The sequence below is a fragment of the Bombina bombina genome, chromosome 5 (genome assembly GCF_027579735.1).
Source record: "Bombina bombina isolate aBomBom1 chromosome 5, aBomBom1.pri, whole genome shotgun sequence".
Lineage (NCBI taxonomy): Eukaryota > Metazoa > Chordata > Amphibia > Anura > Bombinatoridae > Bombina > Bombina bombina.
In genome coordinates, this window is record NC_069503.1 from 99,006,969 (window position 1) to 99,151,147 (window position 144,179).

Sequence of the window (144,179 nt, forward strand, 5' to 3'; positions counted from 1 at the left end):
GCATACAACCTACGCTAACCTTTCCTAATACCAGTTCCTCTCCTCCACTGCAATCCCTGAACCCTCTTAGCATGTAAGCCTAAAAGTCCAGCTGTTTGTAGATCACCTTCTTAAGAGCTGACTACAACAGTGCAACTCTTGGCAGGGCCCTCTACCCTATAATTGTTTTGTTGTACTCCCCCTTTGTTTATAGCGCTGCGGAATCTGTTGGCGCTCTACAAATAACCGATAATAATAATAATAATTTTCTAAATAAGTTACTGATATGTTGAAAAGGGTTTCTTTGTCATAGAAATTTTTGGAACAGTCTAAAAACATGTGGATTGTATAAAGGGGCTTACATCCTATATAACCACACAGAAATCAATGGCCCAAAGGATTTTACCCGATTTAAAATAATATTTACTAAGAAAAAGTAAAATATATAAAGTGGCAAGGTTGGCACCAGTTTATTTCCCATAAAAAGCATTGGGCCAGGCTGAGAACATGTCTCTCTCCTATGATGGGGCTCACATTCTGTATATATCCACACATAAATGAGTGGCCCAACAGATTTTTACCCTTTCAAAATTCCACTAACTTCTTCAGGAAATGTAAAATGTATGAGATGGACACATTGGCACAAGTTTGTTTGCTACAAAAAACATTGGACCAGGCTGAATACATGTCTATCCTATAAAGGAGCTCACTCCTTGTATATATCCACACAGTAATGAGTGGCCCAATGGATTTTAACCCTTTTAAAATATCTGAATATTATTTAGAAAAAGGTAAAATATATGAGATGGCAAGGTTGTCACCAGTTTGTTTACTTCAAAAAGAGTTGGGCTACGGTGAGAACATGTTTATTCTATGGAGAGGTTCACGCCCTGTATATATTCACAAAGAAGTGAGTGGTCCAAAGGATTTTAACCCTTTTAAAATACTAGTTGCTTATTCAGAAATTTAAAATATATAATATTGCAACATTGGCACCAGTTTGTTTGCTACAAAAAGCATTGGACCAGGCTGAGAACATGTTTTCCTATGAAGGGGCTCACTACCTGTATTTATCCACTCATAAATGAGTGGCCCAAAGGATTTTAACCCATTTGAAATACCAGTTATTTATTTAGAAAAGGTCAAATATATGAAGTGGCAAGGTTGACATTAGTTTTTTTGCCATAGAAACCGTTGGGCCAGTCTGAGAATATGTGGGTTTTATGAAGGGGTTCACACTCTGTATATATCCACACAGAAATGATAGGCCCAAAGGATTTTAACCCTTTCAAAATACTAGTTACTTATTCAAAAAAGGTAAATTATAGGAAGTGGCAAGGTTGGCACCAGTTTGTTTGCCATAGAAACCATTGGGCCAGGCTGAGAACATGTCTATACTATGAAGGGGCTCATGCCCTATATATATCCACATAGAAATTAATGGCCCAAAGATTTTAACCAGTTACTTATTCAGAATATTTAAAATATATGAAGTTGCAAGGCTGGCACCAGTTTGTCTGCCATAGAAACCTTTGGGCCAGTCTGAAAATATGTGGATTGTATGAAGGGGCTCACACCCTGTATATATCCACACAGAAATTAGTGGCTCAAAGGATTTTAATCATTTTTAAATACCAATTACTTATTTAGAAAAGGTAAAATATATGAATTGGCAAGGTTGGCACCAATGTGTTTGCCATAAAGACCGTTGGGCCAGGCTGATAACATCTGTTCTATGATGGGTTCACGCTATAGTTGCCCCCTCGGCCATGTTTTCCTGGACACTTATGAATTACACATCCTGCAGGGAGGAACATGAATAGTGCTGTCCAGGGGTGTAATTCATGTTCCACTCTGCACACCCTGCAGCATGTGTAACTCATAAGTGTGCAGGAAACCATGGCCGAGGTGGTAACCCTAGCACGCCCTGTATATATCCACATAAATGAGTGGTCCAAAGGATTTTAACCTTTTTAAAATACCAGTTACTTATTCAAAACATAATCACAATTGTGTCATGTTTGCCATCTGTTTATTGCAATATAAGATCATGTAACAAGTTTGTGCAGTTGGGATGTCTGCTGTAAGTTTGTTTAGATTTTTAGAAAGTGTATTATTTTATTTAAATAAAAATAATGCTAGATATTTTGTTTATAAAGCTTTATTTTGCAAATTGCAATTGGTTGCAGAATAAAAAGCTGACTGAATAAGAAGACAACTTCTGCCTTGTACAGTTCTTGTGCTTAAAGGGACAGTCAAGACCAAAAAAACCTTTCATTTTTCAAAGAGGGCATGTAATTTTAAACAACTTTCCAATTTACTTTTATCAACAATTTTGCTTTGTTCTCTTGGTATTCTAGTTGAAAGCAAACCTAGGGAGGCACATATGATAATTTTTAAGCCCTTGAAGGCCGCCTCTATTTTATTTACTTTTCACAGCAGGGGAGAGCAAGCTCATGTAGGCCATATAGATAGCATTGTGATCACGCCCGTGGCTAGTGGCAGACACTGCACTAATTGGCTAAAATGCAAGTCAATAGATAATAACTAAAAGTCATGTGATTAGGGGCGGTCAGAAGATGCTTAGATACAAGTTAGTCACATAAGTAAAAAGTGTATTAATATAACAGTGTTGGTTTTGCAAAAAACTGCGGAATGGGTAATAAAGGGATTATCTATCTTTTTAAACAACAAAAATTCTGGTGTTGACTGTCCCTTTAATGTTCACTCACAGTGGTTACTTTATAAATGACAATCAGCGTAAACCACTGTGAGTGAACATTAAAGGGACACTGAACCCAATTTTTTTATTTTGTGATTCAGATAGAGCATGCCATTTTAAGCAACTTTCTAATTTACTCCTATTATCAAATTGTCTTCATTCTCTTGGTATCTTTATTTGAAAAGCAAGAATGTAAAGTTTAGATGCCGGCCCATGTTTGGTGAACAACCTGGGTTGTCCTTACTGATTGAACAGTACCAATAAACAAGTGCTGTCCGTTGTTCTGAACCAACAATTGGCTAGCTCCTTAGCTTAGATGCCTTCTTTTTCAAATAAAGATAGCAAGAGAATAGGGTTGCCAGGTGTCCTCCAAAAAAATACAGAACACCCAAGAAAAAAACTGCGGGGGGGGGGGATTAGTTTGCGGTGAAATTTACTGAAAAAGATAAATATATATATATATATATATATATATATATATATGTACACATACAATATATACACAGTATACATTACATACAAAAAATTACTCATGTTACAATACATAGATAGTTGTGTGTGTGTGTGTGTGTGTGTATATATGTATGTGTGTGTGTGTGTGTGTGTGTGTATATATATATATATAATATAAATACAGTATAAATGTGTGTGTATATATACACAGTATACATCACATACAAAAAATGACTCATGTTACAATACATATAGATGTGTGTGTGTGTGTATATATGTATGTGTGTGTGTGTGTGTGTGTGTATATATATATATATATCTATATCTATATATATCTATATATATATATATATATATATATATAATATAAATACAGTATAAATGTGCGTGTATATATAGAGTGTAATTGGTTACAGTTAGCACCTACATCTGTATTTTATTTGATTGGCTGATTGTGCAGTGTGTGATTGGTTAGTGACACGCCTACATCTGTTTTTTATTTGATCGGCTCATTGTACAGCGTGTGATTGGTTACAGTGACACACCTACATCTGTATTTGATTGGCTCATTTTATATATATATATATATATATATATATATATATATATATATATATATATATACATAAAATGTATATGTGTGTATATATATATATATATGTGTGTGTTCATGTGTGTGTATATATATATATATATATATATATATAAATATTATATATATATATATGTATTTAATAATATATGTATAATATTATAATAGTATGTACGTATTTATATATATATACAGGGAGTGCAGAATTATTAGGCAAGTTGTATTTTTGAGGATTAATTTTATTATTGAACAACAACCATGTTCTCAATGAACCCAAAACACTCATTAATATCAAAGCTGAATATTTTTGGAAGTAGTTTTTAGTTTGTTTTTAGTTTTAGCTATTTTAGGGGGATATCTGTGTGTGCAGGTGACTATTACTGTGCATAATTATTAGGCAACTTAACAAAAAACAAATATATACCCATTTCAATTATTTATTTTTACCAGTGAAACCAATATAACATCTCAACATTCACAAATATACATTTCTGACATTCAAAAACAAAACAAAAACAAATCAGTGACCAATATAGCCACCTTTCTTTGCAAGGACACTCAAAAGCCTGCCATCCATGGATTCTGTCAGTGTTTTGATCTGTTCACCATCAACATTGCGTGCAGCAGCAACCACAGCCTCCCAGACACTGTTCAGAGAGGTGTACTGTTTTCCCTCCTTGTAAATCTCACATTTGATGATGGACCACAGGTTCTCAATGGGGTTCAGATCAGGTGAACAAGGAGGCCATGTCATTAGATTTTCTTCTTTTATACCCTTTCTTGCCAGCCACGCTGTGGAGTACTTGGACGCGTGTGATGGAGCATTGTCCTGCATGAAAATCATGTTTTTCTTGAAGGATGCAGACTTCTTCCTGTACCACTGCTTGAAGAAGGTGTCTTCCAGAAACTGGCAGTAGGACTGGGAGTTGAGCTTGACTCCATCCTCAACCCGAAAAGGCCCCACAAGCTCATCTTTGATGATACCAGCCCAAACCAGTACTCCACCTCCACCTTGCTGGCGTCTGAGTCGGACTGGAGCTCTCTGCCATTTACCAATCCAGCCACGGGCCCATCCATCTGGCCCATCAAGACTCACTCTCATTTCATCAGTCCATAAAACCTTAGAAAAATCAGTCTTGAGATATTTCTTGGCCCAGTCTTGACGTTTCAGCTTGTGTGTCTTGTTCAGTGGTGGTCGTCTTTCAGCCTTTCTTACCTTGGCCATGTCTCTGAGTATTGCACACCTTGTGCTTTTGGGCACTCCAGTGATGTTGCAGCTCTGAAATATGGCCAAACTGGTGGCAAGTGGCATCTTGGCAGCTGCACGCTTGACTTTTCTCAGTTCATGGGCAGTTATTTTGCGCCTTGGTTTTTCCACACGCTTCTTGCGACCCTGTTGACTATTTTGAATGAAACGCTTGATTGTTCGATGATCACGCTTCAGAAGCTTTGCAATTTTAAGAGTGCTGCATCCCTCTGCAAGATATCTCACTATTTTTGACTTCTCTGAGCCTGTCAAGTCCTTCTTTTGACCCATTTTGCCAAAGGAAAGGAAGTTGCCTAATAATTATGCACACCTGATATAGGGTGTTGATGTCATTAGACCACACCCCTTCTCATTACAGAGATGCACATCACCTAATATGCTTAATTGGTAGTAGGCTTTCGAGCCTATACAGCTTGGAGTAAGACAACATGCATAAAGAGGATGATGTGGTCAAAATACTCATTTGCCTAATAATTCTGCACTCCCTGTATATATATATATATATATATATCCTCCATGTGTATCTGCACTCCCAATGTCGTATAGTCGCCAACCAGGGTGCCAGATCAAATAATATTAATAGTATTCTTCAACATAGGACTGCACTCACTGGGTTTTACAAAAAAACTTATTTATTAGGTAACGTTTCGGAGTTCACAGACCCCTTCCTCAGACCAGAACAAACATGCAACTGAACACAGTGACTTATGTACCCCTTAAGCCCCACCCACCACCAAATCAAATGTGAATTGCACCAAAACTGGGGTTGTCATGGTGATAACCCCTGCATACCTCAGTGTGACCTTACTACTAATACAGGCATTCATATATGCTTCAAAATTGTATAGATGCACCCATATCTCCCAATGGGGAGTTAAGGAGTCAGTTTGCAAATGGAGGGCAATTGAACAAGCCTCCCTACCACACAATCTTGCCCTGAGGGACCTAATATGGACGCCACCTCACTGTAGAAGGAACCTAGGCACCTCTAACCCGATTATTCGGGAATGCCTGTCCGCCTGGGACCGTCTACGATATAACCCTAAGGTAGCCCCCCACCCGTCCCCAATTACTTCCATAGCTGGCCTCTTGTCCGGCTTACCTGATTCACACCCGATTGCTTGGGCTAGGTTGGGTGTCACGAGAGTGGCGGACCTTTGGTCGACCTCCTCTCCCATAACCTTCTCCTCCTTCAACCAACTTGAGGTTTCCCTGTCCACACCCCTATATATGAAGTTTGAATATTCAAGAGTTATTAGCTTCTTGTCAAAGTGGGGTTTCAAACCCTCTTCGCCTCGGCAGCTCACCATCTGGGAAGCTCGTTGGCAACAGGGGCTCAGACTGGGCAAACCACTGTCCCTACACTACACCCTTATGGAAGGTGCTGTCCCAGCTGACAAAGCTCAACATATTCTAAAATGGGAACGGAAGTTAGACTTCACGAAACCCCTCACAGAATGGCAACCTACGCTTCTTCTGACAAAGAAAACCCTCCATTGCATTACCATCCTCGAAACCTACGTTAAGGTACTCACGCATTGGTACTACGTCCCAGCTAGACTCGCGAAGATTTTCCCTGGAGCCTCCCCCACCTGTTGGAGAGACTGCTCACATATAGGGGACATGATCCATATCTGGTGGAGCTGCCCCAGACTCAAACCTATCTGGAACAAATGCTTCTCTACGCTAGCCAGCTTAGGTATCAACCTACCTAGAACACCCGAGACGGCTTTATTCCATTTAGGCACATGCAAGCTGCCCAAACATTATGGTTCACTTAGCATTTACCTTTTGTCGGCAGTTAAACTTAATATAGCGAGATCATGGAAAAGATCCCTCCCCCCAGCCTGGTCGGATATTGTGTCCACTATGGCTTACATATACTCCATGGAGAAGAGCATTTACTATGCCTCTGGTAGGACTGATTTCTTCGAACTAGTATGGTCCGATTGGAAAAATAGGTTTAACACTCTCTGGCTCCCCAGCTTTGACACCTAGGTGAAAGTACACCCCCAATCACTTTTGCAGCATGCCTGGCCTTACCCTTGTGTATCTGAACTGGCTCCTTCCATGACCCTTTCTCTCCCCTTAAAGGCCTCTTAGCATACTCCTCTCCCGTCCCCCCCTCCCTTCCTTTCCCACCACCCCCCCTCGATGGTACCCTACATCCTTTTGGAATGCTGGTATCTCCTTTTAATAGGTATTAACGTCATAACAGTATTGCTTACTTTTTTTTTTTTTTTTTTTTTATTAAATTTTTTTATTGAGGTTCACCAAACAAATCAAATAAAAGTTGAGACAAACAACATTACACAATAATGACACAATAGTTCCATTGACAATAATTAGTACATAGTTTTAAAGATGTTACGAACTGAGAGTTAATACAATCTAGCTATACGATAATGAAACTTAATCTTCAGTCCAATGTAGTTCTTATCGTTTAGGAAATTCCCCGTGAGTGATTGGTCTCTATTCGGATTCTGTCTATGAGGTGAAACCTCTTTTTCCTTTTTTCCATTCAAGAATGTATAACATTATATGTACAGATAAGAGTGTTGACCGGAAGATTCCGGAGAGTGAAAGAGAGAAAGCGTTAGAATAGAAGGGATGAAGAAGAGAGGGAAAGGGAGAAAAGGGGGAGAAGAGGTAAAAAAAAAAAAAAAAAAAAAACGACACCAATGACGGAGGGAAAGGAGGTTTGGCAATCCCTGGAGCAGGGTCCCCCAACTTAGGAGAGGACCTCGGTCCCTAGCTAAATGGACAACAATACTATATGGTTTTGTTCCAGTATGCAACTAAAAGATCATGGATATCTAATTTGTGGACTTTCAGGTAATGGTATCTCTCTAATAATAGCAGATCCTCCACCTGATTCCGCCATTCCTGCTCTGAGGGGATTGTTTGTGTTTTCCAGTATTTTGGAATGATCTTTTTGGCCGCTGTCAACATAAGTAGAAACAAAGCTTTTTTGCCCCTTGCTGTTAGTTGGGGCACAGAGCAGAATATTAATGTCTCAGGCACTTGCGGAACTGCTGTTCCCAGCACGTCCGACATAGCCTGGAACACCGCCTTCCAGTAACAAGTCAAGCGGGGACAACTCCACCAGATATGAAGGAGAGAACCCACTTCCCCACACCCTCTCCAGCAAGTGTTGGTCGTGCCGGGGAACATCTTACTCAGTCTTAATGGTGTCAAATACCATCTGCTAGTTAGCTTAAGGTGAATTTCTTGTACTTTTGCTGAAACCGAGGAGCACCTAATGAGCCTAAATGCTCTCAGCCACTTTTCAGGATCGATTTCTTGGTTCAGTTCCCGGTGCCATGAAGTTGTGTATGATGGGAGAGAGGCTGTGGAGGGGGCAGCGATAAGTTTATATAATTTGGAAATCAAATGGTTAGGGTAACTAGGATGTGTGCAAAGTTTCTCAAAGTGTGTTAGGGTTCTCCCAAAGTCTGATCTGTGTTTGTGGTGCGAAATATAGTGAATCAGTTGGTTATATCGGAGCCATGAGGAGAAGATTCCCCCATGTGTCTCCGCTAAAGTCTGTTGGGTTTTCAACCCACCCTCCTCAGAAATGAAACTGATAGAACCGGTCCTAAGAGGATATGGTGTCGATATTTTACTTTTCAGCTTATGGTAAGGAAGATCAATGTTTTCTAGCAGCGGGGAAAGCGGGCCTATTTTTGAGGAGATGTGTGTCGTGGTAGACATAATTCTGTCCCATTCCGATAGAATATGTGCTGTTATGAGGTATTGTTGAATGTGTTTAGGTCTCTGTTGTGCCGGGGTCCAGGCCAATGTCGCAACGTTATTTACCTTAAGTATGTTTCTATCTAATTGGAGCCATGTCTTATTCTCGGTGTTATGGGCCCATTCTACTATGTGGCGGAGAGCTATTGCTTGTTTATAAGCTGAGAGATTCGGAATCCCCAACCCCCCGCTATCTCTAGGAAGGTATTGTGTTTTCTTTGGAACTCTGGGGTGGGTGCCAGCCCATATGAATTGGTCTATTATCTTTTGTAATTGAGAGAGGTAGTTATCTGGGAGTTGTATGGGCAATACTTGCATTATATATAAAATCCGAGGGAGAATATTCATTTTTATCACCCCTATCCTGCCTAGCCAGGACAGGGGTTTATTTCTCCAGGAGGATAAGTCTCGTGTTATATCCATTTTTAGGGGGCAGTAGTTAAATTTGAAGAGATCTTGGGTGTTGGGTGTCAGTTGGACACCCAGGTACCTTAGTGTACGTGGGGCCCAAGGGACTCCATAGTTGTCTTTAATATCCTGTATGATTTTGTGGGGGGTATTGATGTTCAAAATTTCTGATTTTGCTAAGTTAAGTTTGAAATTAGAAACATTCCCATAGGCTTCTAACTCTGCCAATAACTCTGGCATGGAGCTTTCCGCTTCTGTCAGGGAGAACAAAATGTCGTCCGCGTACAGCGCTTGCTTATGTTCTGAGTGGCCTACTTTGAGGCCCTTGATCTTGGTATTGTTCCTAACCTTTTGGGCTAAAATTTCTATAGAGATGGCGAAAAGCAAGGGGGATAGAGGGCATCCCTGCCTAGTTCCGTTGTTTATGAGAAAAGGTTCTGATAGGGTGTTATTCACCCTTATCTTCGCGTTGGGATTGGAGTATAAAGCAAAGGTCAGGTGTAGGAAAGATTCCGGGATTCCCATCTCAGTCATAGCCCGACGCAGAAAAGACCAGCGAACCCTATCGAAGGCCTTCTCCGCGTCGGACGAGAAGAGGACCATAGGTGTGCCCGAGGCCCTGGCAAAATTAATGAGATGAACGGTCTTGATGACATTATCTCTGGCTTCTCGACCCGGAATAAATCCGGATTGATCACAGGATATCAAATTGGGGAGATAGTTGTTTAATCTGGTAGATAAAATTTTAGCTAGGATTTTCATGTCAGTGTTGATGAGAGAGATGGGACGGAAGTTTTCAGGACGGGTTGCAGGTTTGCCTGGCTTGGGGAGAACTGTGATATGGGCCTCTAATAGATTTTTAGATAGGGATGGGTTATTTCTTAAATCATTAAATAGTTTTAATAGGTGCGGGGATAGAACTTCCGATAGTTTCTTGTAATAGCTCATTGTGTAACCATCCGGGCCTGGGCTTTTCCCTGATGGGGAGTCTTTGATTGCCTGTAATATTTCTTCAAGTGTGATGGGTGATTCTAAGTGTGTTTTCCCTTCCTCGTTTAAAGTGGGCAAGTTTAATCCCTGAAAGTAGCTGTCAAGGTGGGTAATATACTCCGAGGGGGGAGTTTCTCCCTGTGGCTGAGCCTTAGATTGTTGAATGTTATAAAGTTCACTGTAGTAATGTCTAAATGTGGCCGCTATGTTTTTATTGCTTTTTATTAACTGACCCTCCGAGGAATGGAGGTTGTGAATGTAAGAGGATAACTGTTTTCTCCTCAAACATCTGGCCAAGACCTTGCCTGGTTTGTCTCCTCCCTCATAGTAGTGTTGCCTCAGATGGAGTGCATTACGCTGGTGTATTGTTATCAGGTGCGCTTTTAACTCAGCTCTAGCTTTAAACAATTCGCTTCTGAGGGTGTCGCTATCAGTGTTGCGCTTGTGAGCAGCTTCTAGAGTTCCTACTTTATGTAGAAGGTTTGTGTGTTTCTCTCTAGCTTGCCTGAGTAGCCTAACTTTACGCTTAATGAATAAACCCCTCATGACGGATTTATGAGCTTCCCATTCGCACTGCAGCGAAGTTGTAGAGTTGCCATTAAGCAAAAAATATTCCACAACCTCCTTTTTCAAGTCTGCCAACGCAATGGGATCTTCTAAGAGGGAGTCGTCAAGTCTCCAAATTTTGGATGTTATTGGGAGGTCAGGCCACTGAACTGAACAAGTTACTGGTGCATGGTCAGTCCAAGTTATTTGACCTATCTTACAGTGGGTAGTCAGTGATAAGCCGTCAGCGTCAGTGAAGATATAATCTATCCTAGTGTAGCAGTTATGAGGGGGTGAATAGTAAGAGTAGTCTCTGGTTTGTGGGTGTAAGGTCCTCCATGTGTCATGTAGGTGTAGATTGTGGAAAAATTGCTTTATTGTTTTCAATTTGGACCTCGGGACAGATGAGATTCCTCTAGAGGAGTCCAGCCCTGGATCAAAGGCCAGGTTGAAGTCCCCCCCCAGGAATAAAGTCCCCTTGACCTTGTCTAAGATCAAGTTTGAGATCTTTCTAAAAAAAAAGATGTGCTCCTGGTTTGGGGCGTAGATGTTCAGCAATGATAGTTGTTGGCCATAAAGGTGACCTATCATAAGGATATAACGTCCCTCGGGGTCTTTATCAATTTGTGTAACCTGGAAGGGGAGAGATCTATGGATCAATATGCCCACTCCTCCCTTCTTATGGGGTCCTGAAGCAAAACTGGTGATGGGATATTGTGGGGTATTCCATTTAGGTTCCTTACCTTTCTGAAAGTGAGTTTCCTGAACCATAAAGATCTGACTCCCTAATCTAGAAAATTCCCTACATGCTATAGACCGTTTGCCAGGACTGTTAAGTCCTTTGACATTGATAGAAGTAATTAACAAGTTATGTTCTTGAAATCTGCTCATTTTACCCGCCATGATTGGGATCTGTGCTAGTGAGGGAAGGGGGGGGGGGGAGGGAGAAAAAAAAAAAAAAAAAAAAAAAAAGGGAAAGGGTTAAGGTGGTAAGGGGTATGTAGATGAGTGATGAAGAGGAGAGGTTAGATGAGAAAGAGCTCTCAAAATACACTATAAGGTAGGGGGGTCAGAGGGTAAGAAAGAAGAAAAGGAGAAAGGAAAAAAAGAGGTGTGGGAAAAAAAACACTTGTTAAGAGTGCAAGGAAGAAGATAGAAAGTAAAGACTCTTGGAGGGGGTATCTCTCTGTCCGGCTTGTAAAGGGATATGGTAGATTAATCATTGATTCCAGAAGGCATGTCATATATGGTAATTTGAGAGGAGGGTAATGAAAGACGAGGTTGGAAGGGAAGGGGGGGAAGGGGAAGGAAGGATGAGGGGCATAGAATGTAGAGGCAAGAAGGGGGAGAGTATAGTCAGAAGGAAATGGGTGGTGTTAAAAGAGGGGAGAGTATGGTGGTGGAAGGTATAAACCGCCCCTTTCCTCTGTCTCTTGTATGTAGGATTTAAAACGAGACCGCTGATCCCCCCTATACCACACTGAGCAGGCCCTGAAGGGGCCTGGGGTGTTCTCAACATACAAAACTGATTATACATACATATTAACAACATTTCAACTGTCATAATATAATATAAAAGACTAGGTTACTGGTAAACAATTTTGATAAGACATTTCAAATCAGCTGAAGCAGTATTGAGTTCCCATTTTTGTATGTTTCTTTTCTAGGTTCGAGGGAATAGGGGAGATGTATAGGAAAGGGAGGGAGAGGGGATGACAGGGGTAGTTGGGGAAATGATGTATGAAGGGAGGAAGGGATGAGGGGGTAAAGGGGAGAGGGAAGGAGGGAGGAAGGGAGAGAGGAGGTTGGAAAGGCCTATTAACTATCTTGGTTCATGTTTACAGTGAATCACAATCTGCCTCTCGGCCACAGTGTGGAGTGGTGTAGGCCTCAGAGAGGGCCAAATAACCATTAAAAAAAAAAAAATGTAACCATTTGAACAAATATAAAGATCTACATTAAGAACAATATTATCAACACTACTGCTTAGGGAACAGAATCAAGAGCATATTAAATGCATAACAAAAAGCTTTGATGGCACAGCAAATAGTTCTTAGTGCAAAAAAGGATACATATTCTCTTGCAGGGAAGTCCCCGCATTGTCCTGCGAGGATGTCCAAAAGCATAAACTTTGAAGCTCAAGCTTCACTAACAGGCAGGAGTGTGGATGCGAGTTCAGTCATTTTAAACTTATTATTTTCTAATTCTCCAACTTTCTGCTATTTCTTTTCTTCTTATGTTTTCTCCTGTTCCCAGATTCTTCCAATATTACTGGGTAGAAAATTCTCATACAGAGGAGGTCGGTAGCAATAAGGGATATTGTGACAGAGATCAAAAGGGCCTCTTAAACTGATGCAGACTCATGTGTAGAGGCTTGGCGAGATCCGAGGTTTTCTGGTAAGCAGGGGGCTGGCCTATTGACCTCTTTTAGATCAAATGGAAAAGAGAGGTCTTTGCAAAAAGAGTCAAGGTCGTCCCCAGATCTAAAGGTAGCCGATTTATTGTTGTAGGAGACTATGAGGGATACAGGAAAGCCCCATCTGTACTGGATTTTGTGTCTCCTTAAGGCTGTAGTGAGGGGGGCCAATTCTCTCCTTTTCTGTAATGTAGCTTGGGAAAGGTCAGCGAACAAAGAGATCTCCTCCCCTGCATGGTAGATTGGATGTTTGGCCCTTGCACAGCGGAGGAGATCCTCCCTGTCCTTGTATCGCAGGAATTTAACTATGATGTCCCTTGGTGGAGCCTTTGGGGGTGGTTTAGGCCTAATAGCTCTATGAGCTCTCTCAATGGGAATGTCCTCTGCAGCCTGATCATCTTTTATGATTTTAAATAATGCTTGTAAGTAGCCCTCTATGGCAGGGGGGAAAACAGTCTCTGAGACACCTCTTATGCGCAGGTTACTGCGTCTGCACCTATTTTCTAGGTCTTCTAGTTTGTCCGCCAGAATATTAATCTGGTGGGAATGTTCATTTAGTTGTGTAGTATTTGTCTGAACATTTTTTTCTGTAGATGCTTGTTTTTCTTCCAAGGTGACCACCCTCTGGTCAAGTGCCCCTATATCCCTGCGGAGGTCTCCAAACAGGCTTCTCATCTCCTGCATAATTTCCTTAATATCCTCCTTTGAGGAAAGATGTGTAATGTCCTTTTTTGTTAGATACATATCTGTGGAAATCTCCTCTAATTGCATTTGTAGGGGCCCAAGCGTGGGAGAGGGTGGCTTATCTCCTGTAGTAGTTTGTGTTTGAGTTTCCACAGGTTTAAGATAATGGTTTAGGGTTTTATTTGCAGCAGGTTTGTCTGTTTTGTTATTCTTTTTGCAAGGCATTACAAGCAGCAAACCATTCAATATTGTTTTTGCAAGAGCAGACTGCTGTAGACTTCTGTTTTAATTTTGTAATGTTACTGTATGAGAAGCTGTGGGGCAGTATTGCTGTAAAATTGCTGTAGGGGGAAGGTGGATGTCCGGTGGCACTGTATGTGGTGCAAGTGAAAGATATGCCCCTGTTCTAGGTAGTAAGTGGTGTGTTTAGCTGAGGTTGCCGGAATAATAGTCCCAAAGTTACAGCATTTATTTTAGGTGTAAATTCAAGAATCCCCCTGTTTGAGCATGTGAATTTCTCACTATCTCACCTAGATCTTGTTGTTACGATTACTGGGAGAACCAGTCCTCAGTCCGGTGTTGCAGACCCCCGGTGTGATGTCGCTGCTAGAGTGCTCACTGCTGCATTAAGGATTAGCTCCTGGGCCTTCCTGACCCGATCTGTCTTGTGAGCGAGCTGAGGAGAAGTGAGTACAGGCAGCCACGTGGGAGCAAGATGGCGACCGGGAGATCCGCAGCTATTTCAACTTGCCCCAATATGTGGTGAGTTGTCCGCCGTCTGGTGTTAGAGGCTTTATCCAATCTTAAGGCGGTCCGGGCTGATGGGGAGTTTGGGGTATGAGCTGGCGGGGGGATCCGAGGAGATTTAGTTGATGGTGTCTTGTAGAAGCTGTCTGCAGTTAGTCCGCCATACCTCCGGCACTGATGAAATACTGTCACCGTTGTTTCTGGTTAAATAACAGCATGGAAAGGGTTGGGGGAGTTTCAGGAAAGCTACCGGAGGGGATAGGGGGGAATTTGAGAGCTAAGACATGCTTTTGGAGCTGATTTTGCCGGGAAGGGAGATAGGAGCTCTAGCAAAAAGCAGCCATCATCCAGCGTGGCTAAGCTCCGCCTCAGTATTGCTTACTTTTTATATCCTGGTGTATTTGCATTTGATGTACGATTGTCTCGTACAGTTGTTGTATCCCTTATTCTCTTGTTACAAAAAACTAATAAAAACTGCAAATTAAAAAAAAAAAAAAAAAAAAATTTTTGTATAGATGGAATAATAAATGCATAAACTATCAGATATGTACATCATTAAATATGTAAGTGGATCTAGGCAACCATAAGTTCATACCTAAGTTAAATCATTACATTTAGAGGCATACAAATTCCAAAACATTGATGTTAGATAAACACTCATATATGTTACATTATTCATATGTCACAGTATATCACATTCAGTCCCAGGATCTATATATGTTACCAGTCTACTCAGACCTATACAATTCAAATGTCATATTGCAACAAGCTGCGAGTTAATAGTGTGTTGTCTGTGGATTCATTCAAATAAGTATTGTGCCTGAAGTTAGTTTACGTTAGATCGTGTTGTAACAGACCGGTGTGTAGTAATCTCTAAGATAAATGATCAATCCTACCTCAGAGGTAGATGCGTTGCGTGTTAAAAAGTCATGTTCATTCTATAGAACATATCAAGCTCCTACAGCTCTGTGGGGAAAACGTAACGGTCAGAAAACACAAAACCCTTTTACTGTCCGGCGCCAAGAGAAGCAGCTCCAGTGCCCGTACTGTTCATTAGCCTAGCACATGGCTAATTAGCATATATCAGTGACGTATGTGCGTGTGTATGCGCGTCGTCATGGTGATCTGGTTGCGAGCCTAAAAGCAACAATACTGTGTGATTGCGCCACTCCGTTGTCACATATGCTAGCTGTGAACAGGGCTATAAGTGGAGGTCTCGTATAGGGAATCCCCTGCAGTAAGAAAGTGTATGTTGTTATAGGTGGTCAGCATATTGGGTAGTGCGTGTAAATCTATATCACCATGGTTAAAGGGCCATAATACCCAAATGTTTAAACACTTGAAAGTGATGCAGCATAGCTGTAAAAAGCTTACTAGAAAATATCACCTGAGCATCTCTATGTAAAAAAGAAAGATATTTTACCTCAAAAGTTCCTCAGTAGCCACATCCCATTGTAAAGGATTTCTAAGCAGCATTTTAGTGTGTCTGTCCTGGGACATCTGAAGGGATGAGCCTCGTGCACTCTCATGTTATTTAACCAATCAGGTAAAGGAAGCTTACTATGAAATCTCATGAGAGTTAAGTCAAATCTCATGAGATCACAGTAAGAGTTCATGACCTCAGCACTGCTGATGCTGATTGGCTGCTGTTCATTTCTTCATTTTTTTTTTTATTTTTACCTGCAGCCGGGAGCAGGTGAAGTATAACTTTTTACACAGAACTTACTCTGCTGAGCTGAGGAGATTGTGAGGTAAAATATCTTCCTTTATTACATAGAGATGCTCAGGTGATATTTTCCTGTCAGCTTTTTACAGTTACACTGCATCAGTTTCAAGTGATTTAGCATATGAGTATTATGTCCCTTTAATCATCCGTGTAAAAAGGAGGCTTCTAAGGGAAATCAGATTGTGCATAAGAAGTATGCAAATGTCTCATGCCTGAGATAAGTAGTGTGCATTTCAAGAGGCAGTATACCCTTCCATATTATGAAAACATCTGATATTTCGACATAAGCACCCCAACAAATATTGGTGGTTTAATACATTATTAGCCGTGATCCACTGTCTCATATTCTACCCAAAGGGTTAAGCTACCTGTAGTGTCATATAAGCAAAATAGAGGATACTCAATGTCACATACGTGCAACCATATATAAGATAATATAGTATAAGACCTTGTGCCTGGACGCCAACTAGTCCATATAGTAGATCCTCAAGTTTTATCATTGGTACACTATTATATGTTTGGGTGTATTAACACGGGTCCTATTGGATCACAAGGACTAACTTTATACTGCTAATTTCTTACTAAGTCATGAGTGAGTTCGTGATGTAACTTTGATTGCCACTTATAACAATGTACCAATTATAAAACTTGAGTTTCTACTGTATGGACTTGTTGGTGTCCAGGCACAAGGTCTTATACTATATTATCTTATATATGGTTGCACGTATGTGACATTGAGTATCCTCTATTTTGCTTATCTGATACTACAGGTAGCTTAACCCTTTGGCTAGAATATGAGACAGTGGATCACGGCTAATAATGTATTAAACCACCAATATTTGTTGGGGTGCTTATGTTGAAATATCAGATGTTTTCATAATATGGAAGGGTTTACTGCCTCTTGAAATGCACGCTACTTATCTCAGGCATGAGACATTTGCATACTTCTTATGCACAATCTGATTTCCCTTAGAAGCCTCCTTTTTACACGGATAATTAACCATGGTGATATAGATTTACACGCACTACCCAATATGCTGACCACCTGTAACAACATACACTTTCTTACTGCAGGGGATTCCCTATACGAGACCTCCACTTATAGCCCTGTTCACAGCTAGCATATGTGACTACCCAATATGCTGACCACCTGTAACAACATACACTTTCTTACTGCAGGGGATTCCCTATACGAGACCTCCACTTATAGCCCTGTTCCGTCTCACACCAAACCTTTAGACTTTATAAAATATAAAGTCCAGTTCTTGCTCATAGACGTGAGGGGACTAAGATTAGTCAAGAAAATAAGGAGGAGCAAGTGAATAAAAGTGTAAAGGAGGATTGAATAGTAAAGGAAATAAAGACTCCTTAAGTTAGGGAGTAATAGATGGTACACACAGATAGATGGAAATCAAAACCTTATATAGTGCAAGTTTTGTGTCAATGTTGAAACTAGCTACTGTGTCTAACTGAAAGTGGTGGCCTGTTGCTATGCTAAACAAGACTACAAACGTCAATCAAAGTTCATTCTCATTCACAGGTTTCCCAGTAGCTTTAAGGGTTAAGCAGGTATACAATTTGTAAGTTCATATGAGGACAGACTGTCAGATAATACTTGCGGTTCCTTAGCACTCTGGTTGAAGGGGCCGTAAGGAGCTTTAGCGTGGTGCTGGTACTTGAGATCTCAGCGTTGTTGAGAGGCGTGCTGCCGATGCAGCGTCTGATTCCACACAGCGTGTGGGAGAGGTGAGGTGCTGCAGAGCGCGCTACTGACAGGCATGCTACCGATGCAGCGTGTGATTCCACACAGCGTGTGAGAGAGGAGAGATGCTGCAGAGTGCGACTCTGTGTTCAGAGCAGGCAGAATCCAGCGGGTGTTGGAGTACTTGCGGCTAGCTGGGGTTAGCTCAGGATGTCAGATGGCAGTTTAAACTGCAGCCGGTTTTGAGGTAATAAAGGATGTCAGTATAGTTGGAAGTGAAAGTTACTTGAACTTGTAGAATCTTTAGCTTGAAGACTTCTGTAGTCACTATGAACCTAATGAATTCAAAATACTTAGCAATGCAACAGGATGAGGAGGGGCCTTATATAGACTCTTGAGCTATGCCTTAAAGGTACAGTACAGGACGTTACATGTTCACAGCGCGCATACGTCACTGATATATGCTAATTAGCCATGCGCTAGGCTAATGAACAGTACGGGCGCCGGAGCTGCTTCTCTTGGCGCCTGACAGTAAAAAGGTTTTTTGTTTTCTGACCGTTACGTTTTCCCCACAGAGCTGTTGGAGCTTGATATGTTCTATAGAATGAACATGACTTTTTAACACGCAACGCATCTACCTCTGAGGTAGGATTGATCATTTATCTTAGAGATTACTACACACCGGTCTGTTACAACGCGATCTAACGTAAACTAACTTCAGGCACAATACTTATTTGAATGAATCCACAGACAACACACTATTAACTCGCAGCTTGTTGCAATATGACATTTGAATTGTATAGGTCTGAGTAGACTGGTAACATATATAGATCCTGGGACTGAATGTGATATACTGTGACATATGAATAATGTAACAGATATGAGTGTTTATCTAACATCAATGTTTTGGAATTTGTATGCCTCTAAATGTAATGATTTAACTTAGGTATGAACTTATGGTTGCCTAGATCCACTTACATATTTAATGATGTACATATCTGATAGTTTATGCATTTATTATTCCATCTATACAATTTTAAAGCATATATGAATGCCTGTATTAGTAGTAAGGTCACACTGAGGTATGCAGGGGTTATCACCATGACAACCCCAGTTTTGGCGCAATTCACATTTGATTTGGTGGTGGGTGGGGCTTAAGGGGTACATAAGTCACTGTGTTCAGTTGCATGTTTGTTATATATATATATATATATATATATATATATATATGTGTGTGTGTGTGTGTGTACACAATATTATATTATACATATAAAATGAAATATACTTATATAAATTGTATATGTATTTGTTTGTGTATATACATATATATATATATATATATAATATTAATATATATATATATATATATATATATATATATATATATATATATATATATATATATATATATATATATATATATATAATTGTCTGGTGGGTGATGGTGGTGATATAATAATTATTAAAAAAGACAGAGTGACATACCTCATTGTTTTATTAATGTAACAGGCTCAGCTAACTGTCTCACTGTCTGAGTCTCTCTCAGTCCCTCCCTGGCTGCTGCTTCATCAATGGATTTAGGCACTATTTAATTTCATGCTGGCTCAGACAGTCAGAGAAAACCTCAGTACCCTACTTAGTCACTCATTCTGCGCAGCACACTGAGCTGGTCTTCTTTTCTTGTTGCTATTAGACTGACGTGACGTCACGCTCACGTGACCCGCGTTATCACATGACGACGTCGGTCCGACACAGGCCACGCCCACAGCAAGACTGCCGTTATTACACTTACGGGAGGCAGTTGGGTGCGTGTGCAGCCTGGCAGGCAGCGCAGAGGGTCCCAGACTGCAACTCCGGCTCTGCACACTGTCAGCCTGGATCAGAAAGATGACGATCCGATCAGCTGAGCAGAGCCTGAGTTGACAGTGACACGGGCTAACCTACAGGGGCTGGGCTTGTTGGGTAAAGCAGGTCACAGTAAAAAAAAAAATGTAAAGAAAACTACCAAAGGCTATGTCCGTTTTTTTAAAAATAAAATTACCGGGCAGTAGCCTGAAATACCGGACAGTCCGGTCTAATAACGGACGCCTGGCAACCCTACAAGAGAATGAAGAAAAATTGATACTAGGAGTAAATTAGAAGGTTGATTAAAATTGCAGGCTCTATCTGAATCAAGAAAGAAAAAATGTGGGTTCAGTGTCCATTTAAGCACAAGAAAGCTGCAAAATGTTTAGTTTTCAGAATTATTGTCTACTGGTTGTTTGTTACATTAAAGTTGATTTAAAAAAAAAGCAAACAAAAAACCTTTGAGTGGAGGTCACATGATGTTTCCTGTCTATAGTGGAGCTCCGGTGTTTTGTTCTGTTGTTCCCCTCCCATTTACTTCCTGTGCAGCTGCTGCTGGGTGAGTGAGTCAGGCTGTGTGTATTGTGTGATAAAACGTTTAGTTACTTTCTAGTCTGCTTAAAACGTTTATAATTGTTATAAATGTTGTTCCTTTAATGCATGTTATTCATCTGCTTGTGCCAGGCAATGGGATACTAAGTGCTGTTTAACTCTTTGTGTTAGTTAATGGTTAATACACACTGTGCTGCTCTCTGTGCTAGTGAAGGGTTAATACCCACTGTGCTGCTCTCTGTGCTAGTGAAGGGTTAATACCCACTGTACTGCTCTCTGTGCTAGTGAAGGGTTAATACAAACTGTGCTGCTCTCTGTGCTAGTGAAGGGTTAATACCCACTGTACTGCTCTCTGTGCTAGTGAAGGGTTAATACACACTGCTGCTCTCTGTGCTAGTGAAGGGTTAATACACACTGTGCTGCTCTCTGTGCTAGTGAAGGGTTAATACACACTGTGCTGCTCTCTGTGCTAGTGAAGGGTTAATACCCACTGTACTGCTCTCTGTGCTAGTGAAGGGTTAATACACACTGTGCTGCTCTCTGTGCTAGTGAAGGGTTAATACCCACTGTACTGCTCTCTGTGCTAGTGAAGGGTTAATACACACTGTGCTGTTCTCTGTGCTAGTGAAAGGTTAATACAGACTGTGCTGCTCTCTGTGCTAGTGAAGGGTTAATACACACTGTGCTGCTCTCTGTGCTAGTGAAGGGTTAATACACACTGTGCTGCTCTCTGTGCTAGTGAAGGGTTAATACACACAGTGCTGCTCTCTGTGCTAGTGAAGGGTTAATACAGACTGTGCTGCTATCTGTGCTAGTGAAGGGTTAATACAGACTGTGCTGCTCTCTGTGCTAGTGAAGGGTTAATACAGACTGTGCTGCTCTCTGTGCTAGTGAAGGGTTAATACACACTGTGCTGCTCTCTGTGCTAGTGAAGGGGTTAATACACACTGTGCTGCTCTCTGTGCTAGTGAAGGGTTAATACACACTGTGCTGCTCTCTGTGCTAGTGAAGGGTTAATACAGACTGTGCTGCTCTCTGTGCTAGTGAAGGGTTAATACACACTGTGCTGCTCTGTGCTAGTGAAGGGTTAATACACACTGTGCAGCTCTCTGTGCTAGTAAAGGGTTAATACACACTGTGCAGCTCTCTGTGCTAGTAAAGGGTTAATACACACTGTGCTGCTCTCTGTGCTAGTGAAGGGTTAATACACACTGTGCAGCTCTCTGTGCTAGTGAAGGGTTAATACGCAATGTGCTGCTCTCTGTGCTAGTAAAGGGTTAATACACACTGTGCTGCTCTCTGTGCTAGTGAAGGGTTAATACACACCGTGCTGCTCTCTGTGCTAGTGAAGGGTTAATACACACTGTGCTGCTCTCTGTGCTAGTGAAGGGTTAATACACACTGTGCAGCTCTCTGTGCTAGTGTAGGGTTAATACACACCGTGCTGCTCTCTGTGCTAGTGAATGGTTAATACACAATGTGCCGCTCTTTGTGCTAGTGAATGGGTTAATACACACTGTGCAGCTCTCTGTGCTATTAAAGGGTTAATACACACTGTGCTGCTCTCTGTGCTAGTGAAGGGTTAATACAAACTGCAGAGCTCTCTGTGCTAATGAAGGGGTTAATACACACTGTGCAGCTCTCTGTGCTAGTAAAGGGTTAATACACACTGTGCTGCTCTCTGTGCTAGTGAAGGGTTAATACACACTGTGCAGCTCTCTTAGCTAGTAAAGGGTTAATACACACTGTGCTGCTCTCTGTGCTAGTGAAGGGTTAATACGCAATGTGCTGCTCTCTGTGCTAGTAAAGGGTTAATACACACTGTGCTGCTCTCTGTGCTAGTGAAGGGGTTAATACACACCGTGCTACTCTCTGTGCTAGTGAAGGGTTAATACACACTGTGCTGCTCTCTGTGCTAGTGAAGGGTTAATACACACTGTGCTGCTCTCTGTGCTAGTGAAGGGTTAATACACACTGTGCTGCTCTCTGTGCTAGTGAAGGGTTAATACACACCGTGCTGCTCTCTGTGCTAGTGAAGGGTTAATACACATGTGCTGCTCTCTGTGCTAGTGAAGGGTTAATACACACTGTGCTGCTCTCTGTGCCAGTGAAGGGTTAATACACACCGTGCTGCTCTCTGTGCTAGTGAATGGTTAATAAACACCGTGCTGCTCTCTGTGCTAGTGAAGGGTTAATACACACTGTGCTGTTCTCTGTGCTAGTGAAGGGTTAAGACACACTGTGCTGCTCTCTGTGCTAGTGAATGGGTTAATACACTCTGTGCTAGTGAAGGGTTAATACATACTGTGTGGCTCTCTGTTCCAGTGAAGGGTTAATACACACTGTGCCCCCAAACCGAACATTATCAGCCCTGCTTTATCGAGGGGCGCCCGGTAACTAGCGCAGAGGGGCGCCCGGTCATAGTTTGCCTTATTTGTAGGAGCCAATCTGACCTTGTTACAGAGTAGACAAAGTGTCACTGCTGTTTTGTTAGCAACACTTGTATTGTTTTACATGATCTTATCACCCTTGCTCAGACTAACTAGGGGCAGATGTGTAGCAGGGTCAGTTTTAAAGGGACATTAAACCTAAAATATTTCTTTCATTTTTCAGTGTTACACTAAATACAGAACTACACAATGTAATTTAGAGCTGCAATAACTAATCAGTATAATCGATAATAATAGATTATTAAAATAGTTGTCAGCGAATCTCATAATCGATTAGTTGGTTTGTGCACAGCACCAACTGCTTCACTCCAGTGATGCTAATTTAGCCCATGCTCGGTATTTAGTGTCATTGGCTGTTATATGTGATCAGGTACAGACAATACATTGTGTCTAATAGCACCTTATGTCATTTACTGCCTCTGTGCTCTATACTCCCCTATACATTATCCTTCCCTATCTCCCTTATTACCTTATCTACCCCACCTTCCCCAGCACCTATTCCTTCCAGTTACACAACACCTTGTGCTGATTGTCACATTCTCCCTTATCTATTTGTGTATTCTCAGATAATATTGTATTTTGTTTTATATTCTGTCCCCAGAGGCAAAACTTTTATTCACTTTCTGCGATGAGATTTTTTTAGTGAAAAACTTTCTGCAGGTCATTTTTAAATAAAATAAAATTTTAAATTAGACATTTCTGTGATGACATCTCAGATCACTGTATGTTCTGCCTTGGGGTTCTGCCTGTTATTAACTGTTTGTTTTATATATCTTGTTACTTTACTGGTCTGTGTTTTATTAATATCTCTCTGTTTCCTCTTGTCATGTGAATGTATATGTGAATATATATATAACACATTGGCAAAAACCTTACTTTAACCCCTGAAGGACCTGGAATTTCAGACTAAATCTTCCCCAAAAGACCAGAGCATTTTTAGCATTTTTGCCATCACTACATTTAAACAGAAATAGAGCCTTGTTTTTTATTTATTTTTATTTACCTATATAAAACTATATTTTTAGTAGACAACCCAAAGCATTGATCTAGGCCCATTTTGGTATAGTAAATACCACCATTTCACAGCCAAATGTGATCAAATAAAAAAACTTTTCACAAACGTTGGGATTCTCACTAAAAATTATTTACATAGCGCTTGTGCAATCATAGCATAAATGGTTATAAAAGTTTATTTGGATTCCCTTTTGTTCAAAAATAGAAAACATACATGGCAATTGCTTTTTGGTAATTAGAAGAAAGCTAATTGCTGCTGGGCACCACACTTACTATTCCCAGCAGTGAAGGGGTTAATTGGGTACCTTGTAAGGTTAAGTTTAGCTTTAGTGTAGAAATTGCTCTCCCGCCTGACACTTCCCACCCCCTGACCCCTCCCAAACAGCTCTGTTTCCTCCTCTCCCCCCCACTGGTTGCCCCATCTAAGGTACTAGCAGGCAGTCTGCAGCTTTAGACCATTTTTTTTAAATGTATTATTTTCTTCAGTGTATGATTACCCCCTTACCTTCCAGTGAAGTCAGAGGTTGGTGAGGCATTGACTATGCAGGGATGCAAAGCTTAGGAGCCGGTACATTTTTAGTTTTACACATGCTTATTGGTGGCTAAATGTATCCACCAATAAGCAAGCACTATCCAGGGTGCTGAACCTAAAATGGGCTGGCTCCTAAAGGGACAGTCAACACCAGAATTTTTGTTGTTTAAAAAGATAGATAATCCCTTTATTACCCATTCCCCAGTTTAGCAAAACCAACACTGTTATATTAATACACTTTTTACTTCTGTGACTATCTTGTATCTAAGCATCTTCTGACCGCCCCTAATCACATGACTTTTAGTTATTATCTATTGACTTGCATTTTAGCCAATTAGTGCAATGTCTGCCACTAGCCACGAGCGTGATCACAATGCTATCTATATGGCCTACATGAACTTGCTCTCCCCTGCTGTGAAAAGTAAATAAAATAGAGGCGGCCTTCAAGGGCTTAGAAATTATCATATGAGCCTTCCTAGGTTTGCTTTCAACTAGAATACCAAGAGAACAAAGCAAAATTGTTGATAAAAGTAAATTGGTAAGTTGTTTAAAATTACATGCCCTATTTGAAAAATGAAAGTTTTTTTTTTTGGACTTGACTGTCCCTTAAGCTTTATATTCCTTCTTTTTAAATAAAAATAGCAAGAGAACAAAGAAAAATTGGTAATAGGAGTAAATCAGAAATTTGCTTAGAATTGCAGACTCTATCAGAATCATTAAAGGGAAATTAAACCAAAAAAAAAATTTCATGATTCAGATAGAGGATACAATTTTAAACAACATTCCAATTTATTTCTATTATCCAATTTGCTTCATTCGTTATATATCCTTTGTTGAAGAAATAGCAATGCACAAAGGCAAGCCAATCACACAAGGCATCTATGTGCAGCCACCAATCAGCAGCTACTGAGCCTATATAGATATGCTTTTCAGCAAAGGATATCAACAGAATGAAGCAAATTAGATAATAGAAGTAAATTAGAAAGTTATTTAAAATTGCTTGTTCTATCTGAATTATGAAAGAAAAAATTTGGGTTTTAAGGTAAAGGTTTCTAACTTTAATGTAAAGGTAAAGCACAGATTTGACTAATTTAATGCATCCATCTACACAAAAAGCTAAAAGTGCCTAAAGAAAAATAATCACTTCATAGTGCATCATAATACATTATACAGATTAGCACAGAGAGTGTATATATTCCTGGGAAAAATTGATAAATTAAGGGCACATTTTGGCTTTTACATACAATGAAAATGCTTAAGATATTTAAACTGATAAATGTAAAGGGACCAATATATTTCCTCTACAGAGAAGCAAAATCTACACCACCCCAAAAAATATTTTATTTATTCATTTATAAAATATTTTACCAGGAAGGATACATTGAGATTTCTCTAGTTTTCAAGTATGTCCTGGGTCCACAAAACATTGCATTGATGTAATAGGGTACAATAAAATTCAAAAACAATAATAATACACAATAGATGCAAACATTTTACATAGAACAGGTAAGAAATATATAATCAACCATGACAGGTGCATTCTGTTTTGAGATATGTAGAGAGGGATCTTTTAAAGGATATTAGGCTTGGGGAAGGTTTGAAAGTGTGCGTGAGGTCATTCCATAACTGTGGCGCTCGGTAGGAAAAGGAGGATCGAGCTGCTTTCTTTTTGTATTGAGGCAAGCTAAATAATGTGCTGGTACTGGATCGGAGGTTATAGGAGGTGGGAATAGCCGGGGAGAGCATTCTGCTCAGGTAGGGTGGGAGCTTCCCAGAAAGGCTCTTAAACACAAGGCAGGAAAGATGGAGGGTGCGTCTGGATTCCAGTGTCAGCCAGTTTAGTTCTTTTAGCATGTCACAATGGTGGGTCTTGTAGTTACATTGTAGTACAAAGCGGCAGAACGAGTTATACAATGTATTAAGTTTATTAAGGTGAGTTTGCGGTGCAGGTGCGTATACTACGTCCCCATAATCCATGATAGGCATCAGCATTTGCTGTACAATCTTTTCCTTTACTGTAGGCCTGAGACAAGATTTGTTTCTGTACAGGGCACCTAATTTTGGATAAAGTTTAGATGCAAGTTTTTCTATGTGGAGGCCAAAAGATAGATTAGGGTCTAAGAACATACCCAAGTATTTGAAAGAGTGGACTGCGGTAAGCGTGCAATTGGATTTTGTTTTGATGCGTAGATGGGAATTTTGTAATTTGTGTAATTTAGGCCCAGTTCCAAAGATCATTGTGACAATTTTGTCAGTGTTTAGGAAGAGTTTGTTTTTCGAGATCCACATTTCTACCTCTGTGAACTGGTCTTGGAGCACTGCTTCAAGCTGCGGCAGATCAGATTTGTTTGCATAGATTACCGTGTCGTCTGCGTACATGTGTACAGTTGAGGATTTGCAGACATCAGGCAAATCATTTATAAATAATGTGAATAGTAGGGGGCTGAGAATGGAACCTTGGGGAACACCACACGTGACTGGGAGAGGGAGGGAGTCACTGTTAGAAACAGAGACATAGTGTGACCGATCCTATACATATGATCTAAACCAGGTTAACGAATGATCAGCAATACCAGAGTTTTTTAGTTTGAGCAGTAGTATGTCATGGTCCACTGTGTCAAAAGCCTTAGCAAAATCAAGGAAAATAGCTCCAGTTAGGTCTCCTTGTTCCATGCCAGTTTGGATGTCGTTGCAAACTTTTAGGAGGGCAGTTGTAGTGGAGTGATTTGGTCGAAAACCTGATTGATCAGGGGTCAGATAGTTAGAAAGTTGGTAATACTCGCATAATTGCGTATGGACGCATTTTTCTATGATTTTTGACAATACTGGGAGCAATGATATAGGGCGATAGTTAGAAACCAAGGTTAACTCCCCACTTTTATGAATAGGCACTACTCTTGCAGTTTTCCAGAGTTTGGGTATGTATCCAGACACCAAGGATTAGTTAATTAGGGTTGTGACAGGCTTAGCAATTGCCGGCGCACTGAGCTTCAACAGCATTGCTGGGATTTGATCAGGTCCAGACTGGTTTTTCATTTTTAGATTATTAAGGTGTTTCTTAATGACATTGATGGGTACAGGTCTAAAATTGAACTTTTCTTTATTGGGTCTTTGCCGTTTTAGTGGGGCCTGATCCACATTTGTAGCTTCAGGATGCGTGCCATTTATTAGTTTGTCAATCAGGGTGGTGGAGCATCCAACAAAATAATTGTTAAAGGCATTTGCTACTTCTAAGGGGAGTTGCAGGTTTTGGTTATCCACATTGACAGTGAAGGGTTGGGAGTGGATTGGTGGATTTTGTAAGTTATTTATGAGTTTCCAAAACTTTCTAGGGTTAGATATGTTATTGTTCAGATTTTCACAGAAATATTGGGCCTTAGCCAATTTTGTTTGTTTAGTGCATATGTTTCGCCATTGTCTATATACACAGTGATCATTCATAGAGCCAGTATGCTTGAACTTTGACCACAATAAATCCCAAAATTGGTACATTTGAATGAGGTCAGCTGTGATCCAATTCAAGTGTGCTTCTTTTACTCTCACCTTACGCAGCAGGGCATGTAAATTTCAAACTTGTAGGAGTTCAGACTGAAAGAATTCAACTGCAGAGTCTAGATCTGGGATTAGGTTTAATCTGTGCCAGGGGAGGTTCTTGATGTAATTTAGAAATGATTGAATATTACATTTTTTGAAGGACCTGGTGATTTTAACCTTGGGAGAGGATTTTGTAGCCTTTATTTTGCACACGCAGTACACTAAGCAGTGGTCACTGAAATTGTTAGGGAGAACACCTGCCTCCTGGATTCGGTCGGCAGAAGTGGAGAGAATCCAGTCGAGCAGGGTATGATTATGGCTTTTGATGTTTATGTGAGTTGGGGAGGAGATTAATTGCGTTAGCTCTAAAGATTTAAACAGCGAGCGACAACTGTTATTTTTTGGATTCAGCCAATCAATGTTAAAATCTCCAAAAAACAAAATTTTACTTTTTGGGTTTTGAGCTATGGATTCACTAAGGAGCTGTGCTATGTCCTGCAACAATGATTGATTTACTGCACGGGATCTCAATTTTGCCAGAAAGGAAATCAAAGGTGGCAGGAGAGCTAGATTTTTGTATGGGGGTGAACTTTGTGGAATTGTCAACATAAATTACAATGCCGCCTCCTCTCTTTGCTCTGTCAATTCTATGGCATGAATACCCATGTATTGCAATGGCTGAGTCAGGTATTTTTGCAGTTAGCCATGATTCAGAGATCACAATGATTTTTGGCTTGTATTGTAAACACCAAGCTTGCAGTGCATCGATTTTTGGTAGTAAGTTGCGGATATTACAGTGCACAAAGGAGAGACCTTTTTTAGCTGGAAGGCTAGGAATGGAATTTGCTGGGGGACCAGGGTTACACTCTACATAATTTGCAAGGGCAAGTAACATAAGGAATAGGAATTTGGACATAGTTTTTGTTTGGCTATATAGTGAATGGCATACTTTATAATTTTGTGAGGTGGGGGTAGGAGGGTTATTTTTTATAACTCTCCACCAGCACTCAGCATATAAGTTACAGCAACAGAGCAGGCTATGGTGTATGATAATTTGTTTTCCAGTTTGAGGTTGGTGCTTATAGCGGTAATTAAGTAAACAAAATTGGAGTGAGAAAAGGGTTGTCACGAATATCAGTATGGTCATATTTTGATACATGTTAGTGCTATGAGGTGTGTAGACAAAAATAGTACAATATAAAAATATATATATATATCTGTCAGTTTAGGAGAATGAAAGTTGTGTGGGATACTATCTATAAATGGGGGGAATGAACCTGGGGTGGGTGGAGTGAGGGGCAGGGTGGGAGGGTAACTATCTTCCAAAGGCTACCTGTAGCAGAGGGCTGTGTCAGCTGAAGTGGGTCTGTGAATGTTCTTTAAAGACTGTTGCAAATATACTTTAAAATTCAGCTGGGGGAGAGATATATATTAGTGTTAGATTGGCCGGCAAAAAAAGTTAAGGGAGGGGGTATCTATGGACATTTGAGCTAGGGGTCATACAGGCAAAAAACACAGGGAAAGATCACACATTACAGAGATAAGAGAGGTATCCATTGAGGAAAATAAAACCATTAAACAAGCAAGATATATGGTCCATCAATGTGCTCCAATATGCATTTAAAATAAAGAATAAAAAGAATAGCCAATACATATTACAACACACACATTAGTAATAACAGGGAAGAAATATGAGATAACTATCTTCCAAAGGCTACCTGTAGCAGAAGGCTGTGTCAGCTGAAGTGGGTCTGTGAATGTTCTTTAAAGACTGTTGCAAATATACTTTAAAATTCAGCTGTAGCAGTAACATGGTAATTACGTAACATTGTTTAAAAAAATCTCCAACAGGCAGGCAAAGAAAGAAAATATAAAGAAAAGAAATGCTCTGTACTCTCTTCCTGGCTAACATTCCACATTCTAGCTCTTCAGTGAAGGTTGTGAACTTGCAACTAGAGGGCAATGACCTGTTAATTTTAACATGATAATGAACAGAACCTTTTTGTGGTTGAGCAAACAGCAGTGTTAATAAGGGTGGTATTTACATACTACTACAAATTAAATATCTCAAATAAAACAGTCTGAGGTAAAAACAGGAGGAAGAAAGCACTTGACTAGCTGTTATGTACACTGTTGGCAGACAGGCTGCAATTTAGACCCCTCATAACTTTCCTATCTGACATACCCAGGTAAAGGGCATACAAATTGGCACTAGATCCTATATAGCCTTATATTTTGATGATTCCTCCCTTATAGAAGTAGATATATTGCTGGCTGCTTTTTCTAACCTCATCTATTATGTGTGTAAATAAAACATGTTCATATTTGTATTAAGTTACATTAACAGATGGGTTAGGGGATATTTGTTCTTTTTTAAAATTTGATAGTCTGCTTTAATAACTTGCATTGTTTTAATTGTTTGTTTTTTCTTTTGATTTTGGTATTTTATTTTGAGCTTTGCTGTCCAGAGCTAGTAAACACCGCTTAAAAAAAATCTAACACAATAGCTGGATATAAGATGAAGAGGAGGTTCTTAATAATCAGGAAGGAATTCCAAAATATTTCTATTACTTTTAAATGTGGTTGTAAAATGATCCATTGAAGGACAACTTTTTTACCGCCTTCAGAATCCATTGTACTGTCACAAACAGCTTCTTGTAAAATATAGATGATCACTAGTTATAGTCTGCAGCAGAGAAGTGACACCTGGTTTACACAATAGAGTACCATAATCGTTAATTTAAATGTCAAATCTGCTATTTTGAAATCTAACAGTTAACCTGAAGCTCCAGGGGCCATACGATATGCAGACATGCTCCTGCCAGCATAAATCAATGTACTAACTACTAAGCAGTCTTGTATAGGATACATATTAATAAAAAAGGCAGCAGCAGTTCCAGCCAGTACCGACGGAGCTTAGTAACTGATAACACAAATGACAGTGTGAACTGTCTGGACGGAGCCCTTCCTGACCTGCTGATGCCGGGAGGATGCCGTGAGGAACTTGCCTGCGCCCTGCAGCTATTCAAGACAGGTGGCCAGAGGAAGAAACACTGGGAATATGCACAGAACATAAAAATTCACATGCTGTGCACGTTCCCAGTGTTTCTTCCTCTGGCCACCTGTCTTAACAGTGCAATATGCATCATATTTATGTATCATGATGTGGATCTACTTACATGCTGCATGCAGGACACACTCAGTGTCTAAGGTGTTCCTGACATTGCTGCTCCGCCCATCTACTACATTGCTCAGAAAGCCTGCACAGTATAGACCACTCTCACAGGTAGCAGGGGCAATATGTTTTAAATTAAACTACTAACTTGAACCACCGTGCACACTAAAATTACCCTACGTGAGGACTCGGCACTCGGCAGCAGCTCCCTCCTGCTTCACAAGTGTTACCGCCAATGCCAGTATCAGTCCACGTCACTTACGTCGTCCACGCCCGGCACACCTCCCCGGCAGCGCTGAATGGCTGAGGATAAGCTCCATCATAGAGGCGGTTTGGAGAACAGCCTCTATTGGAGCGTGGTATGTGCCCGGTAAAATACCACTGGGTGGCGCTAGCTCATAGTGAGCTAGTAACACTATGAAGCATCCATGTTGCGCAATTAATGGAGGGCAGCTGAACGGCTCACTGCCTCCTAATTGTGCAACGTGGATGATGGATAAGGATTCTTGGATGATTAGGATCGCATCTGGTGGCGCCGGCGGAGGGGGTGGGGGGGGCGTACCTGGGGGGTGTGGTCAGAAACATTTAATGCAAAAAAATTTTTTTTATTTTTTTTAAAATTAATCATTAAAAACTTTTCTCTTGTTAAGTGTAGTCAGTCCACGGGTCATCCATTACTTATGGGATTATAACTCCTCCCTAACAGGAAGTGCAAGAGGATCACCCAAGCAGAGCTGCTACATAGCTCCTCCCCTCTACGTCATTCCCAGTCATTCTCTTGCACCTAACTAAAGATAGGACGTGTGAGAGGACTGTGGTGTTTTAAACTTAGTTTTTATTTCTTCAATCAAAAGTTTGTTATTTTAGACGACACCGGAGTGTGTTGTTTGTTCTCAGGCAGCATTAGAAGAAGAATCTGCCTGAGTTTTTCTATGATCTTAGCGGTCGTAACTAAGATCCACTTGCTGTTCTTGGCCATTCTGAGGAGTGAGGTAACTTCAGAATAGGGGATAGCATGCAGGGCCCACCTGCAAGGAGGTATGTGCAGTAAATTATTTTCTAAGGAATGGAATTGACTGAGAAAATACTGCTAATACCGATGTAATGTAAGTGCAGCCTTAAATGCAGTAGTAGCGACTGGTATCAGGCTGATAAGTATGTATGCATACACTGAGGTATTTTCTGGGGAATGGAATTTCACTTAGAAAAATCTGTCAATATTAAAGTAATATTTGAGCCTTCACTGCAGTGAAAACGACTGGCAGCAGGCTTATTAATAACACTTCATAAGTTTCAATTATAAAACGTTTACTGGCATGTTAATCGTTTTTTCCTGAGGTACTTGGTGATAAACCTTTATGGGCATATTTTTTTTACCACATGGCTGTCGTTTTTTCTGCATAAAAACAGTTTACTGAGCTTCCCCACTGTTGTAATATGAGTGGGAGGGGCCTATTTTAGCGCTTTATTGCGCAGTAAAAATTCAGTCACAATCTTCCTATTTCTATCCTCCATGATCCAGGACGTCTCTACAGAGCCCAGGGGTCTCCAAAACTAGTTTTGAGGGAGGTAATCAGTCACAGCAGATCTGTGACAGTGTGTTTGACTGTGTTAAAAACGTTTATTATTAAAACTGTTAACCGTTTGGGTATTAAGGGGTTAATCATCCTTTTGCTTGTGGGTGCAATCCTCTGCTAACTTTATACATTCTCTGTAAAAATTTGGTTGCTTTAACTAATTTGGTTCATTGTTAATTCAACTGTGTCACATTTTTATGTTTCTTAAAGGCGCAGTAGCGTTTTTTATATAGCTTGTAAATTTATTTAAAAGTTTTTTTCCAAGCTTGCTAGTGTTATTGCTAGTCTGTTTAAACATGTCTGACTCAGATGAATCTCTTTGTTCACTATGTTTAAAGGCCAATGTGGAGCCCAATAGAAATTTGTGCACTCAATGTATAGATGTCACTTTGAATAAAAGTCAAACTTTATATGTTAAGAAAATATCACCAGACAACGAGGGGGAAGTTATGCCGACTAACTCTCCTCACGTGTCAGTACCTTCGCCTCCCGCTCAGGAGGTGCGTGATATTGTGGCGCCAAGTACATCAGGGCGACCCATACAAATCACTTTGCAAGACATGGCTAATGTTATGACTGAAGTACTATCTAAATTGCCAGAATTAAGAGGTAAACGCGATTACTCTGGGGTAAGAACAGAGCGCGCTGATAATAGTAGAGCCATGTCTGATACTGCGTCACAATTTGCAGAACATGAGGACGGAGAGCTTCATTCTGTGGGTGACGGGTCTGATCCAAATAAACTGGATTCAGAGATTTCAAACTTTAAATTTAAGCTTGAGAACCTCCGCGTTTTACTAGGGGAGGTATTAGCGGCTCTAAATGATTGTAACACGATTGCAATTCCAGAGAAAGTATGTAGGCTGGATAAATATTTTGCGGTACCGGTGTGTACTGACGTTTTTCCTATACCTAAAAGGCTTACAGAAATTATTAACAAGGAGTGGGATAGACCCGGTGTGCCCTTTTCACCCCCTCCTGTGCTTAGAAAAATGTTTCCAATAGACGCCACCACACGGCACCTATGGCAGACGGTCCCTAAGGTGGAGGGAGCAGTTTCTACTCTGGCTAAGCGCACCACTATCCCGGTGGAGGATAGCTGTGCTTTTTCAGATCCAATGGATAAAAAGTTAGAGGGTTACCTTAAGAAAATGTTTGTTCAACAAGGTTTTATATTGCAACCCCTTGCATGCATCGCGCCTGTCACTGCTGCGGCGGCATTCTGGTTTGAGTCTCTGGAAGAGACCCTTAGCACGGCTCCATTGGATGAGATTATGAACAAGCTTAAAGCCCTTAAGCTAGCTAATTCGTTTATTTCTGATGCCGTAGTGCACTTAACCAAACTTACGGCTAAGAACTCCGGATTCGCCATTCAAGCGCGCAGAGCGCTGTGGCTTAAATCCTGGTCAGCTGATGTGACTTCTAAATCTAAAGTTAGAGGGTTACCTTAAGAAAATGTTTGTTCAACAAGGTTTTATATTGCAACCCCTTGCATGCATCGCGCCTGTCACTGCTGCGGCGGCATTCTGGTTTGAGTCTCTGGAAGAGACCCTTAGCACGGCTCCATTGGATGAGATTATGAACAAGCTTAAAGCCCTTAAGCTAGCTAATTCGTTTATTTCTGATGCCGTAGTGCACTTAACCAAACTTACGGCTAAGAACTCCGGATTCGCCATTCAAGCGCGCAGAGCGCTGTGGCTTAAATCCTGGTCAGCTGATGTGACTTCTAAATCTAAACTGCTTAATATTCCTTTCAAAGGGCAGACCTTATTCGGGCCCGGCTTGAAAGAAATTATCGCTGATATTCCTGGAGGTAAGGGCCATGCTCTGCCTCAAGACAGGGCCAAACCAAAGGCTAAACAGTCTAATTTTCGTGCCTTTCGTAACTTCAAGGCAGGAGCAGCATCAACTTCCTCTGCTCCAAGACAGGAAGGAACTGTTGCTCGCTTCAGACAGGGCTGGAAAGCTAACCAGTCCTGGAACAAGGGCAAGCAGGCCAGGAAACCTGCTGCTGCCCCTAAGACAGCATGAAGTGAGGGCCCCCTATCCGGAAACGGATCTAGTGGGGGGCAGACTTTCTCTCTTTGCCCAGGCTTGGGCAAGAGATGTCCAGGATCCCTGGGCGTTGGAAATCATATCTCAGGGATATCTTATGGACTTCAAAGCTTCTCCTCCACAAGGGAGATTTCATATTTCAAGGTTGTCAGCAAACCAAATAAAGAAAGAGGCGTTTCTACGCTGTGTACAAGACCTCTTATTAATGGGGGTGATCCACCCAGTTCCGTGGTCGGAACAAGGGCAAGGATTCTATTCAAATCGGTTTGTGGTTCCCAAAAAAGAGGGAACCTTCAGACCAATCTTGGACTTAAAGATCTTAAACAAATTCCTAAGAGTTCCATCGTTCAAAATGGAAACTATTCGAACCATCCTACCCATGATCCAAGAGGGTCAGTACATGACCACAGTGGATTTAAAGGATGCCTATCTTCACATACCGATTCACAAGAATCATTACCGGTATCTAAGATTTGCCTTCCTAGACAGGCATTACCAGTTTGTAGCTCTTCCCTTCGGGTTAGCTACGGCTCCAAGAATCTTTACAAAGGTTCTGGGCTCTCTTCTGGCGGTACTAAGACCGCGAGGCATAGCGGTAGCTCCGTACCTAGACGACATTCTGATACAAGCGTCAAGTTGCCAAACTGCCAAGTCTCATACAGAGATAGTTCTGGCATTTCTAGGGTCGCATGGGTGGAAGGTGAACGTAGAAAAGAGTTCTCTATTACCACTCACAAGAGTTCCCTTTCTAGGGACTCTTATAGATTCTGTAGAAATGAAGATTTACCTGACGGAGGCCAGGTTATGAAAACTTCTAAATGCTTGCCGTGTCCTTCATTCCATTCAGCACCCGTCAGTGGCTCAGTGCATGGAGGTAATTGGCTTAATGGTAGCGGCAATGGACATAGTACCATTTGCGCGCCTGCATCTCAGACCGCTGCAATTGTGCATGCTAAGTCAGTGGAATGGGGATTACTCAGATTTGTCCCCTCTGCTAAATCTGGATCAAGAGACCAGAGATTCTCTTCTATGGTGGCTTTCTCGGCTACATCTGTCCAAGGGGATGCCCTTCCGCAGGCCAAATTGGACGATTGTAACAACAGACGCCAGCCTTCTAGGTTGGGGCGCAGTCTGGAATTCCCTGAAAGCTCAGGGATCATGGACTCAGGAGGAGAGTCTCCTTCCAATACACATTCTGGAATTAAGAGCAATTTTCAATGCTCTTCTGGCTTGGCCTCAGTTAGCAACTCTGAGGTTCATCAAGTTTCAGTCGGACAACATCACGACTGTGGCTTACATCAACCATCAAGGAGGAACCAGGAGTTCCCTAGCGATGTTGGAAGTCTCAAAGATAATTTGCTGGGCAGAGTCTCACTCTTGCCACCTGTCAGCGATCCACATCCCAGGCGTGGAGAACTGGGAGGCGTATTTTCTAAGTCGCCAGACCTTTCATTCGGGGGAGTGGGAGCTTCATCCAGAGGTCTTTGCCCAACTGATTCATCGTTGGGGCAAACCAGATCTGGATCTCATGGCGTCTCGCCAGAACGCCAAGCTTCCTTGTTACGGATCCAGGTCCAGGGATCCGGGAGCGGTGCTGATAGATGCTCTGACAGAACCTTGGGTTTTCAACATGATTTATGTGTTTCCACCATTCCCGATGCTTCCTCGATTGATTGCAAGAATCAAACAGGAGAGAGCATCAGTGATTTTAATAGCGCCTGCGTGGTCACGCAGGACCTGGTATGCAGATCTAGTGGACATGTCGTCTTGTCCACCTTGGTCTCTGTCTCTGAGACAGGACCTTCTGATGCAGGGTCTTTTCAAACATCCAAATCTAATTTCTCTGAAACTGACTGCATGGAGATTGAACGCTTGATTCTATCAAAGCGTGGATTCTCGGAGTCAGTTATTGATACCCTGATACAGGCTAGGAAACCTGTTACCAGGAAAATTTACCATAAAATATGGCGTAAATATTTATATTGGTGCGAATCCAAGAGTTACTCATGGAGTAAGGTTAGGATTCCTAGGATATTGTCTTTTCTACAAGAAGGTTTAGAAAAGGGTTTATCTGCTAGTTCGTTAAAGGGGCAGATTTCAGCTCTGTCTATCCTTCTACACAAACGTCTGGCAGAAGTTCCAGACGTTCAGGCTTTTTGTCAGGCTTTGGCTAGGATTAAGCCTGTGTTTAAGACTGTTGCTCCACCGTGGAGCTTAAACTTAGTTCTTAACGTTCTGCAAGGCGTTCCGTTTGAACCCCTTCATTCCATCGATATCAAGCTGTTATCTTGGAAAGTTCTGTTTTTGATGGCTATTTCCTCGGCTCGAAGAGTCTCTGAGTTATCTGCCTTACATTGTGATTCTCCTTATCTGATTTTTCATTCAGACAAGGTAGTTCTGCGTACTAAACCTGGGTTCTTACCTAAGGTAGTCACTAACAGGAATATCAATCAAGAGATTGTTGTTCCATCATTGTGTCCTAACCCTTCTTCAAAGAAGGAACGACTTTTGCACAATCTGGACATTGTCCGTGCCCTGAAATTTTATTTGCAGGCAACTAAAGATTTTCGTCAAACTTCTTCTCTGTTTGTCGTTTATTCTGGACAGAGGAGAGGTCAAAAAGCTTCGGCTACCTCTCTCTCTTTTTGGCTTCGTAGCATAATACGTTTAGCTTATGAGACTGCTGGACAGCAGCCTCCTGAAAGGATTACAGCTCATTCTACTAGAGCTGTGGCTTCCACTTGGGCCTTTAAGAATGAGGCCTCTGTTGAACAGATTTGCAAGGCTGCAACTTGGTCTTCACTTCACACTTTTTCGAAATTTTACAAATGTGACACTTTTGCTTCTTCGGAGGCTGTTTTTGGGAGAAAGGTTTTACAGGCAGTGGTTCCTTCCATGTAAAGATCCTGCCTTGTCCCTCCCGTCATCCGTGTACTTTTAGCTTTGGTATTGGTATCCCATAAGTAATGGATGACCCGTGGACTGACTACACTTAACAAGAGAAAACATAATTTATGCTTACCTGATAAATTCTTTTCTCTTGTAGTGTAGTCAGTCCACGGCCCGCCCTGTTTTTACGGCAGGTCTAAATTTTAATTAAACTCCAGTCACCACTGCACCCTATAGTTTCTCGTTTGGTTTCGGTCGAATGACTGGGAATGACGTAGAGGGGAGGAGCTATGTAGCAGCTCTGCTTGGGTGATCCTCTTGCACTTCCTGTTAGGGAGGAGTTATAATCCCATAAGTAATGGATGACCCGTGGACTGACTACACTACAAGAGAAAAGAATTTATCAGGTAAGCATAAATTATGTTTTTTTATGGTTTGACAGGGAAGGCGCTGCCTCCCCTGCCTCCTATTACTGCACATCACTGTTACCTTCCCACCTCCCTGATCCCTCCCAAAAAGCTCTCCAGCCCTCCCCCTTTTAAATAATTTCTGCCATCTTAGGTAAGAAACCCAAAATGTATTTCATTATTTCAATATAACAGATAATTCTAAACAACTTTCCACTATACTTCTACTATGATATTGGCTTCATTCTCTAGGTATCCTTTATTGAAGCAGCAGCAATGCACTACTGGGAGCTAGCTGAGCACATAAGACGAGCCAATGGCAAGAGGCTTGTATGTGCCACTAATCAGCAGCTAGCGCACCATAGTGCATTATATGATTTGCCACAAAGGTCTCCAAGGAAATAAAGCAGATTTGATAATAGAAGGAAATTGCAGAGTTGTTTTAATTTGAATAATAAAAAGTTAATTGTGACTTTGCTGTCCCTTTAATGTGTTTCTAATGACTTGTTTTACCGGTGTATAAAATAGTATAAAGTGTATGGGAAATTTCACCTTTAACTTTAGTTTTTATGTGAAATAACTGTTTGCTGTTTGTAATTTATTTTCATTATTAAATTGTACACAGCCTTTTAAATGACCTGAGGCTCCGGCTCCTACTTAACATATGCAGGGATTCACATTATATACAAATATGAGTCTGTTATTGGCTGATACCTGTCACATGGTACAGAGGCAGAAAAAAATATCAGGAAAAATAATCTACTGATCTTTTGAAATTCACATTTTATATTTTATGGTCCTTTTTTAAATGGACTGAGCTTGCCAGGAGACCATAACTCATGATGTTATTACTCTATTTAAACAGGCTTCCTTTCCTTATCTCTAACCAATATACCAATTGAAATGAACATTTTAGTGCCTATCTCTCCCACACCCCATTGCAGTGTGATTTAAGACAACTCAGTATTGACCAAGAGAAGTTAAAGGACTGGGGGTGGAGCACATGACAAAATGTCTGACAGTGAGAATTAGTAGGAAGTACAATACCAATACTGCAGTATCCGATTTAACTTATATTTAATCAACTGATATTTAATATTTCTTTCAGGAGAAAATATTGTTTCATATAAATGATAGAAAATAAAGATTATAATATATTTGTAACGTTGTGATATGGCCCCACTTAAAGAGATTTTCTACCATTATGTTGTATAGATCTGGAAGATTAATATTTAAGGGTAATTATATTAGAGGATGAACAATATAAAGATTTTAAATCCTGTGCACAGTTGTATTCATGTAACTAAGGTAGATATAATGACATCTGGCATCATTTTGTAAACTTCCATATGGAGTTACTCTGGCCAGATGCTTTCTTTACATTTTGTTTAATCAACGTCTGCATTTCTTTTATGGATAGACTTTTGATTCAGGAATTGCAAATCATCAAAAGAAATCTGGGGCGCAAAGATATTTTATCCCAAAATTTTATTCCTATTCCGCTCATTTACCTCACCTTTTATTATAGATAGTTTTATAATACTCAAAGAATGTATTAATATTTCTAGTATTTGCATATCTTACACCTTGATTTTTATTTATTGCCTCAGTCATATTATTATTCTGTTTAGTTCTAATAATCCTAGAAGGAACTTGGGCAGATTTTACAAATTGGTCAGTATAACGTGCTCTAACTCTCATATCTTCTTGATATAATGTGTGCTTTATAAATAGCTCTCTTGCTGATTTAGCTAGGATAAACCTGTCCCAGTTCTCTTTTGTAGGGTTAGTCTTTGAACATATGGGGGGAAAAATGTGACGCTATTTCTTATAATTGTTTTGTTTACTATTCATGTGTTTAAACAAATGGTTACTCAGGTATCACTGGCACGTTTTGACGTTAGTGAGAAAAAAGAGTTCCAGTGACGCCAAGTGCGGAGTGATACCTTACCGGTATAGGGCTGTGGTTGGTAAGCGGTTTGGCTTCTGCCTTCCATCCGGGTCTGTGGTTAACTCTGGACTGCAATACTTTGTATATTGGTCTTCAGATCCCTTAACTATTGGTGTTCATTAAGCATTTGTGATGGTTTTAATGTTTTTAATAAATATATCTTTGCCATTGTGAGATAATGTTTGCCTACCAGTATAAAGTAGGTGTGCGCATCATATAGAGCTTGTAATAGCTCCATCAAATGTGAGTAATCATTTGTCCTTACCTACAAGTGTTCACAGCTGTTTTACACTATTATTTTTTCCTCTCTTCTTCCATTTTGAGGAATATATTGAAGAGCACTGTCCCAAGAGATCCCTCCAGGAATGGACATATCCTTCCACTATTGAATGAACTTTTTACTTTAACTCACGCTTTCACATTTATGTTAAAACAGAAAGATATTTACATCAAAATATTCACAATTGTGGATAAATAGGAGCGCCAAAGGCTAAGGTACAATTCAGGTGTCAGCACTCTATTCAGATGAAAATGGTGACAAAGAAGATAAAAACAATTTATTACATCGAATAAAAATCAAATGATAAACAACATTAGTTAAAATCACAATGAATAAAAAACATATAGAATAAAAAGATGGATCCTACTACAATAATGTCTCAAGAGGAAAAGAGCCTAGCTAATAGCAAGAATGGGGGATGGCTCTACCATCCAATCTGATAAAACCAACAAGAAACTTCAATGTAAATGAGACTATGTGGGGTTTCACCACATATAATAATGGATAAAGGTGTTTACCAAAAAACAAAAGTGTACAACAAGTCTATTCCAGACAAAAAATGGAACCATAAAATTAAATCAATCCAATGTGAAGTGTGGTGTGTGTGGCATACACCGTGTGAAAAATAGCGTGTAAAAGATGTTAAAAATGTGTAAAAAATGTGTGAAAGGATGATAAAACAAGTTTGGTCCAAATCACAAATACAAATGTGGACCGTGTACATAAAAGTGCAATGGGTGGAAATAAAAAATGGATAATCGTACAAAGTGTGAGATGTCTTGAAAAAGGCCCTGCTGTTGGGCCAAAATGCATAGACTACCTAAGAGATTTGTGAGGCTTCATACACTACCAGGATCAATTGGCTTTTGGGGTAAGTTTATCGATAAGCTACACTCCATAGGCCCTCTATGTTGAGGAGTTCTTTTTCCTTTTGATTTGAGGTCCATGTTGTTGACAGACTAGGATACTGGATCAGGACAGGCTCCTAGGATCGTTTCATCAGTGGTTCTTTTTTAAATGTTGGACTTTTGTCATGGACATTCTATAGGATATTTCTAGGATTCATCAGACCCACTTTGTTTGTATTTCCCATATGTTCTAAAGCTAATTATTATTTTTTGTTATTCGTTATTTTTTGTAATTCGATATTTGTCACACTTTGTTGATATTTGTCACACTTTGTACGATTATCCATTTTTGATTTCCACCCATTGCACTTTTATGTACACGGTCCACATTTGTATTTGTGATTTGGACCAAACTTGTTTTATCATTCTTTCACACATTTTTTACACATTTTTAACATCTTTTACACGCTATTTTTCACACGTTGTATGCCACACACACCAATTTTTTTTTTTGGCACTTCACATTGGATTGATTTAATTTTATGGTTCCATTTTTTGTCTGGAACAGACTTGTTGTACACTTTTGTTTTTTGGTAAACACCTTTATCCATTATTATATGTGGTGAAACCCCACATAGTCTCATTTACATTGAAGTTTCTTGTTGGTTTTATCAGATTGTATGGTAAAGCCATCCCCCATTCTTGCTATTAGCTAGGCTCTTTTCCTCTTGAGACATTATTGTAGTAGGATCCATCTTTTTATTCTATATGTTTTTTTATTCATTGTGATTTTAACTAATGTTGTTTATCATTTGATTTTTATTCGATGTAATAAATTGTTTTTATCTTCTTTGTCACCATTTTCATCTGAATAGAGTGCTGACACCTGAATTGTACCTTAGCCTTTGGCGCTCCTATTTATCCACAATTGTATTTTCCACTAGACCTATTAGGGGGTCTTCTTTATAGTGTAGCAGGTATATAGTCCCAGGCGCTGATCGCTCTCTTATCCACCATAGTTATCGAAATATTCACACCATACTGTAAAGATTCTTTAGTCCCAGGACTTGCAAGGGAGTGCGCATCTAGCATGTGCAGGCACATTCATGTTATTTCCCTATCCAGTTTAAAATGCCATCTGTGCATATCCTAAAAGTGCTAATTAAGTAAAAATAGTTTGCATAAAAAATTGTTTTAAAATTGCTGACAAGTATAATTTATTTTCAGGAGATATGTGTGTGGTGTTGCACTGATCTAACACACAGGCCTAGTGAATATACTTTCCAAACAGATTAACACTTATTTTTTTAATGGCCAATTTGATCTTGTTACTTAGTAGACAAAGGGTTGTCACTGGTATTTTGTTAGCAACACTTGTATTGTTTTATATGATCTTATCACCCCTGTGCAGACTTACTAGGGGCAGATATGTAGCAGGGTCATGTTTATGAAGCCTGTGGTGTGCACTTATAATTCTAATGATGGGAAAACCCACAATTTCCTTAGTTTAATCCCTTAAGGACCACATCACTTTTTGCTATGTTTGTGTTTAGCTGTAATTTTCCTCTTACTCATTTACTGTACCCCCACATATTATTTACTGATTTTCTCGCCATTAAATGGACTTTCTAAAGATACCATTATTTTCATCATATCTTATAACTTACTATAAAAAAATTATAAAATATGAGGAAAAAATGAAAAAACCCACACTTTTTCTAACTTTGACCCCCAAAATCTGTTACACATCTACAACCACCAAAAAACACCCATGCTTAATAGTTTCTAAATTTTGTCCTGAGTTTAGAAATACCCAATGTTTACATGTTCTTTGCTTTTTTTGCAAGTTATAGGGCCATAAATACAAGTAGCACTTTGCTATTTCCAAACCATTTTTTTTTTTTTTTTTTCAAATTAGCGATAGTTACATTGGAACACTGATATCTGTCAGGAATCCCTGAATATCCCTTGACATGTATATGAATTTTTTTAGAAGACAACCCAAAGTATTGATCTAGGCCCATTTTGGTATATTTCATGCCAAATGCGTTTAAATAAAAAAAATCGTTAGCTTTGTCACAAACTTTTTCACAAGTTTAGGATTCTCACTGAAATTATTTACAAACAGTTAGTGCAATCATGGCACAAGTGGTTGTAAATTCTTCTCTAGGATCCCCTTTGTTCAGAAATAGCAGACATATATGGCTTTGGCATTGCTTTTTGGTAATTCAAAGGCTGCAAAATGCTGCTGCACACCACTCGTGTATTATGCACAGCAGTTAAGGTGTTAATTTTAGCTTTAGTGTAGGGATCAGCCTCCCACCTGACACATCCTGACCCCCCTCAAACAGCTTCCTTCCCTTCCCCACCCCACAATTGTCACCGCCATCTTAAGTACTAGCAGAGAGCAGGCACATCTAGGAGAGGGACACAGGGTGCACATGGGGACAGAAGAGGGGAGGAGGGAAAGGATAGGGAGGAACCCACACCAGGGACATTACAGGGAGAAAGCCAAGTGTCCATGGAGGATGAGAGGCTGAGATGTCCCAACTTCTCATTTGCTGAAAATGTTGACCTTGTCCAGGCCATCATGGACAATTACAGTGACCTCTTCGGGCAGGAGAAGGGCAAAGGCATTCGCCAAAAAGAGAAAAACGGCATGGTTGGTGGTAGAGGATGCCGTCAACAGTGTGGCCCTGCAAAGGAGGACTGTTGAGGGCCTTAAAAAAATGCTAGAATTACTACAAGAGGCAGGTCAAAGAAAAGATGGGGCAGGCAGCTATGCACCAGAAGAGAACAGGAGATGATACGTAGGTCCCTGAGTATCACAGCAGTCTGTGGACTTCCAGGGGCTCATGACTCAGGGGCTGCAACCACAGCACATCATGCTGGTGAGTAACATCCCACACACCAGTATTATATTTATTTGAGATATAACATCCTTTAATATCACACATTCATGTATACAATGAGGAGCATGGAATTTGGCATACTAACAAAGACATCTACAATTATACTTGACATTACTGCTACTTAACAAATGCAATTCATGATATGAGGTGGAATAGTGCAATATTATTATTATCGGTTATTTGTAGAGCGCCAACAGATTCCGCAGAGTCTCAGAGTAACACAGGACACAAGTCACATGTAGAGTTTTCATTGAATGGACACATAACTATTGTATGAAACACATCCCTGTATACTGCTCATATTTAAATCAATCAGAGAACTCTCAATGTGCACATGCATGTTATAACATTTGACATGAGAATCAGTATAGGCCCTAGCATGTATCAATGTACATTGTATGCCCACATGGACATATATCTTATTGTACTAATCCCTCTCATCCTTTGACTCCTCCACAGAACCTCCTGTTACGAGGATACAAATATCCATGCCTCCACCACCACCAGTCTTCAGGTAACTGCAAGAACAGTATGCTCCCAGGCATGAGCATGGTTGGATGGCTTCAGTTAAGGACTTGGGAGTGATGCCACCACCATTGCCATATGACCCCTGGCAAGATTCCTGGCCAGAGGAATAGCCTCCCTTTGGCTTTAAGGGGGAGCCAAGACAGCCACAAAGGGTCCATGTTTTTAACCCCCCCCCCCACAAGACAATCTCATGGCAGTCATGGATTTTACCCACAGACTATGTCACAAGAAGTGCCAATTGGACAGGCTGAGTTGTCACACACTGGTCATCAGTGGGACTATCAATCAACCATGAGAGCTCCACCATCCTCATCACTTGGACGAGCTCCACCATCTGCAGATGGAAATATAGCAGAAACTACAGCTGCACCTCAAGCACCATTAGATGCAGCTGAACTTGCACCACAAGATCCAGCAGATGTAGCTGAACCTGCCCCTCAAGAACCAGCAGATGTAGCTGAACCTGCCCCTCAAGAACCAGCAGATGTAGCTGAACCTGCCCCACAAGAACCAGCAGATGTAGCTGACCCTGCACCTCAAGCATCAGCAGATGCAGGTGACCCTGCCCCACAAGCAACTAGAAGCCCTGCTGCTCAAGAGCCTGTGGATGCATCGTATTCTCCCCTGGGTGAGGAATACATTGCACTCCAGAGGAGGCTCATAACAAGCACGAGAGCATACAAAGAGGCCAAGAGAGGTTCTTCAGGAACCAAGAAAGGTTCATCAGGAGCCAAGAGAGGATACAACAACGTAGCATAGAGCTACAGAGGGACATGGCAGCATCGTTAAGTGCAAGTGTTCAGAACCAGTCACAGATGATGTGAATTCTGTCTGATATGCAGATGTAAATGGACAATAGATGGAGAGAACAAAATCAACTCTTGGGTGTGTTGGTTGAGCACTTTACACACCAGCAGGACACTGCCTCCAGCCTATCATCTGTGGCCAGCACACCAGCAGAAACACCAGAATCTTCTCAAACCAGGAGAACAAGGAAATCCACTACAGGCACCTCAGCTCCCTCATCCAAGAAGCAAAAAAAATAAATAATATTCTTATAGTTCAACATAAACCTTGTCCTCGGTTATTTACCATATAATTGTCATACACATCCATGTGAGGCAGTGGCGTATTTAGGTTTTGTGCTGCACTAGGCACTCAAAAATTCTGCTGCCCCCCCCCCCCCCCCAAGGTTTTAGGCCTTTTTTTCCCCTTAATATTTTTTTGGTCAGGATGTAAAATTACATTTTATTTATTTTTCATAACAGTTCCAAAGTAAATGTTTTCCAGGGCTAGCAAACATTTGCATACACTCATTCTCATACCGTTTTCTCCCTGAGATGAGAGCAAGAAGAAAAGGGGAGGGAGAGAAGAGATGGGATGGCAGGGGAGAAAAGGGAGGCAAAGGAAAGAAGGAAGGAAAGAATGGAGGGAGGGAGTTATGAATGAAGGATATATGAATGGGGGGTTATGAATGAAGGATATATATATATATATATATATATATATATATATATATATATATATATATATATATATATATATATATATATATATATATATATATAATGCTGCAAGCCAAGCCTCTCTTTAGTGCACAAATCCCTTAACAAATATGTGACGTTCAAATTCAATAGCCAGAGAACATAGTAATATTAAAACATTCCATCTTTATTTCATATAGTTTAAAAGGACTACAGTAAATATAAGCTGTAGAACAGGACACAGCAAAAACCAGTACAATTTTTTGCTGAGTTCTGTTCTTCTAACCTATGGCTTATATTTTACTGTACTGGTCCTGGAATAAAATCTACATGCTTGTTAGAACACTGAGGGAACGGCACGCTAAATGAGGCACAGCAAGTAGGGACCAGCCAGATAGATCCCAAGACATTCATATAGTTTATTTATTTTTTTTGAAAGAAGTTTTATTGATATTTTGTGACAGATACATAAAAAAGAAGAAAAGACATTAAGTTGTTTCATCACAACAAATCCAGCAAAATGATATACATATTTATCTCCATACATATTACACTAATTCCATCAGTTCAGATAACATTTTATCTTAATATAATATCAAGTTTTACCTTCCAAACTATGTTACTAATCTCATCACTCCTTTCCCTTTTTAATTAACAAAGAACAATACATAGGAAGCGGGAGCAACAACAAATAAGAAGCAAAATATTCAAACTCACTTTCGATCACATGAGTACATAATTACTCTTATCAATATTTCAATATGGCGTATATAGTTTTTGACTTAACTCTTATTCAATCAGATATATTCCCCCCAAACCCCAAAAAAAAAAAAAAGAAAAAAAAAAAAAAAAAAGGAGAAAAAAAGAAAAAGAAAAGAGAATAATTAATGTACCCCTCCCACCTTCCCCCCTCTCCCTATAAGACGGCCATCTTTATTCAAATAGCCATTCTCCTCTAAGTCTACAGTTTTCTATGTATACTGTATTATCAAACTTTTTAATTATTCGTTTCTGTTCTTCTAAATCTTGGGTTTTAACCCACCTTCCCCATTTATCAAAGAAGCGGGTGATATTAGTTTCTATATGGAACAAAGTATCTTGAAGTTCTATCAAGAATTGGTGATGAATATTTTCCTTAATCGCTATTAGAGTTGTAATTTTATCTTTCTTCCACCCTTTTAATATAAGATTCCTTGTTATTAGAATCACTAGTGTTATAAATTTTCTACATAATAAATGTTCTTTCTTATAGTGGAAAAAGATAACCTGATCTGCTTGTAGCCTAATTTGGGTCTCATATATCTTGCCTAGCCAATAGTTTATTTCCCCCCATAATTTTTGTATTCTTGGGCATGACCAGAAACTATGTAGCAAGTTTGTACTTTGTTGCTTACATTTTATACATAATGCTGCCTCTCCGGTACCACCCCACTTGGCGATTTTCTCAGGAGTAATATACACCATCCACATTATTTTAGTATGTTGCTCCCTCATAGGGATAGCTAGCGATGCTTCTTCTACCCTTTCTATGCTTTTCAACATTATCTGTGTACTAAGATTCTTGAAAAATACATCTCTCCATTTTGCGACCCCTAGTTCAATATGCTGTTTGTACTTTCTGTTATTTATTATATTATAGAGAAGTGAGATAGAGTATTTACCCTGTTTGATTAAATTAATAACCGGGATTAGTGCTGTAAACTCCCAGTTATTCCCCTGCAATTGAATTAGTTTCAGACAGTAATGTCTGACTTGTAGGAAAAAGAAGAGGTGTCTATCTGCCAGACTATATCTATTCTTAATTACTTCGAATTCTTCAACCTTCATTGCCTCTTGATTAGTTTTAACTAGTTGTATAGGTTTGGATAATCCCTTTTCTCTCCAGCGTGTGAAGATTCCTGAAAGAAGCCCCTGTTTAAACCCTGGATTACCCTCTATGGACAGAAATTTAGTAGCAAAGGGCTTTAGGCCTAAAAATTTGCATGTCCTATGCCAGGCCACTATTGTATCTTTAAAGAAGTCTATTTTTTTAACATACTCTGGGAGATTTTTAATTTCTAAGTGAAGAACATTTTTTAAGCAGAACGGTTTTATTAAGCCGTTTTCTATGTCTAAGAGGGAGAAATGATTACTCTCCAAGAGCCAGTCTAAGGCAATCTTCGTAACCGCCACTAAATGATATATTTCAATATTAGGGAGCCCTAAGCCTAGATATTCTTTTTTAAGGACTAGTTTTTGATAACTAATCCTGGGTTTCTTACCCATCCATATATAATCTTTGATCGCAGAATTGATTATCTTAATCTCCTGTTTTTTAATTAAGAAAGGTATATTCTGAAACAGATATAGCAGCCTTGGAAGTGCAATCATCTTTAACAAGTTAATTTTGCCGGAGATCGAGAGTGGGAGAGATTTCCATCTTTTGAGGGTTTCAGAAAATTGTCTTGCACCGTTACAGATATTTAAAGAGTACCATTCCATAGGGTTATTGGAGATCTTAATCCCCAGGTAAGTAATATGTTTACTTACTTCCCTGAAGATCTTATCTTGTGATGTCTGGTTTTTTTGTAACCACAGAACTTCAGATTTGTTTCTATTAATATTGTACCCTGAAAAGGAACCAAAGTTATCAATGATTTGACAAATTTGGTTGAAGCTGTCACAAGACTTTCTAGAAAATACCAAAAGATCATCAGCATATACAGCTAATTGCACATTCTTACCTCCTACCTCTATCCCTTGAATCTTATTCCTCAGGGCGATCAGTAAAGGTTCTAGGGCTAAATTGAAAATTAGGGGGGACAAAGGGCAGCCCTGTCTTGTCCCTCTTAAAAGAGGGAAATAAGATGTTTTATTGTTATTTATAACAATTGCTGCCCTGGACTCCCTATACAGCATCTGAATTGTGTTGAGGCATTCCCCTTCATACCCAAATTTTTTAAGAGCGGTGACAAGATGGTCCCATGCAACTGAATCGAAGGCTTTGCTTGCATCCAGTGATATTATTGCAATATCTTCTTTATTTGGTTTCTTGTTATGTTTATTCTTATACCAGTGGTCTATAATTGTTAGGAAGACCTTCCTTAAATTAGTGTTTGAGGATCTTCCCTTCATAAATCCTGTTTGATCAGAATGTATTATAGTATCAAGTGACTCTTGCATCCTTTTAGCTAATATACTGGTTAATATCTTATAGTCCATGTTCAAAAGTGAGATGGGCCTATAAGAATCAATTGACTGTGGGTCCTTTCCTGGTTTTGGTATTACAATTATTGTGGACTCATTGAAGTCTGCTAATGGTTTTAACTGACCATTCCACAATTTATTCATTAGGATAGTTAAAATTGGGGTTATTTCATCATTCAGAATTTTATAAAACTCAGATGGGATGCCATCTGGGCCTGCTGCTTTATTGTTCGCCATTGCTTTAATTGTCTGACTTATTTCTATTTCTGTAATGGGTTTATTAATACTATTTAGCTGACTGCTCTCCAAACGAGGATTTGTTAATGAAGCCCAGAATTTTTCCTTTTTATCTAGATTTATGGGTTGTGTTGAGTATAATTCTGAGAAATAATCGAGGAAAGCTTTTTGTATGTCTTCGGTGTTTGTCCATGTTTGATCTTTATGTTTAATTTTAGTTATGAAGTTTTTAGTCTTATGATTTTTATCTATACGGGCTAAGAAGCTGCCTACCTTATTCCCATACCTGTAAAACTGTGTACAAGTTTTTATATTCTCTTTGATTTCATTTTGTAATAAGTAATCATCTCTATTTTTTTTAGCCTGTAAATATTTCTGCCAGTTAACCATATTTTTTTCCTGTATGTAGTTAGAATATTTGTTGATTAAACAATTAGTTACCTGTTGTCTTTGTAAATTCATTTTTTTCTTTAATCGTATTAGGTATGTTGTAATCTCCCCTCTAAGCACTGCTTTGGCCGCATTCCAGAATATATGGGTTTTGTCTAAAAAGCCTTCATTAAATCGTTTATAATCAGCCCACTTCTCTTTTAAAAAATGTATAAATCTAGTGTTTTTTATCAGATATTTCGGGAAAAAAAATTGGTTACTTTTCCTATCTTTCTTCTTAAGATTCATCACAATTACAATAGGGGCATGATCTGAGATTGTTATCATATCTATAAATATTTCTTGTATTGCGGCAAGTGATTTCTCTGAGATCAGAAAATAATCTATCCTAGATAGAGTTTTTTTAGATTTTGAGCAACATGTATATTCCCTGTTTTCTGGATGTATAACTCTAAAGCCGTCTAAAATTTTTAGGTCTTGCTGAAATTTCTTTATTATATTAGATTCTCTCTTTCTCTTAGCTATAGTCGTTTTGTCCAGTGTCTTCTCCCCAGTTTGCGTTATACTATCTCTACATCTATCTAGTATGCTATTTGGAGCAATATTAAAATCTCCTCCTATGATTAGTGTGTTGCCAGAATATTTAAGTAATTTATCCCTCAGTATCTGCCAGAATCTTATATCTTCCTCATTTGGGTCGTATACGTTACATATAACAATTTTTTTTCCCTCTACTACCACTTCCATTATAATGTATCTACCTTCCTCATCTCGGATTAAGTTATCTATTTTGTATTCTAAGTTTTTACTAAATAATATAGCTACTCCTTTCTTCCTTTGATATCCTGAGGTAAATATAACCTCTTTAACCCATCCTCTTTTTAATTTAGCCGCCTCTTCTCCCTTTAAATGAGTTTCCTGTAAGAGTAATATTTGAGTTCACAGTTTTTTTGCGTACCTTAAAATGGCTTTGCGTTTGATGGGTGATGTAATTCCATCTACGTTCCATGAAACGATTTTCAAACTCATTTTTCCATTTTACTTAAGGTAGGGAAAAAAGGTTGGGAAAATGGAAGGAGGGGAAGAAGCCCACATAGCCGGGAGAGGAAGAGAGAGGGGGAGGGGGAAGAAAGAAGAAAAAAAAAACAAACAAAAAAAACACATAAATTCCACATTTTAATTCTTATACATTTGAGTTTCCTTAAAATAACTTTAACTGTAACCCCCCAATAAAAACACACCCTCAGGCTATTTAAGTTTATAGCCATTATTTCACTGTGAAAACCTATTAGACCTACAATAATCTTCCTACTTCTCCAAATTATCTCTATTATTTTCTAAGAATTTATTAACTTCCTCACTATCAGTAAAAATTTTGTTTCCTTGCCTAGTTTGAATGCTAAGTCTAGCTGGGTACAGGAGTCTGGCTCTATATCCCTCCTGGATCAATTTCGTACATATCGGAGCTAGTGTGCGCCTTTTATTTGATGTTTCATATGAAAAATCATTAAATAGCAAAATTTTCTTTCCTTTATAATTAATTTCGCCATTTGCCTTTCTATAGGCATTCATAATTTGGATCTTTCCTTGGAAATTTAATAATTTCATAATAATCGGTCTGTTCCCTTTGTTTCTCCCTTCCTCATTCCTCTCTGGGCCTATCCTATGAATTCGTTCGATCACTATATCGTGATCTTCTGCTCTAATCTTTAATAGTCCCATTAGTTCTACTTCAACAAATTTTTTAAGGTCTTTTTCTTGTATTTCTTCTGTTAAGCCAATGAGGCGTAAGTTATTTCTCCTGGCTCTATTTTCTATGTCCTCTATTTTATTTTTCATACTTTCAATTTGAATGGACATAGTATGAAAAGCCTGTTCCCTCTGTATAGCCCCATCTTCAATGTCTGAGATTCTTTGCTCTACATTATTTAGTCTGCTTGCAAACTGTTTGATCTCTACTGTTAGAGTGGAGATATTATTTTGTATCATCTCAAATTTAGGCGTAAATAATGCGTCCAATTGTTTTATTAACTCTTCATTACTCGAGTTCTGACTAAGACTTGTTTCAAGTGCTCCCCCATGGGGTTCTAATGAGATTCTACTCCCCTTTCTTTCCTGGTTTTTGTTTCTAGAGGACATATTTGGTGAGGTAGTTTTACTTTTATTTAAGTATTTTTCCATATATACATCTAAAACTGAGTAACAGAATTATAGTGATTTGTATTTACTAGTGACTCACAAATTTTAACTATTCTCTTCTCTCTCCCTTTCCCCTAGTTCTTCTTTTTCTCTCTTTTGGAGAGGCAAAATAAAAAAGAACAAAGTGCACTTTCCTATCTCACAGTGTCATCAGCAGCTTAAGTGCTTTAATTATTCACAGACCCTCTTGGTCAAAAAAACAAAACAAAAAAAAGGAAACAAAACAAAAAGTTTTAATTTAACCAGTGTGTTCACTATTTCTAGTGTTAGCGTAATCTAACTCTACTTTCCTCGTGTGTTCCCCTTTCCTTCTTTCTTCTTCTTTCCCCCTTTCCCCCTTAACTCTCCCTTCTACCCCCCTTTTTTTTTTTTTTTTTTTTTCCCCTTAAACCTTGTGTATAAAGTGTATAAGATTACTCTATCTTAAATTTCAATACAGAAATAATACTCTCAATATGTATCTATTAGGTCTTTTTGGTATTGTATCCTTTAACCTCTCTGTTGTTTTACTAAAAATTCCCCTTGTAGTCTTATCTCTGGCTGAGCAGTAAGTTTAAACCTTCCCGCACTCCATCTATACTTTGCTCACCCTCCCACAGTGCAGGGTTTAATATAAGTCACCTTATATAATAGTTTAACCACTCCTATGTTTGGGGATCCACATGTATTCTTACTAATACAAAGCCTTTTTGCTTATGGTAGATTCACATATATTTTCAAGGTTTTATCTCACATTTATCCACCTGGCTTAGTAGTAGGTTCTACTTCAATGTCTTATCATTAATCTCCCCGTCTATATCAATATTGAACAGCAATAATATCATATGTGAGCTATACACAGTATTTCAGTTATTCTCCAAGTCATGCCATCATTATCAGTAATATTCATCAACACTGCCACAAATAAATTATATGCATTATTACAGTTAATCACTGCATCCTCAGTATCTATCTTGCAGAGTTCTCTTAAAGTCCTTACAGCTTTAAGGTTCTTTTAAAGTCCTTGGATGTATCTTAGGCCTTTTGCCCGGTTCTTCTCTGACATCCCTTTACTTATGGAGTGTTTTTAAATGCTTATCCCAGCCGCAGTCTCTGCTTTGCTTAGTCCCTAGTTTCTTAAGGATGTTGTACAAAGTGTGTAAAGCTATTGTACAGAGTCTTTCACTATGGGTGACAACGGGTCAGGGGGGGGGGGGGAAAGACAGTTTTTGCCAGGTCCTACTCTCGCAGGAACCCCTTAATGCTTTAACTGTGGGTATGCACCTGGCCCTCCCCCCCCCTCTCTCTACCCAGATTTCCAAACAGGCCCAGGAGACATAGAAGCAGGATCCAAAAGCAAACTAACAGTTAATAGGTTTTCACTTATCTTATTCGTGGGGTGATTTCAGCCTCTGTCGCTCTCTGAAGCCACAAGCTCTCTCCTCCTTAGTTTCCCTTTTGCAATAGGGACTTGACGGTAGGCACAGTTGATATTTACACTCCGGTTCCCGTGGGACCTTCTGTGCCGGTGACTCGATTGTCCTGCCACCTTGCTGTTTTCTCCAGGAGCGGGGTCCTGATGCCTGGGCGCTCTCACCGCTACTGCCGCTCGCCACTCCCTTCGTGGGTCCCCGCGGTTAGCGTGTGCCTCCCGGTGATCAGACAGCTACCTCCTCAGCGAGTTCTCACAGCCTGGATCAGGCCAGCTGTCGGTAGCCTCCGGTCTCCGTTTTGGCCTTTGCGAATCCTGGACGGGATTAGTTTCACCCGCCTATAGGCACTCAGCTTCTCGATATTGCCTCAGGCCTCCAGATACAGACAGCGTTCTCCACACGCGACTGTGCACCTAGCCCCTCCTACCGGAAGTCTCCTTCGACATTCATATAGTTTAAAATAAATGGTATATACTGTTTTATACAGCACACTGACACACTCAGTGTTAAATCACGCTGTTACCCAGCGAGCCATCTGAGAAAGCAGCAAGCGAAACGAGTCAGTTACTCAGTTGGTGAGCTGAGCTGGCTGGGTAGTAACAGTGTGATGTAACTGTGAGTGCGTCAGTGCACTGTATAACACAGACAGTATATACCTTTTAATCTATATGAAGTTCTGATTTTATTCCAGGACCAGTACAGTAAACTATAAGCCGTAGGTTAGAAGATATGCTCTGTCTAAATCATGAATGTCTAATGATGACTTTACTGTCCCTTTTAATTACCATACAATTCTGCTATATACAGAGCAGCAGATGATGCATATAAGGGACACGTGAAACATTTCAGCTTTAACCCTTTAGCAGGCACAAAGGGTCCTCACTGGAACCATTTTTGTTTTACCAGAGAGTGGCCAAATTGTTGATACCCTACTGATCTGGTGCATTGAGGTCTAAGGCAGACTCTTCAACGAGAGGCACTCAGCACCCCCCCCGGTATCTTGTACGCTGGGTATACAGTGCTTTGACACTGCTAACATCACGAGCTGTGGTAAACATGGAGAATCATATACTTCAGGAGTTGGAGAACTTACTTTTACAGCACTTTGCCCAATTTGAGGAGGAGTCACTTAAATCTATGCAGTCTGTCACTAACGAGGACTCATGTACCCAATTTACCGATGTGGCGTAGATGAGCGATACAGAGGTGGAAACTACTAGCCTGCCCCCCTAACCTACCGCTGCAAGGGTCTCTAATAGGGAAAGACTCTGATGTTGCAGTACAGTCCTGCAGATGGGCGACACTAAAAGGTAGCGGTTCACCACATGCCGAGACCGGAGCTATTGCTGCAGCCTCTTACCATACCTCCACGCAGCAGCTGGTTATAGTTCTGGAAGGATTGCAGACCGGCGATGCATATGAAACAATGATGCATCGCTCTAGCTCGCTGCCTATGCCCCTTACCAACTTACCCTTATATATTCAGCCTAAAACTCTACTGTAAAATGTGGAGATGGCATCAATAGATCCCAGGGGACTTCCTTCAGATATACAGCTTATAAGTGAGAAGCGTCCTCTTATCTCTTTGCATGCACTCTATACAGATGAGAGGGATACTATCTTACCTTTACCCCTGTCCTGGTACGGAGTGGCTAGATCCCTGAAACAGGATATAGGGTTCATGCATCGCTGGGCCATCTCACATTACACGTAGCCAGCCTTGTTCAGCAGACAGTGTCAAGTCTTTATTTTGATTAGTGACAATCTCCTAACTAACGATAAAGTCTATTAGAGATATGATCCGGTTTGGCGGCATGTGGTCAAGAAAGCAAAAGATTTTTCACTCAGGCACTTTAACTAGTTGCACGTCTATATTAATAATAGGAATCAAAATACCAGCTGTCAGTCCAATGGTTCAAAAGATAGAAAAAATAGAAAAATGGTATATATATATATATATATATATATATATATATATATATATATATATATATATATATAATCAATAGCATTTTCAATACATTTCTCTGCTTGCCATTTTACTGTTTTTTACACACCTTTAAATTGAGTGATATATAAAAAAGATATATGAGTCCTTTAAGTTTGATTGATCAGCTTTGCGGCTTATATATGTTATGTATTATTCTTTATAACTTCTCATTAGGGCAGTCTCTTATTTATAATTTTTTAAACACTTGATATTCTTTTCGGAACCCCCAATTCAACAACCGTGCTGTAATACGGAATAGATAGTGAATTTTCTCACCTCCTCTGTTGCTGTATGTCAATGCCTCCCAGTGCTCCCAGACCCCGGTCTGTCCACGATATGCGGCTGAGCTGTAGGGTAATGTTTGATAGAAGAGAAAAGAAAACTCTCAAGGTTTCTTACCCGCCACGGCTTTAAAGTTGCTCCCAGACTCCGGTCTGTCCACGCTGTGCGGTTGAGCTATAGAGTGGCTGTGGCAGGTTAATCTCAGATCTCTTGTCAGTTACAGGTCTCGGCTTACTGCTGCTCCCGGACTCTAGTCCGTCCACACTGCGCGGTTGAGCAAACTTCCGGAAGCCCTTGGTGCTTGTGACGTCACTGGTAGTCACGCCTCCTCCTTGCGATAGCTACGGTCGATTGGGGGTTCACTCCTGGAGCTCAATTCGGCTGCATTTTCCAGTGTTAAATTTGAAGGGTGAGAAAAAACAGCTGATAGATGCAAATTATATATATATATATATATACCTTCTGTCGTGTATTGAAGTGGATGCTGCTGGGCATAGACGGCTTTGCAGGCTATTTACTGGCTTTCTGGCAAGTTTTGCAAACAAAAAAAAAAATCCAAAAGGAAAGGATGCCAGTAAACGGAGTAAAAAGTTGTAAACTTTATTAGAGTAGTTTTAAAAGTGTTGGGACATCATATCCCCCAAATTGACAAAGACTAACATGTTTCGGCTTGCGCCGTATTCACAGTCCTTAAAAATTTCAATTAGTGCATGCATTTAAAAAGCCCTCACTGGGCTACTATTGGTTCAAGGGAAATTACTTTCTATTAACCCTTGATAACCGTGGGGATAAGTTATAAATCCAATTTCTATTGTATGAATTGATCATTTGCAAAATTAGCATATATTTGTATATACTGATGCCACATCTTTGCCATAATTCATTTGATAAAATTATATTTTTGATTTTTGAAACACCATAGATGCTAAAATTATAAGCTTAATATATTTACAATTACCAAAGAAGCTTATACTTGTTGATGTAATTAGCTTATATATGTATGGGTATTTTCTAACATGAGCTCTAACTTAAGCTCTTTGTGGTCAAGACCTACAAAGAGATTAAGGCTAACATTTATTTGGTCTTTGTATTTTTGTACTTGTGTTATGGCCATCGAACTTGGTTGCAGCCCATCAGAATAGTTGGAGTAGGCTAATCCTCATGTCTGTACTTGATGAATAATATCTCTCCTTATATTCAGATTAAAACTTTCTTTGTTGTAAGGCTGTACCATATACTGGCTGAAATAATATATTACTTTTTTTTTATTGATATTTATATATCAGCAGTTTATTTTTGGTAATATCTGAGATCTTCTGTGTTCTTATGCTTTAATCCTATACAAAGCCTGTTTCTTCAACCGTGGCTTTCAAGTAATATGTAGCCTCATATCCTGCTTAGATTTATTGAGTCACTGAAGTAGTAATAGTAGTGTTACAACATAGTCCCAAAAATAACTTTATATAGCACAGTAAACGCTACTGAGACGTAGAATAGGTTCTTTTCACTGATGTTATTTGATCCTGAAATATTTTTAGAGTCTTCTTTACTGCAAGTTTAAGAGGGGTCAGAATATGTTATGATTTTTTATGATTTGTCTATAAAGTTTAACAACGTAAGGTACAGTCGTGTAAATAGTGGAAAGGGCAACAACTTAAATGACTATTTTCATGTCCTTCTGCCTGCGTCCGGGGTGGTAGGATAACAATCTTGATTTTTAAACTACTATGCCCTGTCCTGATACCAATTGAATTTAAGAGATTATTTAATTCTTAATACTCCCAGTTGTATACGGTAATCCCTATGTATACGGTAATGGCATATACTTTATATTTCTTGTGACACATCAAAGTACTCTGTCCTTCATATACCCATAGCCGCAAACCAAGACATGTCAGCAGAACTGATCACACAATCATTATAGTTCTTACTACCTACATGAACTAACTCCTTTCTGATCCTATTAAAGTAGAACTGATGTTTTTTTTATGTAGGATAAATAAGTGGCACAACTCTATCAGGCTTCACATTACATATGAACCACTTAGGTTAATTTCTAATTTACCTGGTGCAAATTGAACCTAAGATACCTTTCTTACTTATTACATAATTGTCCACTATCCTAGAGCTGTTAATCACTCCCCTCTGGTCACGCATGCAAGTACACTTTATGTTGATCTCCATACAAAAATCCTCTACCTAGATACTTTACAATCTCCTGAAATACAAGTTAAAAAACTCAACTTTATATAACCATAGTTTACCACCCCCTTAATGTTGCCTATCTCTAGCTTAAAGAGGTCTATCATAACCTCCTTTTGTTCTTGGGGACCTTTCACATTCTAATCAGAACATTTTATTCTATCATCTTGTTATCAGTATAACATAATACAAATAAAATGAGATCCCTCACTAGAGGATCATGAGTAGTCTCCTTTTTTCTAGCATACCCACCACTATTTTAAAATGCCTTATAAGCTTTGGAGGTCCATAAGTGGCCTCACCAGATGATCGGAGGGTTTAGAATTTTATCGGCATCCTATTTATATACAGTTATTTTCAGACTTATAGCTTTTACTTTGAAACAGTGAAAATTGTTATATTTTATGTTTATAACTATAGCGAGTAATGTGGAAATTTCTCAGTGCTGATGTAGTATTTGTTTTGATACCTTTATCACATTGCAATGATTTATATGATTCATATATTGTTTGTATGCCTCAAGATGCACCTCATTAAAAAAAATCCCATATCATATGGGGGCTTCATTTAAATATAATAGTAATACAATAAGAAATAAAAACATACAGTTAGTTGCAGAGTACAGTGATGCATATGTGTAGAATAAAATAGTCAGAAGAAATATAATTTATCCTAGAAAGATTAGAAAAGGAAGATTAGATAATACTGTTAGTTAACAAACAATAAAAGGGTCAGTTATTAGTATTGATGTATTCAGCTTTGTATCTCATATGTATCTAATAACATGTTAATATTATACATCTGTGTGCAACTGAGCTCTGATAAAATAATTTCCATCAATAAAAACATAAAATAATGCTGTATCCTGAGATATTTTAGGACACAACAGAAAAATCTCTCACATTTAAATAAACAGTTTGTTTCCTCCTTACTTATCCATATGATAATCACACCCTGAGCTGGAGGCAGGAACTCTGTATTCATGTGACACCAGAGGGGACAATCGACTTCTATATGAGAACAAAAGTCCAGGTGTGGCCCTCTCATTGTCTCCCAACTGACAAGTTGTACTCATTTGAGTCACACAGAGATAGGTGACACTCCCACATTAGTATAAATATCTGTGTAACACTCAGTGATATCACAGGAGAAAACAGAGAGACTTCATACTTACAGAGTTTCTGTTAAACGGTAATATGCAAAACCTGACATAAATCTTTATTAGCAGCCTCACACTGTTGTGTTTTATATAATGATGAGAAAATATTGTTCTGTATTTTGTTCTTATTTCTATTAGCTGCACCTGTTTATCATCAGAGTGTTTATCCCATTGATCTGTGACTGATTCTTGTTGGGACCATTGATATTCACAAATCTATAGAGAGGGGGGTCTGGTGATTTGATATAGTCATGTGTATGGTAGATAGGGAGATATGGATATATATAGGTAGCAGGAAGTCATGGCACACTATAGCTAAATGTATCATAAAGGTTTAGTGGAAAGTGCTGTCAATAAGTAATTATAAGAAGAGATTTCTACAGCTGTGCAATGAGAAAAAAAAATAGAGTCCTCTTGGACGGGTAAATAGAGCTAGACATAAGGAAGGGGGGTATATGAGACAGCAATGACTTTTAGATCTGCATCAATGTATAGCCTACATAGATAGACTTCTCACAGCTAGCAAGCGTGGGCTACATTATGACATCATATAGTAATAGGAAGCTGGGGGGATGTGAGTATGATCTAATATATGGATTATTTGGACCTCTAACTATTTTAATATTGAGACAGACCTTGCTAGCTGCTAAATAAGGTGGAGTTTAAACTATATGCAGATAAACTGAGGGGATTGGAGAGAGAAAAGAAGCAATTTAAGCACACCTATCCCCCTACGTGGTCTTGATCAGACCTATTGGTCTTCATCAATACCATATTGAGAGGGGAAGCTGAGAATTGTATATTGCTAAGTTATGGGCTCATAGTAGAACCGGACTGTATTAGCAGTGTATATTTTATGTACGTTGGACTTCAAAGATCTCAGTAACAAACATACATGATAAACATGATATAAACTTATGAGGGTTTAATATATCTGGTAATTTATAGCAGAAGAAATAAGGAATATGAGGGCATACAACCTCCCAGGTGATCTCTCTGTTATTACATCAGTCAGACCATGCGGTCATCACTAACACCATGTTAAGAGGGGTACGCTGAACATCATATATTACCCAGTCATAGACTTTTAACAAATATAAAATTAAGACCTACTCCAGACCACATTGGTAGTGCATATTCTATATACAGTAGGCAGCAAAAATTGTTAGCTTTCTCTGATCCATGTAGGAAAACATTTCATCCATAATAAACAAAGATGATAGGCATGTGAGATACATAGGGGAACTTAATAGTCAGAAGTGGAATAATAAAGTCTCGTAATATGAAATACAAAAACATATTGTTGTCCATGGCTTTACATGTCCATTTAGTTTAATAGGTTAAGGTCCTTAATGTTCTTACTTTTGCCTCCCAAACTGCTCTCAGCGTAGAAGGGAAGCATGTTAAATTAGGGCAGGGGGGAATTCTCAGCCCATTCCAATGCGATAGTTTAGTACCTGGATAATTGGGATAGTTTTTTCCTAGGAGCGAGGTGGCTTCGGGAGCCAGTTCAGCAAACTCGAACTTGAGGTAAGACAGTTGGGTTCCGTTGGGAAAGATTGTCTGAGTCCCGGAGTATACTCCTCATCATCATGTATTCACAGATAGCTGGCATTTGTCGGGAGACCCGGTAATTTGCAGAATCTCTGCTAATCAATTCGGTGGCTGGGCCAAGGGTGATGAGAAAATGCAGCCATACCTCTGTATTTGGTATATCCAAGAGAATAGCTGCAATCTCAGGGGTTGTTGACAGTGTGTGCTCCAAGCTTGCTGTGGTTGATGATATTTCCATGTCAGCAGAACCACCGCAAGTTTCTTTCATTAGAGGAAGATTTTCTCCCATGCTTGCGCAGCTCCTGTTTGTTCCATCTGTTGGTTTGTTGATTTAAAGCTGGAATGTGGCAGTCTCAGGCGCATATTCTTCCCTTGCTGTGATAGCCAGGCTGTTGGGCTAAGCTGCGTCAGTATATCCACTGTCTCCAAATGTAGAGTATCCTGGTTGCCAGTTTCAGAGAGGAAGCTCTTTTCCCTGCTGTGGGGTAGTCCCCTCTCACCGTATCTGTGTCTGTCGGGTCGGAGTCCAAGTGGTCGGTGTCTTGTAAGCCGGTTGGCTTGTGGAGAGCTGGGTAAAAGATCACCACCATTCTTTCATCCAGTCTCTGGGCATGCAACTGTAGTATCGCTCACAATTGCATAAAAAAGAAAGCTTCCTCCATTTTCAGTTAGCGTGTAGGGGATAGCGTAAACTTTAGCCTTAGTATGCTGCAAATATTTAGTCCTCTCAGCAATAGGGACGGTGCTAGCTTCAGAGGAAGGACTACGCACTTAGGCACAGCTTGTTGTGAGGACGGTGTTGAGGCTTCTGTGATAGGGGAAGGCCTCAGAATGAATAGCCCAGTACTGAGGGCACTTAAGCAACGTCAAGAATTAAAACCCTACATTTCAAATCAGGCTGTCCACAGACCAGTTTCTCCAATAGTTTGAATAATATATATCCAGTTTTAGCTTCACAATATTAGTGATTTTTGGAGATAACTTAAGGAGTTGAAGCTCAGTACGACCATTAAGATGGCTGCCGCCCAGAAGTCCCCCCTATTACATTGTATTTTTATTATGCATCTGTGGTTTTGTAATTCTATATTTTATGGTCCTTTTAAATGGACTGAATTTGCCAAAATAACATTTCATTATATTATCACTCTATGTAAACACAATTTTTTTCTTAACTCTATCCAGGAAAACAATTGAAATGAACATTTTATTGCCTATTTATCCCACACACCCTTGCAGTGTGATTTTAAACAATTCAGTATTGACCAAGAGAAGTTAAAGGAATGTGGGTGAAGCACTTGACAAGATGTCTGACAGTGATAATTAGTAGGAAGTACAATACCAATACTGCAGTATCTAAATTAACATATTTAAACAAATGATTTTTAACATTTCTTTCAGGAGAAAATATTGTTTCATATAAATGATAGAGAACAAAGTTATAATACGGTATATTTTTAACGTTGTGATGTGGCCCCACTTAAATTGATTTTCTTCCATTATGTTGTATAGATCTGGGAAGATTAATATTTAAAGGGCAATTATAAAACCCACAGAGATATCTGTACTAAATGCTTGTGCTGAATCAACATCACATATGTAATAACCTAATCAGCTGATCTGTATCACATGAATTGTTATGCGTGACTTTAATTATACCATACGTACAGTTAATCAGAACTATTATTTATTATCTGTCTAAACCATTTAATATACTTTTTACAGACACGGCAGAGCACGGAGAGATATTGAGTATTGATGTAACTGGAGTGAATAAAGGAACCTTCTTCCTGAGCACAGACATTGGAGCCTGTTATCAGCATGAACTCATATGTGTTAGGTGAGTAAAATAGATATTATGCTGACTTTAATTACTGGGAAAATAAAATAGATCACTCATTAATCATATATAAACTATTATATGTATATCTGCATCTTTTAAGAACATGTGTGTCAGGAGGTAAAGAAAATACTACCCTCCTCTGTCTTTTTAGACAGATCATGTCCAACTACCTAACCTCACCCCCAGACCTATTTCATTACTCAGAACACCAGCAACTTCATCTTCCTCTGCCTTGACCTTGCTCATGGAACACCCATAACTACACTTATGCCTACCTTGTTCCCACAACTCCCCCAGTGTTCCCCACCCCAGAACCACAGCTGATTTGTGTGTTTAATTTTACAGTGACTACTATTATTATTATTATTATTATTATTATTTTTATTATTATTATTAAACTAATACAGTTTTTGGCTGTTTATATAAATCAAACAACCACACCCTCTCAAAACATCTCACACTTATCATTAGTCTGTGATGATTAAGGCATCATGTTGTTCTCACCCAACTGGTTGAGCATGAGCCGGGCAGGGCTATATTTGCAGTTGCTTGTGAAATGTTAAATGAGGATGGTGGATGCACCTCTCTTGCCCAGAATACAGATGTACTTGTTCCCTGGCTGAGAACATTATCCAGACGCACCTTGTTTAATGCGGTCCTATAACTTGTTGTCATCAGTAATTTAGGTTACTATGATGTAGTAATGTCTACATTCGATGTCATCCTTTTTTAATTTGTGATTACAGGTAAATAAATTTAAAAATACAAAAAGGAAGACATTTTTGAGTATAAAAAAATGTTTTTTTTTTAATTGAGATGGATTATATTATAAAGAATAAACATTCTTTTTTTTCTTTATTCCATTTCTTTTTATGTAGACAAACATGTCAATAGTTCATATCCATCCTTCACTACAGGAAGCATTAGAATGATACCGCAAACTCCAGTCTTAGACACCAATGACTATTTACAAACATTGGGGATATCACAGCAGATATTTAATGGAGATGGTGAATTGTCAGGAACTGGGCAGCAATCATTATGTACAGAGAGTAATTTAGTCATCAAACAAGAGGACACCATTTATGCCTTATCTAGTGAAATTATTATCCCTGAGGATAAACCACACACAATTACTGAGTTTTCAAAACATATTAAAGAAGGGAAAAGTCTACAGTCTAGCCAAATAATTCATACAAAGGAGAAACCATTCAACTCTACAAAATGTGAGAAAAGCTTTAGATGGAAGTCTCTTCTACTAGAACACCACAAAATTCACACAGGTGAGAAACCATACGAATGTAATGAGTGCGGCAAATGTTTTACACAAATGAATCATCTGAAAATTCATGAAAAGAATCACACAGAAAAAAAGCCTTTCACATGTACAGGGTGTGGAAAAAGTTTTACACAAAAGGGTAATCTGAAAACTCATGAAAGGATTCACACAGGAGAAAAACTGTTCAAGTGTACAGAGTGTGGAAAAAGCTTTACAAAAAAGGGTCATCTGAAAACTCATGAAATAATTCACGCAGGGGAAAAGCCTTTCACATGTACAGAGTGTGGAAAAAGTTTTACACAAAAGAGTAGTCTGAAAACTCATGAAATGATTCACACAGGGGAAAAACATTTCACATGTGCAGAGTGTGGAAAAGGTTTTACAAAAAAGAGAGATCTGAAAACTCATGAATGGATTCACACAGGGGAAAAGCCTTTCACATGTACAGAGTGTGGAAAAAGTTTTACAGAAATTAGTAATCTGAAAACTCATGAAAGGATTCACACAGGGGAAAAGCCTTTCACATGTACAGAGTGTGGAAAAAGTTTTACACAAAAAAGGAGTCTAAAATGTCATGAAAGGATTCACACAGGGGTAAAGCCTTTCACATGTACAGAGTGTGGAAAATGTTTTACAAAAAAGAGAGATCTGAAAACTCATAAATGGATTCACACAGGGGAAAAGCCTTTCACATGTACAGAGTGTGGAAACAGTTTTACAGAAATGAGTCATCTGAAAAATCATGAAAGGATTCACACAGGGGAAACGCCTTTTACATGTACAGAGTGTGGAAAAAGTTTTACAAAAAAGAGGAGTCTGAAAACTCATGAAAGGATTCACACTGGAGAAAAACCTTTCACATGTACAGAGTGTGGAAAAAGTTTTACACAAATAAGTCATCTGAAAACTCATGAAAGGATTCACACTGGAGAAAAACCTTTCACATGTACAGAATGTGGAAAAAGTTTTACAGAAATGAGTAATCTGAAAACTCATGAAAGGATTCACACAGGGGAAAAGCCTTTCACATGTGCAGAGTGTGGAAACAGTTTTACACAAAAGAGGAGTCTAAAATGTCATGAAAGGATTCACACAGGAGAAAAGCCTTTCACATGTACAGAGTGGGGAAAAAGTTTTACAGAAATAAGTAATCTGAAAAATCATGAAAGGATTCACACAGGGGAAAAGCCTTTCACATGTACAGAGTGTGGAAAAAGGTTTACAGAAAAGAGGAGTCTGAAAACCCATGAAAGGATTCACACAGGAGAAAAACCTTTCACATGTACAGAGTGTGGAAAAAGTTTTACACAAATAAGTAATCTGAAAACTCATGAAAGGATTCACACAGGTGAAAAACATTTCACATGTTTAGAGTGTGGAAAAAGGTTTACAGAAAAGAGTAGTCTGAAAACTCATGAAATGATTCACACAGGGGAAAAGCCTTTCACATGTACAGAGTGTGGAAAAAGTTTTACGAAAAAGAGTTATCTGAAAAATCATGAAAGGATTCACAAGGGAAGAAACCTTTAAAATGTTTAGAAAGTAGGGTTGCTACCTTTTGCACAGCCGATTATCTGACACTTTGAAAATGGGCGTGGTTGAGGATGTGGTTTCAAACGATCTTAAAGGGACATTCCATCCAAATTTGGAATCCACGTGTATGCATTTCAGTTTTAAGTAGAAGCATTTTTGCAGTATACATGTATTGGAAAAAATACTTCTAATAAAAGTTATAGTGGTTTCAAAAGTGTATTTAAGTATGCACAGTGCACCAGCATTTTAAACACAACACTTCCTCAGAGAGCCTAAGGTGCTTTTACCATGTGGTAATGACTCAATTTGTTCATTGCTGATATGATACAAGACTCACTGGTGCTATGAGCAGCTGCAGTGTTTAAAATGCTGGTGCACTGAGAATATTTAGTTATGCTTCACATGCACGTGCAGAGAAAAATATTATCACTAAAATAGTGATAACTTTTACTAGAAACATTTTTGCCAATGCATGTTTATTGCAAATATGTTTCTATCCAAAGATGTAATTCATCTGTGTATTTAAATTTTCACCAGAGTGTCCCTTTAATAAAATATATATATATATTACCATTTTTTGGTCTGCCATTTAAGGTTTAAGTGTTTATAATGTTTAATTTAATACACACAGCAAAGATATATGAGAGAGAGATACTGTATATACAGTTTGGTAGACAGACTAACAGAAAGGTATATACATAAACAGATATATATATATATATATATATATATATATATATATATATTTATACACATTGGTAGATACAGACATTTTAAACAGAAGGATAGAAAAGATAGGCATAAAGAAATAGACTGATATATAAATAGATGCAGACTAGTAGATTGTTGATTACATATAAACAGACCAATATAGAGAGATAACAGACATAAAGATAACAGAGAGCAAGACAAATAGACAGAGATAAATAGATAGAAAGACAGATAGGTATACAGAAAGATGAGCAGGAAGAGACATATAAGGAAGATTTAAACTGAACTTGATGACAAAATATTTTATATTAACAAAGAAATGCAGTAAAAACATTATGTAAATGCTGAGACATTTTTATTTATATTTTTGCTGATACATATTTTATTGTTCAGAATAAAGTATATAAGTAATGCAGGTTCTAGTAAACAGACTAAGAACTTCGGTGCCACTTAGAGGACCATTACTTCACTAGAGCTCCCTGGATGCTACACTGATCTGTGTAATGTTACACTAAATAGCCACTGACCTCTCTGCCACATCAGTTTATTGAGGCTCCCTGTGTGTGACAGATAACTGCTGTTCAAAGGTGCCTGCACATGGGTGAGTTTGGTCAGCTCAGAGTACCCTAAATTCCTGACCTCACAGTTGCCTTAGCTCCCTGTATACTTCCTGCTTGATGTATGTGTAACGCCCCCCTTCCTCTTGCATATGGTCACACACAAAGTGTGAACAGATTTCTGATGATCTGTGTGCAGCCTACACTGTCCGGGTGGCAACCCTTTCTGGAACACGGACACATGACTCAAAATGATTTGAAACCTGGACTTTGCTGGTGAAACCCGGATGGGTGGCAACCCTATTAGAAAGTGGAAAAAAGGTTTTTATTGAAATCAGGTATCACAAAACACCAAATGTCACGAATACCAGACAGCCAAGGCTGCCCCCCCTCCCCATGCCTGCCTGACTTCTTGTCACACTAGATTTGGCCCTTTCATGGCTATCGGGATCTTGCTGTCTCTTGCTATCTACTGTTTTGCCATGCTGTGCAAGGCGCAAGAGTTGACCGACTACCGCCTCACCCCCTCCTGTTCCTCAGATTTCGGCTACGGAGAACAACCGTGATCTACAAGACCTTTTGTTTCATTCATTTGGTGATGAGTACTTTGTCAGAGAAGAGCTGGTCTCTGATCGGAAAAACCTTCCTGGGCTGGCCAGGCTCCTGGAACTTCCTGTCGGCCGCTGTGACAACAGACACCCGCCTAACCCCTCTCAGGCTGGCCGGGCTCCTGGAACTCCCGGTCGGCCACAGAACAGCAGGACACCTGCTGACTTTACCCCTGGTTGCACCAGTAGCCTTTTGCCCCAGAGCACTGCGTTTTTGGGAATTGGTAGCCCCTAGGGGAGCTCTTTGGGAACAATCCTACCCCCATAACTTCAACGGACTGTCTCTCCAGTCCCCAGTAACGAATCATGCTGCTTTTTGGACTGTGGCATCTGGGAACTGAGAGCTTTAAAATGACACCCTGGAAGGGCCACCGCTCCACTGGGATTATCCCAAAAACACCACCCCTGGGTACTGGGATTCTGTGGGAGTATGGCTGCTATGGAGGTGCCATCCTATCTGGAGGGGCAGGAATGGTGGGAAAATTGTAGGACTGTCTAGTGTCTTATCAACATGAGCTTTGTGTATAAAGGGAGTGTGTTTTCTAAAAAAAATCAGTTCTTGTTCCACCTGAATGCTAGTATGTCTAGTTATTTGGGTGGGCTCCTGCTAAATCACTTCTCTGCTACATAGTGGCCCCTTCTCTGGCAGAGCTTCCTAGTCAGGGTTGTCAGAATCTGTCACAGGGTGGGACCCTGAATACTGGTGCTGTCGGGCATCAGGGGTGGCTACAGGCTGTGGTCACTTGCCAGCTACATAGCTGCAGTCGGCAGGGAGGAATCAGGACCTGTTAGGCAGAGTTACCCAGCAGGGCTAGTCACAGGGTATCCGTCACACCAAATATTTACACACAAATAAACTTTATATACACAGTGTACACACCTTTTTACAATTATCCTAAAGAGGACAAACTCTCTAAATAGAAGCATCAAAAAGAATGATATTGTAAATAATACTTTCTAAATCCCAGTTATAAAAGCCCCAGATTGGAAGTGCTCTCCTGCTGTCCTTTGTGCTCTATATATGTGCACCTCAGTTTCTCTCATATAAATGTGATAGAATCCAAATGTCACACAGGAATATACAGATCTGTCCTCATACTGACCAGTTTACACAACCATTCACCACCAGAGCACCCCCAGTGTTAGGAGTTGTACGTTTGATTTACACAGAGGAGAAAATAATTTACATTTACAGAATAAAGGAGTCTTAATATAAATAGAGTGTTAGAATATTACATAAACAAGAACATTAGTCTCAAATGATTGACATCTGGGAGATATATTTAATGTGCACATTATGTGGATAAACCTATTCTTAAAGCAATAGATGCTTAGCATTGTACATGTTAAATACCAGAGGAATTACTGAGGGGAAACTGATTTTATTTCATGAGACACAATATCAGTAACCGGTACATACGTGATCATAATCAGTTTAATTTAAATGGCTACTATAACCTACATGTAATTAGCAACATTCCATGCACCCGGCAACTGTCATAGGTAAAGTAGATAGAATAAAAGACAGGACTCTGGCTTACTTGCGTAAATTTCCGTGTATTGCTGTTAAATCAAGGCAAAATACAGGCAACAGACAGGCATAGATTACAGGTCTGGTCAAACGCGTTTCATATATATTCTATTAACTTCCTCAGTGACCATGCATAATCTCCCATAATGCCAAACTATTTAAGGAGTCATAGATACACACCCCTTCTTTTCCACCAATTAATTGCTTTGATGTCATATTATGGGTATGTATTAGGGGGACATATTCTACTTAAGTAGAAAAAACTTACACAATTTAACTCCTTCTAAACCAAACAAAAACACAAACTATTTAATAATTTTATAATTTTAATTAATATACTTCTAATACTTTGCTAAATATCGATTTGCTCAAAATTGTTATTCATCTATACTGAAATAAAATGTACAAATATTCTATGTTGAGTATAATAATACCCAACAAAAAGCAATATAATACAAATTAAATAAAATAAATCTTCAATGGGTGTCAACAAACAGTTTGACATCCCATTCAGAATTTAAACCTGCTGGCATACGGGTACCCAGCTGAAATATCCAGAATATCTCTCTTTTACTGAGTGTCAAATCTCTATTTCCACCTCTAGGGTGTCTGGATATCAGCTGGATACCCTGGAAAGTCAGCAGAGAACTGTCAGAGTTGTGTTCCTTTTTAAAATGCAAGGAGACGGGCGTAGTTGATTCAGGGTCCTCAATTGAACGAAGATGTTCTAAAAACCTATCTTTTAAGGCCCTTGTCGTTTGACCAACATATTGCCTGTAGCACCCCCTGCAGGTCAAAAGGTATATGACATAACATGAATTGCACGTTATGTGTTCCTGTATTTTAAATTCTTTGTTATTAAAAGAAGATACAAAATTTGTTCCAAATGAGGCATAGGAGCACGATTTACATCTCCTACTGCCACATTTGAAAAAAACAGGTTTTATAGATAACCAATTAGTGCATCTAACTCTTGGCAACATTGAAGGTGACAAAATGTTGCCTAGGGTCTTTGCTTTGCGTGAAACAAAATGAATACCTTCCTTTAAGATAGGTTGCAGAGCTTCATCAGTCTCTAGAATTGGAAGAGCTTTGCGAACAATGTTACAAATAGTACCATATTCCTCACTGTAGGTGGTGATGAATTTCGGTTGATTAAGCCTTTTTGTATCTTTTGGTCTCCTTGTATGAAACAAGGTAGGTCTCTCAATCATGTCAACTTCTTCTTTAATTGTCACTAATGTTTCTCTGCAATAGCCTCTTTCAACTAGTCTGTTGGTTAAATCATCTGAATGTTTATTGTAAACCTGACTTTGGGTACAGTTCCTTTTGACTCTAATGTACTGGCTTTTTGGTATTGATTTTATGATATGTTTTGGATGACATGATTGAGCATTTAATATAGTATTTCCCGCTATCTCTTTGCGGAATAATTCCACATCAATGCTAGAGTCAGCCAAATTAGAAGAAAGTCTAATGTCCAAAAAGGACATTGATTTTTTACTCATTTCCATAGTAAATTTCAAATTCATGGAATTATCGTGAAGATATTCCAAAAATAGTTCAACCAAGTTTTCAGGACCTTTCCAAATTAGTAACATGTCATCAATGAAGCGACCAAAAAATAAAATATGTTCTCTGAAGGGGTTTCCATCTCCATAGACGTGGGACAGCTCCCACCAACCCATATACAGGTTGGCATAGGAGGGGGCAAACTTGGCCCCCATAGCTGTCCCACGCCTCTGGAGATAGAAACCTCCCTCAAAAAGAAAAAAATTATGCTTCAACAAATAGTCCACAGACTTGATTATGAACTTTTTTAAAGACTCATCATATTTGGAAAATGTATTGAGAAAAAATTCAATGGCCATGATACCCTGATCATGTGGGATACAAGTATATAACGAAACCACATCTATGGTCACAAAAACGTAATTCTCTTTCCATACAATTTGCTCCATACGTGTGACAACATCAGTGGTATCTTTTATATGGCTCATCAGACTTAAGACTAATGGTTGTAAGTAACCATCAATCCTTTCAGATAGTGGCTCATTTAAAGAGCCTATTCCAGCCACAATAGGTCTACCCGGTGGGTTATACCTGTCCTTGTGGACTTTAGGTAAATAGTGAAAAATGGCTGTTATTGGATGTTCAGTGAATAGAAAGTCAAAGTTAGACTCAGATAGAATTGAATTTCAATCCCTTATTGTCAACTATTGAAAAATCGACCGACACTTGGAATGTCCCGTCACTGTCATGGCTGGGTCGTATCGCGGCCTTCAAAATGAGCCTCCTACCAAAGCTTACCTACCTATTCCGCTCCCTGCCCATCCCGATTCCTAGATCTACAATTTACAAATTCCAACAGCTATGTAACAAATTCATTTGGCGCAATAAGGTTCTGAGACTTGCTACTAATATTCTACAAAAACCTCTTCTGGCTGGTGGGGCGGCTGCCCCCAATATCCTAAAATACCATGAGGCTGCCAGACTCTCTCATGTAACCCAATGGAAGTTGCCATTGGAGAGTCGATGGGCAGAGATTGAACAAGCATCCCTCCCGGCTGGGTTCACCCTACAGGATCTGGTGTGGATCCCCAGACACTCTAGGACGCCAGCCCTCTTGACTAATCCTATTGTCAAATCGAATTTGCAGTTTTGGGATAAGGTTCGCAACCTTTCGACCGTAGCGCCACATCCCTCGCCATCGCATTCCCTGAGAGGGCTGCTATTGTCATTGCCAGACTCCCATCCCAACTTATGGCTCGCTTTGGGTTTGACTAGAAAAGCAGATTTCTATGCAGGAGATAAGCTACTAAACTACCAGGACTTTCTCCGGAAGTTTAATCCGCCTCCTCGACTGCACTTTGAATTCTGGAGACTACGTAGCCTTCTCCTCTCGTGGGGCTTTGGTGCGGGCCCACTGAGGTCTAAAACCGCTTGGGAAGTTCGCTGGGATTCTATGACATCTCCCGGTAAACTTCTGTCCATCTCGTATCTCACACTCATGAAGCCTCCAGTTTTCTATAAATCCCCTCCAATACGGCGATGGGAATCTTCCCTGATGGTTTCAAACGAGCCACAACAATGGCGGATGGCAGTCCAATTAACCAAGAAAGCTATACACTGCATAACTCTGTACGAGTTATTTCTCAAGGTTATGCTACAATGGCATATGACTCCTATCCGTTTGTTTAAAATCTCGGCAGTCAATTCACCCAAATGTTGGAGGGGCTGCGAGGAGTTGGGAACGCCTCAACATATCTAGTGGTCTTGCCGTCAGATTCAGCCGCTTTGGCAAAAATCAATCCGATACTGCTCTTCAGGGAATATCCACTTACCTCTGTCCCCTAGTTCATGCCTGTTCCACATCTTGCCTAGGAAATTGACTCTACCTCAGAAATTATTCTGTATTTACCTATTTCTAGCTGTTAAATTAGCTGTAGCTCGTATGTGGCTGCAACGCACTGTCCCTTCGTGGGAACAGGTGATGGATATACTGGATTTTGTTAAAAGAATGGAGTCCTATGTCTCCCATGTCCACGGGTCCGCAGACCTTCAGTCCAAAATTTGGGCACTTCGCCCAGAGTAATTCCTCCTACAAACACTTTGGGGACATTAGGTTCCTCGGGTTAGTTGTAGCCGATGCTACTTATATCCTCCTGCCCATTCCCCCTTTCCTTTCCCTTATCTGAACCCTCCCAATCTTCCCCGCTCATATCCCTTGTCGGTGTATACCTCCCTCCTTTTTTTTTTTTTTTTCTCTTTCCCCCCCCCCCCCCCCCATTTTATTTTTTTTTTTTTTTTTTTTGGATAGCTTGACACAGTTTCTATTTTTTTCTATGTATAATCTGGTTAACACTTCTGATTGTCATATTCTATGTTTAAGCTATAGTTTTGGTATGAACATTTATGATGATGAAACCTCTATACACTACGGAGTTTGCTGATTTATACGGGTTATTAATAATATGGGTCTTTTTTCCACAACAAATGGACTTTAGCACTCTCCCATGGAGAGGTGGGAATAAGATCATTGACCAACAGACACCGAACATGGACTCAAACATCCAGCATTCTCTCTCTTGTGTTCCTTATTTTATGTGATTATTTTATATATTACTATCTCTGGTTAATCCTGTTATTCCTGATGTATGTACTATTGATATGTATGTACATGCTTTTGATGCTCTTATGTTCATTTATCTTCCAAAATAATAAAAATTATTTATAAAAAAAAAAGGTTAGACTCAGTTATCAAACCTTCATGTAATACACATTGCAAAATATTGTTTAACTCAGATTTGTAAAAATGTACCGGGTTAAACTTTAACCTTTCATACACTGATTCATCTGTAAGTTGTTTAAATGCTTCTTTAACATAATCTTCACGATTTAAAACAACCACTTTTCCGCCTTTGTCAGAATTACGAATTATCAACTCTTTGTTATCAGCTAATTCTTTTATTGACAAATATTGTTCTTTAGACAGATTGTCTCTCTTATGATCTTTTAAAGATTTATCTACACTGAGTTTTTTAGAGAATTCTCAACTGTCTTCTGAAATACCTCTATGGCACTAGATCTCGCTTTGACTGGATAGAACTTAGACTCTTTCTTTAGTCTGGTAATATTTAATGTCTCCTTACCAACACCTGAACATGAATCTATATTCTCATTATCCAATGAAACAAGATCTAAAAAAGTGCAATCATCAGCAAAATCAAAACCAAGTTTTATAGGTCTTGTGCTCTCTCCTCCTGACACTTCTAAACTCTCTGTGGGGGCTCCCAATAAATGTTTCTTAAGGACTATTGATCTCACAAATCGATTGAGATCAATGACTGTTTCAAATAAATTGAAGTGTGAAGTAGGAGAGAAACCAAGACCTAGAGAAAGTACCTCTAACTGAGTTTGTGTTAAATCATAAGATGATAAATTTATAACATTAGTCACATCAATAGATTTTAAGCATATTTCTGGAACGGAATGGCCCTCCTTCTCTGTGGGTAACGCTTGGGCTTTGGTGTTAAAGTCTCTTGTTGTTGAACAAGCCCTTCCTGATCCTCCACGTCCCCCTCTGCATACTTTTTTCTTCTGACCCCTGACTTCTGTGGGCCTCTCTCGTTTTTTGACTGTGAGGAGGATGTTGTGGCAATAGCGTCATCATGTGTACTTAACACAAATGAGGGTGTCCCACCAGATATTACATTACTTTCATTATTTTCTTCCAAATCTGAGGAGTCATAATCATACTCCGTGTCAGTCTCTGCAAATCTCACTCTTTTATCTTGTTTAGATCTCTTATACCTCCTCCTAGTATCTGATGTGGTCCACTTGTATACCTTATTCATTTCATAATCTTGTTTATCACGCAAGATCTTCTGTTTCTTAAAATGCCATAAGTTATTTCTAAATTCTGTTATAACCTTCTGCAGCTTCTGATCATATTTGTTAAATACAGGATCATTACATAGCGGACGCATAAATGATTGCAACTTAGCTTTCTCACTACTCAACTCATGACGAATTTGTTTCTTGTATTCAATGAGTAAATCAATTAATGCTAAGGAGCATTCTGATAATATTCTATTCCATTTATCAATGAATAATTGGTCTGTTACTTGGAAAGAAGGAAACTTTCTAATACGTAGCCCTCTAGGAATACGTTGGGCCTTTTTATACATTTGGAAGCTTTTTATGTCCATTTCAATGCTTGTATCTCTTTTTAGCAAAGTGTCCATTTTAAAAAATAAGCTATCCAAATCTGAATTCACTTCTTGTTCAATAGTGTCATTGTTAAATAAATCCTCTGTGTCACTGACATCCTCAGCTAACTGCTGAAAAACATATCCCCCTGCTGCCATGTCTAATTACCAGTAATGCCTAATATAAAGTACATATACGCTGCCAAGAGTACCCATCCTATCAATGCTTCAGGGGAGCCTACGACTTACTCACTTGAACGGTATATTCACAACCACATTTTATAAAGTCTTTAACTTTAAGACAAATGAAGATCCGTGCTGCTTACCCTCTCCGGTGGAAAACAATCCAATTTTAGCAACCAGGAAGCGCTCAGACATCCACGATGTGTGACTGTATACCCTGTTGCGTGCTTCACGTAGGCGGCACACCCCCCTCTTTGACGTCACGATGACGTGCCTCCAACTTAACAGCTGAGCCGGTGCAAGGTAAAGCGATCCACCAACGCTTGTAGAAACATAAAATTAGCAACATTCCATGCACCCGGCAACTGTCATAGGTAAAGTAGATAGAATAAAAGACAGGACTCTGGCTTACTTGCGTAAATTTCCGTGTATTGCTGTTAAATCAAGGCAAAATACAGGCAACAGACAGGCATAGATTACAGGTCTGGTCAAACGCGTTTCATATATATTCTATTAACTTCCTCAGTGACCATGCATAATCTCCCATAATGCCAAACTATTTAAGGAGTCATAGATACACACCCCTTCTTTTTCACCAATTAATTGCTTTGATGTCATATTATGGGTATGTATTAGGGGGACATATTCTACTTAAGTAGAAAAAACTTTCACAATTTAACTCCTTCTAAACCAAACAAAAACACAAACTATTTAATAATTTTATAATTTTAATTAATATACTTCTAATACTTTGCTAAATATCGATTTGCTCAAAATTGTTATTCATCTATACTGAAATAAAATGTACAAATATTCTATGTTGAGTATAATAATACCCAACAAAAAGCAATATAATACAAATTAAATTAAATAAATCTTCAATGGGTGTCAACAAACAGTTTGACATCCCATTCAGAATTTAAACCTGCTGGCATACGGGTACCCAGCTGAAATATCCAGAATATCTCTCTTTTACTGAGTGTCAAACCTCTATTTCCACCTCTAGGGTGTCTGGATATCAGCTGGATACCCTGGAAAGTCAGCAGAGAACTGTCAGAGTTGTGTTCCTTTTTAAAATGCAAGGAGACGGGCGTAGTTGATTCAGGGTCCTCAATTGAACGAAGATGTTCTAAAAACCTATCTTTTAAGGCCCTTGTCGTTTGACCAACATATTGCCTGTAGCACCCCCTGCAGGTCAAAAGGTATATGACATAACATGAATTGCACGTTATGTGTTCCTGTATTTTAAATTCTTTGTTATTAAAAGAAGATACAAAATTTGTTCCAAATGAGGCATAGGAGCACGATTTACATCTCCTACTGCCACATTTGAAAAAAACAGGTTTTATAGATAACCAATTAGTGCATCTAACTCTTGGCAACATTGAAGGTGACAAAATGTTGCCTAGGGTCTTTGCTTTGCGTGAAACAAAATGAATACCTTCCTTTAAGATAGGTTGCAGAGCTTCATCAGTCTCTAGAATTGGAAGAGCTTTGCGAACAATGTTACAAATAGTACCATATTCCTCACTGTAGGTGGTGATGAATTTCGGTTGATTAAGCCTTTTTGTATCTTTTGGTCTCCTTGTATGAAACAAGGTAGGTCTCTCAATCATGTCAACTTCTTCTTTAATTGTCACTAATGTTTCTCTGCAATAGCCTCTTTCAACTAGTCTGTTGGTTAAATCATCTGAATGTTTATTGTAAACCTGACTTTGGGTACAGTTCCTTTTGACTCTAATGTACTGGCTTTTTGGTACTGATTTTATTATATGTTTTGGATGACATGATTGAGCATTTAATATAGTATTTCCCGCTATCTCTTTGCGGTATAATTCCACATCAATGCTAGAGTCAGCCAAATTAGAAGAAAGTCTAATGTCCAAAAAGGACATTGATTTTTTACTCATTTCCATAGTAAATTTCAAATTCATGGAATTATCGTGAAGATATTCCAAAAATAGTTCAACCAAGTTTTCAGGACCCTTCCAAATTAGTAACATGTCATCAATGAAGCGACCAAAAAATAAAATATGTTCTCTGAAGGGGTTCCTATCTCCATAGACGTGGGACAGCTCCCACCAACCCATATACAGGTTGGCATAGGAGGGGGCAAACTTGGCCCACATAGCTGTCCCACGCCTCTGGAGATAGAAACCTCCCTCAAAAAGAAAAAAAATATGCTTCAACAAATAGTCCACAGACTTGATTATGAACTTTTTTAAAGACTCATCATATTTGGAAAATGTATTGAGAAAAAATTCAATGGCCATGATACCCTGATCATGTGGGATACAAGTATATAACGAAACCACATCTATGGTTACAAAAACGTAATTCTCTTACCTACATGTATACTGGGTATGTAATATGTGTGTCATGTGATCATAATCAGTTTATTTTAAATGGCTACTATAACCTACATGTATACTGGGTATGTAATATGTGTGTCATGTGATCATAATCAGTTTAATTTAAATGGCTACTATAACCTACATGTATACTGGGTATGTAATATGTGTGTCATGTGATCATAATCAGTTTAATTTAAATGGCTACTATAACCTACATGTATACTGGGTATGTAATATGTGTGTCATGTTCTGTAACTTGATATTATGTCTGTTAGATGTTTTCATGTTAGTTAGAAGCCACAAGAACTGATAATAGCACATACTGTATATATAAAGGGAACATTATATGTCTGATAAATCCCTTTGTATCAAGAGCACAAGTGTTAGGTATATTTATAACATTGTGTGCATATATCATGTAATGCTGCTGTTTACTATATAATGATATACAATGTTTTTTCATGCAAATAAAAAGTGATTGTAATCCAGACCAGTATTTTGTGTTTTTTGTATAATTAAAAACACAATATCACAGAAGAATTAGGAAAACATAATCAAATTCAGAAGCCAAATCTGACAGTCAAAGTTAAATGCTGATAATTTAGATAGAGCAGGAATTTTACCCAACTAATTTGCTTTGTTCTTTTGGTATCCTTTGTTATAGAGTAAACCTAGGAGACTGATATTATATGAGCTTAGGGGTGTGCACGTGTATTTAGCACTCTGTGCAGCAGTGTTTGTAACTATGTATAACAGCTATAAATGTTGTTGCAAACTCTGCTGTCTGAAGATACGTGCACGCTCTTGAGTTCACCTAGGATTACTCTTTAACAAAGGATACTAAGAGAACTAAGCACAAATGATTATATAAGTAAATTGGAAAGTTTATTGAAATGTCATGTTCTATCCAATCCATTTAAGTTTAATTTTGACTTTACTGTCCCTTTAACAGTACATAAAACAATATCAAATTAACCCCCGACCTACACCAACCCAGATTAATAATCACCAGCAAGACTTTATATACAGACATTTTCTGTTACTTAAATCATACTTAAAGGGATAGGAAATTACACTTTCATGATTCAGATAAAATGTGTAATTTAATTTTATGATACTTTTAATTTCACTTCTGTTATCAAACTTATGTACTACTGAGAGCTGACTGGTGGCTACACACATGTGTCTCTTGTCATTGGCTCACCAGATATGCTCAGCTAGCTCCGAGTAGTACATTGCTGCTCTATAGCTGAGTTTGTAGGAGTTAAAGGGACAGTCTACACCTTGGTCATCTTAAAGTCTTACCTTAGATTAAGCTGCAATTAGCCTCCTGCACCACTTTCTATATCATGCAGCAGGAACAGTAAAAAAGTTATTTCAAAATAAATGATGGCTGCCAAGCTCAGCCCACTGATGACATCATGATCTGGGCTGCATCTAGGCACTCTGCTGAATAGCAATGACAGTCTGTTAAATCCAACTAGTGAGCCTTTTGTGATTGGATGCCATATGCAGCCCAGATCATGATGTCATCAGTGGACTGAGCTTGGCAGCCATTTGAAAGTGGCCAGAAACAATATTCATTTTAAAATAACTTTTTTATGTGTAGGAGGCTATTTGCAGCTTAATCTAAGGTAAGACTTTAATATGACCAAGGTGTAGACTGTCCCTTTAAATAAATAGTTATATACAATCAGTGGTACAATAGCGCTGGTATTACGAGTTTGCCTGGGAGACTAAAAAGTGAGCGGTACACCCTATACCGACAAGATTCCTACTGCGATATGAAAGTCAGTAGTTATGAGTTTTAAGTTACAAAGCTGTACCATAAAACTCATAACTTAAATGTTAAAAAGTACTCTAACGCCTATAAACTACCTATTAACCCCTAAACCGCTGCCCTCCCGAATCGCAAACAGTATTTAAATATTAACCCCTAATCTGCCGTCCGCCCACACTGCCGCTATAATAAACCTATTAACCACTAATCTGCATGCCCCCACAACAAAATATACTATAACTATTAACCCCCTAAATCCCCCACAATTAAATAAACTAATTTAAACTATTAAGCCCTAAACCTAACACACCCCTAACTTTTTATTAAAATTAAAGTTTCCCTATATTAAATTAAATTAAAATTTACCTGTCAAATTTAAAAAAAATAATTTTAAACTTACAATTAAACTAATATAATTATTAAATTACAATTAAACTAACTAGCAATTAAAAAAAAACTACTACACATTAGGTTTTTTTTTTAAGGTTTTTTTGGGTGTGCTTTTTTTTAGCTTAAGGTTTGGGCTTGGAAAAAGAGGTTCAAGGCATGGGAAAAGAGCTAAATGCCCTTTTCAGGGCAATGGTTATTTTAGGATTATTTAAATAGGTTTTTATTTGGGGTTTTGATTTTGGGTTTTACTGTTGGGGGGTTGTTTGTATTTTTTTACAGGTAAAAGAGCTGATATCTTTGGGGCAATGTCCCACAAAAGGACCTTTAAAGGGCTATTGGCAGTTTAGTGTAGGCTAGGGTTTTTTAATTTTTATTTTGATAGGGCTATTAGATTAGGTGTAATTCTCTTGTATTTTTGATAATTTGTTTCTTGTTTTTGTAATTTAGTTATATTATTTTTGTGTAATTAGTTACTTTGTAATTTTTAGAATAGTGTTAGGATTTTTATAATGTGTAGTTTAGGTTTTTTTAATCGATAGTTAGTTTAATTGTAGTTTAATAATTATATTAGTTTAATTGTTAGTTTAAAATAAAAAAAATTCACTTGACAGGTAAGTTTTAACTTAATTTAAGATAGGGAAATTGTAATTTTAATATAAAGTTAAGGGTGCGTTAGGTTTAGGGGTTAATAGTTTAAATTAGTTTATTTTGTTGTGGGGGGCTTGCGGTTTAGGGGTTATTAGGTTTATTATAGCAGCGGTGTGTGCAGACGGCAGATAAGAGGTTAATATTTAACTAGTGTTTGCGATGCGGGAGGGTGGCAGTTTAGGGGTTAATAACTTTAATATAGTGGCGAAGATGTCGGGGAGCGGCGGAACAGGGGTTAATACGTTTTAATAGTGGCTGCGATGTCCGGAGCGGCAGATTAGGGGTTAATACATTTATTGTAATGTTTGCAGTGTGGGAGGGGCTCAGTTTAGGGGTTAATTAGGTAGTTTATGGGTGTTAGTGTACTTTTTAACACTTTAGTTATGAGTTTTATGGTACAGCTTTGTAACGTAAAACTCATAACTACTGACTTCTATCCTAAATATGTATAGCTTAGAGGAGAGAAGGGAAAGAGGTGATATGATAGCAACTTTCAAGTACATTAAAGGGTTTAGTAAAACTGAGGCTGTGGGTATTTTACATAAAATGGAAAATTCAAGAACAAGGGGTCATGAGCTCAAGCTAAAGGGTAGTAGATTCAGGAGTAATTTGAGGAAGCACTTCTTTACAGAAAGAGTGATTGATTTATGGAATAAACTTCCTCAAGAGGTAGTAGCAACAAACACTGTGGGGGACTTTAAAAATGCATGGGACAAGCATAGGGCTATCCTACGAACTAGATAAGTTTATACTGTTAGGTAAGGTGGGGCAGACTTGCTGGGCCTATGGCTCTTATCTGCCGTCAATATCTATGTTTCTATGTTTCTATGACTTTAGATGGCGGTACAGAATCTTGTCGGTATAGGCTGTACCGCTCACTTTTTGGCCTCTCAGGCAAAACTTAATACCGGTGCTATGGAAGTCCCATTGAAAAAGGACTTTTTAAAAAGTGCGGTACTGACACGAATGACATGCGAAAGCGTGTATGTGGTGTATTTAATAACATGCATCTGTTCAATGCAGTACTGTGGGCGCACCAGTAGGTGCTAACAAACACGATGGGGAAAACACGACAGAAACCTAAAAAATAGGTACAATAAACAAAGTGTGTCCCAGCATAGTACACTTATGCATGAAGGTAGGGAAGATACATACCACATTATCCCCATTGAATATATCCCCAAATCTTTGTGCTACAATAGATTCAATAGGTTACGACAGAGGGAGACCTACTGGATATGGAAGATGAAGATATTATTCCCTGAAGGGTTAAATGAAAATATTGATCTGGTGGCTTTCCAGTAGGTTCCCATACTGTCTGTGATAGTATACCTGTAGATCCAAATAGGAGTATTAATTGTAGCATTATATTTAACTACATGTGCGTTTGCATGTTTGTGCACAATCTGTATAGCATGTCAGTCAATATAGCTTTATTTATATGAATTTCTATAGATGATTTTGCAATTTTCTACTTGTATATTTGTAATTCTTATTGCATTTATATTCACATATTTGTGCGCATTCTGTGTCTATATTTATATTCACAGGTTTGTGCACACTCTGTGTCTACAATATGTCTATCAAGCTGGTCATATTCCACATGAGCCTGTGTAAATGATTTGGAACTAGTGATGTCGCAAACCTAAAATTTTCAGTTCGCGAACGGCGAACGCAAGCTTCCACAAATGTTCGCGAACCGGGCGAACCGCCATAGACTTCAATAGGCAGGCAAATTTTAAAACCCACAGGGACTCTTTCTGGCCACAATAGTGATGGAAAAGTTGTTTCAAGGGGACCAACGCCTGGACTGTGGCATGCCGGAGGGGGATCCATGGCAAAACTCCCATGGAAAATTACATAGTTGATGCAGAGTCTGATTTTAATCCATAAAGGGCATAAATCACCTAACATTCCTAAATTGTTTGGAATAACGTGCTTTAAAACATCAGGTATGATGTTGTATCGATCAGGTAGTGTAAGGGTTACGCCCGCTTCACAGTGACAGACCAAACTCCCTGTTTAACGCACCGCAAACAACCGCAAACAGTCCATTTGCACAACCGCAAACTCCCCATTTGCACAAGGTTGGACCTGAGCTCCTTGCGACGACCTCCCCCTGCTTCCAACTCGTCTCCTCCTCCTCTCTGTCTCCCCATCTGAACTTTCCCCCTGTTCTTCTTCTCTTCTAGCGGGCACCCACATGACATCCATGGATGCATCTTCATCATCAACCACTTCACTTGTATCTGACAACTCAGCAAAGGAAGCAGCAGCGGGTACAACATCATCATTCATCACACCGTACGTCCATGTGTGTAATGCTGCCTGACTGAGACATATCCCTGTTATCTTCATCCTCTGGCAATAATGGTTGCGCATCACTCATTTCTTCCAACTGATGTGTAAATAACTCCTCTGACAGATTAAGTGAAGCGGCTGTGGTGCTAGTGTTGGTGGTGGCGGCAGGCGGGCGAGTGGTAACTTGAGAGGTGCCCGAAGCTAAGCTGGAGGAGGATGGTGCGTCAAGGTTCCGAGCAGAAGCTGTAGAAGATTGGGTGTCCTGTGTTAGCCAGTCAACTATGTCCTCAGAACTTTTCGAGTTCAGGGTACGTGGCCTCTGAACACTGGGCATTATTCTAGGGCCAAAGGGAATCACAGCACCACGACCACCCCTGCGGGGTGGCCTGCCTCTACCTGTCATTTTTTTTTCGATTAGTGGTACTATGCATGCAAACTACTGTGACAACAGATATGAGTGGCACTGTACACTGGCAGAAGTTGGCAGAGTAGACGCTGTAGGCCTGACACACACGCTTGCAGACAACTAACTGCTATTCAATCTATTACAGTCAAAATTGTATTATTTTTTTTAATGTACACTACTGTTACACCAGATATGAGTTGCACTGGTGTGACACTGTGCCCTGGCAGGCCCTGAAACGCACACATGTGAAGGAAACTGACTGCTATTATTTCACAGTCAAATTTCTAGGTTTTTTTTAATGTACACTACTGTTACACCAGATAGGAGTTGCACTGGTGTGACACTGTGCCCTGACAGGCCCTGAAACGCACACGTGTGAAGGAAACGGACTGCTATTATTTCACAGTCAAATTTCTAGTTTTTTTTTTAACCCCTTAATGACCGAGGACGTACGCCATACGTCCTCAGAAAAAATACAGTTAACGCCTGAGGACGTATGGCGTACGTCCTCGGTTTGGAAAGCAGCTGGAAGATCGCTTCCAGCTGCTTTCCGGTTATTGCAGGATGCCTCGATATCGAGGCATCCTGCAATAACAAATTTTACCCCTCCAGTGCAGAGAGAGCCACTCTGTGGCCCTCTCTGCACCGGGCATCGATGGCTGCATTCGTTGGTGGGTGGGAGCTGAAGTGGGAGGCGGGTGGGCGGCCATCGATGCGGTCCTTGTCAGAGAGGGAGCGGGATCGCCAGGGGCGCGTGCGTGCACGGGAGGAGGCGGGCGGGTGCGTGCGTGCGTGCGTGCGTGCACGGGGAGGGAGCGGATGGGAACCGCTACACTACAGAAAAAAATGTTTTTATAAGTGGGAGAAAGGGGTGCAAAATATTTAGTACTTGGAAATCTAAGTGATCTGGGAGCGGGTGGGGGATTGGTCTTGAGGGGGGGGGGGGAGCTACACTACAGAAAAATGAAATAAAAAAATAAAAAAACATTTTATTTGCTAACTGGGTACTGGCAGACAGCTGCCAGTACCCAATATGGCCTCCAATAAGGCAGAAGGGGAGGGTTAGGAAGCTGTTTTGGGGGGGATCAGGGAGGTTGGAGGCTAAGGGGGGGATCCTACACAACAGCATGTGTAAATATGCTAAAAAATATATATTAAAAAAAAAATACCTTTTATTTTAGTACTGGCAGACTTTCTGCCAGTACTTAAGATGGCGGGGACAATTGTGGGGTGGGGGAGGGAAGAGAGTGGGGTGCGAAGCTGATCCCTACACTAAAGCTAAAATTAACCCTGCAAGCTCCCTACAAGCTACCTAATTAACCCCTTCACTGCTGGGCATAATTCATGTGTTGTGCGCAGTTGCATTTAGTGGCCTTCTAACTGCCAAAAAGCAACGCCAAAGCCATATATGTCTGCTATTTCTAAACAAAGGGGATCCCAGAGAAGCATTTACAACCATTTGTGCCATAATTGCACAAGCTGTTTGTAAATGATTTCAGTGAGAAACCTAAAGTTTGTGAAAAAGTTTAATAATTTTTTTTAATTTGATCGCATTTGGCGGTGAAATGGTGGCATGAAATATACCAAAATGGGCCTAGATCAATACTTGGGGTTGTCTACTACACTACACTAAAGCTAAAATTAACCCTACAAGCTCCCTACAAGCTCCCTAATTAACCCCTGCACTGCTGAGCATAATACACGTGTGGTGCGCAGCGGCATTTAGCGGCCTTCAGCGGCCTTCTAATTACAAAAAGCAATGCCAAAGCCATATATGTCTGCTATTTCTGAGAAAAGGGGATCCCAGAGAAGCATTTGCAACCATTTTTGCCATAATTGCACAAAATGTTTGTAAATGATTTCAGTGAGAAACCTAAAATTTGGAAAAATGTAAGGTTTTTTTCTATTTGATCGCATTTGGTGGTGAAATGGTGGCATGAAATATACCAAGATGGGCCTAGATCAATACTTTGGGTTATCTACTACACTACACTAAAGCTAAAATTACCCCAAAAAGCTCCCTACATGCTCCCTACTTAACCCCTTCACTGCTGGACATAATACATGTGTGGTGCGCAGTGGCATTTAGCGGCCTTCTAATTATCAAAAAGCAACGTCAAAGCCATATATGTCTGCTATTTCTGAACAAAGGGGATCCCAGAGAAAAATGTACAACCATTTATGCCATAATTACACAAGCTATTTGTAAACAATTTCAGTGAGAAACCTAAAGTTTGCGAAAAAATTTGTGAAAAAGTGAACAATTTTTTTTATTTGATCGCATTTGGTGGTAAAATGGTGGCATGAAATATACCAAAATGGGCCTAGATCAATACTTTGGGATGTCTTCTAAAAAAAATTATTTACATGTCAATGGCTATTCAGGGATTCCTGACAGATATCAGTGTTCCAATGTAACTAGCGTTAATTTTGAAAAAAAAAATGGTTTGGAAATAGCAAAGTGCTACTTGTATTTATGGCCCTATAACTTGCAAAAAAAGCAAAGAACATGTAAACATTGGGTATTTCTAAACTCAGGACAAAATTTAGAAACTATTTAGCATGGGTGTTTTTTGGTGGTTGTAGATGAGTAACAGATTTTGGGGGTCAAAGTTAGAAAAAGTGTGTTTTTTTCCATTTTTTCCTCATATTTTATCATTTTTTTTATAGTAAATTATAGGATATGATGAAAATAATGGTATCTTTAGAAAGTCCATTTAATGGCGAGAAAAACGGTATATATTATGTGTGGGTACAGTAAACGAGTAAGAGGAAAATTACAGCTAAACACAAACACCGCAGAAATGTAAAAATAGCCCTGGTCCCAAACGGACAGAAAATGGAAAAGTGCTGTGGTCATTAAGGGGTTAATGTACACTACTGTTACACCAGATATGAGTTGCACTGGTGTGACACTGTGCCCTGGCAGTCCCTGAAACGCACACGTGTGAAGGAAACTGACTGCTATTATTTCACAGTCAAAAAAGTGTTGTTTTTTTTTAAATGTACACTACTGTTACACCAGATATGAGTGGTGGCACTGGGCAAGTAGGCACCGTATACGCTGTGAGCCTGACACACACGCTGGCAGGCAGGCAACTGCAATTAGATTACACAGGAAAAAAAAAAAAGAAGCAGACTGATGTTCTAGCCCTAAAAATGGCTTTTTGGGGTGCTGTCCTCATAGCAGAGATCAGATGAGTCCTTCAGGACTGTAGTGGACACTGAATACACTAGCCTAGCTTCCGAATGAATCTAAAATGGATGCTGTCCAGGAGGTGGGAGGGTCTGGGAGGGAGGGTCTGCTGCTGATTGGCTGGAATGTGTCTGCTGACTGTGAGGTACAGGGTCAAACTTTACTCAATGATGACGAATAGGGTGCGGACCGAACATCGCATATGTTCGCCATTCGCAGCGAACGCGAACATGCTATGTTCGCCGGGAACTATTCGCCGGCGAACTATTCGCGACATCAATATTTGGAACACTATTCAATCACTTTTGTATCGTTATACTTTGAAAGTTCTTTTGGGATATTCTTAGACATGTTATATCCTTTATACAATATGTAGGACTAATTTTGTCTTAGGTTTGTATTTTGATTCCAATTGCTGACAATGTATCGTACTAGTTTATTTTGCGAAGTACCCTTGAGACACTGTTGGAAACTCCGCATTGTGGCACCTGGTTGGTTGTTGTAATGATGAGTCGTAGCTGGTGTGGATACGTCGCTATGACAATATCACATTTACGTGAAAGACTATGTTCACATGTATACATACTATCAATGGGGATGCCGTAATATGGAAGTTTAATGTGGGTGATCAGTGACTCGAACAACATGAACGGTTATTGTAACGGGAATCAATTTGTTTTGTTTTAGCTAACATTTGTGATGCTCCTGCTAAGGTAGATGTAAGTTTAGGACATCCACAGGGATATTATAACACCTTGTAGTATGCCTATTTGAAATGACTAGGAATATGTAATTGTGACTGTTTGTATGAACTGCAATGGTTTTCACACAATCATGTTAGGACATTTGGATTAGCTGTTAACATTAGGATCCATTGATTGTGATCAGTGTGTGGTTTTGTTTGCAGAGACAATAAGTATTTTTATAACTGATATAAAACACTGTCCCAGTGGAGGGGGAGTGTAACAAGTTTATCTCCATTCAGCAGCAGACCATCATTGATCAGAATCATGTGACTTGGTTTCACCATTTGCTCTTAATGTTATTCTAATTATTGTATAATGTTATGCTCTATATATATGTTGTGTATTTTATAGCTCACTTATCACTGCCTGATGAAAGGGTGCCATTAGCACCTTGAAACGCGTAGCAGATTGTTTGTATTGATTTTAATTCCATTTTTTAATAAACTATATCCCATGTTTTTTATGATTTGTGAGCTTCTTTTGACGAATAAATTCCTTCTGTGGACATATTTCTTGCATATATTTTGGTTCCTGTGTACTGGAGTGAGCCAGCTGGTGGGCTCAGATATACCAGCCTGCTCAACTTGCACTGCATTATAGTGCGTATCATATGTGAGTATTCAATCTCAGTGGGGATTTATTACTGGGAGCATTGTTCATTTTAAAAGAGACCACCTGCACTATTGGAGTGTTTTTCCCTCCCCCCCCCCCAATTTTCTGTCCTACTACTACAGAGCTGAGGGTACATTGTATCCGATGTGAGCTAGCTGGTGGGCTCTGATCAATCCAGCCTGTTGGAATAGTACTGCATTATAGTGCTCTCTCTTTGTGAGTACCTGCTTTTAGAGAGGGTGTCTTTGGGAATATTGAACCTATGTGTTGTAACATACTGCACCATTTTAGTGCCTTCTTCTTTTTGTTTTTATGTTTAGAATGACCATCTGTATTTAAAAAGAGCTGACCTTGGTGACCGTCTACCATCAACGATAGCCCATGGAGGGCGCCTTTGTCCTTTGTTACCATCATTTGGATGGTTATCATTTGGTGACTTTATTTTATAATATTTCTATTAGCTGCACCTGTTTATCATCAGAACGTTTATCCCACTGATTTGTGACTGATTCTTGTTGTTAGTAAAAACCTTGTAAATGTATTCTGCACCTTCAGCTTGTTGCTGTTTGTCACATGATCGCATACCTAAAGGGACAGTGTCCTGTAAATTTGGTTTTTGTTGAAAGAGACGTTAAACACTAAGGGCTAGATTACAAGTGGCGCGCTAATTGAACGTGCTGCTGTAAGCAGGCAAATTTACCTGTATACTGGCACACGTTAAATAACCAGCCATTAGTGGCTGGTTAATGCTACTATAAGCTCACAGTAGCAATAAGCGCTCTGAAAATTAACCAGGTGTCAGACCTCTGGTTAATTTTAAAAATGTCTGCTAATTGACCGCAAAATATAATGTAGTGTGTAATGAATATATCATATTGGTTTCTTCCAGTTGTGGCTGTTTATATTTGTTGCAGTTCATATATTCTAACACTAGGGACAAGCATGAGGTATAACAGTGAAATGGGTGTGTTATCTTCAGTTAATAAAAAGTTCTTGAAGTTTAACAATGGTGCTTTCATGAGTTCTGTGCATTCTATAACAGGAGATCTTTATGGTATCAGAAGTAAACAGATTTATTTAAAGGGACAGTCTACTCAAAATTAAACTTTCATGAATCAGATAGGGCATGCAATTTTAAACAACTTTCCAATTGAGTTTTATGATTAAATTTGCTTTGTTCCCTTGGTGGCATTTTTGAAAAGCTAAACCTAGGTAGGCTGAAACTGATTTCTAAACCGTTGAAAACAGACTGTGACGAAACAAACCTGCTCAACGTCACAATAGAGGTGAGTGGGCATGAAGGGGTTAATGGCACACAGCTCTGGTTCCCTTATCCTTGCAACTCTGCAAAAGGACCTTAAAAGAGACACCACATTAACCCCAAATCTTGTCCACGCTGCTCTAACAATTTCTCTGCTGCCACCACCAAAACTTTTAAATTAAAGGGGAGTTTTGGGCACCCCTAAAAACTCACACTATTTAACAATTATGTAACGTGCCTTTAACCTTGTCTCAACAGGAGTGTGACTTCGGATATTAGAGCCCAAAAGGGATTTTCTATGTGTTTAATAACAAAAATATCAATACAGGTTACACAGTGAAAAAATATAAAGACATTCAAAATAACATACAATTGAAAAGCTACAGTTATTTAGAAACAAAATGGGACATAAAAAAAGAAACACAATATCTTACTTATTATCAAATTCCTTTAGATATGTGGAGAGCTGCTGATCATGTTGATGTCTTTGGTCCCCAGGGCAGTTCTGCCTAAAAAGTCTGTTGCAAACTTAAACCCAATTTTCTTTGTCTTGTCAAAGACAACACCCTGGTTATGATTTACAACGAGTTCAACCAATGCCAACAAGTCTTAGCTCCCACTATCAGTCTCCAAGGGGAGGAGTGTTCTGCATCCCTACACACAGTTACACTACTAAGGAGGGGGGAAGGAAGGGGGGAGGGGGAAAGGAAGGAGGGGGGGAGATCTCAGCTTACAGCTTTCTGAAAGCAGATTTCACACACACAGAAAAAAGCAATTCATCTTAACCCCTTCCAGGCTGAGACAATACCATCTCTGCTGAGTAGCCAATCCAGGTATCAACTACTCCACATGATTGTATCATTACACCTCCCATTTTAAAATGGTGGAATGAGGTATCAGCCACATGCGGATCACTCTTCCATCTACACCACTGTCTCTCCTTGTCGAGAGAGACCATCAGCATTCCCATGTAAACTGCCTTTCTTGTGCTGCACAGTGAAATTATACTGTTGCAATATTAAACTCCATCTGAGCAGCTTGCTGTTGTTTCCTGCAACCTTATCTATCCAATGCAGAGGGTTATGATCGGTTATAACTGTAAAGTCCCGGCCATATAAATACGGCTGTAATTTTTGCAATGCCCATACCATGGCTAAGCATTCCTTTTCTACCACTGCATATGCAGCTTCTCTGGGTAACAGCTTCCTGCTTAGGTACAGTATGGGATGTTCTTCCACTTTTGCAATAACCTGGCTGAGCACAGCCCCCAACCCATAGCTAGAGGCATCGGTTTGTACTACAAACCTCCTACAAAAACCAGGAGCTTGAAGCACAGGAGAATTGGCTAAGGCCTCCTTCAGTTTGATAAAAGCCTCCTCAGATGGCTGGGTCCAGTCTATGTATTTGGGAAGCCTTTTCTTGGTTAAATCTGTGAGGGGTTTGGCAATTGCGCTATACTCTGGTACAAATTTACGGTAGTACCCTGCAGTCCCCAAAAATGACATAACTTGCTTTTTAGTCACAGGTGTGGGCCAGGCAGTGATGGCCTCTACCTTGTCTGGCTCAGGGCATAGGGTTCCCCCTCCTACCCTATGCCCCAAATACTGAACTTCTGTCATGTCTATCTGACATTTCTCTGGTTTAATGGTGAGCCCTGCTCTGGCTATGCGGTCCAGAACCTGATCTAGCTGTACCAAATGTTCCTCCCAGGTCTTGCTGAACACTGCAATGTCATCTAAGTAGGCCATAGCAAACTCCCCTTGGCCTTCCAACAGTTGGTTAACTAGCCTTTGGAAAGTGGCAGGGGCATTTTTCATGCCAAATGGCATCACACAAAACTCATATAACCCAAATGGGGTAATAAAGGCAGACCTCTCCTGGGCCTCTGCAGTCATAGGGATCTTCCAATACACTCGGCTCAAATCCATAATGGTTAGGTACTGGGCACTCAATAGCTGATCTAGCAACTCATCTATCCTTGGCATGGGGTAGGCATCGAATGTGGTTACTGCATTTAGTCTCCTATAATCCACACAGAAACGGGTGGATTTACCTTTCTTGGGTACTAACACCACAGGGAAAGCCCAAGGGCTCTTGGACTTAGTAATCACGCTCAGCTTTAGCATGTCTTCTATCTCCCTCTGAATATGCACCCGGACCTCAGGGGACACCCGGTATGCAACCTGTCTTAGTGGGACCTGGTTCCCTGTGTCCACATGGTGTATAGCTAAGGTTGTTCGCCCTGGCCTACCTGTGAAAATATGTTCATAAGGAGTAAGAGCCTGCTCTAATTGTTCCCTCTGTTTAGCAGAGAGCTGGGGATTGACTGCTGCAGTCTGCAAAGAACCCTGCCCCTTTGCTTCACTGACCAAATCTACTAGGGGGTCGCTCACAAGCCCTTCCTTTGGTAAGCTACACACACTCAGTACCTGGGTCTCTGGGTCATAGTAGGTTTTTAACATATTAATGTAGATTGTCTCGTCTAGGGCCACCACATAAGTAGTAGGGTTCAGTCTTTGTAGAATAGGGAATGGACCCTCCCAGGCAGCCTGTAATTTATTTTGCCTAGTGGGGGTCAGAACCATCACCTTCTGGCCTACCTCGTAGATATGGTCCCTGGCATTACGGTCATACCAGTATTTCTGCTTAGTTTGGGCAGCCTTTAGATTATCATGCACCAGCCCAGTCAGGGTCTGCATTCTGTCCCTGAACTTTTAGACATACTCTACAACTGAAGTTTCTGGTATGCATAGTTTGCCTTCCGATTCCTCTCTGACTAAATCTAATGGCCCCCTCACTCTGCGTCCGTACAATAATTCAAATGGCCAGAAGCCTGTGGACTCCTGGGGTACCTCTCTATAAGCAAATAGCAGATGGGGTAGGTACTTTTCCCAATCCCTGCCCTGGGATTCTACAAAGGTCTTAAGCATTTGCTTAAGGGTCCCATTAAATCTCTCACACAGCCCATTGGTTTAGGGGTGGTAGGGGCTGGCAACCAGATGTTGCACATTAACCTTTTTACAGAGGCTTTGCATCAAATTGGACATAAACGGGGTACCTTGATCTGTAAGCATCTCCTTGGGAAAACCTACCCTGCAGAATATACTTAGCAGGGCATCAGCAACTTTGTCTGCCCGGATGGAGGATAACGCGACTGCCTCTGGGTATCTAGTGGCATAATCCACAAGGGTAAGTATAAATTGTTTACCTGTAGCACTTGGTACCGCCAAGGGTCCTACTATATCCACTGCCACTCGATCAAATGGTTCTGATATAATGGGCAGGGGCCTTAGGGGTACACGTGTAACATCCCCAGATTTTCCAACCCTTTGACAGACTCGACAGGACCGACAATGGTTTGCAACAGCTGTACCCATACCAGGCCAGTAGAAATTGTAAGCTAACCTAGCTTTTGTTTTACCCACCCCCAGGTGTCCTACCAGGGGGATCTCATGGGCTAGTCGAAGCAGCTCCATTCTGAATTGTTGAGGAACTACTAGCTGTCTTTCTGTCTCCCAGGGCCTCTGGGGGTCTTTAGCACAGGCTTCCCTATACAAAATTCCTCTATCCCAGTATACCCTTTGCCCATCCGTGTCAGCAGCTGGTTGCTCTGCAAGCTGTCTCATCCCTTCCAGGGAGGGGTCAGAGTGCAGAGCAGTCAGGTACATCTTGCTTCCCCCCTCCTGCCCTGTCTCATGGGAAATCAAGGATTCCTGGGAAAGAGCTGTGGGGGGAACAGGGGTTGGAGGGGAGCCATGCAGATTAGTGAACTCATGCTCTGCTGGGTAAGGGGCTAACTTATTTTCCCTTTCGGACACTCTAGCCGCCTGCAGACGTGTAACCACGGCTATAGTGGCTCTTTCTTCCCTCTCCCCACCCAGGGTACAGGAGACACCAGCAGCAACCAAAGGGCCCCCTCCCCTTCCACCCCACTCCTGGGTTCATAAGCAGCACAGGAGTAGGGTGCAGGAGACCTAGTGTCCTCCCCCCATTTGCTGCCCGTGCAAGGGGCACCCCATGCTCTTTTTCCAGCCGGCTTGTACTTAACATTGGTATTACACAAGCATCACAATCATGTTTAGCATTATGCATAGTGACATTTTGGGAATACAGTTCTGGTTTGTTCGCCATGAGGATCTTGCCCACTCCTGGCATTCCTGCCCAGTCCTCAATCCCCCCCCATGGTCCCCACAAACTTTAAACAGTACCTTAGGGTGGGGTGAGCTCTCGATCCCTCCTGATTCACCGGTGTTTTCCTCTGGGGCATAATGACACAGCATCTGACCCAAATCATTCCCCAGCAAAACATTAACAGGGATTTCCTCGGAGACCCCACCTCCCGCAAACCTTTGCCCACACCCCAATCCAGGTAAACACGTGCCATTGGCACTGCGGGGTATACCCCACCAATTCCTTTGATTGCAATGGTTTTCCCAGGGATAATATCCTCTGCCTGCACCAGCTCAGGGCGCACCAAGGTACAGGCAGCCCCAGTATCCCGAAGTCCCAGGTCACCCATTTTGCAGGTTATCTTTACTCTCCTCTGGCCCACCCACAAACAAAACTGATGCTGGTCCCCCAGCCATATGCCCACCCTCAGGCTTCTTCTTCTCTGGGTAGGTGAAACTCAGATGCCCCATCTGGTTACAAGTGAAACAACGGCGGGTATCCCCCTGTCCCGGTGTGGCCCCTGCCCCTCTGGCTGTAGGGTGTAGATGAGATGGTCTCTCTTCTACCTTGTTTGCTCTTTTCCACTTAGGGGACACGGATTGCATAGCTTCCTGTCTGGTTGCAGGTGCTTGGTTGTTGGCGTAATTGTTAGCCAGATCTGCAGCCTCTGCCACTGTTTTAGGTTTTCTGTCTAGAATCCATTCTCTGGCATCAGGACTTTGCATGAACTGCTCCAAGATCATCAAAGCCTCATGAGTGAGGACCTTTAGGCCCCCAGTCCATTGCTTAAAAGCAGACCTTAGCTGTGCAACATATTCTGTGCAGCTGTCATCTGCACTTTGGTGAAGACTCCGAAATTTTTTCCTGTAGAATTCTGGAGTGAGGTTAAAACTTTTTAATAAGGCTGTTTTTATGGCATCATAGTCCTGGTCATCCTCCACTGAAAAAGAAGCAAATACATCCAGTGCTTTACCCTTCAGGTGAGGAGCTAAATAGCGGACCCATTGCTCTGGGGGGCAGCTGATACTGCTTGCATACCTTCTCAAAGCCCCTCAGAAAAACATCCAAGTCAGTATCTCTTTCCAACATTGGAAAATACTCCAGACAGGGCCTCTCTGTTGTGGTTTCCCCGCGTTCCATGGTTTGGGGAGACAGGATGGTTCTGCATAACCTCTAGCTCATGTCTCTGTTGAGCATCCTTTTCCTCTCTCTCTCTTTCTCTTTCTGCAGCCTCTCTCTCTTCTTTTCTTTCTCTCGCTGCAGCCTCTCTCGCTGCAGCCTCCCTCTCTCTTTCTCTCTCTTCTTTTCTTTCTCTCTCTCTTTCTGCAGCCTCCCACTTTCTCTCAGCTGCTTCTTTAAACTTGAGGATCAATTCCATTCTCAGTTTAGGATCAGCATCCCCCAGTACCTGAGTGCTGTTTGTAGCACAGACTCCTTTGCACTATCAATGGGTAACAGTAGTAGGTATTATCTCCTGGGTTACCAGTTCCACAGTAACCCTTTCTGTGCCTGATTCCTGCTCTGCTGGAATTTCATCTGCCTGCTGCAGTTCCTGGACCAACTGCTCCTTTGTTTTGTCAAAAGTTGCAATGGCTCTCTCCTAACAAAGCAGCACCAGGGATTTTTTCGGTATCTTTCTATATGCTTCCATAATGAGTAGCAACGAACAACAAGAGGGAGGGAAAAAAAACTGCTTCTTTGCACTGTGTGTCAATGTAATTAGGCACTGAGTTCTGTCTTTGGGAAATTACACAAAAACATGTAATTTCTTTTAGTACTATACTAATAGCACTAAAAATATCCCCACCGCTGCCAGCCAGTTTGTGACTAATCAAACCTTCTCAACGTCACAATAGAGGGGTGTGGGCATGAAGGGTTAATGGCACACAGCTCTGGTTCCCTTATCCTTGCAACTCTGCGAAAGGACCTTAAAAGAGACACCACATTAACCCCAAATCTTGTCCACGCTGCTCTAACAATTTCTCTGCTGCCACCACCAAAACTTTTAAATTAAAGGGGAGTTTTGGGGAGCCCCTAAAAACCCACACTATTTAACAATTATGTAACGTGCCTTTAACCTTGTCTCAACAGGAGTGTGACTTCGGATATTAGAGCCCAAAAGACAGAATGAGATTTTCTATGTGTTTAATAACAAAAATATCAATACAGGTTACACAGTGCAAAAATATAAATACATTCAAAATAACATACAATTGAAAAGCTACAGTTATTTAGAAACAAAATGGGACATAAAAATAGAAACACAATATTTTACTTATTATCAAATTCCTTTAGATATGTGGAGAGCTGCTGATCATGTTGATGTCTTTGGTCCCCAGGGCAGTTCTGCCTAAAAAGTCTGTTGCAAACATAAACCCAATTTTCTTTGTCTTGTCAAAGACAACGCCCTGGTTATAATTTACGAGTTCAACCAATGCCAACAAGTCTTAGCTCCCACTATCAGTCTCCAAGGGGAGGAGTGTTCTGCATTCCTACACACAGTTACACTACTAAGGAGGGGGGAGGAAGGGGGGAGGGGGAAAGGAAGGAGGGGGTGGAAAGGAAGGAGGGGGGGAGATCTCAGTTTACAGCTTTCTGAAAGCAGATTTCACACACACAGAAAAAAGCAATTCACCTTAACCCCTTCCAGGCTGAGACAATACCACCTCTGCTGAGTAGCCAATCCAGGTATCAACTACTCCACATGATTGTATCATGACACTGCCTCTTAGCTCAGTGTATTTTGAAAGTTTTTCTCAGTTAGGCAGTACTAGTTCATGTGTGTCATATAGATAACATTGTGTTCACTCTTGTAGAGTTATTTAGGAGTCTGCACTGATTTGCTAAACTGCATGTCTGTCAAAAGCACTGAGAGAAGGATCATTCTGCAGAGGCTTAGATGCAAGGTAATCACAGAGGTAAAACACATATTTATATAACTGTGTTGGTTATGTATAACTGGGGAATGGGTAATAAAGGTATTATCTATCTTTTTAAATAATAAGATTTTTTGTGTAGACTGTCCCTTTAAGTTTGTCATGGCTGCAAGCAGCCAGCAAATACCTCCTATGGACTTTGATAAAGGTAATGTATCTGAGCACTGGACAAGATGGAGAGAACTCATGGATGTATTATTTGCTGGCCCTGATGCTGACAAGTGGACACAGGAGCAGAAGGCTGCACAGTTTTTCATTTGCATTGGAGAGAAAGGCAGAGATATCTGCAGATTGAGTGCTAGTGGAGCTGTATCTGCTAAAGGTAAAAAGGATCCCAATGTGTTATTTGAGAAGTTTGAGGCATACTGTAATTCTAAGAAAAACATAACTGTACAAAGAAAAGTGTTTTATGAAAGACATCAGGGTAAAACAGAATCTATAGATGAGTGGTCACACAGCTACATCTCAAAGCTAAAGACGGTGCCTTACATTACTGTGATGATAAAATATAGAATTGTGATGGGATCAAATTTTAGAGAAGTTCAGAAAAAAATACTGCTAGAAGAGGGGTGTGGGTAAAAACGGATCTTGCTGGATTCATGTCTAATTTAGACAGATATACACAAACACATCCAGACACTTCTGGATTTTTTGACACAAAAACTTCTGGGTCCTTTCAGAATTAACACTTTTCTTTCATAAAAACAGATGGATCCTGCCAGATCCATGTCTAGTTTAGACAGAGATACAGAAATGTAACGGTTTTCCACACAAACACATCCAGACAGTTCTGGATTGTACAATATTTTGCACAAAAACTTTTGGATCCTTTCAGAAGCAACACTTTTTATAAAATAAACAGTCGGATCCTGACAGATCCATGTCTAATTTAGAGAATCCATGTTTAATTTAGACAGATACACAGAAATGTAACTGTTATCCCAGACAAACACATCCAGTCACTTCTGGATCCAACAATATTTTATACAAAAACATCTGGGTACTTTCAGAACCAACTTTTTTTTTACACAAAAACAGCTGGATCCTACCAGATCCATGTCTAATTTAGACAGATACACACACATGTAAGTGTTTTCCACACAAATGCATTCCGACACTTCCAACCATATTTTACACAAAAACATCAGAACCAACACATTTTGTGTGTGTGTAAATATAGCACTGGATTCAGCAGAGAGTTGGTTCTGGTAGGATCCTGATGTTTTTGTGTACAATAGCTTTGGATCCAGGAATGTCTGGATGTGTTTGTGCTGAAAATACTTGGATTTGTCTGTACCTGTCTAAATTAGACTCGAATCCGGCAGGATCCAGCTGTTTAGATGTAAAAAAGAGTTGATTCTGGTAGGATCCTGGTCCTTTAGTGAATAATAGCATTGGATCGAGCAATGTCTAGATGTATGTCTTTGTATGGAAAACATTTGGATTTTGTATGTGTCAGTCTAAATTAGATATGGATCAGGCAGGGTATGTCTATTTTTCTGTAAAAAGAGTTGGTTCTGAGAGGATAAGATGTTTTTGTCTAAAATAGCATTAGTTCAGGCAGTGTCTGGATGTTTTTGTGTGGAAAGCACTTACATTTATATGTGTCTGTCTAAATTAGACATGGATCAAGCTGGTTGCGGCTATTTTTTTCATGTAATTGGCAAGAGTCCATGAGCTAGTGACGTATGGGATATACAATCCTACCAGGAGGAGGGAAAGTTTCCCAAACCTCAAAATGCCTATAAATACACCCCTCACCACACCCACAATTCAGTTTTACAATCTTTGCCTCCTATGGATGTGGTGAAGTAAGTTTGTGCTAAGATTTCTACGTTGATATGCGCTTCTCAGCATTTTGAAGCCCAGTTCCTCTCAGAGTACAGTGAATGTCAGAGGGATGTGAAGGGAGTATCACCTATTGAATGCAATGGTTTTACTCACGGGAGATCTTTTTCATAGGTTCTCTGTTATCGGTTGTAGAGATTCATCTCCTACCTCCCTTTTCAGATCGACGATATACTCTCATATTCCATTATCTCTACTGATAACCGTTTCAGTACTGGTTTGGCTATCTGCTATATGTGGATGGGTGTCTTTCGGTAAGTATGTTTTTATCACTTAAGACACCCTCAGCTATGGTTTGGCACTTTATGCATTAATATAAAGTTCTAAATATATGTATTGTACTTATATTTGCCATGAGTCAGGTTTATGTATTTCCTTTTGCAGACTGTCAGTTTCATATTTGGGGAAAAACATATTTAGGAAATATTTTTCTTACCTAGGGTTTAGTCTTTTGTTCAATTGACTGTTTTTTTCTTTCAATTTCGCGGACAAAATTAGGCCCGCAAGGGTGCAAAATGCCAAAGTTTATTGCGTCATTCTTCACTTCCTGGTCTTGTTTGACGCCGAGTTCCTTGCACAAGGTTGCGTTGTTATTGACGCGAGTGTGTCATTTCCGCATGTTGTTAGCGCCAAAACATTTTCAGTTACGTTGTGCGTCATACTTGGTGCAAAATAATTTTATTATTTTAAACCCCATACCTATATGCCTCTTGCCTTTTTTTTATGTCAGAGGGCTATGCTGTTTGCATTTTTTTCCCATTCCTGAAACTGTCATATAAGGAAATTGATCATTTTGCTTTATATGTTGTTTTCTCTCTTACATTTTGCAAGATGTCTCAATCTGATCCTGTCTCAGAAATCACTGTTGGAACCCTGCTGCCTGATAACAGTTCTACCAAAGCTAAGTGCATTTGTTGTAAACTTGTGGAGATTATGGCCTCTAGTTATCAAGCTCCGTACGTACCTGCCATCGCCGGCCCCAATACGCCCGCCTAAGCTCGCCTCACATCGCCGCCGCGGACCTGAATACGCTCGCCAAAGTTATTAAAAAAGCTGTCAAAAAGCCACGCACCAAGTACGGGGCGATGAGCAGCAGACTATGATAGTTATCACACATCTGATCTCGCTGCTCTTCGGCTTTTCTACAGCTTTATTAATACCCCTGTCACTAAGCACTCACACTATACTATACTGTTCTACCCCCTATACCGGTGATCCCGGAGCCCCCCGCAACTCAATAAAGTTATTAGACTCCGCCTCAACTATAATAAATGTATTAACCCCTAAACCGCTGCTCCCGGACCCCGCCGCAACTATAATAAATGTATTAACCCCTAAACCGCCTCTCCCGGACCACCTACATTATACCTATTAACCCCTATCCTGCCCCCCTATACCGCCGCCACCCCTAATAAATTTATTAACCCCTATCCTGTGGATCCCGGACCTCGCCGCAACTAAATAAATTGTTTAACCCCTAAACCGCCGCTCCCGGACCCCGCCGCCACCTATATTAAACTTATTAACCCCTAATCTGCCCCCCCTACACCGTCTCCACCTATATTAAATTAATTAACCCCTATCCTGCCCCCCTATACCGCCACAACCTATAATAAAATTATTAACCCCTAAACCTAAGTCTAACCCTAACCCTAACACCCCCCTAACTTAAATATTAATTAAATAAATCTAAATAAAATTACTATTATTAACTAAATTATTCCTATTTAAAACTAAATACTTACCTTTAAAATAAACCCTAATCAACTTACGCAGACACAGGCACTCCTACATGTCCGGCTTCCTAATCTTAATAGACCAATTAACACATTTATTAAGATCTTGTGCACGGTTACAAGATCTTGCATAGCTAAATATTGGAAAACTGGTTCCCTAACATGGCAGGAGGTTTTAAATAAAATTAATGCAACATATTCTATGTATGATTCAGCATCCTGGATCCTAGATAATAAGGAAGCAGTAGACAAAGTTTGGTTTTATTGGATACTAAAGGGGAGACCCCAAATCATCCACAGCTCCACATAGGTATCTGACCTTTTACTTAATTCTTATGTTCAACACTCGCACCATCTATGAAACTAAGACGTGTACACTCTTATTTGAACTGTTATAAAGAAACTAACATTGAAAATAATTGACTCACACATTTGATATATTTTGTATTATTTTTATTTTTTGTTTTTCTGTTATCTCATTCCTGATTTTGATGTTTACTATTCCAAAGTACAAATGTTAATGTACAAAAAATACTGTTCAATAAAAAAAAATTCAACATAAAATAAACCCTAATATAGCTACAATCTAACTAATATTATATTGTAGCTATTTTAGGATTTATTTTTATTTTACAGGCAAATTTCAATTTATTTTAACTAGGTACAATAGCTATTAAATAGTTATTAACTATTTAATAGCTACCTAGCTAAAATAAAGACAAATTTACCTGTAAAATAAAAACTAACCTAAGTTACAATTACACCTAACACTACACTATAATTAAATAAATTATTCCTATTTAAAACTAAATACTTACCTGTAAAATAAACCCTAAGATAGCTACAATGTAATTAATAATTACATTTTAGCTATTTTAGGATTTATATTTATTTTACAGGTAACTTTGTATTTATTTTAACTAGGAAGAATAGTTATTAAATAGTTATGAACTATTTAATAACTAACTAGCTAAAAGAAATACAAAATTACCTGTAAAATAAATCCTAACCTAAATTACAATTAAACCTAACACTAAACTATCATTAAATAAATTAAATTAATTAACTACAAATACCTACAATTAAATACAATTAAATAAACTAACTAAATTACAAAAAATAAAAAAACTAAGTTACAAAAAATAAAAAAATATTACAAGATTTTTAAGCTAATTACACCTAATCTAAGACCCCTAATAAAATAACAAAGCCCCCCAAAATAAAAAAATGCCCTACCCTATTCTAAATTACAAAAGTTAACAGCTCTATTACCTTTTGCGGGGCATGCCCCAAAGTAATCAGCTCTTTTGCATGTAAAAAAAAAAACAACCCCCCCAACATTAAAACCCACCACCCACATACCCCTACTCTAACCCACCCAAACCCCCCTTAAAAAAACCTAACACTAACCCCCTGAAGATATCCCTACCTTGAGTCGTCTTCAGCCAGCCGACCACCGATGGAACAGAAGAGGACAGCCGCAGCGGCCAAAGTCATCATCCAAGGGGCGCTGAAGAGTTCTTCCATCCGATAGAAGTCTTCATCCATGCGGCGTCTTCAATCTTCATCCATCCGGAGCGGAGCCTTCTTCAAATGAGCCGATGCGGAGCCATCCTCTATCAACGACGCCTACCCAACGAATGGATATTCCTTTAAGTGATGTCACCCTACCTTGAGCCGTCTTCACCCAGCCGGGCCGAACTCTTCATCCAATCCGGGCGATGTGGTCCTCCATCCGGCCGAAGTCTTCATCCAAGCGGCGCAGAAGAGGTCCTCCATCCGGCCGAAGTCTTCATCCAAGCGGGGCAAGAAGAGGTTCTCCATTCGGCTGAAGTCTTCATCCAAGCGGGGCAAGAAGAGGTCCTCCATCCAGACAAAGTCTTCATCCAAGCAGCGCAGAAGAGGTCCTCCATCCCGCTGAAGTCTTCATCCAAGCGGCGTCTTCTATCTTCATCCAACCGCAGCTCCATCTTGAAGACCTCCGACGCGGAACATCCTGCTGGCCCGACGGACTAATGATGAATGAAGGTTCCTTTAAATGATGTCATCCAAGATGGCGTCCCTCGAATTCCGATTGGCTGATAGGATTCTATCAGCCAATCGGAATTAAGGTAGGAAAAATCTGATTGGCTGATGCAATCAGCCAATCAGATTCAAGTTCAATCCGATTGGCTGATCCAATCAGCCAATCAGATTGAGCTTGCATTCTATTGGCTGTTCCGATCAGCCAATAGAGTGCGAGCTCAATCTGATTGGCTGATTGCATCAGCCAATCAGATTTTTCCTACCTTAATTCCGATTGGCTGATAGAATCCTATCAGCCAATCGGAATTCGAGGGACGCCATCTTGGATATCCATTCGTCGGGTAGGCGTCGTTGGAAGAGGATGGCTCCGCGTCGGCTCGTTTGAAGAAGGCTCCGCTCCGGATGGATGAAGATTGAAGACAACGCCTGGATGAAGACTTCTATCAGATGGAAGACCTCTTCAGCGCCCCTTGGATGAAGACTTCTATCGGATGGAACACATCTTCAGCGCCCCTTGGATGATGACTTCGGTCCGGCTGGGGGAACACGACTCAAGGTAGGGAGATCTTCAGGGGGGTAGTGTTAGGTTTATTTAAGGGGGATTTGGGTTAGAGTAGGGGTATGTGGGTGGTGGGTTGTAATGTTGGGGGGTGGTATTGTGGGGTTTTTTTACAGGCAAAAGAGCTGATTACTTTGGGGCATGCCCCGCAAAAGGCCCTTTTAAGGGCTGGTAATAGAGCTGTTAACTTTTGTAATTTAGAATAGGGTAGGGCATTTTATTATTTTGGGGGGCTTTGTTATTTTATTCGAGGGCTTAGATTAGGTGTAATTAGCTTAAAAATCTTGTAATATTTTTTTATTTTTTGTAACTTATTTTTTTTTATTTTTTGTAATTTAGTATTTTTTTAATTGTATTTAATTGTAGGTATTTGTAGTTAATTAATTTAATTTATTTAATGATAGTGTAGTGTTAGGTTTAATTGTAACTTAGGTTAGGATTTATTTTACATGTAATTTTGTATTTCTTTTTGCTAGGTAGTTATTTAATAGTTAATCACTATTTAATAACTATTGTACCTAGTTAAAAGAAATACAAAGTTGCCTGTAATATAAATATAAATCCTAAAATAGCTACAATGTAATTATTAATTACATTGTAGCTATCTTAGGGTTTATTTTACAGGTAAGTATTTAGTTTTAAATAGGAATACAGGTAGCCCTCAGTTTACGCCGGGGTTAGGTTCTAGAAGGAATGGTTGTAAATCGAAACCGTTGTAAATTGAAACCCAGTTTATAATGTATAAAATTGTCATAAGTAACACCTAATACATTTATTTTTAAAGCTTTGAAATGAAGACTTTAAATGCTAAACAGCATTATAAACCTAATAAAATAAGCACACAACACAGAATATATAATTAAACTAAGTTAAATTAACAAAAACATTTGCTTAACAGCATTATAAACCTAATAAAATAATCACACATAATCAACACAGACATCACTTGCATTTTTCTGCAAACAGTTCTTTCTATGCATTCCAATCTGGACTGATTTATAGACAGGAAGATCTTGTTCCTTTGAAATATGCTCGATAGCTCAGGTCTGGTTAAACTGATTAATTTCAGCTTGCTTGACTTTGCTGCAACACAAGATGACAGCTCCACCTACTAGCTATTTTAATAAATGCACTGCTTCTCAATGCTTTTCAATAGCAGTCACATGACTGGAAAAAAAGGTTGTTATTCTGAAACGGTGTAAATTGAACCGTTGTAAAACGAGGGCCACCTGTAATTTATTTAATGATAGTGTAGTGTTAGGTGTAATTGAAACTTAGGTTAGTTTTTATTTTACAGGTAAATTTGACTTTATTTTATCTAGGTAGCTATTGTACCTAGTTAAAATAAATTGAAATTTGCCTGTAAAATAAAAATAAATCCTAAAATAGCTACAATATAATTATTAGTAATATTGTAGCTATATTAGGGTTTATTTTATAGGTAAGTATTTAGTTTTAAATAGGAATAATTAATCTAATAAGAGTAATATTTATTTAGATTTATTTAATTAATATTTAAGATAGGGGGTGTTAGGGTTAGTGTTAGACTTAGGTTTAGGGGTTATTAATTTTATTATAGGTTGCGGCGGTGTAGGGGGGGCAGGATAGGGGTTGATAAATTTATTATAGGTGGCGACGGTGTAGGGGGGTTAGATTAGGGGTTAATAAGTTTAATATAGGTGGCGGCGGGGTCCGGTAGCGGTGGTTTAGGGGTTAAACAATTTATTTAGTTGCGGCGGGGTCCGGGATCCGCAGGATAGGGGTTAATAAATTTATTATAGGTGGCGGCGGTATAGGGGGGGCAGGATAAGGGTTAATAGGTATAATGTATGTGGCTGCGGGGTCCAGGAGTGGCGGTTTAGGGGTTAATATAATTATTATAGTTGCGGCGGGCTCCGGGAGTGGCGGTTTAGGGGTTAATAAGTTTATTAGAGTGGCGGTGGGCTCTGGGAGCGGCCGTTTAGGGATTAACATGTTTAATATAGGTGGCGGCGGTGTATGGGGGCAGATTAGGGGTGTTTAGACTCAGGGTACATGTTAGGGTGTTAGGTGCAGACATCTCCCATAGGAATCAATGGGATGTCGGGCAGCAGCGAAAATGAACTTTCGCTATGGTCAGACTCCCATTGATTCCTATGGGATCCACCGCCTCCAGGGCGGCGGATTGAAAACCAGGTATGCTGGGCCGGAAAAGTACCGAGCGTACCTGGTAGTCATTTGATAAATTCCAAAAGTAGTCAGATTGTGCCGAACTTGCGTTCGGAACATCTGGAGTGATGTAAGAATTGATCTGTGTCAGACTGAGTCCGGCGGATCGAAGCTTACCTCCCTATATTCTACTTTTGCCGGTGTGTAGGGCTTGATAACTTAGGCGAATCAGCCTCGCCACAAATACGCTGCGGAATTGCAGCATATTTGAGGTTGACGGCTTGATAACTAGAGGCCCATATCTCCAGCTGTGGTTTGTAATAGTTGTCATGATAAAAATTTGTCCATCAGTAATAGTTCATTGTCTGTTGCTGTTCCTTCAACATCTAATGCACAAGATATACCTGTGAATTTTAAAGAATTTATTGCTGATTCTATTCAGAAGGCTTTGTCTGCCATCCCGCCTTCTTATAGACGTTAAAGGTCTTTTAAAACTTCTCATAAAGTTGATGAAATTTCAAATGACTAACAACAAACTGAATTATCCTCCTCTGATGAGGATCTATCTGATTCAGAAGATCCTTCCTCAGATATTGACACTGACAAATCTACTTATTTATTTAAAATGGAGTATATTCGTTCTTTGTTAAAAGAAGTGTTGATTACATTGGATATTGAGAAAACTAGTCCTCTTTATTAAAACTGTAAACGTTTAAAGTCCTCTTTATTAAAACTAGTAAACGTTTAAATTCTGTTTATAAACCTTCTGTGGTTACTCCAGAGGGTTTTCCAGTTCCTGATGCTATTTCTGATATGATTTCTAAGGAATGGAATAGGCCTGGTACTTCTTTTATTCATTCTTCAAGGTTTAAAAAATGGTATCCTTTGCCAGCAGTTACATTGGAGTTTTGGGAAAAGATACCCAAAGTTGATGAGACTATCTCTACTCTTGCTAAACGTACTACTATTCCTATGGAAGATAGTACTTCTTTTTTTATATATATATATTTATTTTTATTGGTAGTCCATTCCAGGGTTCAGAAAACAAAACATGATGTTAATACAATGTTTACATAATTGGGGGTAAAATATAGATCAGGCTTGTATGGAGAAGAGATAAAAAAAAAAAAAAATATGAGAAGACCCCCACGGGGTTCATGCTGTTATATCTTAGTATTCAGCATAACATCTTAATTATCCCTCAATGGATACCTTTTTCTAATAAAGAAAATCAAGGGAAGGGGAAGAAGAAAAAAAAAAAAAAAATCCCATCCCTTCCTCTCATCCCATCACCCCCCCCATCCCCCTCCTTCCAGATACCTAGCAGGACCAATTCTGAGTTCCTGAAATGAAATATCAGATATTCGATTTCTGTCTCCGAGTGGCTTTTAATAAAATTTGACCAATTCTTAAAGAAGATTTTTATATCTTCTTCATTGTTTATATCTCTGTCTCTTTGCTCTAACATACACTGTTTTTTGAGACAGTTTTTTATTTCTAAGATCGTGGGAGCTTTATATCTTTTCCATCCTTTGAAAATAAGATATCTGGCTGCTAGAATTGATAAAATTATTAGTTTCTCCTGAGGAAATTGTTCTTTACTTTGTTTTATACAGAATACTATTTGTGTTAATGTGAATACCATAGGAGAGATTCCTATTGAGTTATTAAGCCAATATTCTACCTTATGCCAAAATTGCCTAATTTTAGGGCAATCCCATATAATGTGTTTTAAGTCTGCTGCAGGAAAAGAACATTTTGGACATTTGTTGAAGTTTGAGTTATATATTTTATGTCCCTTTTCCGGAGTAAAGTATGCTCTATGCAATAACTTAACGTGTGCCTCTCTCCAGGTAGCGGAGAGCGTAGCGCACGCCACTTTATTGATTGATTTTTGGATAAATTTTGAGTCTATGCTGTTAATAGCTATTACCTTGTTCCAATCAGATGCTAGTTGTGTTAAGATAATACTTCCCTTACAATTGTTTAATAAAATACGACAGGGAGTTATAGACATAAACCCATTTTTGATTAATGTGAGCCAACTTTCCATTTTTCCCAGTGTCCAGCACCATCCTGTATCTCTGACCAATTCTGAGATGTAGTGTCTTATTTGCAGATACGCAAAGAAGTCCTTATTTGATAACTTGTATTCGCTCCTAAGTTCTTCAAATGTTTTTACACATTTTAATTCTTTTTTAATACATTGATGTAGTTTGTCCAGTCCTAACATAGACCATTTGTTGAAAATCACTGAGTTAAGGCCGGGTTGAAAACAAGGGTTCCCTATTATTGGTAAAAATTGTGAAGCCTTGCAATTAATTTTTAACAGGATTCCTATTTTCCACCATGCCTTAACCGGGTGTAAAATTGATTTAAACTTCTTAATAGCAAAGGGTAGAGCTTTTGGAGCACAGTGCACCAGACCTACTGGGAGAAATGGATGACATATGTTTTCATCTATGTTAGTCACATACGGCTAGATTTAGAGTTTTGTCGGTAACGACCCGCGTAGCTAACGCTGGCTTTTTTCTGGCCGCACCTTTAAAATAACTCTGGTATTGAGAGTCCACAGAATGGCTGCGTTAGGCTCCAAAAAAGGAGCGTAGAGCATTTTTAACGCAACTGCAACTCTCGATACCAGAGTTGCTTACGGACTCGGCCAGCATCAAAAACGTGCTCGTGCACGATTCCCCCATAGGAAACAATGGGGCTGTTTGAGCTGAAAAAAAACCTAACACCTGCAAAAAAGCCGCGTTCAGCTCCTAACGCAGCCCCATTGTTTGCTATGGGGAAACACTTCCTACGTCTGCACCTAACACCCTAACATGTACCCCGAGTCTAAACACCCCTAACCTTACACTTATTAACCCCTATTCTGCCGGCCCCGCTATCGCTGACCCCTGCATATTATTTTTAACCCCTAATCTGCCGCTCCGTAAACCGCCACTACTTACATTATCCTTATGTACCCCTAATCTGCTGCCCCTAACACCGTCGACCCCTATATTATATTTATTAACCCCTAATCTGCCCCCCACAACGTCGCCTCCACCTGCCTACACTTATTAACCCCTAATCTGCCGAGCGGACCGCACCGCTATCATAATAAAGTTATTAACCCCTAATCCGCCTCACTAACCCTATAATAAATAGTATTAACCCCTAATCTGCCCTCCCTAACATCGCCGATACCTAACTTCAATTATTAACCCCTAATCTGCCGACCGGAGCTCACCGCTATTCTAATAAATGTATTAACCCCTAAAGCTAAGTCTAACCCTAACACTAACACCCCCCTAAATTAAATATAATTTTAATCTAACAAAATTAATTAACTCTTATTAAATAAATGATTCCTATTTAAAGCTAAATACTTACCTGTAAAATAAATCCTAATATAGCTACAATATAAATTATCATTACATTACATAGCTATTTTAGGATTAATATTTATTTTACAGGCAACTTTGTAATTATTTTAACCAGGTACAATAGCTATTAAATAGTTAAGAACTATTTAATAGTTACCTAGTTAAAATAAGTACAAAATTACCTGTAAAATAAATCCTAACCTAAGTTACAATTAAACCTAACACTACACTATCATTAAATTAATTAAATAAAATATCTACAATTACCTACAATTAAACCTAACACTACACTATCAATACATTAATTAAATACAATATCTACAAATAACTACAATGAAATAAACTAACTAAAGTACAAAAAATAAAAAAGAACTAAGTTACAAAAAATAAAAAAATATTTACAAACATAAGAAAAATCTTACAACAATTTTAAACTAATTACACCTACTCTAAGCCCCCTAATAAAATAACAAAGCCCCCCAAAATAAAAAAATGCCCTACCCTATTCTAAATTACTTAAGTTCAAAGCTCTTTTACCTTACCAGCCCTGAACAGGGCCCTTTGCGGGGCATGCCCCAAGAAGTTCAGCTCTTTTGCCTGTAAAAAAAAACATACAATACCCCCCCCCAACATTACAACCCACCACCCACATACCCCTAATCTAACCCAAACCCCCCTTAAATAAACCTAACACTAAGCCCCTGAAGATCTTCCTACCTTATCTTCACCATACCAGGTTCACCGATCGGTCCAGAAGAGCTCCTACGATGTCCTGATCCAAGCCCAAGCGGGGGGCTGAAGATGTCCATGATCCGGTAGAAGTCTTCATCCAAGCGGGGCAGAAGAGGTCTTCCATCCGATTGAAGTCTTCATCCTAGCGGCATCTTCTATCGTCATCCATCCGGAGCGGAGCGGCAGCATCCTGAAGACCTCCGATGCGGAACATCCATCCTGGCCGACGACTGAACGACGAATGACGGTTCCTTTAAATGACGTCATCCAAGATGGCGTCCCTCGAATTCCGATTGGCTGATAGGATTCTATCAGCCAATCGGAATTAAGGTAGGAATATTCTGATTGTCTGATGGAATCAGCCAATCAGAATTAAGTTCAATCCGATTGGCTGATCCAATCAGCCAATCAGATTGAGCTCGCATTCTATTGGCTGTTCCGATCAGCGGTCGGCAGATTAGGGGTTAATAAATATAATACAGGGGTTGGCGGTGTTAGGGGCAGCAGATTAGGGGTACATAAGTATAACGTAGGTGGCGGTCGGCAGATTAGGGGTTAAAAAAATGTAATCGAGTGGCGGCGATGTGGGGGGACCTCGGTTTAGGGGTACATAGGTAGTTTATGGGTGTTAGTGTACTTTAGAGCACAGTAGTTAAGAGCTTTATGAACCGGCGTTAGCCCAAAAAGCTCTTAACTACTGACTTTTTTCTGCGGCTGGAGTTTTGTCGTTAGATTTCTAACGCTCACTTCAGCCACGACTCTAAATACCGGAGTTAGAAAGATCCCATTGAAAAGATAGGATACGCAATTTACGTAAGGGGATCTGCGGTATGGAAAAGTCGCGGCTGAAAAGTGAGCGTTAGACCCTTTTTTGAATGACTCCAAATACCGGCGGTAGCCTAAAACCAGCGTTAGGAGCCTCTAACGCTGGTTTTCACGGCTACCGCCTAACTCTAAATCTAGGCCATAGTTTTTCGAAAGAAGCCAATCCGCCACTGTTCTTGCTAGGAAGACTAAATTGTATATTCTAATATCGGGTAACGCTAAACCTCCGAAGTCTTTCCCTGCCGATAGTTTAGATAGAGATATCTTAGGTCTATTCCCTTGCCAGATAAAGTTTCTAACTGCCGTATTGTGAAGACGAATGTCTTTCTCAAAAATAAAAATTGGGATATTTTGTAATATGTATAATAGCTTTGGGAACCATTTTGTATAGTGCTATTCTGCCGGATAGTGAAATTGGTAGGTTTTGCCAATTTCTCATTTTTTCCCGAATATTTACCAAGATTGGTGTAATATTAAGTTTGTATAGATCTGACTGCTCAACTGGAACAGAGATTCCTAAATATGTAAATGAGTCAGTGACTTCTTTAAAGACACAGTTCTTAATTGATTCTGAATTCTTTCTGAGCCAATAAATCTCAGATTTGGATTTGTTTATTCTATAACCATAGAAAGAGCCAAATTGTTCTATTATACAGATGAGTTTAGGTATGTTTCTTTTGGTATTTGCAATATAGAGGAGTATATCATCTGCATATAATGCAATTTTCATTTCATGATTATTTATCTTGACTCCCTCGAGATCTTTTCTTATCCCAAGTGCCAAAGATTCAATCACTATATTGAAGAGAAGGGGGGACAAGGGACAGCCCTGACGTGTGCCCCTCTGGATTTCAATTTCTGAAGATAAAGAGTTATTAATTATCAGTTTCGTAGATGGTTGCTTATACAAATTTTTTATAAAGTTAGGAAATTTATCTTTAAACCCAAACTTATCTAAGGAAGTAAATATATGACTGGAAAAGACTGAATCAAAGGCTTTTTCAGCATCAATTGTTACGATTGCAAGGTCAGGGTTATCCCCTGCCCCCCCTTCCACTCCTAGAAAAGTACTCTGTTATCGTCAAAACTTCCCTTATCTTGGATGCGGAGTTTCGAAATTTAAGGAAACCTGCCTGGTCCTTATGAATAATCTGATTAAGGGCTCTTTGGAGTCTGTGAGCTAAAATGGAGGTCATAATCTTATACTCTGAATTTAAGAGGGCTATAGGCTGATAGGACTCCCTAAGGGAGTATGAGACGCCGAAAAGCTAGATGGTACCGTTTTGCCATTTATATAAAACTCATTATAGAGGTTACATAGCAATGGGGTTATATCTGAGGTTAAAATCTTGAAAACCTCATTGGGGATCCCATCTGGGCCAGCTGCTTTATTTAGTGACATTTCAGAGATCGTCTCGCTGACTTCTTTTTCAGAAATTGGGTTATTCAAAATTTTTAATGTCTTCTGGAACTGCGGGACAGTGTATTTTGCCCCAGAATTCCTTAGCCTGATCTTCGTCTGTAATTTTTATTGAATAAAGATCTTTATAGTAATTTAGAAAAGCCTCTAAAATATCTTCCCATTTTGTTAAAATCTTCCCTTCCTGCTAAATTTTATCAATCAAAATGGTTTTTTTTTCTCCCTTAACTAATCTAGCTAATAACCTACCCGATTTGTTACCAAATCGGTACATTTTGGCCTGGAATCTGAGGTCCTTTTGAGTTTCCAGAAGCAATGCTAGCGCATCTCTTTCGTTTTTAGCTTTAATGTATCTGGCCCAGTTGAAACCTGATTTTTGCAGGATATAGCGATTGTACGAATTTACAACAAACCTGGTAGCTTCTATCTCTCTTTTCTTTAGTTTTTTTTAAATCATAGCAGCGTATGATGTTATTTCACCTCTAATAACCGTTTTTGCGGCTCCCCAAAAAATTTCCGGCCTATTAATATATTCAGAATTAAACTCGATGTATTCTTTAAATTTGTCTTTCAAATGATTCTTAAATTTTGAGTCATTTGCCAAATAGTAGGGGAAAGTGAATCTTATCGGTGCATTCGTTATGTGGTATGACTGTATCTCCAAAAAAATGGGGGAATGATCGGACAATGTTATTGGTGTGATCCCTGAACTGATGGTTTTTGTGCGTAATCGTTCATCTATTAAAAATAGATCTATTCTCGATAACGTCTTATGCGCTTTGGATAGGCATGTATAATCCCGCACGTCGGGATTCTGCATCCGCCAGATATCTTTTACTGCTAAATTATGGGTGATTTTCTTAAATATATTTGTTTCTAAGTTATCTCTTTTATGTTTTGTCTGTCTACTATCGTACCTCAATCTGTCCAACGGAGAGCAAGGGGCCATATTGAAATCACCTCCTATAATCAGGAAACCCTGTGAATATGACAGTAAATTAGATTGTATTGAAATCCAGGAGCCCCTCAGTTTCATCATCTCCTCCATATTTAAATGTGTTTCTTGCAGAAACATTATATCTGCATGCATTTTTCGCATATGAGAGATGATGGCTTTCCTCTTTATGGGGGTTGAGATACCCCCCACATTCCAAGAAATAACCTTGAATTTATCAATAGGCTTTGTCATCTTATCTTAAAAATAAGGGGATAAATGGAATGAGAGGGGCGCGGGGGAGAGAAAGAACGGGAAAAAAAAAGGGGGGGGGGGGAGGGGGAGGGAATTGGATCATAACATTCAATCTAGTGAAAAGAGGAGAAAGATCTCCCCTCTTTTTTTCCCCAGCTCTGGAATATTCCTTTTCCAGGGTTTGCATAACATTCTTACAATTCATAATAAACTCTTACAGGATTTGCCAAATGATTAACCTACTTTTCATAATTTCCCTTATCTTGTTTTGGCCTCGCACGGGGAGATTATCCTATAGAGTCTAACTCAGACATAAAACTTTCGGCCTCACGTATATTTTCAAAAAAATGCGTTTAATTTTTAATAACTATTTTAAGATTAGCTGGATAGATTAGAGTTGCTCGGATCCCTTTCTGTATTAATTTTGTACAAAGTGGTGCAAGTTCTCGCCTTTTTAAGGAACTTTCAACTGAAAAATCCTGAAATAAAAGGATATTGGCTCCATCTATGCTAATGGGGTGTTTCTTCCTGTATTGTTGAAGAATACTGACTTTGTCTAGGTAATTCAGTAAGCGCGCTATTACTGGTCTGGGTTTATTTGTAAGTTTGTTGTCAGGTGGGGGTAGACCTATCCTGTGTGCTCTTTCCACTATTAACTGCGTGATAGGTAATTCAAGTAGTTGAGCTAAGTTTTCTGTTATGAAGAGTGTCAAATTTTCATATTTCTTCCCCTCAGGTATGCCAATAATCCTAACATTATTCCTACGGGATCGATTCTCTAAATCTTCCAGTCTTAATTGCAACTTTTGAATCTTTGTTCCTGTGTCTTCTAAGTTAGAGGTCTGTGTGCTAGTGAGGTCTTCGAGGTCTGAGACCCTTTGTTCCACCTCCTGCAGTCTATTTGAAAATTGTCTAACTTCTAAGGTTGACAAGGTAATTTCCTGTTTTATTTCAGTTTTCAGGGAGTCAAATTTTGGGGTCAGAGCTTCTGAGATATTTGCAGCCAAATTTTCCATATTAATTGCCTCACTTACTGAGGTTACCTTAGGGGTTGAGGGGTGCATATCTGCAGTTATGTCTAGAGTTCCTTTAGATTTCTTATCCTTATGTCTACTCGCCATGTTTGAAGGAGGAGTCTTGTTAAGAAATTTATCCATATACCGGATACGTGAGTAAGGGGATCTTCACCCATGAAAAGGGTGGTCCCAAAGAAAAAAGTGGTTGTGAATAATAATTAGAGTGCGTTAAAAATATAATAGTTGTGAAAATTTAAAGTGATTCAAAGGGCGAACCCAAAAATTAGGGGGGGAAAGAAGAAAAAAAAAAAAAAAGAGGAAAGAGAAAAATAAATAAATAAATAAATAAAAGGGGAGTTGTGCTTTGTGCGTATCTTGTGAAGGGAGAAAAAAAGAAAAAAAGTGAGTGGAGTTTATTAGAAGTTATTGATCAAACAATGGCGGTAATTGACCCTATTCCCTAGTTATTGTCAGAAAAAGAAGCTCTGAAAAAAAAGGGGAAAAAACAAAAACTTATTGGTTAGGGTTTTATTCCTAAATTCTCTATATCCCCTATTAAGAATTCTTTCAACTTATGTCAGTTATTCTGTGCTGTGTATTATTTGGTGACTTAGGACTGTTTCTCGACAAGTTAAGTGCTAACTTGTGTGTGTATAGAAATACGCAAAAAATGAGAGGGGGCACCCTATCAGGGGATATATCAAATATCCTGTAAAGGAAATGCTAAGTAACGAGTCACTGTAAATATACAGGCCTCAAAAGAGAAAGATAATGTAACTATACTAGTCTAAGACTATATAGTCTATATAGTAGCAACAGAATGTACACCTCCTAAGAGAAAGACAAAATGTGATAGTATATAACACAATGGTGATAGATAACACAATGCCTGTAAACCTCCTAAGAGAAAGAAAAATAAGTAATTGGTAGCAAATAAACAAAATACAATAGTGAACAGGTAGTTCAGCCTCTGAAAAACTAGATACACAATGGTGTGTGAATTATTAAGTCCAGTGCCCTGTGTAGCCAGTTTGTGGAGGAAGGCAAGTATGTAACCTGCTTCTGGTAGTATTGAGGTCAGAAAGCAAATTATAGACACAGTTCTATAGACAAGTGAAAAATCAATCCAAAACTTTGTGGCACATTTATCATCAGTAAGCTGTTATAAAAAAAAGAAAAGTCCTGCTGTTTATTATGAGAAGGCAAGGAAGTAAAGAATATTCCCTTTAGAAACTCCTCCAGATTTATTTTATAATACAGTTCTTTTTAATCTGGCTCGCAATGAGTTATATGTTCATCGTCTGTATGCAGATTTGTTACAGAATTGCAACCAAGCAGCAACTTTGTTTGTTTAACTTTGTGATCTCATTTTCTACTGTTCAGTTCACTTTTCCACTAAAATGTATCAAGGCAAATAACTTTATGTTTCCTTTATAAGATATATTGTTCATTGTGTGAGCTATGCCTCTGTTGTATCTGTTTTATTGACTTTGCAAGAGAGCTAGGAGAGTAGTTGAGCATATATATATATGTAGGCAGAAAGACTGCAAATTCGAGTAATTTGGTTTATACTCACCTGCCTCACCCGTGGTGCCTTTGAAGCAGAAGAAAGCCTTCAATCCTCCTCCTCCCGCGCAACACCGGTGGGGGAGGGGGGGGGGTCTGATAGACACTTCAGTGCTGGTCTTCTCGCCCCGTTCGGGATTTTCATCGTTATCCAAACCGGTCACCTCTACAAGCTCCCGGGTTCCAGCGTGAGGGTCCTAGCGCATTCGACACTTGCTAACAGGTCTGCCCTGGTCCACCTCCTCCCATGCAGCACCGGTGGGGGAGGAGGGAGTGCGCTCACGTCTGGATCAATCTCATGCGAGCCGGGAGTGCTTCTTCGTGTATTCCAGCGGAGAGGGTCAGTTGTTCACACCAGGTGGGGAGGCAGGGTGAGTCAAGCTGGGAGTCCGGGATGTAGATGGCTATGGTGGTGATCTAAATGTAAGACCACAACACAGGATCATTAGCCATTTCTTCTTGCAAGGATCAAATCCCTAAAGAGAAAGTACTTCAGTAGGAAGGTGAGTTAATGATCAGTTTTCAACCTTTTCCTATTATTGATAAGTTTGAGTCCAAGTTTTAGATGTTTCAAGCTTTCCAGGCTAGGGAATAAAGAATCAGTGGTATGTAGTTCCACTGTGTGTTCTGGTGGCGTGTGTGTCTTGCCGTCCAGGTAGCTGCCCCAGGTATCGGGCCTTGGCGCGTGGAAACTCCGCCAGGTGCTTTGGGACTAGAGGACAAACTCTCAGCAACCTGTGCTAAGCTCCTCCTCCGGAACAGGTGTGTCGGAAGATAGTACTTCTTTTAAAGATCCTTTAGATAGGAAACTTAAATCTTATCTAAGGAAAGCCTATTTATATTCGGGTCATCTTCTCAGGCCTACAATTTCTTTGGCTGATGTTGCAGCTGCATCAACTTTTTGGTTGGAAAATTTAGCGCAACAAGAATTGGATTCTGATTTGTCTAGCATTGTTCGCTTGCTTCAACATGCTAATCATTTTATTTGTGATGCCATTTTTGATATCATCAAAATTGATGTTAAATTTATGTCTTTAGCTATTTTAGCTAGAAGAGCTTTGTGGCTTAAATCTTGGAATGCTGACATGACTTGTGATCTCTTTTTTTCCAAGGTAATACGTTATTTGGTTCTCAGTTGGATTCGATTATTTCAACTGTCACTGAGGGGAAGCGAGTTTTTTTGCCTCAGGATAAAGACCTAAGGGTAAATCTAAAGCTTCTAACCGTTTTCGTTCCTTTCGATAAAATAAGGAACAGAAACCTAATCCTTTCCCCAAGGAATCTGTTTCTGATTGGAAACCTTCTTCAAATTGGAATAAATCTAAGCCATTTTAGAAACCAAAGCCAGCCCCCAAGTCCGCATGAAGGTGCGGCCCTCATTCCAGCTAGGCTGGTAGGGGGCATATTAAGATTTTTCAAGGATGTTTGGATAAATTCTGTCCAAAATCAATGGATTCTGAGTATTGTCTCTCAGGGGTACCGAATAGGATTCAGAGTAAGACCTCCTGTTAGAAGATTTTCTCTCATGCATCCCAGCAAATCCAGTAAACGCTCAGGCTTTCCTGAAGTGTATTTCAGACCTGCAGTTTTCAGGGGTAATCATGCCAGTTCCGTTTCAGGAACAGGGTTTGGGGTTTTATTCTAATCTATTCATTGTCCTAAAGAAAGAAAATTCATTCAGACCAGTTCTGGATCTGAAAATTTTGAATCGTTATGTAAGAGTACCAACTTTCAAAATGGTGACTATAAGGACTATTCTGCCTTTTATTCAGCAAGGACTTTATATGTCCACAATAGACTTGCAGGATGCATATCTTCATATTCTGATTCATCCAGATAATTATCAGTTTCTGAGATTCTCTTTTCTAGACAAGCATTACCAATTTGTCGCTCTTCCTTTTGGCCTAGCGACAGCTCCAAGAATCTTTTCAAAGGTTCTCAGTGCCCTGCTCTCTGTAATCAGAGAGCGGGGTATTGCGGTGTTTCCTTATTTGGACGATATCTTGGTACTAGCTCAGTCTTTACTTTCTGCAGAATCTCACACAAATCGACTAGTGTTGTTTCTTCGAAAACATGGTTGGAGGATCAATTTACCAAAACGTTCTTGATTCCTCAAACAAGTGTCACCTTTTTAGGTTTCCAGATAGATTCAGTGTCCATGACTCTGTTTCTAACAGACAAGAGACGCTTAAAATTGATTGCAGCCTGTCGGAACCTTCAGTTATTCCCTTCAGTAGCTATGTACATGGAAGTTTTAGGTCTCAAGACTGCAGCATCGGATGCAATCCTCTTTGCTCGTTTTCACATGATACCTTTTCAGCTTTGTATGCTGAACTAATGGTGCAGGGATTATACAAGGATATCACAATTAATATCCTTAAATCCCAATGTTCGACTATGTCTGACTTGGTGGTTAGATCACCATTGTTAGTTCAAGGGGGCCTCTTTTGTTCATCCAACCTTGACTGTGATCACAACAGATGCGAGTCTTTCAAGTTGGGGAGCTGTTTGGGGATCTCTGGCAGCACAAGGGGTTTGGAAATCTCAAGAGGCAAGATTACCAATCAATATTTTGGAACTCCGTGCAATTTTCATGGCTCTTCAGATTTGTCCTCTGTTGAAGAGAGAACCGTTCATTTGTTTTCAGACAGACAATATCACAACTGTGTCATATGTCAATCATCAGGGTGGGACTCACAGTCCCCAAGCTATGAAAGAAGTATCTTGGATACTTGCTTGGGTGGAATCCAGCTCCTGTCTAATTTCTGTGGTTCATATCCCAGGTATAGACAATTGGGAGGTGGATTATCTCAGCTGTCAGACTTTACATCCGGGGGAGTGGTCCCTTCATCCAGATGTGTTTTCTCAGGTTGTTTAGATGTGGGGTCTTCCAGAAATAGATCTGATGACTTCTCATCTAAACAAGAAACTTCCCAGGTACCTGTTCAGGTCCAGGGATACTCAGGCGGAAGCAGTGGATGCGTTGACACTTCCTTGGTGTTATCAACCTGCTTGTATTTTCCCGCCTCTAGTTCTTCTTCCAAGAGTGATCTCCAAAATCATCATGGAGCAATTGTTTGTGTTGCTGGTGGCTCCAGCATGGCCTCACAGGTTTTGGTATGCGGATCTTGTTCGGATGTCCAGTTGCCAACCTTGGCCACTTCCATTAAGACCGGACCTTCTGTCTCAAGGTCCATTTTTCCATCAGGATCTCAAATCATTAAATTTGAAGGTATGGAAATTGAACGCCTAGTGCTCAGTCATAGAGGTTTCTCTGACTCAGTGATTAATACTATGTTGCAGGTTCGTAAATCTGTTTCTAGAAAGATGTATTATCGAGTTTGGAATATTTATATTTCATGGTGTTCTTCTCATAAATTCTCTTGGCATTCTTTCAGAATTCCTAGAATTTTACAGTTTCTTCAGGATGGTTTGGATAAAGGTTTGTCTGCAAGTTCCTTGAAGGGACACATCTCTGCTCTTTCTGTTTTATTTCACAGAAAGATTGCTAAACTTCCTGATATCCACTATTTTGTACAGGCTTTGGTTCGGATCAAGCCTGTCATTAAATCAATCTCTCCTCCTTGGAGTCTTAATTTGGTTTTGAAGGCTTTACAGACTCCTCCTTTTGAGCCTATGCATTCTTTGGACATTAAACTAATTTCTTGGAAAGTGTTGTTCCTTTTGGCCATCTCTTCTGCTAGAAAAGTTTCTGAATTATCTGCTCTTTCTTGTGAATCTCCTTTTCTGATTTTTCATCAGGATAAGGCGTTTTTTTTCATCAGGATAAGGCGGTCCAATTCGTCAAAACCCAGAGGGTCTTAATAGACCTAGACCTATATTGGTCAAGATGCTAAACTTCCAGGAAAAGATTAATATACTTAAATATTACAGGAAAGCCAACCCATTAATTATAGATCAGCAAAAGGTCTTAATATTCCAAGATTTTTCCGTTGAGTCTTCGAATAGGAGGAAAGAAATGTCTCCCTTCTGTACATGGCTAATGAAAGCCAATTTTAATGTTAGACTTGTGTATCCTGCTAGATTAATACTGCTTATAGAGGGCTAAACAAGGGTATTAAACAAGATTGTTGAGGCTCAGAATTTTGTTTAGATAATGAAATCCCCTAATTGCTATGGATTTGTAAAGCTTTTTGGAGACACTATCTCTGTATTTTGAGTTTGAATTTTTTTATGAGTTATTTTCTTATTAAGATATTAGTAAAGAATAGAAAGTCCTTTCAAGGTTATATGTATAAATATTTACCTTGCCAATTTGATGTTTTATTGCTGACTTTCTTGTCCCTAGGTTTTTTTCTCTTTTTTTCTCTCCCAGCCGCTCTCCCGCTCATACACCCATTAGTGTTATGGAATGGTTGCTTTTTTAAGCCCTCTAAGCTTATTCTATATATAATAAAACACTGTTTGTATAATTCGAATAATTTCTTAAAATAGGTATAGGGTCGATTAAAATTTTATCCTGGAATGTGGGAGGAATCACCTCACCCATCAAACGGAAAGGAAGAAATACATTAAAAAGATCAAGAAATTGGAGGCGGAGCTAGCCTGCACCATGATGGCCGCAGGTTGTTAGAGCTCCGGAGTGAGGTCGGCTTAATGCCTATCTAACCGACTGGGAAAAGACTCAAAGGGTCAAAAATTGACAGTCCATGACACGGGAGTACCTGATGGCCACGACCATACCCACCAGAGCCTTAAAATTGAGCACAGGACGGTAACTTATACGGAACAGAGCGGCAGACCACGTGGCTCACAACCGCATCCCCTATGTGCTCCTACCCATCAATATAACCTGCCGAGGATACCCGTTTAGGAGATCGATCAATACCGAATTGCTCAAAGCACAGAGCAGGGCAGAGCTGATGCTGGAAACCGAGCGGTACTGTAGTTGAGGCTGATGTATGAACACTGATGCTCTACAAGTAAGTGCATAACCGTTACCACAAGAAAGCACGGGCGCAGCTCACTGATTGCCGCACAACTATCACTACTGGCTTTTAGTCACAGTAACTATACATTCTTATGGGGAATGATAACCCTCAACTCTTGTGACCACAGACTTTTTCGCAGCAGTGCTGCCCTTACATTATCGCACTCACTGGGCCTCAGGCTTTACATGGCGCCATTAGTCACCCTCCCTGCATGAACGTGACTAGATGTGGTGGGGCCCGTGTTTATGAGCGGCACTCTGAATGATGCATTTGATGTGAACTGTGTGAACTGTACTACTAAGGGGGGGCAAGATATCTATAAACATCTTTACTTTTTGGTGGTGTGTTCACATAATTTCTCTCCCATACCTCATGTCTGATGAACACATAAGGCCGAAGATTAATCTGCATACCCTTTATTGCCCCACTGGTCCTCAGCACCCTGGCACATATTAAAATATCGCAGTGTGACATAAAACTCCCCCTTGTGCTGTAACAGTGGGGCAGATACAATCTCCTGTTACTAAGGCTTTTTAATGGCTTCCAAAAAAGGGCCCAGATTAGAGAGACCCGGTAGGGGCCCTGCCCCAACAACACCAAAAGTGCATTCCTTTTTTAAAAATATGGAGGGCTCTCTGCCGAGTTCCTCTCCTAAACCACAGGAAACAGACACCAACCAACTTGAGGTTGACAATACACCTGGGGAAGACACCACTCTTACAAAAGCAGATATAATGGCACTCCCCTCAAAGGAAGATTTCACCAACTTCATCACTCAAGTTAGCTCTATGATTAAATCGAGTCTCTCTGAGGTGAAAAAAGAAATAAACGAAATAGGTAACAGAATTATGCACCTAGAGGAAGAAGTAGAGCATACAGACAAAATCCTAGACCAGCAAATACGTCACACCTCTCAAAATTCTACTCTTATTCAACAACTACAGGACCAGGTCGAAGACCTGGATAACAGGGGTAGACGCCAAAACATCCGGATCAGGGGTATCCCAGAATCCGTCAAATCTGCCGAACTGCTATAATATCTCCAGAAACTGTTCAATGAGTTAATAAATGCTGACAATCAAACTGGGGCTACTATTGAATTTCAATTGGACAGATTTCATTGTGCCCTCCGGCCACCACCCAAAGAACCTGCCCCTCCACGGGATGTTATCCTCAAATTCACTAGCTTTTGGGAGAAGGAGAACATTCTGTCTGCAGCCAGGAAGCAAGCCCCAGTATCTTTTGAAGGCCATGCCCTTCAGTTCTTTGCGGACCTTAGCCAAATGACTTTAGCCAAGAGAAGGGAAATCAAACCCCTTACACTTCTTTTAAGGGACATGAAGATTCCTTATCGCTGGGGATTTCCCTTCTGCTTGAGAGTCGTGAAAAATAACTCTACAGTAATCTACAGAACACAGGAGGACTTGGACGACTTTTGCTCCCAACTTGGAATTAAACCCCCGGACTTACCCACTATCCGAGACTTGGCCCCAGAACCCCTGGAGCAGAGACCCCAATGCCAGGATTGGAGTAGAGTGTCCCGCCCTAAATGAAGTAAACTGACCCCTAAAAAATTGCCTCCAGTTCAGGAGGGGAACACTTGAAATCTCACTTTGCCTTATTTCCTGTTTCTTATATTAACTTTATATGGTTTTCTAAGTATGCTGATGGACTTTCTCCATACATAGCCTTACGATTGCTAGGACACTAGCTGTAATGAATGCCTATTCAGTAATATGATTTTAGTATTCTAATGTTGATTTTTCCACGTTCTTTATGTGTCAGTTAGCCGACCTGCTACCATGAGCTGTAGCAGTCACTTTTTCCTCCTTGAGAACTCTCTTTAGGAGAAACTTTTCCTTTTTTTTTTTTTTTTTGTGTGCTTTACATTGTTGAAAATGTTATATTCAAATATTTATGATATGTCTAAAGATGCAATACTCACCTTTGTTTTTTACCATTCCAGAACATTTATTGTCAGATGTGATTGCCTTCCTCTCCCTTTCCCTACCCTCTTCCTTTGGTCCAACTGGGCTCACAATAGGGATGAGAACTCCAACTGTCAGGTAAGTCTCACCCGATTTACATGGTTACCCTTAAACAGGGTATTACACAACACCCCCTCTCAACAGACCCATACCATCAGAACTGTCTCACCTATTAACTCATGGCTCCCCAAATTCTAAATATAGTTACACAAAACGCCAAGTGGCTAAATTCCCCTACCAAACGTTCTGTGGCCTTAGCCTGGTTTAAGAGGTCAAGGGCTGACATTGTCTTTGTACAAGAGACCCATTTCCCCAAAGATTCCCCACCCTCATTTGCGAATAGGGATTTCCCAGTTGGATACTTTGCTCACAACACAAAAAAGGCTGGGGGGTGGGGATCTTATTTCACAGAAACACCCCGTTTCAAGTAAACAAGGTTGAAGCAGATCCGGGTGGTAGGTGGCTCATAGTAACAGGCCTTCTCCATAACCCTCCAATCACTCTGACCAATATATACGCCCCTAACACTAAACAAACCAAATTCTTTCACGCCTTACGGCGCCATATTCTTACACAGCAAATGGGTCCCTTAATACTAGCAGGGGATTGTAACTTAGTACTAGACCCATTACTAGACCCATTACTAGACTGCTCTTCTGGCCGAAGCTGTGTCTCCCCTAAAACAATTTCTGATACCATATCTTTGCTCCAACAGTTGACACTAATAGATACGTGGAGAACGAAACACCCCTCACAGCACACATACACTTTCTACTCCAACCCCCACAGAACATATTCCCGTATCGATTATATTTTTGCGGACCAGCTTCTTTACGATAGGGTTAGCGATGTCGACATAACTTCAACCACTTGGTCTGACCATGCTATGGTCTCTTTAAATTTACGATGGTCGGATCTACCCCTTTCCCAGTTTGTATGGAGACTTGACGAGTCCCTACTTAAAAATGATGCCCTAAGCAAACAGCTTACAGAAACAATAAAGGAATATTTTAGACTTAATAATGTAGAGCATACTTCCCCCCACACCCTATGGGAGGCTCACAAAACTGTGTTGAGAGGTGAACTTATTAAGCATAAAGCTAGACAGAGGAAACAATTTAGACTCCGCCAAGATAGTATCTTACAGTCTATACGCATGCTAGAGAGGCAACACCAAGTGGCTCCCTGGGACATGTCCCTTTCCACTCAATTAAGACAGCATAGGAACGAACTGAATCAACTATTATATGCAGAAGCCCAGTCTAGAGCCGTATTCCTTAAGAAAACCTATCTAGCCAGATCCAACAAAATAGGCCCGTCACTTGCTAGAACCCTTAAAGAACGCAAATTTAACTCATATGTTCATAAAATATTGGACGAGTACGGGAATCACGCTGTAAGCAGTCCATCGATCGTGGATAACTTCAAGAAATACTATTGTAACCTTTATAACCTGCCCCCACCACACTTAGCAAATACCCCCTTAGCTACAGAACAGTACATTGCAGCTGCTAAACTCCCATGTGTTGATAAAGACATCGCCAAAACACTAGATAACCCCATTTCACCCCAGGAGGTGCTAATAGCCATAAAGTCCCTACCTCCCTATAAGAGCCCAGGTCCCGATGGCTTTTCTAATATGTATTACAAACAGTTCGGTAACCTGTTGACTCCTCACCTAACATCATTGTTTCAATCTATTGATGAGGGTATGCCATGGTCCAAGAGCTTCCTCGAGGCACATATTTCAGTTATACCCAAACCTGGCAAAGATCCCACGTTAGTGAGTAATTACAGGCCAATTTTCCTCTTGAATTCAGATTTGAAAATATACACCAAAATTCTTGCCACTAGACTTAAAATCACATACTCCCTCAAATTATCCATGCCGATCAATCAGGTTTTATCCCAAAAAGAGAGGCCCGTGATAATACTATCAGAGTCTTACAGCTGATTGAACAGTCCGGCCGGTCTAACATCCCATCTATTTTAATTTCTACAGACGCTGAAAAAGCGTTTGACCGGCTGGACTGGAATTTTTTAAAATGCAGCCTGGCGGCTTTCGGCTTAGGCCGCACTATGATCCATAGGATCCTCAGCCTATACACTCTCCCCACTGCGAAGGTCCGATCGAACGGCACCTTATCGGATAGCTTTAATATACGAAACGGGACGAGAAAGGGGTGCCCCCTGTCTCCTCTGCTTTTTGCCATCTCTATCGAAGTTTTAGCGTCCCATGTTAGGAACAATCCTTTGATCACTGGTTTACAATTAGGAGACAATAAGTACAAACTCACTCTCTATGCTGATGACGTCCTTACACTGCCCTCACACCCATCTGACTCCCTGCCCCATTTACTAAAGGAATTCGAGACATTTGGAAAACACTCCAACTTCCTAATAAACACTCAAAAATCGGAAATCCTTAACATTAACATGCAGAGAGGAGATTTTGAAGCCCTTAGGACTCACTGCCATTACAGACTTATTCATGACAAAATTAAATACCTAGGAATATACATAACCCCTTCTGTAGACAAAATATTTAAATACAACTACCTACCCCTTCTACATAAAATCAAGAAAGACTTTGATACCTGGCAAGCCAAACCTTTATCTTGGTGGGGTAGGATTCAAGCGGTAAAAATGACTACACTTCCCCAGATCCTATATGTCCTCCAGGCCGCCCCGGTACATTTACCTGAATCATATTTGACTCAAATTCAATCAGTAATAAACTCCTTTATATGGGGAAATATCAAACCCCGCATTAGCAAAAGAGTCCTTATGAAACCGCTAGGGGGAGGGGGTTTGGGGGTACCTCTGATTTCTCAATACTACAAAGCTGTATCGATACAGAGGGTGTGGGAGTGGCATGACCGTAATCAAACAAAGGACTGGACACACATCGACTCCCATCTATTAGGCACTTCTTATATAGGCCCGCTTTGTTGGATTAAACATAACTGTAGACCCACACCAGCAAGGACATCACTGTTATACTCCCACATTTTCCGGACATGGGATTCAATTAGGACTAAAAATAGGGGAATTTCAACATTCGTATCTCCTATGACCCCAGTACCAATAAACGCAGAATTTAGTGGGGGGATAATCCCTGCGGAACCAGGCCACATAGACATAAACCAGACAATTCCTTTTACCTGCCTGACTGACAAGGGAACCCTGAAACTAAGAACACAACTAAAGAACACTAGGGGAGGGATTTTTTCCCAGTGGTTGAAATACGCCCAATTATCACATCTGCTGAGATCTTCACCCCATAAAAGGGATCTTCTGAGAGAACTGACACGCTTTGAGCGTCTCTGCTATGAGGGGATAGTACTTAAAGGGTCATTATCGATAGTTAAAAAAATACTAGACACTACCCTTACACTGCCCCCCTCATCCTATGATACCCTTTGGCAGAGGGACCTATATCTAAAGAACAATGGGATAACATATTCTATCACTCCTCCAAATCATCATCCTCCCCTAGGATCTTGGAAATGAATCACAAAATTTTGTACCGTTGGTATCTAACCCCAGAAAGGCTTAAACATATTTATCCCAAAACTAATGTGACTTGCTGGAGGGGCTGTGGGTCCCCTGGCACGATGGCCCATATTTGGTGGCACTGCCCTAAATTGTCCCCTTTTTGGAAGGATATAACGAGCCACATAAAAATAGTAATGGGGGATCAGTTCAACCTATCCCCTCTCACAGCATTATTTAGCTATAGGCCGAGTAAGGGGTGTAAAATCAGATGGAAACTCCTCCAATATTGCCTAAACAGCGCCAGATTGCTTATTGCCCGCAAGTGGAAATCCTTAGTGGCACTGGCTAAATAACACGTCTGAACTCCTCTCAATAGAGGAATATTCTTATTACAAAAACGGCCGCCTGACGCTTTACCACAACATTCAGTTTTATTGGCATTCAATCCTCCATTCTCCACACAAACCACCCTAGAACACTAAGTCAATTAACATGAAGGCCCATAGCCCAGTTGGATATCTCTCCCTCCCTTCCCCCCCCCCCCCCCTCTGCTTCCTATCCCCTCTCCTTCCTTTACTTTCTCATTAGTAGGAATGGTCGTTAGTTAAAGTTAATTTTAGTTAATTTTTGAATTCGTAATTTTAACCTTTTATAGAAGGTTACCTTAATGGTATGATGAGAATACCTACCTATATAGAATGTATGCCTTATAAAAGTCAGATATACATATGGTTTATGTTTCTGTTAGACAACAGACTTTTCCTTTGCTTATCCTTTACCACACCTTGCATTGGTTCGTGGCATGTCATTCTGTAATGTGTTTGTTTTTTCTTAATAAAGCTTTTTTTGAAACCAAAAAAAAAAAAAAAAATGTCAAGGAATCAATAAACTTAAATGCAAATGGGTTGGCGAAGTGGTAGCAGCCCCGTCTCAGGTTAGGAAGAAAGGAGTGGCTATCCTAATTAACAAAGATTTAAAATATAAAATAAATAAGAGCCAAATAGACCAAGAGGTGCGTTATCAAATTCTCAACATAGAAGTTGAGAAGATTCCTTTTATTCTTTGTAATATCTATGGACCTAATCAGTTAGATAACAAGTTTTGGGAGGATTTAGCAATAAAATTATTAACCTATAGAGGACACAATATAGTGATTGGAGGGGACCTGAATCTAACAGCATACCCCAACTTAGACAGATTAAGTAGGTCTAAAGGTGCTAAACGAGTCAAGAAAACTCGGATTCTAAAAAAATTCTGCCATAAAGTTGGAGTACACGACATATTGCGGATTTTAAATCCAGATGTTAAAGCTTTCTCATGTCTGTCAAAAGGGCATCAAGCGTTGTCTCGAATAGACATGTTTCTAATTTCTGAAAATTTAATTGGGAAGGAGGTTATAGCAGATATTAAAGACATAGTACTTTCTGACCATGCAATCATATCTATAGAATTTAAATCTAAATCCCTTGCTCCTAGTCTGAATAATTTTTTTCCCCAAACATTTTTACAATAATATACAATTTCAAAATTGGTTAATTAATAAATGGAGAGATTTTGAAAGTTATAATCATGAATATAAAGACAGGATAGAAACCTTTTGGGAGACTGGAAAGGCTGTTTTTAGTGATGTCGCGAATTGTTCGCCGGCGAATAGTTCCCAGCGAACATAGCTTGTTTGCGTTCGCCGCGGCGGGCGAACATATGCGATGTTCGATCCGCCCCCTATTCGTCATCATTGAGTTAACTTTGACCCTGTATCTCACAGTCTGCAGACACATTTCAGCCAATCAGCAGCAGACACTCCCTCACAGACCCTCCCAGATCCTGGACAGCAGCCATTTTAGATTCATTCTGATCCTGCATTCTTAGTGAGAGGAGGGATAGTGTAGCTGCTTCTGATTTTATAGGGAAATTGATAGCTAGGCTAGTGTATTCAGTGTCCACTACAATCCTGAAGGACTTATCTGATCTCTGCTGTAAGGACAGCACCCCAAAAAGCCCTTTTTAGGGCTAGAACATCCGCCTTTTTTTTTTTTGCCTGTGTAATTTTGACTGTTAAACATCAGTCTGCAAGTGTAATCTAATTGCAGTTGCCTGCCTGCAGTGCCACACACTGTAAATTTAAAAAAAAAACTTTTTTGACTGTGAAACATCAGTCTGCTAGTGTAATCTAATAGCAGTTGCCTGCCTGTCAGCGTGTGTGCCAGGCCCATTTGCCAACTAGTGCCACCACTCATATATGTTGTAACAGTAGTGTAAATTTTGTAAAAAAAACTTTTTTAACTGTGAAACATCAGTCTGCTAGTGTAATCTAATTGCAGTTGCCTGCCTGCCAGCGTGTGTGCCAGGCCCACTTGCCAACTAGTGCCACCACTCATATCTGTTGTAACAGTAGTGTAAATTTAAAAAAAAAATTTTTTGACTGTGAAACATCAGTCTGCTAGTGTAATCTAATTGCAGTTGCCTGCCTGCCAGCGTGTGTGCCAGGTCCACTTGCCAACTAGTGCCACCACTCATATATGTTGTAACAGTAGTGTAAATTTTGTAAAAAAAAATATTTTTGACTTTGAAACATCAGACTGCTAGTGTAATCTTATTGCAGTTGCCTGTCTGCCAGCGTGTGTGCCAGGCCCACTTGCCAACTAGTGCCACCACTCATATATGTTGTAACAGTAGTGTAAATTTTGTAAAAAAAACTTTTTTGACTGTGAAACATCAGTCTGCTAGTGTAATCTAATTGCAGTTGCCTGCCCGCCAGCGTGTGTGCCAGGCCCACTTGCTAAGTGCCACCACTCATATCTTTTGTAACAGTAGTGTAAATTTTGTAAAAAAAAAAAACTTTTTTAACTGTGAAACATCAGTCTGCTAGTGTAATCTAATTGCAGTTGCCTGTCTGCCAGCGTGTGTGCCAGGCCCACTTGCCAACTAGTGCCACCACTCATATCTGTTGTAACAGTAGTGTAAATTAAAAAAAAAAAACTTTTTTGACTGTGAAACATCAGTCTGCTAGTGTAATCTAATTGCAGTTGCCTGCCTGCCTGCCAGCGTGTGTGCCAGGCCCACTTGCCAACTAGTCCCACCACTCATATCTGTTGTAACAGTAGTGTAAATGTTTTAAAAAAAAACTTTTTTGACTGTGAAACATCAGTCTGCTAGTGTAATCTAATTGTAGTTGCCTGCCTGGCAGCGTGTGTGCCAGGCCCACTTGCCAACTAGTGCCACCACTCATATCTGTTGTAACAGTAGTGTAAATTTTTTTTAAAAAAACTTTTTTAACTGTGAAACATCAGTCTGCTAGTGTAATCTAATTGCAATTGCCTGCCTGCCAGCGTGTGTGCCAGGCCCACATGCCAACTAGTGCCACCACTCATATCTGTTGTAACAGTAGTGTAAATTTTTTTTAAAAAAAACTTTTTTGACTGTGAAACATCAGTCTGCTAGTGTAATCTAATTGTAGTTGCCTGCCTGCCAGCGTGTGTGCCAGGCCCACTTGCCAACTAGTGCCACCACTCATATCTGTTGTAACAGTAGTGTAAATTTAAAAAAAAAAACTTTTTTGACTGTGAAACATCAGTCTGCTAGTGTAATCTAATTGCAGTTGCCTGCCTGCCAGCGTGTGTGCCAGGCCCACTTGCCAACTAGTGCCACCACTCATATCTGTTGTAACAGTAGTGTAAATTTAAAAAAAAAAACTTTTTTAACTGTGAAAAATCAGTCTGCTAGTGTAATCTAATTGCAATTGCCTGCCTGCCAGCGTGTGTGCCAGGCCCACATGCCAACTAGTGCCACCACTCATATCTGTTGTAACAGTAGTGTAAATTTTTAAAAAAAAAACTTTTTTGACTGTGAAACATCAGTCTGCTAGTGTAATCTAATTGTAGTTGCCTGCCTGCCAGCGTGTGTGCCAGGCCCACTTGCCAACTAGTGCCACCACTCATATCTGTTGTAACAGTAGTGTAAATTTAAAAAAAAAAAACTTTTTTGACTGTGAAACATCAGTCTGCTAGTGTAATCTAATTGCAGTTGCCTGCCTGCCAGCGTGTGTGCCAGGCCCACTTGCCAACTAGTGCCACCACTCATATCTGTTGTAACAGTAGTGTAAATTTTGTAAAAAAAACTTTTTTGACTGTGAAACATCAGTCTGTTAGTGTAATCTAATTGCAGTTGCCTGCCCGCCAGCGTGTGTGCCAGGCCCACTTGCTAAGTGCCACCACTCATATCTTTTGTAACAGTAGTGTAAATTTTGTAAAAAAAAAATTTTTTTTAACTGTGAAACATCAGTCTGCTAGTGTAATCTAATTGCAGTTGCCTGTCTGCCAGCGTGTGTGCCAGGCCCACTTGCCAACTAGTGCCACCACTCATATCTGTTGTAACAGTAGTGTAAATTTAAAAAAAAAAAAAATTTGACTGTGAAACATCAGTCTACTAGTGTAATCTAATTGCAGTTGCCTGCCTGCCAGCGTGTGTGCCAGGCCCACTTGCCAACTAGTGCCACCACTCATATCTGTTGTAACAGTAGTGTAAATTTTTTTAAAAAAAACTTTTTTGACTGTGAAACATCAGTCTGCTAGTGTAATCTAATTGTAGTTGCCTGCCTGGCAGCGTGTGTGCCAGGCCCACTTGCCAACTAGTGCCACCACTCATATCTGTTGTAACAGTAGTGTAAATTTAAAAAAAAAAACTTTTTTGACTGTGAAACATCAGTCTGCTAGTGTAATCTAATTGCAGTTGCCTGCCTGCCAGCGTGTGTGCCAGGCCCACTTGCCAACTAGTGCCACCACTCATATCTGTTGTAACAGTAGTGTAAATTTTGTAAAAAAAACTTTTTTGACTGTGAAACATCAGTCTGCTAGTGTAATCTAATAGCAGTTGACTGCCTGCCAGAGTGTGTGCCAGGCCCACTTGCCAACTAGTGCCACCACTCATACCTGTTGTAACAGTAGTGTAAATTTTGTAAAAAAAACTTTTTTGACTGTGAAACATCAGTCTGCTAGTGTAATCTAATTGCAGTTGCCTGCCTGCCAGCATGTGTGCCAGGCCCACTTGCCAACTAGTGCCACCACTCATATCTGTTGTAACAGTAGTGTAAATTTAAAAAAAAAACATTTTTTGACTTTTTGACTGTGAAACATCAGTCTGCTAGTGTAATCTAATTGCAGTTGCCTGCCTGCCAGCGTGTGTGCCAGGCCCACTTGCCAACTAGTGCCACCACTCATATCTGTTGTAACAGTAGTGTAATTTTTTTTTTAAAAAAACTTTTTTGACTGTGAAACATCAGTCTGCTAGTGTAATCTAATTGTAGTTGCCTGCCTGCCAGCGTGTGTGCCAGGCCCACTTGCCAACTAGTGCCACCACTCATATCTGTTGTAACAGTAGTGTAAATTTAAAAAAAAAACTTTTTTGACTGTGAAACATCAGTCTGCTAGTGTAATCTAATTGCAGTTGCCTGCCTGCCAGCGTGTGTGCCAGGCCCACTTGCTAAGTGACACCACTCATATCTGTTGTAACAGTAGTGTAATTTTTTTTAAAAAAACTTTTTTGACTGTGAAACATCAGTTTGCTAGTGTAATCTAATTGCAGTTGCCTGCCTGCCAGCGTGTGTGCCAGGCCCACTTGCTAAGTGCCACCACTCATATCTGTTGTAACAGTAGTGTAAATTTTTTTTAAAAAACTTTTTTGACTGTGAAACATCAGTCTGCTAGTGTAATCTAATTGCAGTTGCCTGCCTGCCAGCGTGTGTGCCAGGCCCACTTGCCAACTAGTGCCACCACTCATATCTGTTGTAACAGTAGTGTAAATTTTGTAAAAAAAACTTTTTTGACTGTGAAACATCAGTCTGCTAGTGTAATCTAATTGCAGTTGCCTGCCCGCCAGCGTGTGTGCCAGGCCCACTTGCTAAGTGCCACCACTCATATCTTTTGTAACAGTAGTGTAAATTTAGTAAAAAAAATTTTTTTTTAACTGTGAAACATCAGTCTGCTAGTGTAATCTAATTGCAGTTGCCTGTCTGCCAGCGTGTGTGCCAGGCCCACTTGCCAACTAGTGCCACCACTCATATCTGTTGTAACAGTAGTGTAAATTTAAAAAAAAAATTTTTGACTGTGAAACATCAGTCTGCTAGTGTAATCTAATTGCAGTTGCCTGCCTGCCAGCGTGTGTGCCAGGCCCACTTGCCAACTAGTGCCACCACTCATATCTGTTGTAACAGTAGTGTAAATTTAAAAAAAAAAAACTTTTTTGACTGTGAAACATCAGTCTGCTAGTGTAATCTAATAGCAGTTGCCTGCCTGCCAGAGTGTGTGCCAGGCCCACTTGCCAACTAGTGCCACCACTCATATCTGTTGTAACAGTAGTGTATATTTTGTAAAAAAAACTTTTTTGACTGTGAAACATCAGTCTGCTAGTGTAATCTAATTGCAGTTGCCTGCCTGCCAGCATGTGTGCCAGGCCCACTTTCCAACTAGTGCCACCACTCATATCTGTTGTAACAGTAGTGTAAATTAAAAAAAAAAAACTTTTTTGACTTTTTGACTGTGAAACATCAGTCTGCTAGTGTAATCTAATTGCAGTTGCCTGCCTGCCAGCGTGTGTGCCAGGCCCACTTGCCAACTAGTGCCACCACTCATATCTGTTGTAACAGTAGTGTAAATTTTGTAAAAAAAAACTTTTTTGACTGTGAAACATCAGTCTGCTAGTGTAATCTAATTGCAGTTGCCTGCCCGCCAGCGTGTGTGCCAGGCCCACTTGCTAAGTGCCACCAATCATATCTGTTGTAACAGTAGTGTAAATTTTGTAAAAAAAAATTTTTTTAACTGTGAAACATCAGTCTGCTAGTGTAATCTAATTGCAGTTGCCTGTCTGCCAGCGTGTGTGCCAGGCCCACTTGCCAACTAGTGCCACCACTCATATCTGTTGTAACAGTAGTGTAAATTTAAAAAAAAAAAAAATTTGACTGTGAAACATCAGTCTGCTAGTGTAATCTAATTGCAGTTGCCTGCCTGCCAGCGTGTGTGCCAGGCCCACTTGCCAACTAGTGCCACCACTCATTTCTGTTGTAACAGTAGTGTAAATTTTGTAAAAAAAACTTTTTTTGACTGTGAAACATCAGTCTGCTAGTGTAATCTAATTGCAGTTGCCTGCCTGCCAGCGTGTGTGCCAGGCCCACTTGCCAACTAGTGCCACCACTCATATCTGTTGTAACAGTAGTGTAAATTTAAAAAAAAAAAAACTTTTTTGACTGTGAAATATCAGTCTGCTAGTGTAATCTAATTGCAGTTGCCTGCCTGCCAGCGTGTGTGCCAGGCCCACTTGCCAACTAGTGCCACCACTCATATCTGTTGTAACAGTAGTGTAAAAGATTTTAAAAAAAACTTTTTTGACTGTGAAACATCAGTCTGCTAGTGTAATCTAATTGTAGTTGCCTGCCTGGCAGCGTGTGTGCCAGGCCCACTTGCCAACTAGTGCCACCACTCATATCTGTTGTAACAGTAGTGTAAATTTTTTTTAAAAAAACTTTTTTGAATGTGAAACATCAGTCTGCTAGTGTAATCTAATTGCAGTTGCCTGCCTGCCAGCGTGTGTGCCAGGCCCACTTGCCAACTAGTGCCACCACTCATATCTGTTGTAACAGTAGTGTAAATTTAAAAAAAAAAAACTTTTTTGACTGTGAAACATCAGTCTGCTAGTGTAATCTAATTGTAGTTTCCTGCCTGTCTGCCAGCGTGTGTGCCAGGCCCACTTGCCAACTAGTGCCACCACTCATATCTGTTGTAACAGTAGTGTAAATTTTTTTAAAAAAAACTTTTTTGACTGTGAAACATCAGTCTGCTAGTGTAATCTAATTGCAGTTGCCTGCCTGCCAGCGTGTGTGCCAGGCCCACTTGCCAACTAGTGCCACCACTCATATCTGTTGTAACAGTAGTGTAAATTAAAAAAAAAAAAATTTTGACTGTGAAACATCAGTCTGCTAGTGTAATCTAATTGCAGTTGCCTGCCTGCCAGCATGTGTGCCAGGCCCACTTGCTAAGTGCCACCACTCATATCTGTTGTAACAGTAGTGTAAATTTTTTTAAAAAAACTTTTTTGACTGTGAAACATCAGTCTGCTAGTTTAATCTAATTGCAGTTGCCTGCCTGCCAGCGTGTGTGCCAGGCCCACTTGCCAACTAGTGCCACCACTCATATCTGTTGTAACAGTAGTGTAAATTTAAAAAAAAAACTTTTTTGACTGTGAAACATCAGTCTGCTAGTGTAATCTAATAGCAGTTGCCTGCCTGCCAGAGTGTGTGCCAGGCCCACTTGCCAACTAGTGCCACCACTCATATCTGTTGTAACAGTAGTGTAAATTTTGTAAAAAAACTTTTTTGACTGTGAAACATCAGTCTGCTAGTGTAATCTAATTGCAGTTGCCTGCCTGCCAGCGTGTGTGCCAGGCCCACTTGCCAACTAGTGCCACCACTCATATCTGTTGTAACAGTAGTGTAAATTTTGTAAAAAAAACTTTTTTGACTGTGAAACATCAGTCTGCTAGTGTAATCTAATTGCAGTTGCCTGCCTGCCAGCATGTGTGCCAGACCCACTTGCCAACTAGTGCCACCACTCATATCTGTTGTAACAGTAGTGTAAATTAAAAAAAAAAAACTTTTTTGACTGTGAAACATCAGTCTGCTAGTGTAATCTAATTGCAGTTGCCTGCCTGCCAGCGTGTGTGCCAGGCCCACTTGCCAACTACTGCCACCACTCATATCTGTTGTAACAGTAGTGTAAAAGATTTTAAAAAAAACTTTTTTGACTGTGAAACATCAGTCTGCTAGTGTAATCTAATTGTAGTTGCCTGCCTGGCAGCGTGTGTGCCAGGCCCACTTGCCAACTAGTGCCACCACTCATATCTGTTGTAACAGTAGTGTAAATTTTTTTTAAAAAAACTTTTTTGACTGTGAAACATCAGTCTGCTAGTGTAATCTAATTGCAGTTGCCTGCCTGCCAGCGTGTGTGCCAGGCCCACTTGCCAACTAGTGCCACCACTCATATCTGTTGTAACAGTAGTGTAAATTTAAAAAAAAAAAACTTTTTTGACTGTGAAACATCAGTCTGCTAGTGTAATCTAATTGTAGTTTCCTGCCTGTCTGCCAGCGTGTGTGCCAGGCCCACTTGCCAACTAGTGCCACCACTCATATCTGTTGTAACAGTAGTGTAAATTTTTTTAAAAAAAACTTTTTTGACTGTGAAACATCAGTCTGCTAGTGTAATCTAATTGCAGTTGCCTGCCTGCCAGCGCGTGTGCCAGGCCTACTTGCCAACTAGTGCCACCACTCATATCTGTTGTAACAGTAGTGTAAATTAAAAAAAAAAAAATTTTGACTGTGAAACATCAGTCTGCTAGTGTAATCTAATTGCAGTTGCCTGCCTGCCAGCGTGTGTGCCAGGCCCACTTGCTAAGTGCCACCACTCATATCTGTTGTAACAGTAGTGTAAATTTTTTTAAAAAAACTTTTTTGACTGTGAAACATCAGTCTGCTAGTTTAATCTAATTGCAGTTGCCTGCCTGCCAGCGTGTGTGCCAGGCCCACTTGCCAACTAGTGCCACCACTCATATCTGTTGTAACAGTAGTGTAAATTTAAAAAAAAAACTTTTTTGACTGTGAAACATCAGTCTGCTAGTGTAATCTAATAGCAGTTGCCTGCCTGCCAGAGTGTGTGCCAGGCCCACTTGCCAACTAGTGCCACCACTCATATCTGTTGTAACAGTAGTGTAAATTTTGTAAAAAAACTTTTTTGACTGTGAAACATCAGTCTGCTAGTGTAATCTAATTGCAGTTGCCTGCCTGCCAGCGTGTGTGCCAGGCCCACTTGCCAACTAGTGCCACCACTCATATCTGTTGTAACAGTAGTGTAAATTTTGTAAAAAAAACTTTTTTGACTGTGAAACATCAGTCTGCTAGTGTAATCTAATTGCAGTTGCCTGCCTGCCAGCATGTGTGCCAGACCCACTTGCCAACTAGTGCCACCACTCATATCTGTTGTAACAGTAGTGTAAATTAAAAAAAAAAAACTTTTTTGACTGTGAAACATCAGTCTGCTAGTGTAATCTAATTGCAGTTGCCTGCCTGCCAGCGTGTGTGCCAGGCCCACTTGCCAACTACTGCCACCACTCATATCTGTTGTAACAGTAGTGTAAATTTAAAAAAAAACTTTTTTGACTGTGAAACATCAGTCTGCTAGTGTAATCTAATAGCAGTTGCCTGCCTGCCAGCGTGTGCCAGGCCCACTTGTCAACTAGTGCCACTACTCATATCTGTTGTAACAGTAGTGTAAATTTTTTAAAAAAAAAAAAACTTTTTTGACTGTGAAACATCAGTCTGCTAGTGTAATCTAATTGCAGTTGCCTGCCTACCTGCCAGCGTGTGTGCCAGGCTCACTTGCCAACTAGTGCCACCACTCATATCTGTTGTAACAGTAGTGTAAATTTAAAAAACAAAAAAACTTTTTTGACTGTGAAACATCAGTCTGCTAGTGTAATCTAATTGTAGTTGCCTGCCTGCTAGCATGTGTGCCAGGCCCACTTGCCAACTAGTGCCACCACTCATATCTGTTGTAAGAGTAGTGTAAATTTAAAAAAAAAAAAAATTTTTAACTGTGAAACATCTGTCTGCTAGTGTAATCTAATTGCAGTTGCCTGCCTGCCAGCGTGTGTGCCAGGCCCACTTGCCAACTAGTGCCACCACTCATATCTGTTGTAACAGTAGTGTAAATTTAAAAAAAAAAAACTTTTTTGACTGTGAAACATCAGTCTGCTAGTGTAATCTAATTGTAGTTTCCTGCCTGTCTGCCAGCGTGTGTGCCAGGCCCACTTGCCAACTAGTGCCACCACTCATATCTGTTGTAACAGTAGTGTAAATTTTTTTAAAAAAAACTTTTTTGACTGTGAAACATCAGTCTGCTAGTGTAATCTAATTGCAGTTGCCTGCCTGCCCGCGTGTGTGCCAGGCCCACTTGCCAACTAGTGCCACCGCTCATATCTGTTGTAACAGTAGTGTAAATTTTTTTTAAAAAAACTTTTTTGACTGTGAAACATCAGTCTGCTAGTGTAATCTAATTGCAGTTGCCTGCCTGCCAGCATGTGTGCCAGGCCCACTTGCTAAGTGCCACCACTCATATCTGTTGTAACAGTAGTGTAAATTTTTTAAAAAAACTTTTTTGACTGTGAAACGTCAATCTGCTAGTTTAATCTAATTGCAGTTGCCTGCCTGCCAGCGTGTGTGCCAGGCCCACTTGCCAACTAGTGCCACCACTCATATCTGTTGTAACAGTAGTGTAAATTTTGTAAAAAAAACTTTTTTGACTGTGAAACATCAGTCTGCTAGTGTAATCTAATTGCAGTTGCCTGCCTGCCAGCATGTGTGCCAGGCCCACTTGCCAACTAGTGCCACCACTCATATCTGTTGTAACAGTAGTGTAAATTAAAAAAAAAAAACTTTTTTGACTTTTTGACTGTGAAACATCAGTCTGCTAGTGTAATCTAATTGCAGTTGCCTGCCAGCCTGCCAGCGTGTGTGCCAGGCCCACTTGCCAACTACTGCCACCACTCATATCTGTTGTAACAGTAGTGTAAATTTAAAAAAAAACTTTTTTGACTGTGAAACATCAGTCTGCTAGTGTAATCTAATAGCAGTTGCCTGCCTGCCAGCGTGTGCCAGGCCCACTTGTCAACTAGTGCCACCACTCATATCTGTTGTAACAGTAGTGTAAATTTTTTTTAAAAAAAAAACTTTTTTGACTGTGAAACATCAGTCTGCTAGTGTAATCTAATTGCAGTTGCCTGCCTACCTGCCAGCGTGTGTGCCAGGCTCACTTGCCAACTAGTGCCACCACTCATATCTGTTGTAACAGTAGTGTAAATTTAAAAAACAAAAAAACTTTTTTGACTGTGAAACATCAGTCTGCTAGTGTAATCTAATTGTAGTTGCCTGCCTGCTAGCATGTGTGCCAGGCCCACTTGCCAACTAGTGCCACCACTCATATCTGTTGTAAGAGTAGTGTAAATTTAAAAAAAATTTTTTTTAACTGTGAAACATCTGTCTGCTAGTGTAATCTAATTGCAGTTGCCTGCCTGCCAGCGTGTGTGCCAGGCCCACTTGCCAACTAGTGCCACCACTCATATCTGTTGTAACAGTAGTGTAAATTTTGTAAAAAAAACTTTTTTGACTGTGAAACATCAGTCTGCTAGTGTAATCTAATTGCAGTTGCCTGCCTGCCAGCATGTGTGCCAGGCCCACTTGCCAACTAGTGCCACCACTCATATCTGTTGTAACAGTAGTGTAAATTAAAAAAAAAAAACTTTTTTGACTGTGAAACATCAGTCTGCTAGTGTAATCTAATTGCAGTTGCCTGCCTGCCAGCGTGTGTGCCAGGCCCACTTGCCAACTACTGCCACCACTCATATCTGTTGTAACAGTAGTGTAAATTTAAAAAAAAACTTTTTTGACTGTGAAACATCAGTCTGCTAGTGTAATCTAATAGCAGTTGCCTGCCTGCCAGCGTGTGCCAGGCCCACTTGTCAACTAGTGCCACCACTCATATCTGTTGTAACAGTAGTGTAAATTTTTTTTTAAAAAAAAACTTTTTTGACTGTGAAACATCAGTCTGCTAGTGTAATCTAATTGCAGTTGCCTGCCTACCTGCCAGCGTGTGTGCCAGGCTCACTTGCCAACTAGTGCCACCACTCATATCTGTTGTAACAGTAGTGTAAATTTAAAAAACAAAAAAACTTTTTTGACTGTGAAACATCAGTCTGCTAGTGTAATCTAATTGTAGTTGCCTGCCTGCTAGCATGTGTGCCAGGCCCACTTGCCAACTAGTGCCACCACTCATATCTGTTGTAAGAGTAGTGTAAATTTAAAAAAAAAAAAAAAATTTTAACTGTGAAACATCTGTCTGCTAGTGTAATCTAATTGCAGTTGCCTGCCTGCCAGCGTGTGTGCCAGGCCCACTTGCCAACTAGTGCCACCACTCATATCTGTTGTAACAGTAGTGTAAATTTAAAAAAAAAAAAAACGTTTTTGACTGTGAAACATCAGTCTGCTAGTGTAATCTAATTGCAGTTGCCTGCCTGCCAGCGTGTGTGCCAGGCCCACTTGCCAAATAGTGCCACCACTCATATCTGTTGTAACAGTAGTGTAAATTTAAAAAAAAAACTTTTTTGACTGTGAAACATCAGTCTGCTAGTGTAATCTAATAGCAGTTGCCTGCCTGCCAGCGTGTGTGCCAGGCCCACTTGCCAACTAGTGCCACCACTCATATCTGTTGTAACAGTAGTGTAAATTTTTTAAAAAAAACTTTTTTGACTGTGAAACATCAGTCTGCTAGTGTAATCTAATTGCAGTTGCCTGCCTGCCAGCGTGTGTGCCAGGCCCACTTGCCAACTGGTGCCACCACTCATATCTGTTGTAACAGTAGTGTAAATTTTTAAAAAAAAAACTTTTTTGACTGTGAAACATCAGTCTGCTGGTGTAATCTAATTGCAGTTGCCTGCCTGCCAGCGTGTGTGCCAGGCCCACTTGCCAACTAGTGCCACCACTCATATATGTTGTAACAGTAGTGTAAATTTTGTAAAAAAAAAATTTTTGACTGTGAAACATCAGTCTGCTAGTGTAATCTAATTGCAGTTGCCTGCCCGCCAGCGTGTGTGCCAGGCCCACTTGCTAAGTGCCACCACTCATATCTTTTGTAACAGTAGTGTAAATTTTGTAAAAAAAAACTTTTTTAACTGTGAAACATCAGTCTGCTAGTGTAATCTAATTGCAGTTGCCTGTCTGCCAGCGTGTGTTCCAGGCCCACTTGCCAACTAGTGCCACCACTCAGATCTGTTGTAACAGTAGTGTACATTTTTTTAAAAAAACTTTTTTGACTGTGAAACATCAGTCTGCTAGTGTAATCTAATTGCAGTTGCCTGCCTGCCAGCGTGTGTGCCAGGCCCACTTGCCAACTGGTGCCACCACTCATATCTGTTGTAACAGTAGTGTAAATTTTTTTTAAAAAAACTTTTTTGACTGTGAAACATCAGTCTGCTGGTGTAATCTAATTGCAGTTGCCTGCCTGCCAGCGTGTGTGCCAGGCCCACTTGCCAACTAGTGCCACCACTCATATATGTTGTAACAGTAGTGTAAATTTTGTAAAAAAAACTTTTTTGACTGTGAAACATCAGTCTGCTAGTGTAATCTAATTGCAGTTGCCTGCCCACCAGCGTGTGTGCCAGGCCCACTTGCTAAGTGCCACCACTCATATCTTTTGTAACAGTAGTGTAAATTTTGTAAAAAAAAACTTTTTTAACTGTGAAACATCAGTCTGCTAGTGTAATCTAATTGCAGTTGCCTGTCTGCCAGCGTGTGTTCCAGGCCCACTTGCCAACTAGTGCCACCACTCAGATCTGTTGTAACAGTAGTGTAAATTTAAAAAAAAAAAATTTGACTGTGAAACATCAGTCTGCTAGTGTAATCTAATTGCAGTTGCCTGCCTGCCAGCGTGTGTGCCAGGCCCACTTGCCAACTAGTGCTACCACTCATATCTGTTGTAACAGTAGTGTAAATTTTTTTAAAAAAAACTTTTTTGACTGTGAAACATCAGTCTGCTAGTGTAATCTAATTGTAGTTGCCTGCCTGCCAGCGTGTGTGCCAGGCCCACTTGCCAACTAGTGCCACCACTCATATCTGTTGTAACAGTAGTGTAAATTTAAAAAAAAAAACTTTTTTGACTGTGAAACTTCAGTCTGCTAGTGTAATCTAATTGTAGTTTCCTGCCTGTCTGCCAGCGTGTGTGCCAGGCCCACTTGCCAACTAGTGCCACCACTCATATCTGTTGTAACAGTAGTGTAAATTTAAAAAAAATAACTTTTTTGACTGTGAAAGATCAGTCTGCTAGTGTAATCTAATTGCAGTTGCCTGCTAGCGTGTGTGCCAGGCCCACTTGCCCAGTGCCACCACTGATATCTGGTGTAACAGTAGTGTAAATAATTTAAAAAAAAAAACTTTTTTCACTGTGAAACATCAGTCTGCTTGTGTAATCTAATTGCAGTTGCCTGCCAGCATGTGTGCCAGGCTCACAGCGTATACTGTGCCCACTTGCCCAGTGGCACCACTCATATCTTGTTTAATAGTAGTGTAAGTGTACATTTAAAAAAATAAAAACTTTTTGGACTGTCAAACATCAGTCTGCTTTTTTGTGTCAGGCTCACAGCGTATACTGTGCCCACTTGCCCAGTGCCACCACTCATATCTTGTTTAATAGTAGTGTAAGTGTACATTTAAAAAAAAATGACAGGCAGAGGCAGGCCACCCCGCAGGTGCCGTCGTGGTGCTGTGATTCCCTTTGGCCATAGAATAATGCCCAATGTTCAGAGGCCACGTCCCATGAACTTGAAAAGTTCTGAGGAGGACATAGTTGACTTTTTAACACAGGACACCCAATCTTCTATAGCTTCTGCTCCGAACCTTGACGCACCATCCTCCTCCAGCTTATCTTCGGGCACCTCTCAAGTTACCACCACTCACTTGCCTGCCGCCACCACCAACACTAGCACCACAGGCGCTTCACTTGATGTGTCAGAGGAGTTTTTTACACATCAGTTGGAAGAAATGAGTGATGCGCAACCATCATTGACAGAGGATGTAGATAACAGTGATATGTCTCAGTCAGGCAGCATTACAGACATGGACGTACGGTGTGATAATGATAATGTTGTACCCGCTGCTGCTTCCTTTGTTGATTTGTCAGATACAAGTGAAGCGGTTGATGATGACGATGCGTCCGTGGATGTCATGTGGGTGCCCGCTAGAAGATAAGAAGAACACGGGGAAAGTTCAGATGGGGAGACAGAGAGGAGGAGGAGGAGACGAGTTGGAAACAGGGGGAGGTCATCGCAAGGAGCTAGTGGCACAGTCAGACAGCATGCATCGGCACCCAGGGTCAGCCAGACAGCACGCCAATCAACGCATGCTGTTGCCACCACCAGAATGCCGCCATCGCAGAGCTCAGCAGTGTGGCATTTTTTTTGTGTGTCTGCCTCTGACAACAGCGATGCCATTTGCAACCTGTGCCAAAAGAAACTGAGTCATTGGAAGTGCAACACCCACCTAGGTACAACTGCTTTGCGAAGGCACATGATCGCACATCACAAACGCCTATGGGATCAACACATGAGTAGAAGCAGCACACAAACTCAAAGCTGCCATCCTCCTCCTGGTCCAGCATCTTCAGCCACGTCAACCACTGCTGTCCTCCTTGCCCCCTCTCAACCATCCGCCACTCCATCTCTCTTCCGGAGCAGTTCCTGCTCATCTGCCCAAAGTCAGGTGTCTGTCAAGGACATGTTTGAGCGTAAGAAGCCAATGTCACAAAGTCACCCCCTTGCCCGGCGTCTGACAGCTGGCTTGTCTGAACTCTTAGCCCGCCAGCTTTTACCATACAAGCTTGTGGAGTCTGAGGCGTTCAAAAAAGTTGTAGCTATTGGGACACCGCAGTGGAAGGTACCCGGCTAAAATTTCTTTTCACAAAAGGCAATCCCCAACCTGTACTCGATTGTGTGAAAGGAAGTAATGGCATGTCTGGCACACAGTGTTGGGGCAAGGGTCCATATGACCACTGATAGCTGGTCTGCAAAGCATGGTCAGGGCAGGTATATCACCTACACTGTGCATTGGGTAAACCTGCTGACGGCTGCCAAGCATGGAATGCGTGGCTCTGCAGAGGAGGAAATGGTGACACCGCCACGACTTGCAGGCAGGCCTGCTGCCAACTCCTCTACTCCTCCTACTCCATCCTCTTCCATAACCTCCTCGGCTGAGTCCTCTTCTGCTGCTGCGTCTTGCTCCACATCAACGGCACCCCCCCAGCTCCGCAGGTACTATTCCACATCCTGGATACGGCAGTGTCATGCCGTCTTGGGGTTGACTTGCCTGAAAGCAGAGAGTCACACCGGACCAGCACTCCTGTCCGCCCTGAACGCACAGGTGGATCAGTGGCTGACTCCGCACCAACTGGAGATCGGCAAAGTGGTTTCTGACAACGGAAGTAATTTGGTGGCGGCATTGAAATTGGGCAAGTTGACACATGTGCCGTGCATGGCACATGTGTGTAATCTGATCGTACAACGCTTTGTGCATAAGTACCCAGGCTTACAGGACATCCTGAAGCAGGCCAGGAAGGTGTGTGGCCATTTGAGGCGTTCCTACACGGCCATGGCGCACTTTTACGATATCCAGTGGTGAAACAACATGCCAGTGAGGCGCTTGATTTGCGACAGCCCGACACGTTGGAATTCAACACTCCTAATGTTCGACCGCCTGCTCCAACAAGAAAAAGCCGTTAACGAGTATTTGTATGACCGGGTGCTAGGACAGCCTCTGCGAAGCTGGGAATTTTTTTGCCATGTTACTGGGCCCTCATGCGCAATGCCTGTAGGTTCATGCGTCCTTTTGAGGAGGTGACAAACCTAGACAGTTGCATCGAAGGCACCATCAGCGACATCATACCATTTGTTTTCTTCCTGGAGCGTGCCCTGCGAAGAGTGCTGGATCAAGCCGCAGATGAGCGTGAAGAGGAAGAGTTGTGGTCACCATCACCACCAGAAACAGCCTTATCAGCATCGCTTGCTGGACCTGCGGCAATGCTGGAAGAGGATTGTGAGGAAGAGGAGTCAGAGGAGGAATGTGGCTTTGAGGAGGAGGAGGAAGACCAACCACAACAGGCATCCCAGGGTGCTCGTTGTCACCTATCTGGTACCCGTGGTGTTGTACGTGGCTGGGGGGAAGAAGATACCTTCAGTGACATCACTGAGGACAAGGAACGGGACATGAGTAGCTCGGCATCCAACCTTGTGCAAATGGGATATTTCATGCTGTCGTGCCTGTTGAGGGACCTTCGTATAAAAAAGCTGAAGGAGAACGACCTGTACTGGGTGTCCACGCTACTAGACCCCCGGTATAAGCATAAAGTGCCAGAAATGTTACCGAATTACAACAAGTCGGAAAGGATGCAGCATTTGCAAAATAAATTTAAAAAGTATGCTTTACACAGCGTATAAGGGTGATGTCACAGCACAACGTGAATCTAACAGGGGAAGAGCTGAAAGTAATCCTCCGACTCCCACGACCACGCCGGCAAGGACAGGGTGCTTTACAGACGTGTTGTTGATGGAGGACATGCGGAGCTTTTTAACTCCTATGCATCGCCACAGCCCTTCGGGATCCACCCTCAGAGAACGATTCGACCGACAGGTAGCAGACTACCTCGCCTTAACTGCAGATCTCGACACTCTGAGGAGCGATGACTTGACTACTGGGTGTGCAGGCTTGACCTGTGGCCTGAGCTATCACAATTTGCAATAGAACTTCTAGCCTGCCCCGCTTCAAGTGTCCTGTCAGAAAGGACCTTCAGTGCAGCAGGAGGTATTGTCACTGAGAAGTCGCCTAGGTCAAAAAAGTCTAGATTACCTCACCTTTATTAAGATGAATGAGGGATGGATCCCGAAGGGACTGACATTGGGCGATACATTCGAGTAAAAAAGGCCTGATGAGATGAGCTGCCTTGGGCTAAAAATGGTCCACACGCTGCTGTATTTTATCTTCAAATGCCGGATGACTTGTGCGACTTATCCGCCACCAACTAGGGTTCAAGCCGCAATGTTTTAGGGCACTTTCTGCCTGGGAAACAAACATCAATTTTTCTGGCCGCTGCTACAGCAGCGGCTGCAACAATACCTAATTTTTCAGGCATGTGTACATGCCAAATTTTTCTGGCCTCTGGTGCTGCACTGTGGCTTCAAAAACAAAACAAAAAAAAAGACACTTAACAGGGATTAAACTGATAGGAATAGTACTACTTAACACACCACTCCTATCTGGTGGCACTTTAGATTGCACGCGCAGTGCCCCAAATTTGAAGTAGGAGGACCGACCAAGCATCTTTTTCCATCTCCCGGTTCCTAAAATCCATGTCATATACACATCCCCTGATAGGGGACACCGCAGTGGAAGGTACCCGGCCGAAATTTCTTTGCACAAAAGGCAATCCCCAACCTGTACTCGATTGTGCAAAAGGAAGTAACCTTACCATGGGTCCCAGACCGCACGTCTTGTAATTTTCTGTCTGGGAAATTATCTATCTATCAAATCTATCTATTTATCTATCAAATCTATCTATTTAACTATCTATCGTATCTATCAAATGTATATTGCATCTATTGATCTATCTATCTAATCTATGTATCTATCTATCAAATCTATCTATCTCGTGGCCGGACTGTTTTGTGACAGCCAATTGTGTTTCGGCCAAATGTCCGTCGGACAAATGTCCGTCGGCTAAAAGTCTGACCACGATTGCACACGCAGTGCCCCAAATTTGAAGTAGGAGGACCGACCAAGCATCTTTTTCCATCTCCCGGTTCCTAAAATCCATGCCATATACACCTCCCCCGATAGGGGGAGTAACAGGTATTAAACTGATCAGAATAGTACTACTTAACACACCACTCATATCTGGTGGCACAGTAGATTGCACGCGCAGTGCCCCAAATTTGAAGTAGGAGGACCGACCAAGCATCTTTTTCCATCTCCCGGTTCCTAAAATCCATGCCATATACACGTCCCCTGGTGCCGCAACTGCCTCTGAGAACCTTAGCATGGGTCCCAGACCGCACGTCTTGTAATTCTCTGTCTGGGAAATTATATATCTATCAAATCTATCTATTTATCTATCAAATCTATCTATCTATCGTATCTATCAAATGTATATTGCATCTATTGATCTATCTAATCTATGTATCTATCTATCAAATCTATCTATCTCGTGGCCGGACTGTTTTGTGACAGCCACTTGTGTTTCGGCCAAATGTCCGTCGGACAAATGTCCGTCGGCTAAAAGTCCGGCCA

General features: G+C 40.1%; 1 protein-coding gene and 1 pseudogene across 2 annotated transcripts; both read left to right on the top strand.

Moving 5' to 3' along the window:
* The first annotated feature begins 20,368 nt into the window (after window positions 1-20,368).
* LOC128659978 (resuscitation-promoting factor RpfA-like) lies at window positions 20,369-45,606 on the top strand. 2 transcript variants are annotated; one of them, XM_053713574.1, is made up of 2 exons: window positions 20,369-20,389; window positions 44,466-45,606. In XM_053713574.1, the coding sequence occupies exon 2, from the start codon at window positions 44,610-44,612 to the stop codon at window positions 45,291-45,293; it is 684 nt and encodes a 227-aa protein (XP_053569549.1). In that variant the 5' UTR covers window positions 20,369-20,389; window positions 44,466-44,609; the 3' UTR covers window positions 45,294-45,606. The 2 variants fall into 2 exon arrangements, with proteins under 2 accessions (XP_053569549.1, XP_053569548.1); XM_053713573.1 differs by lacking the exon at window positions 20,369-20,389 and adding an exon at window positions 43,540-43,985.
* Window positions 45,607-62,281: 16,675 nt separating this feature from the next.
* On the top strand, window positions 62,282-65,847 carry LOC128659975 (gastrula zinc finger protein XlCGF26.1-like; annotated as a pseudogene).
* Window positions 65,848-144,179: the final 78,332 nt, after the last annotated feature.

What these genes read in the sequence shown, in the direction of transcription:
- LOC128659978 (XM_053713574.1), top strand. Translation starts at nt 44,610, where the DNA reads ATGACCCCTGGCAAGATTCCTGGCCAGAGGAATAGCCTCCCTTTGGCT.